Raw genomic sequence first — 144,179 nt, 5'->3', positions numbered from 1 at the left:
CAGTTCATTTTAGTTTGTTTTCTTTTTAATATGCTGTCCTGAGCAAGGTTGTTAATTGAGACGGGGACATATAGCCTCGTTGCTGACGTCCCCATTAATCCTCCTACTCATACTCATATATACTCCTGTGAATACGTTAGTTGTTACAGAAATACCAGTATTATGCAAATCATTCAGTTCATCAAAGACTTTCTGAAATACAACTTTATTGCCAAATTTTATTCTATCAGATGAATGGAATAGCGCTAGGAAGAAAATACTATTCAAGCGTGAGACATAAAGGTTAGGCAAAAAAAAAAAAAGGCAGGGATACATAAATTATCCCTAATTTGTGAGTCGTAGCGTGACTTCCCAGTGGGTTGCTAACTTCAAAGCCATAATAAAACTACTATTGGGAGATTCAAATGACTGCCAGCTCCTCAAGAAACAATATTTTGCCAGATCTTTCCTTGGATGATGTTTTCTAAACATTTACCAATATTATTCATATAATGGAGGTGTTCAAACATATCCTTTACTATATCGTTCACTGGCATTAACTTTTCCAGCACAGCCCGGATTGGAATGATTTGCATGGTGCAAGGAACTGATACTAACGTCCCACCAACATCCATCCATCCATCTGTTGACCCACAGTGACTTCTACTGGAGGTATGTACGTGCCATTACTTTAAAAAAAACTTCATTCGTTTATTTTCAGATTTCATTACTGATAAACTGTCAGACAGGTCAGATAAAACTTTATTTATGCCATTCCCTACTTGGGTGAATTACGGTTTCTACGAATAACTTCATGCAAATAGAACTGCAACATGTTTTTTGAAATAACCAAAAATTTATCAAGTTGTTCGATCACAATCTGCACCGTGTTACGCGGTATAGTCGGATTAGCATAAAGTGAAGATACAAAAGATGCTACATGGTGTTGAAGTTAACTCTCGGTACAAGTAGTAACATGGTCTACCGACTTTTGAACTGAACTGCAAGCGGTGTCACTTTGAAACTGATTTGGGTTCGAAGAGGAACACACAGATTGAGAGGTGGAAGCCTCGGCTGAATGCATTCTATTGAATTTTTTCTAAGAGCAGCTATCGTTTAAACTGTCGACAGCATGTCTCTTCACCACAGTAGTTAATTTGGAGCATGCATTTCGAATGTGTTTTATCAGCATGGAAACTGTTGCAAATGTCAGTGAACAACCGTAGTACCTGTACATGTTTGTTTGTATGAATGAAACATGAAATATTTTACTCTAAATGATCTATCACAATACATAAATAGATATACATATTCTATGTAACATATAAAACCTTCAAAATATTACTTAACACATTGAACGATCACATTGGAAAAGAAATAATAGAATATATGAAAAAAACTTCACTCGAGGAATTAACTTAAAACCCCGATAGCAGCAAGTAAGTTTTTTACGGACTGATTCGGCCAATCATGAGGCGTTACGATTTGGTAGAGTGCTCTCTGTACAACTAACCATACGTGATTCGTTTCATGGCTGTAACTTCCTCCTGTTGCTTGGAATATCTTGGACGTAATGTCCACGGCCTCTAGTAATGATCCTACCTTGTAGCATATATTGTTTACGCAGCAAAATGCTGACACTGTTGATTCTCCAACTACGATGACTTGCGGTTGAAATGTCCTTCCCAACTGCTCTACCTTTTTCTTTCTTGCTAGTATAGCTGGCTGTACTTGTGATTCTCCAAACACGTGATAAACAAACGCTTCTTTTATTTCACTTCTTGAAGGTTTCCACAGTGGCTTCCCATGACATTTTCTAGCCGGAGGAACTGTTTGTACGTATGGCAAGAGAAGAAGTGCTACTGAGTAGCTGGTGCCAGGATCATCTGAAAATAATAAAAACAGAAAAATCTATAGCTTCTCCATTCTATTGAGTTAACGGTTTGAAAATCACATATAAAAGGAACAGTTGATACATTTGAAATACATCATTACACGTCAGTGTATCATTCTTAGAAATGTTTTAAAAAGCGGAAAGATTACAGGGTGGTCAAAAATCTGGGAATATCCTAATAAATGTCAAACGCTGCAAAATATGATCAAATAAACAATATGGGTGTGTAATAGGAGTGGAGAAAAGTTCTAAGGAAAAAAGATTGTGCAGAGCGTAGAGAAAATGATGTAAACAGCAGTATTAAGGTAGCATTTTTTTGAAATTGGTACTGTCGGTCACATGTTGCGATTTTTTCTTTTTGTGTGTGTGTTTTCTCATCACCTGGCCTCAGTTGATTGGTACTTTCTTGGTGTTTTGTTGGTGAGTGAACATGTGCGACCTCTCCGACTTACAGAGATGGCAAGTTGTTAGTGCCCACCTAGTTACCTAATCTCTTGGAATTCCCTTGGTCCCATTGTTGCTGTATATGAAATTGACCAGCAAGGTGTATGCAAGTACACCTAGTGTTCCAGACATCGTTTTCTACACGAGATGACATTTTTCAGGACGACATGGCGCTGTGTTACATACCTAGAAATATGAAAGCGTAGTTCCCAACTTCCCGCGCTATACTAGGGACCACAGTGGGTTAGTGGTACAGCGTTCACTTGTTGCGCATGGGGTTCCTACTCTGATCATAATTGTTGAATTTTCCCCCACCCCAGAAAGCAGTAAACCTACCTCCATCGATCGAACTTTACTCTGTAGCACTGCAGACTTCATCGACCTACCGTAATAACTTAGAAATTATAGTTACCTATTATATTAGAACATATAATAAATGTTTAGAAATATAATGGTTTATCCCAAATGAAAGTGACTTGAGCAGTAGCTACTCATAAATTTATGAAGAAATGCACAGTAGTAAACAGTGATAAATTGTACTACCTTAAACGTTTTACATTTTTAATAGAGTACGAATATAAATTGGCAGGCTGGCTATGTACAGAAGAAAAAAACTAACGCCACTGGCAAATTTTTAACAATGAAATAAAAAGTCCTTTGTCATAGTAATTAAACAATGACCCTTAATCATTTAAAGTGTACTCCAATTTTCACACCTAATTTGCACAGTTACTTTTTTTTTTTTAACAAAGAAAGGAACGATTTCAATTAAAAGAGAAATAAAATAAATGAAATGTTATCTTAGAACCAAGACTATCGTCCTGTTTATGGCGCAATGATGCGTCTTAAAAAATTTTTCAGGAGAGCGATTTAAATGTTTTGCATTGTAATTATTTATTGCTCTTTGGATTTTAAAGTTACAACAATGATTTTCTCATGTGTGTACTTAAAGAACTGTTTTTAATAAGGATATTAATTTTAATAAATGCATTTTCTCGAAGTGTCTTATCTTAAGCTACGAGAATTATACAAACGTCTAATCGAGATAAATTTTGTTATAGTTCTTGTACTATTTAAAATTGGGATGCGTCAGACAGGCTTTTAGAGCTTGACGAGACGAACACAGTAGTAGATGTAACTCAAAACTGGATTTGTTTAAAGCACTATGTCAGTTCACCAGAAATAAGACGATATAGATCTAATAGTATAAAAACAACCTAACAGTGTACTGTGTATTTTACAGAGTGGGGCATTTATAATGCCCAATCGTGATAACGGAAGAACCAAAAGAGAAAGAGAAGCAAAATTTTCCACTAAGCAACTATATGTTCTGAATGTTTGTTCTAGTTTCTGTATGCTTTCTCTTCGATCGTATGTCTAATACCAAATAAAGCCTAGCTACGAACATTTAAATGCAAGTATATAAAATCCGCATTTTTCTAAACATCGACCTAGTACCAACGGCTGCAGAATGACCTCGATAAGAAAAAGGTTCAAGAAAACATTGTCACAGCTAAACGTCAAACCTCGATTCAGGTATAGCTAATATGATGGGCAACTACATGCTTCCTGCTACCCATAGATTAAAAAAAAAAAATCATACGCTTTTCAAATCTTGTTTGTGAGCCTGTTTAAATACACTCGTTTGCCGGGGCGGGCCCGCCATTTGGAAATCACTGAGCAGGATGTTACGGTTTTTAAATATACATAGAATATATCTGTAGCCTAAGATACAGTTTGGATATTTAAAATTCTTACGTGTTCCTAAATAGAAAAACATTTAAATATATACTTTTCTGGATTTCGTGATTTTTATTATTCTTGTTAAATAGATTTTTATTTCTAAATAAATTTGTAACGAAAATGGACGGATTTTACTCCTCAGACCTGATGAGGCAGTCCACGTTGGAAAACAAGCGAAGTGCAGAAAGACAGATTAAAAAAAATCACCCATAAATTGAAATTTGTGAGTTTTACGTCCCACGGGTATGCCAGCTAGGCTCAAGGAGACAGTGATGAGGAATGATGAAATGATGGAATGAAGAAAGCAGGACGAAACGGGAGAACCCCGAGGAAACCCACGCACATGGTGTTTGTCCACACGAAGTTCATTTGCTGGGAGCAGGGTTTGAACCCGGGACCTCATGCACAAGAGGTGAACGCTCTACTACTGAGCCACAGCGGCCCCTCATATATAATATTAGTCATATATGAAAGATACATGAATTACTGTAATTTCGAACTGTTAATTTTTTCACTCTCCCTCAGTAAATTATTAGCGGAAGGGAATTTCCTCCCAAACTTTTTAAGTGCAGGAGTTTCCCCGATTCTTCTCAGGATTTCTCACCTTGGTCCAAGCTATGAGCCCAGTTGGGCAGAGCTAATAAACTTCAGTTGTATGAACTGAAGTAAGCAATTTCGATATCATTCTGGTGCACCTTACAACAGGGTGTCTATTGGAATTGACACTGAAATTTACAATATTTCCAGCGTCCTGCTACGAAAATTTCCAGTATACACGATAAACGTAAAAATCAAAGGTGACTGCTACCAGTGGTGGGTGGATTAAGCTTCGTCGGCGCCCTAGGCACAAACTTAATGTGCGCCATTATCAAAAGAAAAATAGTATTTGCAGTATTTTAAGGCTAACATAAAATTAGTGAACATACTGAAATAAGAAGTAAAGTATAAAAATCAATAATAATAGGCCTAGTACAAACAATTCATTTTATGTAAACTCTATATGCTATACTTAAAATTATGTAATATATTGAGAAATGAAATTCACGAGTCATAAGTGAAGGTGCTTCCGCCTCGCTTTCATTGCTGCAAACTCGCATATAAGTTCTTCACAGTTGATGTGTCCATAAGTCAAGATGTGTGCTTCGATGTGGAGAATAGATAACCCCTTCAGTATTTTATTACACATCGTTGAACGGAGATAAGTATTCAGGATTTTTAGAGCTGAAAACGAACGTTCAGCTGAACAGTGTGTTACAGCGCTGCAACTTTTCTTTCCGTATAAATGCTAATATTTCTGCCGGTACATCACAGATTCGTCTGTTTTTCAAAAATCCCGCAAAATGTACGCATTCATTTGTAAATGTTGATTCGAGATCACTTTCATATGAGTCTGAAGGTTGGCTGCGCGCTCCGAAACAACACAAGAATTTTGCAGAAACTTACTTAAAAAACGTGAAGTTGTCAGACATCATTTTATAGTTTTCCTTTCTTCTAATTAATTCAACATGCAATTTATCAAGAATAGGAAGAAACAACTCAATTTTAAATTTTTCTCTTCCTGTTAGAACAACATTATTGTCTCTTACTTCATCGGCTTGAATATGTTCCGTTTTCTAAACCTTTTATAACTACACCTGTAATCCATAATCCATATCACTTTTCTCCATGTAGTTTTGCTCAAAAGAGTCGAACATTTCACGAAGAGAAGTTATAAAGGTCACAAGTGATTCAAATAAATCATATACTATTGTTAAATCTATGTTGACACTGTATAATTTCACAGTGACACTCTGGAATCTGTGCAGTACATCATTCGAAAAAGTGATCATGAAAGCTGTTTCTAGCCTGTTTAGTTGATTCAAGAGGTATAAGGCCTCATTTCGAACTAGATGTTTTTCAAATGCGTCATCGCTTACATGAGTATGGGTCTGAATTTAAATAGTTTGAAGCATATTGAAAAAAGCACATGCTTCCCTACAACTGCTTGCTGCACTACTTCCGACCAAATTTAAAGAATGAGCTGCGCAGGACATATAATACGCTTTAGAATTTATTCCTTTAATTCGAGCCTGTAAACCTGTATATGCCCCCGACATATTGCTGGCATTGTCGTACGACTGACCTCTGCAATTAGTAATGTCAATAGAATGTCTGGTTAAAATATCTATTACAGCTTCGGCTAGATTTTCAGACTTGTGACCTGGATTTGACAGAAATGAAAGAAACCTTTTAACAAGTTTACCCTCTTCATTCACATATCTTAACACAGAAGATAACTGATCAGTATGCGAAATATTTGGAGTTGAATGAATTATTATGGAGAAATAATTTCTTTTCTCACTCTATCAGCAAGTAGTTCAATAACTTCATCAAAAATTGTAGAAGACAAGTAGCTTGTATAACCTTTTCCCCGAATTTAATACCGTTCAATGTGTTCTGCAAGAAATGGATCAAACTCGACAATAAGCTCTAAAGAAATCATGTATTGCCCATTGTGCAGAGAATAGAATTTTTCTTCGTGACCACTTAAAGGATGCTCGCGACTTGTCAACTTCTTCATGACAGAAAAAAACTCTTCTTAAGACACTGACCCAGTACGTACGTTCTGTCTAAATATGTGATTGAAAATGGTTCTCCAAGGTCCCAACAGATTTCTGCATTTCTGCATTGTTCGCAGTTTTTGTGTTCAGAATTTTCGTGTGATGCTAGAATATTTGAAATGTTTTTCCAGTCTGAAATGGCGTGAGTTTCGATCTTTGTCTTGCCTTTGAACAACCTACATGATGCACAATAAACGGCGCCAGATAATATACCAAATAATTCCGCAAAATCGATTCGCCATTTACAGGTTTACGAAAAAAAAGCACTTATTTAAAAATCTTCTCTTGCCTACTATGAATCTTTGCAATTTAGAAATATCGTTTTCAATATTCTGATTAATTCTATGTCTTAGAAGAATGTCAATTGTAGACTCATTCAGACACCACTCGGCACGATCGTCACTAACGAAATTTCCACTCTCACTGTCACCGTCACTAACTTCTACGAACTGAGGAGACACTATTTTGTGCACTTTCTTCCTACACTAAACTCACAATATTGTCACATTTTTCGTTTCACAGAGTTCGCCTGATGTAACCGCTTCTACATCAGTTACTGAACTGCTTTCGGAAATCACTTGTTCCTTTCGCCAAAAAAAATGTATCCACTGTACCAAGCTTTCTCTGTAAGGTTCTTTCTCTTTCATGTTTTTTGTTTGCAAATTATGAAACTATTATGTATGTAACTTTGTTCGTCCCACTTAATTTTATTCGCTTCGTGCTGCTCGATAATAATAAAAAAAAACACACACACACACACAAAATCGCAAAAGCACTAACAATAAACTGAATGCACCAGAAAATGTAGTAAGGCAAAAACTAGTTGCATCGAATTAGATAATTATTTATTATTTATTGCAAAGCACCAATACTCGTCTGCATATAGAGGGCCACGGTGGCTCAGTGGTAGAGCGTTCACCTCTAGTGCTTGGGATCCCGGGTTCGATCCCAGCCCCCACCAAGTGACCTTTGTGGTGGACAAACACCGTGTGCGTGGGTTTCCTCGGGGTTCTCCCGTTTCCTCCCACCTTCTTCATTCCACCATTTCATTCATTACTCATCATCACCGTATCCTTTAGCCTAACCGGCATAACCGTGGGACGTAAAACTCAAAGATTTCATTTTGTTTCATTTCGTCTGCATATAACAGAAGTATCTCCGAGTAGATTAATAACACGGTTAAAAAAAGAACCCTTTTGAGGCCCATGCGAAAGATGCACTAACTTACTTAACAGCAGTCTCAAAAATGACCGACCGTATTTTCTTTCGCTCTGTCTTTTTTACATATTTTTTATAAAAAGACTGACATTGTACAGGCAATGAGAATATGCGAGTTTCAAACAATCAGCCTTCTTTGTCGCCTGGCCATTGGTTTCGCAAGGGTGGTGAGAAATCGACGGTTTATTTACAAAAACAAACCAGCAAGATTTGGTGGGTGGCTTACATTATTGTCATTGCAAGCGATAAAAGTCACAGCACGAGTTAAAAAAACAAAGTGATTGACGCCTCAATTCGAATCTGAAGGAGGCAGAGCAGACGAAACATTTCTCGATAACACATATGATATATACGATACACCAAGGTTTCTTCCGTATGAAGCGAAAGTGTTGCAAACCATTGGTTTCAAAGGTCTAAATTGTTACTGCGTGCATAAGACATCTTTTCATATTATGGAGAAAAGTATTGCCGTCCCCAAGAGTTTTTGCCCCTAGGCACGTGCCTAATGGGCCTATTTGGTAATCCGCCATGACAGCCACATACAACTACACATTACTATATTAATTAAAAGAATGCAAAAACACCAGTGGGTGTAAATCGAAAGAAAAAAGTGAGTGTTCTGGATGTTATCCCTTCTAGAACGCCTGTCGTAATTCACGTATAGTATGTTGGTGTTAGTTCCAATGTTTAGTTTTTCAATTAAAGACATAAGAGGAATAAATATGTTCAACATTGCACACTCAAATTTGTTTCAGAATCTTTGCTCGGTCTTACCTTTAATGAAATGTATCTACGACAAAATTTCCCTCTTGAACTGATCATCTCCCGACGCCCTACTGTTCCCAACTGCCAGTTGAATAATGTTGCTATGAAGCTGGGCAATACCTGAGAAGTCATTTAGTCTTGTCGGGTGTTTTGTGATGGTAGTTCTGCACAAGAAAATAATCGTTCAGTGGGAACAGATGTTGCAGAAATGCTGAAAAAGTCTCTAGCCATTTTCACAATTACAGGAAACCGTCTTAAATTGTAATTCCACCATTGTAATATATTTTCATCAGCGGTATATCAAGGCAGAGCTAAGTATTCGTCAAATTCCTTTCGCCAGCTCTCACCCATTACTGCTGATTGAGTTGAGCTAGGAGAAGTCAAATCTTTTCTTTTATAAAGAACATCTAGATCTATTGTGTTACTATGTTCACTTCGAATATTTGTTTCAAAATGTTGCGAAAACTAAATCGACTACTAGTCGAGTATAGTTGCCATAATATTGACGATATAATGTTTCAAACTTCTTAAGAGATGATTATAAAATCTCTTTTCCCCATGATGTCGTTCTAAATGTTTCTACTTTATATCTTGGATCAAATGTTAATGCAGCACAATAGATCCAGTCCGTAGGATGATAGTGTTGAAGTATTTTGGAGTAGTGGCTAGAATTGACAAAAAACTTGATAGTATAATTTGATTGGCAAACAGTTTTATAAACTATATTCGAAGTAGAAATACGTTTTTATAATTCTTATTTTATTATTTTATCTTATAGATGAAATGCTAGAATAACATGTTTCAAACTCAGATTCAAGTTGCCGTTGCACACTGCTGAACACAAAATTGGCGTTTGGATCTTCTGTCATAATTCTCTGAAAGATTATTGATAACATATGTACTAAATTGTCTTGCCTCAATGCTGTAACCAATATTTAGCCAATGACATAGAAATTTCTTGTTGAATGATACTATATATATAATGTTATATGAAATTCAATTTAGTTCATACTTCTTTATAATGGTGCATGTCATATTCACCGTGAAAATTTAAGTATTAGACGTTCTCGTGAAATTTCAAGGCATAAACAATACTTGCGGAAAACCCTTGTTCCAGGAAGTGTATGTTGCAGTTAACAAATCATTGTAATCGTCTTCAAAACTTCGTAAAAAAAATCCAAAATATTCCAAACGTTAACGAAAGTACATACAAAACTTTATCTGATTCGAAACAATTCTTCCTTACTTACGTACTCTTCTGACAGTAAAAAATGAATTTATTTATTTCTCCGCTTAAAGAATAGTTGACTTTTCAGTCTCTGACAGTATCTAGATTGAATTCTAGATATTTTATAATAATTCAATCTAAACTCATATTGCAAGTCGAAGTATTAATAAGATTTTAATGAAGTAGCAGTTAGAAAGATTTTTTACATCAAGAAAATTTTAACGCTGATTACATGTCTTCCATGTCACATTTCTAGGCTATGCACGAAACAGTTATTTGATAATGAAGAAAATAAAATGAATATAAACACTGAATGAAAAATTGAGTTAAAAGAACGAAGATATAAAAATTATTATTCACAGAAAATATAATGGAAAATTAAAACTCAAGTTTAGATGATGTGTATTCCAAATTAGAAAACAAAAACTGATCGCAAAGCGACGCACGCAGCCGAAAAGGTGGATTCTATACAATATTCAACATGTTCATTTTGAATAAATTAATGATATTTTATTCTCTCTTTCCCTGTAGAAACCTTCTTGAAACTCGATAGATCATCACATACTTCCAAAATTCTATTGCTTCTATAAGCATACGCTCTGTAATGCCTTTAAGGCTTTTTCCCTTTGGTTCTAAGAAGTCAATTGCACCCCGAAGAGAAAATGTTTGGTCCTCTACCTGACTACTGCGCGGAATGTTGTTAAGGTAAAACGTATGTTTAGCACTCATGTTGGCATTTCTTCAATCACTTCCGGAAATAAATGGTAACCGACGAGTTCTCTTCATATGTCTGGTACCATCGCAGTAAGTTGTCATCGAATTATCTTCCACAGAACATGACGTAGCTGATGGGAGAGACGCACTTTGTACACACTTAGGATATCTTTCTTACGTTATATAATTTGTTATGGCATCCTGAATACTATTCTGACTTTCAGGTTTTTTAATTCATGTTATTGATTGATTGTACTCTCTCAGTGCAAGTGGATAATAAGACGAGATACATGTCGGTATTTCAACCAACGTAGGGAAATTTAGGGTCACGATTGTTGTCATGGGGCTTATATTACTTTCACAATTCATAGTGACCATTGAGGATAGTCCTTCTGGCTTTAAAATTAGCAAAGAGAAATTTGGTTCGCCTTTTATAAACCTGGGAATTAACATCCTTGTTTAATAATGGAACCATGTCCCATTTCTCCAAATGTTCATCAATGAATTGCTTATAAGATTCACTATCAGTGTACCCTATACACAAAATTTGAACAAGAGCATCAAATGCGCAAGTGTTCCTGAAAGCCACTATTTTTCGTAGCCTTCAGTCGGTTTCCATTTTTTGAAATACCTACCGGTACTGATTTCATACTTGTAGTTTGGCCGATGATCGACCATTCCATATCTTTTTCCAAGTAAGATGATTGTTTTCTTCTTGTTAGACAGTCCTCTCCAGTTCTCTCATTTTCTTAAACTCAGTAGGTTTTCCTTCTCTTCATTAGTGACATTTTGGCAGACAATGCAAGGATGTAATATGCCTTTTGTAATCTTAATTAATTTTGAACAATGGGGCTTGCGATGTACACCTACGTTACAGAAATCACAGCGATTATTCTCTACTACAGTTCTTGAAGAGCATTTTTCACAGATCAGTTTTTGCCACTTGTAATTCCATTTGCTTCTACTTTAATTGGGTTTGAATTTCACGAGGAGTACAATTTCCGTTACTTTTATATCCTTCTTGTACTTTTGGTTCATCAAACGTACCAGGAAAGTTATCGCGAATAGGACTATGTTGTGTATTTCTATAAAATATTCTAGAAGCTGCTTCAAGGTTAACTGTTCCAGACAAACCAATAATATAAGATGTGACGAGTTGTCGCAATCATAAGATATGAAATGTCGCAATCATCCTTCTGTAATCCAACAAAGAAATTTTACCGTTTGTGACACAAAAAAGTACATATGAGTTCACCTGTGCTACGTTAATGCAAAGGGAAGTACCACCTCTTATATTAATACTGTATTTTGGGACGTTCCAATCCATTTTTTCCACTCCTCTCATATTCTTATTATAGTACTCTGTGATCACTTTCGGTTGGGGGATGTGTACATACTTCTTGTCAGCTGTGCTCCATCGCTTCACTTGAGGGAAAGGCTAGATAATTTTATAATTGGATAGAAGCCTCACACCGCTGTTGGCGTTCCAGGTGACAGCCAATATTTCATTTTGTGAATCAAATCTGTAGTCAAATGTTCCACGCTCCTTTTTCTTCATCTTGTCTGTGGAAATATAACACTTGTTCATTCTGTTGAAGCAAACAGTTCCTATTGCTCTAACATTAATATCTTGCAAACGTTTCAATAAAAGAAAATCCCGTGAAGAAATTTTCACAGTACAATTTGTGAGTTTTTGGTGTATCCAAAATAGAAATTATTTTCAGAACAACAGATAGTACAAGTCCGAATGCACTTGTATCATCATCAAAAGAATCCTTTCACTTGTCTTCATACACCTGTATCCGGTAACAATAACCTGTTTCTGAGCAGCAGATTGCCCATTTTTTGAAACCAAACCTGACGAGCTTATTCATATAAACTGCTTGAGGTGGTGATGTCCGTAATATCAAAGAATTTTCTCATCAATAGTTTTCAGAGAAGACACCAAATTTTAGAAAATTTTGGTTTAGTTTATCGATCAATGGGCGAATCTTGGAAAGCTTATCCCCTTGTTCTGCTGGAATCTGTGAGAGTTCTGAGTTGTCACTGAGATGAGAAAACATCTTGATTTCAAGATACCTCTTGCTACTCATGCATTTTTTCACACATTGGATAACCTTGTCGAAAATACAGCCACATCCACCACATCGGTTTCATCTCTTCTGCTTGGACAATGAATTTCTATATGTCCAGGAACATCTATTTGTTATTCATAATCAATAATATCGTTATCTATATTTTTATTGTCAGACTCTTCATCGACTTGTTCTGGAGGGAGTTCCACAATGTCTATAGATCGGTGTCTTCATCATCACTGTTAGAAGTCCAAAAGCTCTGAGAGTTCACAATATCTTCAACTTATTTCAAAGAACGAAGCTTTTGTTGAGCCATTTCCCAGAAAATACAATCGAATTCTAGTCAGTATCAGGCGTGAATGGGGCTTTATATGCTTGTGTCCACTGTACCCACGCAAATTGCACTGACATAAAAATATACTATTGCCGTAATCAGCACACACCAACAATCAAGAACAATTACCTCCACAAAAATTAGCCTCGACTGCAACGTCTTATCTGCCTTCAAAACTAACGTTTCTCTTTTGTGATCAGACGGGGGTGGGTACAGCTAGAAAATGAGCACGTGTGCTCTAGACAAAGCACGCATGTGATCACATTAGGTTCCCTGCCACAGGCTACATCCTATGGGTGAAATCAGCGTTTTAGTTTTCTTCTAGAAAGACGGATGGTGTTACTAAGTAGATTAAAGTATGCGATCCCCAAATGAGCATTAATCCAGCTAATGGGTTAATACATACAATCTTTCGGATTGAACTTGTGCAGAGCTCCATACGTGTATCCCAACTTTTTCGTAACAACTATTCTTTATATAATCATTAAAGAGCGGCTCGTGTTTCGCTATAACCACGGCCAAAATAGGATCCCCTTGCAATTTAGAATGCTTAGCAAGTTTGTGTTTTGCTGTCCTGAGAGCTGATAGCGACGGCAAATGGCTTGGCTCTTGTTCTCCTCTTTGTATTTCCGTACATGCAAACTTTCGTCTATAAAAACTGGGAGTTTTTTCATCTCTGCGATTTCACATTGGCATGCTGAGCCTTTTAACGGCCCTTTAGTGTCTTGCGATTCATACTTGAGTTCCCTCTCATGATGCATTCAGTTTTCACAGACTCGCCAATAATGGATTCTTTTCTGTTTACTCCACAGAGAGTTGTTCCGCATACTGTGCATGTCTCTTGTATTTTACACCAAGGTTAATCTCCAGTTATGGCAATTTTACCACGTTATTAGATCATTTTGCATGGAGCTCGAGTGTACTTGTACACTTTCCTATGAATTACATTAGTCCACCAACGCCTTTTTAAAACTTTGTATCTTCTAAGGGCAACATAACTGTGCGATTTGCTTGTGTATGTTACGTCTTCTGAAGCTATATCAGTGCATTCTTCTAGAGAGAATATTTAAATTTGAAAGGCACTGACATTTCTTCAAAATTAGAATATTCAGTAAGATTTGTTGCATCACTTTCATTTGAAGAAACAGCTTTTATCTGAAGAAACTTTCAGAACTTCTACTACTTCTTCAGTCTATAATAATGAACCTGAAGCAGATCGTTTACATGTTCGTACGATTAAAAATAATAATGCTTCAGGAGATACTTTGTAAATTTCTGCAAACTGTTCACTCATCCTTTGTCATACTGCATGTATTCCAGGTGCTATCTCTCTACCTACAATCATAGTATTTTTTTTTTCTGGCAAAAAAAATAAAATAAAGAGAAAAGAAATGCTCTTTCAATTGGGAATCTGACTGGACGACCCACACTTTTAGAATGTTTAATCTGAGGGAAAAAAATAATCAAATTACCGAAAGTAGCAAACTAAACAGTAATAAAATTAAATTAAGTGCACTATAGTAGTGATCCTAGTAACGTTGACTCCTGATCTTGAATTTGTTTCAAAACAAATGTTGCTTTTTATGTTTCCTATGCTGTATAAGTATCTTTAATTGGCAGGTGGTTCCTTGAAAGTGCTAATTTCCATGTCGTCAAAACCTGTTGTAAAACAAATGTCTGTCTTTTATTATTATTATTATTTACAATATTACCTTTTTTTCTAAAATTAATTTGTTGTATTCATAAACTATACGATATTTTAACATATACTAAAAATCAAGCACTTAACTGCTATCCTAGCTGAGAAATTGGCATACAAACATATTCAATTTTTTGTCGGAAATACCTGCAAATTTATCAAACGCTTCAACGAAATTAAAATGTGGAAGTTAATTTTCACATTACATTCAGTTGAATAAAAATGCACTGAGATTCACACTTGCGTACACACCAATGGAAGAAATTTTCTATGTCGACTTGTAACAATAACAATTGAAGTAACTCATTTCCTACCAATGAAGGACAATTATCTTTGTCGGTGTTATTGTTATTTAGCCTGCTTACACAAAGCACAGGCTTAAAATATTTACTTTTCAGGTTTATATCAAATCCTTTAGCCTTCGCATAGCGAAGAACATATTTATAATCGTATTATGCATTCCTTATCTAGATATGTATATCGAGAATAAATCAACATACGGCCTACTGTTTTCATCACAATTAAAAGGGAATATGGAATAATTCAAGTCCGTTGACTGTAATACAATTCTACACTAAATAAAGTTTAGTTGCCAACTTAAACATGATAAACTATTTTACTTGTAAGCCGTATGGAAATGAAACTACTTGAATCTGCCAGAATAGTTTCCACTGCTTCAACTATGTACTTAAGAGTAATGCTTACTTAAAAGTTTTCAGAACGGTTAATGTAAGGCCTATTTTCTAAAGAAAATGGTGTGGAAGCTCTCAACTAGATGGTGTATTCTGATGAAGCATCCTAAAATCTGGTGTCAGTTGCTCCATCCAATAATTCTGGAAGTACCTAAATAATGCTGCAAACTCTTGTTGTGTATCAGTTTGAATTACCCATGCTCTGACAAATATTTATTTATTTATTTAATATACAACACAACAGGCTTAATACCCAATTACAGTGTTGTGTACATACAGCAAACGTTACCTATGTAAATTTCTTAATTATTTCTACAGAAAATTTATTGTTTCACATATCTGAACCTGTTTTCTGAAAGACTAAATACATCCACTTTCTCAAGCTTATTTACAATATCATTGTATAATTTACACAGCCTCCACATAGTGGATTTATATAATATATTGCTCCTGGCTTTTGCACAATAAAATGTCCCTGTATTTTCTACTCTGGTTTTGCAACTGGGAATCCGTAATGATATTTTCGAGACCAACTCCATACAGTCAATCTTATTGTTAGTAACTTGTATAAGAATAATAAGTACAACATCCATCTTCTTTTTTCTAGAGTTTGAAAATTAAAGTTGTTTACTAGATCATTGTAGGAAAAATATTTGGGATAATAATTAGTCTTTTTGTATGTAAGCATTTTCAAGAATTTTGTTTGGATGTTTTCTATTTCTTGAGAGTATTTTTTATTATTGGGGGTCCATATTGTAGAACAATATTCTAATTTTGATCTAACATATGTAAAATAAAGTGTTGTAAACGTTGTCTCACTGGAGTAATCTTGCCCTATTCTGTAAATTAAACCTAAGTTTCTATATGCGCTGTTTGTTATCACATCTATGTGTTGATTGAAATTTAGTTCAGGATCAAAAATAACGCCTAAATCTTTCACAGTACTTGGTTTAGACAATTTAGTTTTTTTCAGTGTATAGTCAAAAGTGATAGGATTTCTTTTTCTCGTAAAAGAGAGAGATTTATACTTGGATACATTTATTACTAATTTGTTGTCATCGCACCATGTTTGAACTCGCTGTAGGTCTTGTTGTAGTTGTATGCAGTCTTCAGTTGAATTAATTCTAGAATATAATTTGAGATCATCAGCGAATAGGAGAATCTCAGAGTTTTCAATAAAAAGTGGAATTTCATTAATAAGTAGGAGAAATAGCAGAGCATCCCGATGAGATCCTTGAGGAACCCCAGACAGAGTAACAAACTTTTCGGTGACATGCCCCTTGTATAGAATAGATTGTTTCCGGTTACATAAATACGATACAATATATTCTATTGCCGACTTTGAAAAGTTTAGGCTTGTTAATTTCGCCATTAGAACATCATGATCCACGACATCGAATGCCTTACTGAAATCGGTATAAATAACGTCTACCTGGCCGCCTTTGTCTAACTCCGTTGCTATAAAATTTGTTACAACTGCTAAGTTTGTTGCAGTAGACCTATTGTGTAAGAAACCATGTTCATGTATAGATATAATTGGCTTTGCGCGATTCAGAATTCGTGTATATAAAATACTCTCAAGAATTTTGGCAAAAGGAGATAATATAGCTATAGGTCTGAAGTTTTGTATTTCGCTTTTATTTCCAGACTTTGGCACTGGACACACTAAACTTTCTTTCCATAAGTCCCGAAAAGTTCCTGTTCTTATGGACATATTGAATATAGTATGGAGCGGATGCTTGAATATATCAATACAGCCTTTGACAACATACGGAGGAATACCATCCGGTCCACATGACGCTTTTGGTTTGAGTGCCTTTATAGCCACTTCAATTTCTTACAGTTGTATTTCTCCAAGTTGAAAGTTGTCCAACAGGCTAATGCATTCCGTCTTGTTAGATACAAAACTGTCTACGTCATATTTTGCTGAGACATTGTTATAAACAGATTGTAAGTAATGCGCGAAGGCCTGAGCAATCTCACTGTCCTTATTTAGTTCTTTTCCATTGTAAGTAAAGAAGGCTGATGACATATGCTTGGTTTTGCTTTTGACAAAACTCCAAAGTTGGCCCGGATCATTATGAATAGAAAGTTCAGATTCTAGAATGAATGTTTTATACGCAATTGATATGTCGGTCTTTATCTGTTTACGTAACTCATGAAATTTTTTACGATGATATAGGCTTGCAGTTATTCCACTTTTCCATTTTTTATGATGATATGATTTGGATTTTATTTTTCTAATTATACTATAAGTAAACCAGCTCGGATAATTTCCATTAACATGTTTCTTACGGGGAATACACATACTAAATACATTATTAATCATGTTGTAAAAGTTGGATAGCACATTATTGATATCATTCATTTGCGAAAGAGAGCCACAATTTATTTTGTGCAGTTCCGCGTATTTTTTTTTTTTTTTTTTGAAATCAGCCTTCTTAAAGTTGAAACCAGATACTTTAGCTTCTCTGTTTTCTTTCTCTGTAACGTTTAATGGGATAGAGACACTTATTGCGGGATGGTGTCTGCCTTCCTTAGTAACAAGAGGACAGTCCCTTTCAACGAGAACCTTATCAATATTTGATAATACCAAATCTAAAGTTCGGCCGTTACTGTTACGAATATTATTAAATGACGCTAAATCATATAAGGATATAAAGTTATATAATTTTTTACAACTTGTTGTTGATGATAAGAAATCAAAAGCACAACCTGTTATTTCAGGAATATTGAAATCCCCTATGCAGAGAATGTTGCTACCTATTGGGCAATTAGTCTCAATAAATTGATAGAATTGTTCATATAATACTACACTTGATTCAGGAGGAATGTATACTGCACATATGAATAATTTAAAACCGTGAATTACAAGTTTGAGAAGAACACATTCAAAATACAAGTCATACGAATTAACAAGATATATATTATGATTATAGTGTGTTGCTATTATTACACCCCCTCCCTTACATTGATTAAACAGTTCGAGATTTCTATCCTGGCGGAAGACTTTGTATCTATTATCAAAGAACTCTGTATCGAAATGATTTTCGGTTAAGAAACTTTCAGTGATTATAATAACATCATAATTATTTGAGAGTACATTTGTATAAAATTCTTGAGCTTTGGAACGCAAACCAAAAGTATTTTCATAAAACACCGAAAACATACATATTTGCTTCAGAGACTTAACTTTCTGAGAGGAGGGTTCATGCATGTTATGTTTACAGAATCCGGATCTCGAATTACACTCAGTATTTCCTGGAATTTCTTCGGTAGAGGAATGCTATTTTGGTTGTTACAGGTGATCAATTGTTTTGTTCTACTTACATGTTGCAGTTCCTGAAAACATAATTCTCACTGGTTTCTGGTCGGTTTACGCTTCACTGACGCACAGCAGGAGGAGGATTGGGTTCTGGAATTCTGTTGTTTTCCACGTTGAATGACAGGTGCCTCGGGGGAATTATCAGTACGATTGGGTGTTTCTTGCAGAGCAGTAGGGGGTGCGGTCACATCTGGTATTTCACTTTCAACACGTTGCCTTCCTTCTTTTTCTAACATTTCTGAAAGTGTGTATTTTTCTCCCGTCAATGTATAAATAGCGATAATTTATATAGGAAAGTTTTCCTTGATTGCAAGCTTGTGACATAAAATATCGAAGACTTTTCCTCTCATCTCGCACTGCATACGAATAATCTTGTTCTACATAGATATTTGATCCACGCAACTTTTTCTTATTTTATAGAACTGATTCCTTTTTTTTTATCACTAAAGAATTTGCACACTATTGGACGACACCTGCCTGGAAGTTTTCTGCCTGCACGGTGCCATCTCTGAATGTCCTTGTCTGATAAGTCCAGCTGGAAACGATCCCGTAATAAATTACGCACTTTATTTTCAGTGTTGCTCCAATTTTCACTTTCTTCCTCTTCAACGCCATAGAACACTAAATTCTGCCTTCGACTACGATTCTCCAGATCATCTAGTTTACTCTGTAGTAATGAATTGTGCTGTTGAAAATTATTTAGTTCACTTTTCACTAGTACGAGTTCATTTTCCAGTACACATACACGATTCGCTAACGTCGTCATGGTTTCCCGTAATTGTCGCACTTCAGACACTAAGAGTTCATTAGAGCCCCGTAGAGAGTTAATCATTTCTTTGATTTCTGTTACATCATTCTTTTGAGAATTAGTTGGTACCGGATTTTCTTCTACTCCAGAAATGATTAGCAATGTCGTGATTACCAAACCGGAGGCATACAGCACGTTTGAATTTGTGGCTGCATGTAGCACTTTTATTTGCCTTCAGTAACAGACGCTGCAGGCAGCAAAGGTAGTCATATGATTTACAGAACAGTCTTCGCATTTGTATTTCTCTTCAAAAATGTTGTCATTCCTAAAGTTCGAGTTTCTCTCAGGATAGCCTGAAATACATTAAATATATATGTCAGGAATCAAAATATATTTTGTGTCTCATATATTTGAGATATATGAAAAATAGAATTTCCTTCAAGATGAATCCAACATTCATTTGAAATAATTTCATACAGATCGTGAGCCATGTTGGCTTACGTAAATTTCAAAATACGCATAATGATTAGTGTCAGTGGCATAACAACGGCCTTAGGCAAAATCCCTAGTGATATCCCCTCACCCATCGAGTAGGTCCCATGCATGACCATCTATAACTACGTGTACGCGCAGAAACGGCCATAAACCGAAAATTATCAGTAGGAGGGCATTGACCGTTTTTCTTGTACGTATGTCGTTGTGGTATGTCTTTCAAAAGTAAACTAGACAAAGTGTGCTGTACATTAAAAATATAAGGTCAAGTGCCCGATATGCATCCTCCCTCTCTCTCCTGTAGAATGTCCTGCTGTCAAGTGAAAGTCATTACCAACATATGGGTCACAACGCCATTACCTGGGTGTGTGCTGTGAAAAGCGGGCAACGTCAACGGTGCTGGAATTGTAGTGTTTTATCATTTTAGTCTATCTGAAAATAATTTTTTATAGCAACTTTAAACGTCGATAGCTTCAGTCAAGATATATTGTTTTCTATCAGTTATTGATTCTCTGTAGATCATAGTATTATATGTAAGTTAGAATTAGAGTTTATATGTAAGTTAGAAACCACGGAAACATTGTATTGGTGCTCATTGTGAAGGAAAATGCCGCCATGTTAACCGTGTACGAATGCCTAAATTCCGAACCCCTATTATGTTCCGAATACCGTCCCGGGAACGATATTACGACCCATATGTTCTTTCATTTTCAGATGGGGAACCGCAAGAAATGGAAAAAAGAGGATATGATTGCTGCCATCAAGGCTATAGGGGACCCTACGATTCCAGCTATAAACAGGCATCTAAAGTGTTTCAAGTTTTCCGAGTTACTCTTAAAGCTTACATTAAATCGGAACAAACGGCTGAGCAATGTGCTGAAAGAAAATTCGGACGCAAAACTGTTCTTTCTGATATGATTGAGAAACGTCTTGTTACGTATTGCGTTTCACAGGGCAAGAGACTATCAAGAAATAGTTGTGAAGGCAACAGCAAGCAGGCTAGGACTTCATTTGAACACTGACAAACATGTGCTTCTCAATATCCCTGAAATCATCAGTCCCGAAGGTATTATGGCAGTCCCAGTGATCATTTCCTCAACGTCGAAAAGGGCTGGAGCTGCATTGTTCGCTGGTTCACCGCACAAAGAAATAATCATGGAATCAGATAAAAAAAGAAAAGAAACAGGAATTTATCCAGCAAAGCAGTGTTCAGTCTACCTGAGTAAGAGACGTCATTTTCAACCAACGCAGGAACAACAATCTACTGCTGATAGGCCATTTACATCTGGAACATAGAAGCAAAGAAAAACTTCGAAGAAGGATACTGGCCCCGACAAATGTAACGACCCCGTTACTATAATTTGGGACAGAAGAGGAAATAATGCATTTTTATTCTTTTCATTCTAATAATAGACATGAGCGTAAGAAAGAAATAAAAAAAGATTAGTAATTAACTTTCATTGATCATGGCTTTTCTTCTCTAAAAAATAGAGAAAAAACTTGTGCTCTGTTTTTGTAGACAGAGAGAGAGAGAGAGAGAGAGAAGAAATTCCTTTGCTTCGGTTGGCAGTTCAAGGTCGGTTGCGTTGCTTGAGGCGTTCGTTCTTGGCGATAGCAACGCCGGTTGCTTTCGAGGCGATTCACGTCCTTTTGGGACGTAAATCGTAGCTTGAATTTTCCACGGATGCAGGTTTATCCCGTTCTGCCCTTGAATGCCGGATAATGGATCCTTGTTTTAGTTTCCGTTTGGACTCTCTCGTTTGGTCTTTCGATATTTCGGCTGTAGTAGGATAATAAGAATGTGTGACACGAAACGAGAATAATGTGCAAACTGTTGCAACGTCTTATAGTGAAGTGAAAGAAGAAAAATGAAAGATTGTGTGCGAGAACTTGCTGAAACTTGTACTTTGGCTCCATGTTAAACGTGTGAATGGGCTATAATGAGTTTAGAAGTAGTTTGAATAGTGGTGACTTGAGTGTCATTTTGAGTGATTTGCATAGGCATTAACCCTACGTGCACCAAGGGGTTGCGCGTAACATCGTGCACCAAGGGAGGGTCAAAAATGTCCAAGACATGAATAGTTATTATCTGTCCAAGAAAAGGTAATTTTCTACTGTTTCTTGTACTAAACATAAAGTAATACAACATAAAGGCTACGAAAAGATCAATTATTAAGTATGTGAACCTTTTTATTTGTTATTCTCACAATATATTTTAAAAGCAAAGAAACGCTATTAGCATATTTTTCTAATTACAAGAATAAGGATATTTATTTATTTATTTATTTTATTTGTACCTATTACAGTAAATAAATCCCAATTACAATAGGCTTACATATTAGTAAAAAATCAGTGAGTATAATATAAAAAGGAAAATAAAAAAAGAGAAAAGAGAACAGATAAATAACAGTTAAAAGGACACTAATAATGTAACTCCATAGCATACAAGATAATTTGAAAATACAATATTCAACTTAAATATTTTCACAACAAGGCTTAGTATTTACTCACACGCTGTTTATATTACGATAGATTTAATTGTTTTATGTAAGATGAAAAAGATGATAAAAAATCTAACTCAATATTGGTTGCCGATAAATTATTGTAAGTTTTACACATTCTCATTAGTGGTGAATTCAAGTATGCTTCGGTTTTATCTCTTGTAAGATGGAATGGCACCCTGTTACGAAGATAAGTATTTTTTACATTAAAATGTAATTTACTCAGTAATTCCTGAATATCTACAGTGCCATTTACTAGCTTAAACAAAAAAAGTAACAGGGAAATCTCCCGTCTTACGGATAACATAGAATAGTTAAATGTATTTAATAATTCCTTATAAGATATGTTTTCTCTAATGGAATTTAGCTTATAAATTTGATTATACAAATATCTCAAACATTTCTTCTGAATACGTTCAATTTTCTTTTCATAACACTTGTAGTAAGGCGACCATATAATAGAAGCATATTCTATTTTACTACGAACCATACTGTTAAATAGGGTTGTATAAGCTTTAATCTGTTTAAACTCCCTTGTATTTCGTATTAAAAAACCAAGAGATTTAAATGCATCGTTTACGATATCGTCAATATGTTTTTTGAAACATAATTTACTCTTTACAAGTATACCTACAACATTTACTTCATACACTTTTTGTATAATAATAGTTTAATTATTATTTTTACTAATTATTATTTTTACCTAATTTTATAGTGATGATCGTAATTAGAGACCTTTCTCGAAAACGAAATTGATAGACATTTATTGATATCAAATGGTAACTTATTTTTAATACTCCATGCATAACAGTTATCCAAATCTGCTTGCAGTTGTGATACATCATTACTATATCTTATCTTTTTATATATTTTCATATCATCTGCAGATAATAGACATTTTGAATATCTAATGACAGTAGGCAGATCATTTATAAATAACAAAAACAATAATGGGCAAAGATTAAAGCCTTGGGGTATACCTGAAGATATGTCATATACTATTGAGTTAGTTTGATTGAATGTTACGTACTGCTTTCTACCTTGTAAATAAGAGCATAGCAACATCAACAATTTGTCAGAAAAACCCATTTTTGATAATTTCATTAGCAGTATATCGTGGTCAAGTCTATCAAATGCCTTTGCAAAATCTGTGTATATAGCATCAACTGTAGATTTATTAAGATAGTCGAAAATGTCTTGAATAAATGTAATTAAATTCGTAGTGGTAGACTGTCCTGCATAGAATCCATGCTGTTAAATCGAAATATATGGCTTTACATGGTTGAAAATTTTTGTATATAATATCTGTTAATATTTTAGCTAGGCCTGAAATCAAAGATATCGGCCTGTAATTTTCTATTTTGTTTGGATTACCTTTTTTAAGTATTGGACATATCTTACTAGTCTTCCAAAATGCCGGAAAAGTGGATGTTCTTAAAATAAGATTAAATATGTGAGCAAATACATCAGCACACCCCTTTAAAATATAAATTGGAAACATATCAGGTCCACTTGATTTCGAAGATTTTAACTTATTTATAGAGATTAAAATTTCGTTATCTGTAATTGCATCAATTAATAACGGGTGAGAAACATCCAATTTACCTGCTTGAGGGAAATCATATGTAGCAGAGTGAACGGGATAAACACTTCTAAAATATCGTGCAAAACCATCTACAATAGAATTACTAGTATTCAACTGTTGATTATTATAATACATACAATTGATTGTGTTATTATTTCTCTTTTTACGTTTACTAAAATTCCAGAACGATTGAGCATTGCCTTTTATTGATCCTCAACTTGCATTATATATGATTTGTAAGCTTGAGATATTTTACTTTTTGATTGTCTACGTAAATTAACATATTTGTCATAGTTATAGTCCGATTCATTTTTATGCCTCTTATAACATTCTTTTTCTTTTAAAATATTAATAACTTCACAGATAAACCAACTTGTATATCTGTTCTTTTTAAACATTCTTCTCTTAGGTACATTTTTGTCAATAATATAATTAAGAATATCATAAAATTGTTTAACAGCATCATCAACATTATTACATTCTAGTAAACTTTTCGAATTTTGTAGCTGTAACATTCTGTATATATTTAAAAAATCTGCCTTATTGTAATTATATACAGGAACTGGGCTTAATAAAACCTTTGGTATGGGTTTTTTAAAACAAGCAATTACATTTTAATGACGGATGATGTGCATCTTCAGGCAGCAGTGGAAATTCAGATTTATTTACCGTAATTTCATTTTGAATATCAGTTATAACTAAATCCAAAGTCTTCCCATTATCATTTTTTACATTATTAAATAGTTTCAGGTCAAATAGAGAAAGGAAATTTGCTAACGACATACATATTGAATCGCCCTGTAATAAATCATAATCGCAACCAGTAATCGCTGGTATGTTAAAATCAAATTATCAAATTATTATGCTTACTACTACAAGTAACAATGCTTTCAATTTTTAAAAAGAATTCATTATATTTATCAATTTTTGTTTTTGGTGGTATATATACTAAGAATATGTAATAGGTTTTGTATAATAAACTTAACCTTATACATACAATCTCTAATGAATCAATGTGTATAGGTATATTTTCAACCTGGAAGTCTTTTAAGACTGCTATTAGAACTCCTCCCTCATTTTTATTTTTTCTATCCTGTCGATACACATCATACCTATGATCTATAAATTCACTATCAAATATACCTTCCAACAGCCAGGTTTCTGTAAGTAAAATCATATCAAAATGAGAGACAAGGACACTTGTATATAATTCATTCAATTTTGACCTTAACCCTTGAACATTTTGATAATAAATTTACAACGTTTGACTAAGATTCATTTTTGTATTTAAAGCAAAGCATTAACTTCATCGATAGTACCAAGTGTATACACAAATGTGTCACTCGCTCTCTTTTTCAGTTTAACATTACCCGCATAATCTATCCAGACAAATCATAATTCTTTTCTTTCTTAACCCTCCTTGCCTCTTTGAATACCATTTTCTTATGTGATGTTAAATTCTGATTCATATAAATAGTTCCACCAGTTGTGTAACCAATATCACTACAATTTAAATTTCTTTTCTTTTTGTTTTCATAAAAGAATCTTTATCATATCTTCTTACAAATTTAACTATTATACATGGATTAGGCTGAGTAGGTGTTTTTTCATTCTATGGCAAATATCTATCATATCATCTGTTACATTAAGATCTAATGCAGAACCAACCTTTTTGACAATAGAGTTGACATCCTCATTCTGAAGAATGGGTATACCATGTAACTCAATAGTATTTCTTCGACCATATTGGTCTACTTCATCTAATTGTAGCTTTGACTTGTCAACCTGTTTTTCCAACAAAGAATTTTCATTTTTTTTTTTAGCGCTTCAATAGTAGTCCTACATTTCATGATTTCCTCATTTTGATTTTTCAGTAATTTTGAGTTTTCATCCAATTTTTCGTGTGCAACATTCAATGACTTCCCCAATGCAACATTCAATGACATAACATATTTTCATTGGTGAAAGCTACAGACTAAACATTATTTTCTTATATCAGCTGCCAAAAATTATTGTCGGTTACTCTGAATCAATAATATTGCTTTTACAAGCGAGGCACACGTTGGTATTTTCATTGTTTTTCACAAACAAAAGCTTCATATTTTGCGCATACAATTGTTGTGTTTGCAAGTTTCTTCAATTGAATATTTTTTAATCTCGTTTCTTCGGAACAAAGAGCACATCTTCCTCTTCCTGTTTTTGGTTCTTTCACTTTGGTAACACTTTTCGTGACTGTGTGTCTCAAAACATTTTCTATTGCTGTGACAACGTGATTTTGGAGACCAATTGGATTCTTAGCTCTTTCCTGCACATTTTCTTTGGTAAGCTCCATGCCGAAGTGTTGGAGGGAAACTATACCGTTTGTTAGATTGTTTATGCCACTCTGGATTATTCATCACGTATATAGTATATGATTAGTATATGAGTGATACAAATGATATCCAACAACGAAAAAATCACAGATAATGGAGATCTTCAGTGTTCCGTTTGGTGGTATATTTTCTGGCCATTTGATCAATGGAGTCGACTCCGCCTTTGGTTGAGTTATAAAACAATATAATATCGGACTTATTTTTATCAGTTTCATCGCATTTTGTATCCATGTGCTGGGTCCAGAGCACGACTAGTACTTTATTTGGTTATTCTCGAACAATGTACGACACAAGTGTGACTGCTGGATTAGCAGAAGCAGGATCCGTAAATGCAAATATATTGGAGTGTAATACTCTGTCTTCAATGGACTTCAGTTCTTCTGGAACGTGCTTCGTATTGCACTGCATCGTTCCAAGTAGAGCAAGGTTATAGTCTCTGTACAATTCTTCCCCAAGATCTACAGATTTATAATACCTGTCGGTTCTTACATTGCGTCCTGTATTTACAATAGGAGCAACAAGTCGTTTCACTATTTCTTCAGAGTAGAAGGATTGGCCGGTCGATCCTTCTACTTTGAAGACATAAACATCCATATTGAGGATATAATGCTGTTCACAGTCTGCTAACAGTCTTATCAATATCCCATACGTTTTGGTCTTATCTTTCATGAACACCTTGAACGAGCATCTTCCCCTGAAAGACGAAAGCATTTCATCGACAACAGTGTTTTGGCCTGCTTTGTACTGATTGGTAAACGTTTCATTTGTAAGCTGGAATATTTCACATAAAGCAGCAAATTTGTCTGTAGCTCTTCTTTCAATCCTTGTACTTTTATAATCAAATCTGAGAACACTCAGAAGTGAAGTGAATCGATTTCGACTCATGCTTGCTATATTTTTTATGACGACCTACCATGTTCTTTCGACCATAAATGATGATAGTTCAGATTGTTGTCGTTATTTACACCCATCAAAATCAAAACTCCAATCAAAGCCAGGATTTCAGTCTCATTGGTTTCAGCAACATTTCTTCTTCACGCCTCTTCATTAGTGTATTTAACAATCAGTTCCAAATTGTCTTCCGTAAAAAGTTTAGAAAATGACTCTGTTACACTGCTTACTTTTCCTGATGGTCATAAGCCTGATTTTTCACGAATAATATCCTGTTGCGTTCTGCGTCTAGGACGGAGAGCTTCTTTAGTATACACTCAGCCACTTTTAGCAATGTATTCCATGCCCGATGAAGGGGAACTTCCCCCTTCATCGTTACTACAGTCATCACTATTATTCATTTCTTCGAATTCCTGATCATAATTACCCTTGTCTACATCGCTCAAGTGATCTTCACTTTCACTTAGAATTTCATCCACACTAGATACAGAGTCACTGTCGTCTGTGTTCATTACCAGTTCCCGCTCAATGTCACTATCAGAAACAAAATATGTCATATTTGCTTTCAGAAGAAAGCAAAATCATGTGCTGTTTACTTTATTCATACTTTCCACTGAAGGATCATGATTCTCAACTATTTGCCACAAATACATGGTACTGTGTCTAGTATGGAGGCATGCTTTTGAAGCTGCGATTGGCAGACCGCCATTGTTGAATGACACTTTGTATCAGCTGTGCCCGCAGCAACGCCTAGCGTCAGAGTTTCAAACTTTAACTTGATATAACTCCTTGTATATTATGGCGTCACGCTGCACTAAGGGTGGGTACTTTATGTCCACTTCGAAAACTTTTAAAAAGAAAGAGGTTAATTTTTAGAAATTAAAAACAATGAGTTCAGAAACTACAATTTACATTATTTTTTTACACAAAACCTGAGTTATGGCGAGATATTAAGGAAATGCCCATAAAAATAGTTATATAATAAAAGGGTGGACATTTTTAACCCCGTTGGTGCACGTAGGGTTATGGTGACTTACAGTGCAGTGATTTTTCTCTGTATTTACGGAAGTAGTATTTTTAGCGTCCCAACAGACACGATTGACCTAAGTTTTGGTATGTTTAATGCCTTTGCTATTCACTTGTACTCTAGGAATCTATTAATTACACCGATTTGTTGAAGTTCGAGATTCCCCTCCCAAAATAAGAAAATTTACTTAAGATTGTGACAGATCTTTGACTGCTAGGAGTAACAATGGTTTAAATTAACCAAAGGAATTAATTTGTCTCTCTCAACTCTGAGTTTTTCTTTGGACTGAGGAAAAATTAATAAATTTATATAAATTTGAACGAGAATTGTTAATACTTGAATTAAATCAGTTATTTTTTCTGATATACGAGAAATTAACATTAATAATTAGATTGTTTATCTACGAAGCTTACTAATCGCTATTACTTCGTCACTGGATGCAGTTTATATACGAAATATATCTTTATCGTCGAGAATTTTATTTTCTATACATTGTTGAATATCTTTGTAATAAAAACTCTAATTGAAATTGCTGTGTTGTTATTTATTGATTTATAAAATGTGTTTTCTCCATTGTTGGACTAATGTATATTTGCTCATAGGCTGAATTATTAATCAAACTGTTTCAAGGGCAAGAATAGGACTGTACCTGCTCCTGTAGTTCCTTTTGCGGTTGGATCAGGGTGATGTTGACAGGTCAACGTTACCTTGGGTCTTTAGTATCCTTGACATGTTGGCTTTTTAACATTTGCTCTCCTTTCAATAGCGGAAAGGAACGCTACACGAAGGATGAGAAGACTTCCGTCAAGCTCATCAAGTGAAAGTGACAGAAGCTACAATACTGCAATGTGTTTCCACTGATGACAAAGACAGCAACAATGACGCAATCTGCCCAATGTGTGGAAAGCTCTTTTCACAAGATAAGGTGGCAACAAAGTGGGTGAAGTGAATTAAGTGTTTTGTGTGGTGTCGCGAAGAGTGTTCTTCATTTCAATAAGGTAAAAAAAATATCTGAGATATCTGTTTGTATGAATAAATATGATTCTAAATCTCTATTATGAACGTGGCACCAAAATTAATATTACTTTAAACCGAACTTTGTCATATTTTATTTCTATTCTCAATACAAATAGTTTTCAGACTTTAGTTCGCTTATTAAACTCAAGCATCATTGTATGTGCTCGCATAATAAGACTTATAAAAAATTAAAAGATTTTTGTTTTACGAGTATTTCAATGGTTTTCACATCAGTATGCTTGTATATGTTAAGGAAACAGGGAGACGGTATTTGGACACTATTTAAATGTTGAAATTTTGCAGGTTTTTCATTTTTTAAGTAATAACTGAAGCAAATATATCTTTTCCACATTGAGTTTCACAGTTGTGAAAAAGAAATGTTTGTACTAACTATAGGTGATACAAAACCAGATTTTCTTCCAACTACCTTGCCAGGAAACCGAACTGCAGCAAGCTAAATATTCATTTTCTCAGAATTGCTTGATTCTGTTTTTTTTATTTTTTTAAAATTTTTTAATTTTTTTTTATTTTTTTTAGTGAGGTAACGGACAGGTTTCATGATGAAGTCCTTTTGTAGTCGATATATTTCTTTGAGACACTCGGAACTGATTATGCCCTTACTAGTTGTCATATCACGCTCCAAAATCTCAGAACTAACATTTTTAATAAGATGGCAATAATCAAAACTTAAGTTCATCTGCCGTTTCGGTTCATTTGGATGCATTACACACGGTCTTAATTCCCCATTACCCCAAGTTATTAAACATAGACACATTGGATCTATGATTATCAGTCACACGCTGAAGTACATATAAAGCACACTCTTCCACAGCTTTAATAACTTGCAGAAGCAACAGAGAAAGATCATTTCCTGAATTACAAAATAAAGCAGTTTATTTGGTAACACGGGATTTCGCCCAATATCTTCATCGTATACCTCCTCTGTTTCAACGAGCGCCAGAAATTTATGTTCTTTGTTGTAAAGCAGTCGCTCCTTTATTGCCATTTCGTCACATATCGGAGAAGCAACCTTTTCCATTGTATTCAAATTTGTAGATTCTGCTTTCACTCTTTGTATTATAAGAGAAGAAATGACAACATCACATTTCACTGTAACTATATACGAACCCATGTACTGCGAGAGGGTGCTTGAATTATTTCAGTCGTCGTGCATGCTCGTAGAGTTTAGGAGATGCGATTACCCAACAAATGCCGAATTTTGAGTTCGGACCAGAGAGGCCTTTTCTTTACGAAGTTACATGTTTGGTCTTGAATGTAAACTGATATTTGATTACCTTCTTTCACCGCATGCTTTATGTTTTACACCGACTTCAGTTCAGGGCAATAGCTTTGTGTTCTGTGGGCTTCCTGAAGTTCTTTCTTTAATCTTTGATCTTCCTTCTTGAGTTTGGAAATTTTCGTTTGGAATTTATGTGAAACACTTCGTTTTATAAATCAATTTCTAGAAATTACATGTTACAATTATGTAGGCTTATTATTTCCTTTATACGAATAACCATAACCTGTGATTGATAATAATAATTATTATAATTGAATCAGTGAGTAGAAACCTCTCCCGCGATACTCAGCTTGCTTTATTCAATGTTCTTTGTTCAATTTTAAATTTACTAAGTTCTTTACGTATACAGTTGGTGTTTAGTGTTCACTCGTGAAATGTCTAGTGAGCTTTTGTCCTAATTAAGTAAACTTTGGTGGATTTTTGTCCTACTCTTAATAAATTACGCTCCGCACAGTATATATTGCAATTCTGAATGTTTGCTTGGTCCAGAAGTCTGGTAAAATATGCTTTTTAAACATTTTTTATTTATTTACTTATATTTGTCTTGGGATTCTCGTATCTCCATTCGAAAGGAACGAATTTCTTAACTAATTATGTAATTAATTCTTAGAATGAAATAGGTTGTATTATGTAATTCGTGTATAAGTGCAGAACAGATAGTGATAATAATAATCTTAGTAGTACAAATATAGCTGTTACTGTTGGAATTAGCTACGTTCGTAACATTATTGCCAACTAGTTGTTACATCGTCCCAATTTCGTGTGGTGGTGGCGAATTTCAGAACTAAAGCAAGTGAATAAAAACGGCATAAGACCTAAACGGCAGAAGTCCTAAACGCCAGAGACTAAAAATCATATCACGGCACAAGTCCTAAAAATCATACCGTGGCACAAGTCCTAAACGGTAGAAGTCCTAAACTGCAGAAGTCCTAAAATTTAGGTGTAGTGCCTATATTTCTAGGACATCTGGATGTTACCCTTATTAATATTATTAATTTAGAAACTATGACTTGCGCTCTTCCCTACAAGATAGTATATATAGCCTCAGTACTGAAAAGGAACACTCAGGGACTGTTTTAAATAGAAACATTTAATTTGGTGCATAAGCATACGTTCAACATCCAATGTATTCCTGATTTAATGTTCAACAATGTATTCCGTGATTTAATGTGTAGTATTCCAACAATTGAATGCTACATAAAACGAAATATTTATTTAGAAAACATTGGTACTTCAAATCCTGAACATTATGAACCATTTTTGTTTTTTTTAAAATAGTAGAAAACTCACTTCAAAAATCATAGAAAAGTATTCAAAACGATGCTTTCAAAAGCATTCATGAAATCATTCCAGTTTCTCACAAGTTCTACCTCATAGCTAAATGGTAAACATCTTCATCCCCTACGCAGGAGACTAAGGGTTTGGTTCCCGGCAGGAGCAGTGTGGTTTGAATTCTACTTTAAAACTGAGCTCCATGTTTCTCAGCTTCGCTGCTAAAACGGGACGTTAAACTTGAAACAATCAAGTTTTCACCAAGATCTTTTTTTTTAAGTAACATTTAACGTACTCATTCATGGCTAAAAGAATATGTTGAAACAAAGTTGCATACATTGAGCCAGAAAACGTTGATTTCCGTCTCTTCTCTGACATCTTCCGAAAGTTTGTCCAGTGGGAAGTCTCCATTGGCAATCCACACATTGCATATTTTCAGGTTCAGCAGGGGAATAGTAAATTTGCTGGAGAAAGAAGTGAGGGAGTGATTTCCCTTTCTCTAGAGAGAGCGCTTTCTTCGGCTCCAGAACGGAAATACCAGCAAGAAATTCGTCAAAATAAGAAGCCCTTCATAATTGCTTAGCACAAGCAATCATAAGACTTCTGGCTCTCATGCGGAAATCCTCTAAAAGATATGCCTCATTATGGTGACGACATTTCTTTTAATTACATAAACTAGAGGTACATATTTCCCAAATTAATGAAATATCTTGACCTCCCTGGGTTCAGCTTATCGAGTGCGGTCCTAGTTGCGTATTCAGTGTTAAGTATGATGTAAGCAGTTCACTGAACGTCATTTCCGTTTTCTCCATTAATACTGTCACTACCACTTTCGATGATTGAAAGTGTACATTCATGGGGACAAATTTGGAAAGAACCTACTTGAGAAATAAATACAATCGCACAATAGGGTCGTCTGTGCGTTCGGACAACAATTTTTCTGAGAAATACAACCTCAGCGCTTCCAACTGTTCTAGAATCTTCAGTACAACATCCATCTTGTCTCAGAAGGCTTCAAGAGTTTATGAATTTCAACATCCGCAAATTTTTGGAATTGAATAAGACCATTTTGTCTTTTCGAGCTATGATTCATAAAATGATGTATGCTGCGAGCAAGATCATCACAACGCGTCAGCATGAACTTACAAGCTTTACTTGCACATAAAAGAAGGGAGTGACAAATGCAACGCGTAATTTTGATGCCTGGCCATTCCAGAGTCATACGACTCGATACTGAGTTCTGGCTACCCATCTACCCATCATAACATTCGCACTATCAGACCCAAATCTTACAATATTCGACTTTGATATTCTTTATTTCTCGAATGTTTTCATTATAATGGAAAACAACCGAGAGGCAGTAGCATCTTCTGAACACCCTATATTAATTTCCAAAAATATTTACTATATCCCAAAACCTGGTTACAATCCGGTCTTCATGATTGTTATAAAAATCGTACCACGACACAAATCGTTTTACATGTTGCAGTACCAGTAGACTTATGTGCTAAGATTGAAAATTCTCCTCTACAAAGCTTAACTTCTATTTCTTCTTTATGGCTAGCACCAATTACATCTGTAATTCGTACATTTTGTCTGTTTCATGTAAAGTCCTGTGGAATTTTCGAAGCCAGAAATGAAATTTTCAACATTTCCGTGAGAGCTTTACCCTCACAAAATGGAATGTTATAAGCAGCCATAAACCCAGATATTTTAATTATAGCTTCTTTGATACCAGCTTAGCGAAAAGTAGAAGCTCCTCTCTGTAAAAGAAAATTGCATGCAAATGGACTTTGGCTGAACACTTTTTAACATTGTTTCGTACTTTCATATGATTCCGTAATACAGAAATGTTTGCTCTCATCGAATCATTGCAAAACTTACAACGGCTTTGAGTATGTCTTTATCGGGAATCAACCAAAGTTTGAAGTCACTATCTTTCTCCCAAGCAGCTTTATATTTTTGTCTGCGATTACCTGCACGTTCACGTTTTGCTGCATCCCCCTGATTTACATCCCCAACTGTTACCACCGAATTCGTCACCACTCGAGTCCCTTTCTATTAACACAACAGAAACAATACTGTCCACTAGCCCTTACTGTTAGGAACTGAGATCAGTTTCTAAGGTGTGATGTAGTCCCACCCAAATATACTTGTTTTCTTTGAAAGACAGAGAGAAGGGGGAGAAGTGCAAGAGAAACTGCACACAAATACTGCCTTTTAAACTTAAATCAGTTTCCTTCTCAGCCGTTTCGCAGACATAGGCGGGAAGTTGTCCTTTTTCTTAGATGCCGACTATTTAGAGTCAAAATTTAGTCGGACAATCAATATTCCTCTGATCCCCTTCGAGAACAATGAAGGCTTTTTTTTTTAAAGTGCTCCCTCTAGTTGCACTCCTAACTCAGGTATTCATTGTTCCCTGCTTACGGCTCATCTTGTATTTTCTTCCTGATGCAGAAAGAAAAGAAGTTCCCTTTTATAAGGTAAGAAGTTTCATTATGTTATAAGAATATTATTTAATACTGGAACCCGAAAATTTATTCCTGATTTTGGTTTTGTTCATGGTGACCGCCGAGAATATTCGGTCTGCAGCGTCCGATGAATCTGGTAATGGTAGCACCCTCTTTACGAATTTTGATGATGTTGGGAAAGAAATTTCTACTGCTCCGTTTTTTATACACTTACTACCAAAATTCGTTCATATCTTTATCCTTGAATTCGATGTTCAAGTTCTGCAATCGACGCCACTCGAAATGAGTAATTTTAAATTCGTTATTTCCTATTAGGTATATTAGGAAAACAGACCACCAAAGGAATCACAAAACTATACTTTCGTACGTTTTGGGAGTCAAGCATCCCAAGAGACTGCAACGTATGGTTCCCAAATTCGACACGTTTCAACAATTGTCTGTAAGATTCAATGTAAAAACGCTGACATCTAATCTGAACTTCATGAATTCTTTTGACAGATTTTGATTGCTAATAAAAATCGCCTGCATCTGAGCACACAAATACATGTCTTCTATTTTCAAAATCTGTTTGCAGTTTACAGGATTAATTTGATCTAGAGATATGTTGTCTATGTAATTCCTATCTATGTAATATTTTAAAAATTTTTTGAGCGTTACCCCTACGTTTTCTAACAGTGTGTAGAGCCTTTACTTTCCGCTTTGGAATGCTAAACGTAATTCTGTCGCGTAGGGAATGAAAATGCTACAAAATAGAAATAAGCTTTCATGATTTATTCCGGTTTCGCCTACCCAGTAATATTACATTATTTCAATCTCATCTTTGATGTAGGCCAAAGGGGGTGTTCCCGTTTGGTCTAAATCTGTTTTACGTACACTAACTCAATGAAGGATATTTAGGACCTTAAACAGAGTCGTTTTGACGCGTGATTAGTGCCACACTAAGGAGTTCGACTAACATAAGTTTCCTGGAGTAGTCAGGCCTTAATACGACGCTAATCATACGTCAAAATGACTGCATAATGCTCTTAATGTCTGTGGGATCATCATCATTTTTTTCAAAGATTTATGAACAAGTTTACTTCTCAACGTCAGAAACAGCTCTGACGTGATTGACTGTGATCCTAGCCAAGTATATCCCGAGCAAATAGTAGTTCCAAAGGTCATTTCAAAAGTGCTCCTTTTAAAATGGCTTTGATTCAAAATGTTAAATTACTTTTTAGATATGGTTTTCAGTAGCTAAAAGCAATCATTGTAAAAAGATTCATTAAAATCCACTATTCAAAGTGAACAACAGCAGGAATACGTAGGGAGAGTGGGTTTACACTTGTTGCAAGGAATGACGATTCTTAGGATTTTTATAACACTCAAAATATAATTAACAAGAGACTTGTATGTATTACAGTATAGTTTTTATAATATGCTGTACTACGTCACCATTTATAATATGCTTACAAGTATCTTTAGACCAACAAATTTTAAGTTTCCAAATCTAAGCAATATGAAACTGTATCTACATACTGTATTAAGTCAATTTTCCCTGCTTCAAATATAGATTTTTATGGAATCGATAACTCGTCATGGAAACTATTATTAGGTACTCTAGAAACTAATAAACAATAGATATTTAAGCTTACAAAATACATGGATAAATGAAATACTAAACGATATTCATGATGTAAGTATGGTATCTGCCTCATCAAGCCAAGTTTCTACCATATAATAATGGAAAGCAGTCTTGTTTTGTACTTCAGAAGTTTCCTGCATGAGCACAGATATATTTTCACTGTGTTGAAAAGGAACCAGTGGCATAGCCTCAGCGTGATGAATTCCTGTCCTAATCACATATCTTCTCGATAGCTTGTGGATAATCACAGCTTCTGAACTTTCCTCCACACACACACACACACACACAATGTGCGTAAGGGTAAAAACTCATCGGAAAATGGTATTTGGTAAAGTTCGATGAATTGCTGCTATGAATGCCCACTCAGAGTCTACTTTTATTTTAATCGAAGCCATTCTCTGTTGCTTCTTCTTTAATTAAACGAAGCAGTCTGCAATCGTCTTCCTTCTTTTTGCTGGGAAGCAAGCAAAACAAGAGTGGTAAGACGTGCCCCAAGCACCTACTATGTAAAATATATAACTGCCTAAATGTCCCATGTATGAAAATTGCACCTGCGCATGCGGGTTTTCTTGTCTGTTGTCCTAAAACAAATATAGAGGACATATAATTAGGAGAAAAGTTAATAACGGAAAATATTAAAATAGTAGTTTATAAACAGTGATTTCATTTACATATAATTTTCTAAAGCTGATAATTCCTTAGAATTGCATATCAGGAACGAAGAAGCATTGACTGATCAAAGCAATACCTTGCTAAATAATTAAACCTTGTATGACAGTTTAAATTTCGTACCGAGATTTTCCTCAGATATACAGAGGAATGGACAATATGATATCTTACTATCCATAGGCCCTACCTCTCCGCCAATCACAATCCTCTAATTCTTTACTTTGTGAATTGACGACTTTAACAGTCCCTATCAATTTCAGCTAGAATAAAACCATAGTAAGTAATTTAAAATAAATAACGTAATAAGCCATTTGAAAAATAAATAAATAAATATTAACCTGTGTAAATAAGGAAAAACATAACTTCCCGAAAAATTGATATTGCATTACGTAATCTGGTTTACGTATGCATGCGTGATAACTACAGTATAAAATAAAATTTTCACATAATCTACCAATAAGCGATCTGATCCAACACCATAATCAATTAAAAGGAACTCTTCCATTCAAAGTCTCTCTCCATTGCTTTCCAAAGCAAGAGAATGAAAGGTCTGCAGAAGATGTGGCGGATGCTTACTTCAACAGTTGTATAATGAGTATCTAATCTCACCAAACGTCGATAAGGAAGCAACTACTTCTTGCTGTAATTCCTTGGTTGCTATAATTTCTCTGCAAATTAAATAAAGGAGAGCTTTTACATCTTGTAACTAGTGTGCTGTCAGAAGTACCAGAGATTTGAAGAAGTAAAGTTAATAATTTGACCCAGTCGCTGGGTACAGTAACAACAGATTCACCTCAGATCAGGGCGCAAAACTATCTTAACTCATGTATTTTAACTTATTTATATTTTGGTCTACTTTTGTTTGTGTTTCCCTTTTCCGTTTCATTTAGCAGCGCTTTCGTTTATTTGAACTTTCCTCGTTTTAGCTTGTTTTCCTTTTTATCTTGCAGTCCTGAACAGACGGAGACATATAGCCTATTTGCTGACGTCCCCATTAATCCCCCTTTAACATACTCATACTGATTACTCCTATCGCAAACTCGGTATATGAGTTTAGCATTTCAGTTGCCTATCTTCTCGTCGAGTATTATTATCTTCGGTGAGAGTAAGTCAAACTTTAAATAGGACCTGTTGCGGTTGATTTTATTGTGAAAACGAATTGTTTATTCTGTTACGTTCCGCACTATCTGCTTAACAATGCCTAAGCGTGTATGCAAGTTTGAGAAGGAGTATTCTAAGGACTGGAACTATATTAGAAAAGGACGTTATGACAATGAAGGCGGATGCACAGTTTGCAGCAGCGTTTCTAGTATTGTACACGATGATAGTTCAGACATACAACAAGAAATCAGTGAAACATAGGAACAGAGTTACTGCGCCAAGTTGCAATAAGTCTCTTAATAATTAGTTTATAAAACAAGAATCAAATGAAGAAATAAAAGTCAGAGCTGTTGAGCTGACTCAGGCCTACCATACGATAAAAAACATAAGTTTTCGGTCAAAATAATTGTAATAATAAATTAAACAGTCGTATGCTTTAGTGGCTTGTCAATCGCATAGAAGTTCAGTTCGGCCAGAACAAAGCAATCGGCCCTGATAACCGGTGTTTTAGTTCCATTTAGTTTGTCCTAAATAATACCTCCTTTTATGGCATTTCAACAGATGCGAGTAATCATAAAGCTGACAATATCTTTCATTTTATAATTCTGTTTTTTGACATTAACGAAGGGTAAAGTCAAAGATATTGAAAGTTGCTTCCTTGCTCTTTGGAACGTCAGACGAGATATCTAGTTTCTGCTTGAACAGTATTGATAAGATTAAATAAGAACAATTGCATTGCATTTTGTGGTCACAGTACAAACACTAATTATCGTGGTTTGAACAGACAGGGAAAATATAATGTGTTTCCAAAATTGAAAGCTAATTTACATGGAAATATTGAAGGTTTGGATTGTCCAGGTGTAGCTGCTGATAGATTAAGTTGATACAGAAAGTATTGTTGTCAAGCTATTCTCTTATGTCTTTGTATTCACGGTACAAACGCAGAGGCTTAAAGAATTTTGTGAAATTTTTTACATTGAATTTGACACTATTTTGTCATATTTCAAAACTCTCTGATTGTACTTTTGACTGTAGTAGAACGAATTTTAAAACTGTTTGATGCATTAAAGGTTTTCATTTTAAGCGAGAAGAAAGCTACAAAGATTTTGGTTACTTTTTTTTAGTAACCCTTTAAGTGAAGCATATCTATGGTTTATCCATAACCAGCTTAGTATTTTCCACCACGAAATTAAGAAAATTTAAGTAAGTGCAAGAAGGGAGGTCAATAATGTATTGGAACAAGAACGTAGCCAGGATTTCGTAATGGGGGGTCCGTGACATGAAACACTGTGGTTATCACATCAGGGGCTTGATCATTTTAAACTTTACCGGCAACGTATATTGGTTCGTTTTTCAAGAGTTTTGTAATGGAGGAGGGGGTTAGTCGTGATATGAAATACTGTTGCTATCACATCAGTGACTCGATAAATCTAAACTATTTTACTGGCAACATATATTGGTTCGTTAGGACAATAAAATGAGGATATGTTAATAAGTATTTTAGTACAAACTACGAAGAAATCTCGAGTAAATGTATATAAAAGTGTATCGAAAAACATTGTACAATATCTACGTTTCTTCCTCTGTTCATTCAAAAATAATCTTCCTTTCATTATGACTCAGCTATTGTAAAAGTCCACATCCGATAATGTCTTGTGAAATATTTTACAACATCTGCGTTCCTTTCTTTGTTGAATCAAATGTTAACAGAACATTCTTTCCACGTAAATTTTGTTTGTATTATTTCGTCAACTACTGTCTGTTCAAATGATAAATTAAAGGAGCAGTAGAAAACTGTTTCTGAAATTATATGTTAGATACTGTAGAGAAGCGATGATGAAAAGTTATGATAAAAAATGTCCATACTATTGCAAAATGACACTATGTTTTCGAAAGCTTAGCATTTCCCTGACTAATAGCAGAAATTCTGAGAATTCCGTTACCTTTGTAGAAATTTCAAATTCCCTGACTTTTCCAGTATATTTTGTTCATTCACCACCATATATTGCAAGTAATTCGCTAATGTGTTTCTCGTAAGGCTGGAGTGGAGAGGAAACAATGAGAAGAGCACATGCCGACAACGCTGTGCTCAAGTGTGCGTATCATTGGCTACTGCTTATTTAATTTGTCATTTGGAACAGAGTAAAACACATGTCAATTATTTTCTCATTCTGTCTCTTAACAGATATTTAGAAAAACAGCCTTGTTTTCCCTCTTCGTGTCGTTACATTTAACAACTTGTCAGGGGTAAAAGTCACAGGGTAGTGTGGAGACATCAGAGCCAAGCCAGTTAGACCTTCTTTCCCCATTCGGTTTCGTAGATAAGTCTTTATCCCTTTTACAGTTGAGTATGATCTCTCTGCTTCACATGTCGATACTGATAACGATGCCAGAACACAGTAAATAGCGAATGTTTGGGTAGAAATTCTTGTCATATGCACCCAAAGTCGTCATAATTCTATCCGGTAAAGCAGATTACTCAACGGAATTCCATTTTTGGCATCATAACATATATTCTGCTGGAATGACTGCCTGGGAAACTCTGTCTTCATAGTACACTTTTAGCTTTGTGATTGTTTCTACACATTACGACTTACAATGTTTTGGAAGTAGCATTTCAATGCTTGACAAAAACTCTACATTTTGGCTGAACCTCCGTTCCAAATGCACAATGAGACCATCAACACAGGGTAAGAATACTGATCTTCTGTAAAACTCTTCGGAGAATCATGAGGCTAGTTGTCCCTTTCAATCTGTTGCTTCGCTTGTCTTGGTACATCAATTCCGTCTTAAAGACTGCATCAGCAACACTTACAGCTTTTTGAAAGATCTTATGGGACTCACTTTCATTTTCACCAACAACCCGAAGACGTTTCAATGTGTCCAAAATGAATTTCACTGCACAAGTCAGTTCGTTATGTGGATTTTGGAGGAATAACGATATAAGCAAAGTAAAACTAAAAGGTATTCCCATACAAATGTTGACACAATGCAGTTTCTTTTTCCATTGCTATTAGAAGTGTTGATGCAGCAGTTGAAAATGACCTGTTCATTTGTGAAAGCTTTTCAAGGCTTGAAATTACAGCAGGAAGGTCTTCCACAAACGTATTGCCACAGTCCTGTCGTTCAGGGAACTTGTTTCACAAATACCAATTAGCCTGGACTTTTTTGGTTGTGGAAGTATATTCGACACATTAACCTTTAAAAGATTTCCAGCCTAAGTGTTATGCCTAAAGAACTGTACTCTCTCCTTTAAAATTCCTAGACTATTTGAAACCAAAGGGACGGCAACTGACAGAGAGAAGACTTAGGTTAAGCGATGACTCGATCAACGGACATACATTGCCTTTTGATAAAATTCCAGTGTTCTTTTCTGAACACCACTTTTGCACCCATCGTATCCCTGACCCACTAATTTGTCCAAGTTAATGATTAAAGAATGTCAGGTGCTCAGAATATCATAAGCCACATTTTGTGCTGATAAATCTGTTAGTGGAAAGAGTGTAAGAAAATCCTGTCTTAGTACAGGACAGTCTTAATCTGACACATAATGAAAATTGCTCCTGTCCAGATTCATCGTCTCCAATAATAATAATAAAAAAAAAACATTGTTGATTTTTTATTATATTTTCCTCAATCAGTAGCTCAAAAATTGGTATAATTTGGTTTTGAATATCTCGACTTACGTAAGTAGCATTTCTGGTCCCTCAGTTATTGTGTTTCACTTTTACCTACACATTCTAATGCAAAAGGAACGCAAAACTTGCAATATACCCTACCCTTTAGTTTTGAGTAAGAAAGCCAAGTTCATATCCTGAGCCAGCTGTGCTGAAATTTTAGGTTTTTCTTGTGGAATTTAGTTACAGCCAAACTGAAAGCAGGTTCTGGTATGAAGAATTTTTTTAACACGTTTGTCTGTTTTCAAACGTGACTCCTGTGTACATGATCAAAAAATATTCTCAGAAACTAAACCTATATCAACTTTTCACTAACATACAGACACAGTCTGCAGTTCGAAGTGCACAGATAATGAATTTCCTCAAGAACTAGTCTTGGTAGAGGGCACGTCCCCAAAAGACTAATGACGTTGTTCTAAGTTGGACTCAACTGGTGAGGGCGATTCGGGATCTGAAGACTAAAATGAAAAGTAAGGTAACACAGAGAAAAGAGCCTTGTTTCAAAGTAACAAAAAAGGGGGAATGTTTGTAAGCAAACACGTTTATTAAAATAGGGACCAAACAAAAGATTATTACTGACAGCCATATCAGTTTGTTTATTGTATGCAAACGTCGGACTTTATATGTATTTAACCAACTGCTGCTTGTTTACAGGTAACAAACATTTGCAAAGTAGAATCTGCGACAGTAATTAAGAACTATTTGTGCTATTGCTAGTGTTTGTTACATAATACAATTTGTTCTATTATAGAAGGAATTTACCACCTGACAAGTCATAAACATAGGTCATTCGCAAGCATACGTTGTTTCGTTGTAGGAAATACATCTCCTTCGAATCCAAACATCTTTGAAAACTTCCTAAACCTTTTAAAATATTTTCTCTTATGTTTTGTCTTCACCAGATAAGCACTCACAGAGAGTTCACCAAGTTCAGTCCTCGATATTTCCGAATGTCCACCTTCTACAAAATCAAAATACCTTATTATATAATAGAATGGAAGAGAGTTTTGTGGTGGACAAACACCGTTTGCGTGAGTTTTCTAGGTCCTCCAGTTCTTACTTCCTTCTTGCCATCTTTTTTATCCATTTCAATATCGCAGTTTCCCTTGGCCTCAGTGCATAATCGTTAGCCGTTGGAAAAGAGTGCTTCTAGCACTTCTTATGTCAGTTTAATGTTCTTACCCGTGGAACATCAAGATGTGTATCACACCTAAAACTTACCGTGATTTTCAAGTAGCCACAAAACACAAAATAATGTAAAATAAATTTCATCAGTAAATTCATAGCACATATAAATTTTTAAATATTGAAGATCGGAGGAAAATGAGTCCCTATTGAAATATTTTTATAACTTTAATTAATATATTTTCATGGTACAAAATGTATTTTACTTCTTAAGTTATAGAAAAGTTTAACCACATTCTTATGTTTATCGGTAATGAGTAGAATGTAATAAAAAGATAACGCTTCTTTAACAGCATGCGAGCAAAGATAATAGGGATTTTGTGGCAAAACAAAAGTTCTGTCTTCTACATATAGAGCTGATTGATCAGATACTGAGTCCAAGTTTTAAAAAAGTAAATATAACTGTATGTCAACCAGTTTGAGTGGAATGAAATTACATATAACTTTCTGAATATTGATTACAAAAATTCAACAATTTTCAGTAGGAAATGTGGTAGTAAATATTACATATAAAAATGTGAAAGCGATACATTTCAAAACTTTATTTGCAACACTCAAAATACAGAAATGTGACATTTTTTAGGTATTTGAAGTCTTATAAAATCACTTAATCTTATTTTCTTCGCTTCTTTTTAATGGAATCGAGCATAACGTATGAGTTATTTATTGATGGATAAACACTAACGCTAGGTTGTAACCGTTGAGAAAATAATAAACACTAGCCAAAAGAAGAAAAGGAAGAAAAGAGATGTTTATGTTGCTAGGGACGTTGTTGATTTGAAAATGTAATAAAGTTAGGGTTGATTCAAGAACGGATCTATTGGCATTTGAGTTTGATAGATTAAGAAATGTTGTTAACTGTTAAGTGTGATGGTAAGAGAGAATTTTAAGTGTACTAGTTTGAGAAATAATAAAAGAGTAACAGAAGTTTTTGAGGATATTTTACAGTTTTGTTAGTAACTCATGGGTTAGAATTTTGGAAGATGAACCTAAAAAAATTTTGAAAGTGAACTGAATTTAACCTTACAGATTAGGGGAATAGAACTTAACCTATGAGGCTTGGTTCAACTAAACATGGGAAGTTTTATACTAACATTGGCGCAGTCGGTGTTAAGAACATTATGCTTTTAGATAAATACAATGGCTTTATTTGGTAATTTTAAACCCTTTGATGTTGAATCAGGCCGGATACAAGTTTACATTGAGCATTTCGAGCAAGTGGTTTTATCTTCAGCCTTGCCTGAAGACAGAAAACTATCTACTTTCTTGTCTGTCATTGGTATGAAAGCGTAGGAATAACTAAGAAACATGTACCCCAGTAAAACCTGCTCTGAAATCTTATTCAGAATTGAAACAATTAATGCTTCAGCACTATGGTATACAGACAAATGAATTAGCAGAATGTTTTAAGTTCAACAATATTAGACAACAATCTCATCAATCAGTGGCACAATTTGTTTTAACTCTAAAGAAACAGGCTGCTTACTGTAATTTTAATGCATGTTTAGATCACGCTCGGATTGAGTATAGCCCGCTCCCCCCAGTGATTTTTAACGAATCATAGTGGTTTAACGATTCATATTAGTCCATAATGAATCGGAATCGCATGTTATAAAGAAATCATTATTCATTTGTTTTCTTTTGTTTTTAATTCGAAACAAGCCAATTGCTGTAATTACATATGATTACGATAACAAATTTCTAGTTAGGAAATGCGACAGTCATTTATTTTTTCGTGCTATTTTCTTTATCGATTGTCATATTTCAAATAAACAAAATGGATATTGTAGAGTTAAAGAAGCCTTTTGATTTAAAACAAATCAAAAATTATAATTTTATCGACAAAAATTCTTCAAGATGACTACACAACATATAGATTTTGTGCATCAACTGGATTACTTAAATTTGAAAAGGTATGTAAAAGTTGTCAAAACGAATTAAGTTTAAAAGCTCTCAAGGAGAAGAGTGGAAGATTTACATTACATTTCACTTGTTATCATCGTTCGTGTTCATATTATAAGAAAATGGTATCTATTAGAAGAAATTCTTTTTTTGGAGTACATCTAAATCTTGAAATAAAGCAGGTGTTATTACTTGCATATTGCTATATAGCACAAATTCACAGATATGATAATATTATTCAAGAATGTTCGTTTGTAGATAAATTATCGCATAATACTGTTAGTGACTGGCTCACATTTTGTAGAGAAGTATGCTTGGAAATTATTGTACGACACTCGTCTGAAGTAATTGGTGGAGGAGGGTACACTCTTGAGATCGATGAAGGTTTGTTTGGTCGAAGAAAATACAACGTTGGCAGAATGAAATCGCAAACCTGAATTGTAGGTGGAATCTGTCGAGAAACATGAAATTTTTCTGTGTATATGTCCCAATAATAGCCGAAATGCGATTAATCTTGTCGATATTATATCAAGACACGTAAACAAAAAATCGACAGTCATTACCGATTGCTGGAAGGGATACAGCTCCCTCAGTAAAGAAGGTTGGCAACATCTCACAGTCAATCATTCAATGAACTTTGTAGATCATAGCACAGGAGCGTACACACAAAATATAGAGAATTTATGGTTTCAGCTGAAAAGAAGTCTTCCCTCTACATATCGCACCCCCAGAATATTAGTGTCGTAACTCAAAAAAGTTGATTTTACAGGAGAGGCAAAAAACAGTTTATACCTTGTAATAATCCTTAATATTTTTGTTTCTATTTAAAACCATAACTTTATTTAAACACATGTATTAGTACATACTTTGTTGAAAATAGCTAGAGAAAATAAATGCGTATTTGTGTATTACAAATTACATATTCACGATTATTTTTACTTGCTTTGTGAGTTGCGACAGTTTTATTCGTACAAAGAAACATGTTTTTCTTTGTAATTAAATGACACAATCTTCAAAGTGATTCTCTAATCGTTGTAGAATTTTCACTGATTTAGTTTTCATTCTGTAGATTTCAACCCCTCATAGAAGTTGTGGTATTGTTTAGGTATTAGGTTGTTTTTACACAATGTTAACAAGTCTGTCTTCTTGCTGTTGGATATAGCAAGATCTCCATCTTTGTAAGCAAGTCGCAATTGAGGCTGAGACTTTGTTGTGTCGCGTCGATCACGTCTAACTCGAATAAATTCGTATTTTTGATCATCATATTCAGTTTTGTACATGATACAATTTTTTGCTGCCTTCTTGACTCTCAGAATTTTAATGTCTTGCTAATGTACTTTCTCACCATCTTCATTCACAGCGAAATTGTTACCAATTTGAGACGATAGGTCTTTAAGGTCATAAAATTCTTCTATATTCATTTCTTTGACCAAGTAGGCGGTTCCACTCTTCTTACTTAACTTGATTACAGAAACCCATTGACTAGGAACGTATATTGGACCACTTCTAAGAACTCTCTTCTTCTGTTTTTCTATACAAGAATGCATGCTATCCCCTTCATTCTGTGTGGCTTGTAGTGAGGAATTTGTGAGTGATTGAAGGAATATCAAGTGTATGAACAGCGAACAGAAACATGGATGCCAAATGCCTTTTTTTATTTTGTCCAATACAATTGTCACTGTAAAATATTATGCCCTGTCCACTATTTAGCTTTAAGAAGCTGTACAAACAACAGCCAATCTCATTTGCCCCTCTTTTTCCAAGAGTTTCATTCCACACGTAACAAAATCCTCTTTTGTCTTTAGTGCAGTAAATAATGAAGTTATATACTGATAATTTCCTTGCATAATAGAAATGTGACACGTCCCCACATGGCGTTGGTAGCACTGATTGAAGATCAAAACAATACACTGCAGCTCTGTCATTAGAAGAAGTATCCTTAACTTTCATCTCCCGTGATAGTTCTTTGTTTCTTTGGTGTTGGGCATATGCTTCTTCCAGGTCTGGTGTTCTTTCTTCTTCGGGAGTGTTTTTCCAAGATTCACAAATATTACATTGATCTTTCTTCGGTTTGTAAAAGCTAAGATTGAATTCTGTTTTGAAAATTGTTTCGTAAACGTGCTTTTTGGCGAAAGGTTTACCTTCTCTTATACATTTCTCTTTATACAGTCTATACATTTCTGAAATAGATAAGTTATCTTCCAGATATTTCTTTTGTGTCTGATTTCTCAAGTAATGAGATTCTATGTTCGGAAAGGAATTGGTATGTTCTCGAATGTCATACTTTACACTGTCGTCTACTCTGTGATGTTTCCCATGTTTTCCTCTTAGGTCCCCTTCCAGAATATCAAATTACCCTTTCTTCTTTTGAGCGGTATACACATATCTTTCACTAATACCCAAAGTATTAATAAACATTGTTTTGCACACTCGTATCTTGGTATTATTGTCTGCCTTTAAATAGTACGCAAAATTTGATGATCTGGAACTGCCTTCTTTCTTTTTTTGAAAAGGAGGGCGAACCTCAGTCATGCTGTTAATGAGAAATTCACACTGTCTGTTTATATCACCGATTTTCCAGAAAACACTATGAATTGAAATCCGAACATTTTCGTTGATCTTGTTAATACATCTAAGACGACATCTGTCACTACAAGGCAGTTTTACTTTACGTTCTTCAACGTTTCTTCCAGTTTGTGTGACGTAGCTTAGTCCCATGTTTCTCTTTCTGTTTCTTACGTTCACTTTCCACTCGCTAAGATTTTTCTGCCTCTTTCTCGTACGCTGCTTCTCAATTTGAGTAACACTGGCTTCAGAGTTGATATTCCCATCTTCTTTGCTTGTTCCTGGTTCTGCAACAACTTCTATATTATTCTCCTTTCTGTTCACACTTTCATCAGTCACCTTTTTGATTTCGAAATTAGTTGATTGCTTGCTTGCTGGATACTTTATCTGGAGATACATTGATTGTATCATAATTGTCTGGAACTGGCTCCAAGCCTGCGTATGTCCTTGTCTTCTCATTTTCCTCTTGTAAGCTACACTCTGAAGAGTCCTCAGGGTTAGGTTTCCAGGTCTTATCAACATCACTATCATCACAATCACTGCCCAGAGGTGTTAATGCTGATGAAAGCTGAAAAAAAGGGAGAACGACTGCTAAGGGTCACTATAGATGCTACATTGTAAGATTGGAAAGTGTTTCTTCCAGGCACACATTCCGATTACTATCTAAAAGGACTGTCCTCACGAAGATTAAATGTTCTTTTAACACAATCTACCCAAAAATTGAGAAATATGGTGATTGATGCACATTATAAGACATTCCGTAATAACAACAAAAAAGCAATTGAAAGAAACACTATACCAGGATAATTCACTAACGAAATGAAAATGAGAACAGGAACTAGATATAAATTTTGGCTCGAGATTATATCCCATACATGGCAAATCCTCATTTTATCTAAAATGGCCAAAACACCCCAAAAAATTAACAAAATTTTAAAATAAGGTAAAATTACGCTCTCAGAAGATTGCTAGCTTTAGAAATAAAGCCTTCATCTATAACATACATTAACAGCTATACAAGCTCACAAACGAACTGTTGAAAAATTGGAACAGGAATAGTACTTACAGAGTTTCTGACTCAATTGGGGTGTACGGCGCTCAGTGGTAGAACGCTAACCTCTGGTTCAAAGGGTCGCAGTTCGATCGCTAAGTAAGTTCGTGGTGGACGACACCGTGTTCGTGAGTTTTCTCGGGGTTTTCCCGTTTCCTCCCAGTTTCTCATTCCATCATTTCTTTAATCATCATTCACTTGTAATTTCATCTGTCTCCATTAGCACTTTGCTTTCATAACCATGCGATGTTAAACTAAAGATTTTATTTCATTTGTGTCTCAATTGTTCCAGTTTCTTTGTAAGTTTGCACAAATGTTAATGCAGGTTATAGGTGGAGTCGCCATTCGTAAAGCTAGCAATCGTCTGAGGAGAGTACTCTTACTTCACCCTAAAATGGACAAAGCCCATCACACATCAAAACAGTTAGAATGGCCTAACAAAATCAGAGTTGTTAGTTACATGGAAATTATAATCATTCTTTCCACGTATGACACCTATATCAAGTTGCGTTGAATATTCAGTGTTTTAGCAGGAGAATTCTTACCTCTTTATCCATTGATACATCTTCGTCACCATCTGCAGTACGTTTTGCCTTTAATGCTAATGATAATATTCTCGTTGCTCTTGTATCATAAGGAACACGACTCATCTTGCTGCCTCCTTTACCAAAGGACTACAGTAAGTTTATGAGACTAGATTACTCCTGTAGTTTGCTATAGAGAATGTTTTGCTTCTAGTGGATAAAGTAAGAAGGTGTTTCACCCTTAAAGCGTTGTTCTAACAATTATCGGCCTATTTGATGTAATAATAATAAAAGAACACAAAACGAAAGTCGATCTCTTTTCGGAAGGAAAGTGTTTTATGACAGTATTATTCTGGAATTGTAATCTGAAACTTGAACTAGACGGGGAAAAAGACTGTCGTAACAGGTTTACGACAGTATTTCACTGAATTCTATAGAACATTTCTATTAATGTAAAACTGTAGTTTCGTCTCCCCTTCCCCCTATATTAGAAGTATGACTTAGTGCACTCTTTCCTTGTTGAAACATCACAGCATAAGCCTAATAACGTGAAAATCTCAAAAATTGGATTTTTGGAGTTACGACACTATTATTCTGGGGGTGCGATATAAAAGCGACAATCTCATGTTGATAAAATTCTTCTCGGGCAATCAGCCAGGTGGATCTCATGTTGCATTTCAGCTGTTATTTGTGGAGGAGTAAATTTTGCTAACATATCGGAATTAGTGATCAGTTTTTGCTTTTTCTGCAACATGCCGGAGAGATTTATTCTGGAAATGATTAACTACTGGAAGATTTTTTGTCAGATGAAGTGTACGGTAGCTTATTTAATACATAAATGATGTCTGCGTTTACTTTATGAAAAAAGTTTGCATGCATTTTTTTTTGTTTCATTTCTTCATAGAATAAGTTAATGAAAGTATTAGCATTTGAGTTAAATATTGTTAGGTTAGGTAAATCTTGGTTTGTTGATTTTAGATATAGCAATAGCTATTAGCTTAAAGAAAGTTTAAGGTGAGGTAATGCTTTCTTTGATCACATTAGAATAGTTAACTAGTTTTCATAAGATTTGCAAAAATTTGCTAAAATGATCTTAAAAATGCATTCATTGCACTTTTCAGTAAGTTTAGCCCACAGGTATTATTATATACATATGTAGGTATATTAAAACTGACATTATCTTTGCAGTTCAATTGTTACCGGAACTGGAATAGTCACAGATCGGAACAGGCACTGTATATGAATTCATTGGGATTTCCACAAAAATCGCAGTGAAATGATATATAGTGCCTGTTCCGACCTGTGACTTCCAGTTCCGGTGACAAAGAACCACTACAAGCCTCACGCTCTAAGAGATCAATTTGTATTTGGGGTGAAAAGTAATATCGCTAGAAGACAAACATTAACTTTAAATACTCTCACCTTCCAACAGGTGACAGATATAGCGACTGCAGTGGAGAATACGGAAGAACAGATGACCTTATTTAATAGTGTACCAGAGCAGATAACACATCAACTTTATGTAGTTCAACCTCGATGGAACAGTAATAATAAAAAAAGTACAAGGAAAATCTGGATATGCTATTAACAGTACTAGTTGGTCCAGAAGTGTGAGGCGTTCACCAGGATATACTTCATCTTCATCAGACTCTATGTCGAAGTTGTGTCGAAGCTGCTTGGGTAGACATGATAAAGAAACTTGTCCTGCTTTCGCAAAAAGGTGTTTTAAATGTACAGGTTTACACCACTTTGCTAATGCCTGTGTTGTGCAGTCTACAGAAGGAGAAATTAAAGAACTCCAATTTCATGTTTCTAATGCTGAAGTTGTTCACGACAATGTGAGTCAAGACAGGGTGATGTGAGATCTTCCGCTATATTAGAACCAGATAATGTACAGGATATATTTCAAGTATTAACATTGGATACGTTACATTATCAGGATCTTAGGGATAAACCTGATGTTATGCTATCTACAGGTGTCGTTAAGGATTATACAGAGCCATCTAAGGTTAAACTGGGAACCTCTACTGGATTATATAGTAATCAAGATGCAGTTGGAGCTACTAAACTGGACCAGAGCACTAAAAGGAAGAAGAAATTTTCAAAACACAAACCTAAAGAGAAAGACCGTCAATTAAAGTTACAAACAAACAAAAGTTACTATAATCTTCTAGATGATCAAGTAAAAGAGCCTTTGATTGACGCCAAGGAAGGCAGTGATAGTATTTTTCTTAAGTCGGAAGAAGAGATTGATAGCAGAAGAAGAAGAAGCGTATACAGGAAAAACGGTACTAAAAATAAGCAAGTAAAGAATCAGGAGTTTAATTTAATGGAAGATGAGATATTAAGTTTCTAGGAGGATGTTTTGCAATTTGTGTTCGAAGAATTAGTATCTTGGATGAATAAGATTAGAACATTGTGGATGAGAATGACCATAATGGAGCAGCAGTTAAAGGGCACAAAGAGACGTGAATTCAGGAGAGAGAAGAGATAAAAGGAATTTTTCTTTGGAAGGCCCGGGAGGTTGTTAGGAGTAGAAAATATATGCGTTTATAGGAATAGGTTGTAAACGTTGAGAAAATAATAAAGCACTAGCGAAAAGAAGAAAAGTAAGAAAAGAGATGTTTATGTTGCTAGGGACGTTGTTGATTTGAAAATGTAATAAGATGTTTATGTTGCTAGGAACGTTGTTGATTTGAAAATGTAGTAAAGTTAGGGTTGATTCAAGAACGGATCTATTGGCATTTAAGTTTGATAGATTAAGAAATGTTGTTAATTGTTAAGTGTGATGGTAAGAGAGAATTTTAAGTGTACCAGTTTGAGAAATAATAAAAGAGTAACAAGTTTTTGAGGATATTTTATCAGTGTTGTTAGTAACTCATGGGTTAGAATTTTGGAAGATGAACCTAAAAGAGTTTTGAAAGTGAACTGAATTTAACCTTACAGATTAGGGGAATAGAACTTAACCTATGAGGCTTGGCTCAATTAAACATAGGAAGTTTTATACTAACATATACATACTAATATACTTAAGAGAACATATAAAGCAGTTATTAATGGATAAAAATTAACGCTTGCTCATATACCTACTCATTTATTTACAGTTTCTATAACGTGCTATCAGTGGTACAATTACCGTATTCCCTAGAATCTTCTTCAGCATATCAAAAGTTTTGAAAAGTGAGATATGAATTTCAAAGGAATTGTTCGATCTGCTGAGAAAGGTGTAAGGGAATACCGAAACAGTACAATAAATATCAGGAGTAAATAAGAGATTACGTCTACTCAAACAACATGTTTGAGCAATAACGATTCTTACCTTCTTCCTTAAGTTAATATTGATATATATATTTCGAATGCTAAAACACTTCGATTACTGTTTCACCCCTAGCCTTCGACACAGTTCATTTCAGAATGGGAGCTAATGTTTCTTATGTAGCGTGCATGCTATATATAGCCTCGATGGTAAAGTATACGTTATCTTGAATCCAGTTAACTAACCAAGAGGAATGTCTGTAAGTACACTTCTATTGTGGTATCTTCCACTGAATTGAAAACTTCTGTTCTATCATTGTTGTAAGAGGTTATTTACATTATGAAATGAAAGGAAATCTTTTAGATTTACGTTCCATAGTTATACTGAGTAGGCTAAAGGGACGGTGACGGTTGAAATAAATGAAATAATGGAATGAAGAAAGTGGGAGGAGACGGAAGAACCACAAGCAAAACCACGCAAACGGAACTTTTCCACCACAATTCCCACTTGGTGTGAGCTGGGATCGAACCAGTGGAGAACGCTCTAGCATTGAGCCACTGCGGTCCCCAGCAATTACATTATTTCATAAATGATGTTTGGAATTTCTCATTATCATATTCAGGACAAAGAGATAAGAATCACTATTGTCGTCAATATTAATTGTCAAAATTTTATACGAGAAATACTCGGAATCAAAGCAGATCGAGGGGTGTGCTCGAAGTGTTTGATAGAACCAAATGGTTGCATGAATAAGCGACAGAAGCAACGTTCATGTGTAAAATCGCATCTTCGAACCATCAGCTGAAATTTCCTTTTTGTCATTTTTTACATTTTTTAAAATTAAATTGTTAGTAGTTGTTACGATGATTCAATTCTTTTGAGGAAAGTGCATCTGGTATATCAAAGATCGCAATGAAAGTAACCGCGTTTTCTTCGACAACCCCGTAAATTCTCTTTCATTTGGTATTATCTGCCTATTATTTATGAAAGAGAATTTTGTACTTTTATAAAAAAAAAAAATGCGTTTCATACACACAGAAGGCACAAGATATCTTGAACAAAGGATATGGAGGTGTAAGTTTACTTATTTATATAAACAAATGGATTTTTTCTTCCGTAGTGACGTAAGTATGATTGTTCCTATTGAAATATTAGGTAATATACTTTTTGATTATGAGATATAAAATATCATCAGAACACGTAATGGCACATATTTCACCGAAAATGGGATAGTTATGTTCAACTAAAAACAAACCATCATACACATTTTGTATAAAGTTTGACCCATGGCGTTAAATAACTGTCTTTATTCATTATTGAGATATGTTCTTCGAAGTTTAGGTACGTTGCAAGCCAAGAAAGGTTCCCCCCCCCCAGGTCCAAATATAATTTCAGGGATTAGTCTCAAAGTCATAAACCGTTTTAGATTGTGAAGTTTATTTTTTAGTGACAAGAGGTAACAGTAGCAAAAGTTTTCAGCAATTTATGTTTGACTCAAACCGCATAGACCCCATGAGCAGTGGACCAGCCTTTTTCATTATTTATTTATTTATTTATTTCAATGTCCTTGACAGAGCTATATGCTCCATTTAACAAGTGGCAAGTAAAAGAATACATAAGTTAAATTACAAAAAAGAAAGTATACAGATTTTAAGAAGAATGTGTGAATATAATACAAGAAATTCGATTAATTTTGCACTGTATGTATGCGCCAATTTTATTCGATTCCGCAGAACATTTGAGAAAATATCTCCCACGACGATATGCTAAGAACAGTTTGTTGGCTTCAACACAAATGCTGGAACGGGACTAGTGCGAAAGCTGCCAGTATTTAGTCGAATTCCCAGCTGATGGACTGTTGCACTCCCACATAGATTGCTTCCCAGAAAATTGCGGAGCAGTCATTGATGAACATAGGGAACATTTCTACCGAGCTATATCTATGATGGAGGAACGATATCAGAACTACTGGAGCAAGTCTGTGCTTTAGACGAGTAAAATTGCTGTTGAACCATGAAGTAATTATAATAAAACGTATATTTATTGTTTCTGGTCCTATATAAATGACCGGAATAACATCAAAAGTACCAAAGTCTGACCACGGGAAAGCCGTCATCTTGGGTATTTTCATAAACCATTTTTATAAACTTTTCTTAGGCAATCAGGTCATATCGTTTCTTACAGCACTGTAGCTGCGTTTGGATTTCATAGGAATATTCATGATTTTGTTTGAGATATATCTCACCACTGTCCCCCTCCATGTAGCGGACCGTCATCGTCGGGAAGGGGGTGGAGCTGAGAGGGCGGGTTCATAACTCATTCATTTATCACCCCTCATCTTCATATCATTGCATGCCCTCTCAGCCGCGAATACCGCTACCGGACTCGCGGGTGGTTGGTGGGAGTCGGGAAGAGGCAGGTCTAGTGGACGTCTTCTTCCACTTGGGGAGGACGTGCACCCACGCGGCCTAATGTTGTCTGCGTCCAGTGTTTGTGTTGTCCGGAGTGTTGAGTCTTTGAAAATATAGCCAAAAAAAAAAAAAAAAACTGCAAAACTAAAAATTCTATAAAAAACAAAAAACATTAAAAATTCAAAAAAAAAAAAATCCGCACCATTTGTTTTGTTCTTCCTGGGCTGGAGGAGGGCTATCTTTTTGTTTTCCAGGTTTCTATCGTTTTGTTTCACCTCTTCTTTTTCCGGGGCCACGCGTTTTTGTCGACGGGAATGTTTTTTTTTGCACTACCATTCCCCTTGACCGCGTCGGCCCCACGCTGATCCTAAGGTGTTGGGCGTGCTGACGGGATGACCAGGGGGTAGCGTTAGTTCCCCTATTAACGCCCCGGTGTGTCCTCACACCCTTTTTTCCTTTTTATATGTTTCATAAAAATCAATATTATATGGGTACCAAAACTTTAAAATCTGATCCGGGCTCTCCCTCACGGAAGAAGCCCAAATCATGTGAAACTGAAATTGTGGAAAAGACAAGTATCGCCGCGCCCGTTGTACGATATCTTGTAATTAAAGATAAAGTTGCTGATAGTGCCACATCTGATGCAAACCGTCCGAGCGCTATTAAGGGCTTATCCCCTTTTGTTATTAATAAAGTTATTACTTTCCAAGCCGGACAGGTTAAAGACATCAAGAAATTGCGAAACGGCACTTTATTGGTGGAAACGATCGATGAAAAGCAAACAGCGAAGCTACTGCAATTAACTTCGATTGGACCTGTGAACGTGTCAGTAGAAGCTCATCGTCTCCTGAACGTATCTCGAGGTGTGATATCGTGTTGGGATCTCCTGAATGCCACCGAGGAGGAGATTAAGTCGGAGTTAGCGGACCAACATGTTATAGATGTAGCTCGCATAAAAAGTAAGAAGTCAGGTGAACTCGTCGCTACCCAGTCACTGATTCTTACTTTTAGTTTGCCAATGCTTCCAGAATATGTAAAGGCTGGTTACTATCGATTAAAAGTTCGGCCCTATATACCTAGTCCTTTGCGCTGCTATAAATGTCAACATTTTGGGCACACCAGCACCTCGTGCAATGCGAGTGCTGCTCTTTGTGCCAATTGTGGCCAGGCTAGTCATGGTGCGGATCCCTGTAAAGCAACCAAGCCCTTTTGTGTCAACTGCAAGGGTGAGCATTAAGCTTGGTCTCGGGATTGTCCAGCCTTTCAGCGCGAGAAGCGTATCCGGGAGCTCATGGTTGATGAGAAGATTTCTGCTGCTGATGCTAAGCGTCGTTTGAAAGAAAGCCTTCCTTCCTCGCTTTCTGTTCCATTCGCTACTGTTGCAGCAAGTTCTAAGAGATCTGTAGCAACCCAGACATCCGACGTTTCCACCCAAACCGACTTTGTCCCAGAGCCTAGTAGTGACCCCAAGACCCCAGTTGCAACACCAAGCGAACTTCTCCGAACCCCACGGGTTTCCGTTAGTGGTGGCCTTCGGCGTACTCCAGCCCAACGCCGATCACCTTATATCGCTGGCCTGAAACTAAGTCAACATATTCGCCGGCTGAACGAGACGGTTCTCACTCCAAAGAAGAAAAAATCTACACCAGTTCGTAAGCCACCTGCAGTTTCTCTGAAATCTGATATGGTGGAGGACGAACTGATGGATTCTGAGTGGGCTGTTATTGGTCCTCGTGGGAAGGTTCGCCTTAAACGTTGACATCTTCCAGTATGGCGCTTCTCCAGTGGAATTTGAATGGCTTCGGTAGTCATCGTGAGGAATTGATACAACTGGTCTCCGACAACTCGCCAGTTGCTGTCTGCTTGCAAGAAACGCATTTTAAGCCTACCCAGTCCTTCCTTCTTTCTGGGTACACTATGTACAGACGTGATAAGTCAGATGCTGGTCACGCTGCTGGCGGCGTGGCCGTATGCGTCTCTGATTCGGTTTATTCTCGGGAGATTCACCTCGTCTCCCGCCTGCAAGCAGTTGCGGTGCGAGTATACTTCTCTCGCCCGCTTACAGTTTGTTCATTGTACATTCCTCATTCAGAAGCCTTTAGCACCGCTGATCTGCTTCAGCTCTTCCATCAGCTGGAGCCGCCAGTCTTGCTTGTAGGAGACCTTAATGCCTATCATCGCTTGTGGGGCTCTGTCCGCACTGATGGTCGTGGCAGTCAGGTAACGGCATTTCTTGAGGAGAGTGGTTTGCTTCTCCTTAATGATGGCAATCCTACTCATTTTTCCACTGCCCATGGCACATATTCTTGTATCGACCATTCCATGTGCAGTGCTGGTCTCTTGACCTCATTGACATGGCGAGTGCATCCCGACCTTTGTGGCAGTGATCACTTCCGGTTGTCTGTTGAAGGTCTCCTGTTACTCCTCCTTTTCCTCTCCGCCGCTTCAATTTGAAGCGTGCTGACTGGCGTAAATTCCGTGAGCTCAGTGAGTTTCATTGTCGTGATGATCTCCCTGTAGCTGTTTTGGCAGAGACTTTTGAGCAGGCCGTTCTTGATGCTGCTCATGGTTCCATTCCAGAATGCGGTGGCGAAGTTTCCCCCCGGCGTGTTCCATGGTGGTCTGCGGAACTCCGTGAGGCTATCGTGGCTCGTCGACACGCTCTTGCCACTTTCAATCGTCATCCAACTGACGACAATCTGCAGCGTTTCCGCATTCTACGTGCTCGAGCTAGACGTCTTATCAAGCTTTCGAAGCGCCAAAGCTGGATGAATTACGTTTCGTCCATCAATAGTCGCACAGCAATGTCCACTGTGTGGCGTCGGGTCCGCTCTCTTAATGGTAATACTCCTACTGTTGATGTTCCTGCTTTGTCTGAGAATGGTGTCTTAGTTACTCACCCTTCGGAGATAGCACACAATTTGGGCCAGTATTTTGCATCTATCTCTGAGTCTGATCATTATCCTCCAGCATTCGTTCCCATTAGGGCGCGTTTAGAGCGGCACCCGTTAAACTTCCGTACCGCCAACAGCGAAGATTACAATGCTCCTTTCACCCTCGTTGAATTTGATTCTGCTCTTCGTGAATCATCCAATACTGCTCCAGGGCTTGATCGTATACCCTACGAGATGTTGCGCAACCTCCCCCGCGATACACAGCTTGCTCTCTTGCAACTGTATAATCGCCTCTGGGTCGAGGAGTTTTTTCCACCGGCTTGGCGTGAGGCTCTCGTTCTTCCTATCTTGAAGCCAGGCAAAGTCGCAACTAGCCCCACGAGCTACAGACCCATTGCTCTCACGAGCTGCGTCTGTAAGCTGTTTGAACGCATGGTCAACAAGCGCCTGGTGTGGTATTTGGAATCCAATTCACTTCTGAGCAAGCATCAAAGTGGATTCCGTCGTTTCCGATCCACTACAGACAATCTTGCTTATCTTGAGGGTCATATTCAAGACGCCTTTCTCAACGGCGAACATCTTGTCGCTATATTTTTTGACTTAGAGAAGGCGTATGACACTACGTGGCGTTACGGAATCCTAAAACAATTATATGACTGGGGTCTCCGTGGGCATATGGCCCACTTTATCTCGAATTTTCTTCACGAGCGACACTTTAGAGTGCTTGTGGGATCTAATCTCTCAGAGCGCTTTGTACAAGAAAATGGTGTTCCACAAGGCAGTGTCCTTAGTATCACGTTGTTTGCTGTCGCCGTCAACAGCGTTCTTTCGGAGATCCAGGCTCCTGTGTCTGGTTTGCTTTATGTTGGCGACCTTGTAATTTTCTGTCGCTCCCGTCATCTTCGCCGCGTTACTCGACAGCTTCAACTGACTCTCAATCGTCTCGTTCGCTGGTCGAATGAGACTGGATTTCGTTTTTCTACCGAGAAATCCCAATGTGTTCACTTCTGCCGGCTGCGTACGTGCGTTGTTGACCCGGACTTGTACCTCGATGGCACCCGTCTGTCATTCGTTGATACAGTCCGTTTCTTGGGTCTGGTGTTCGACCGTCGCTTGTCGTGGGCACCACATATTCGGAATCTTAAATACTCTTGTCTTCGAGCTCTGAATCTCCTTCGTGTCCTTTCCCACCGCACGTGGGGTGCTGATCGTACTGTTCTACTTCGTTTGTACCGTACTCTAATTCGGTCCAAGTTAGACTATGGCTGTATTGTCTATGGTTCTGCTCGTGCTTCTCTGTTACGACAACTTGACACAGTGCATCACCTTGGTATTCGTATTGCTACTGGCGCCTACCGAACTAGTCCCGTCACCAGCCTGTATGCTGAAGCCAATGAACCTCCGTTAGTATATCGTCGCAGTAGACTACTCCTTAATTATTCTGCGCATGTGTGTTGTATTCCAGACCACCCGTGTAGACCATGTCTCCGTGGTGGTCGGATATACGAGCGCTATGCTGCACGTCCTCGCTCTACACGTCCATGGTACATCCGTGCGTGTGAGAGCTTTCTTTCCGACGATTTCGTGTGGCCCTCTCTTTCGTTGGTTCGCTTTTGTGCTATTCCACCATGGCTGCTTCGTCTACCTCGGCATGATCTACGTTTGTCTCTGCATTCGAAACAGCAAACTAGTTCCCAGGTGTACCAGCAAGAGTTTGCCGCACTGTTAGATCAGTACCCCGATTTTAGTGTGTTTTTTACGGACGGTTCTAAGGATGGGGATTCTGTAGGCTGTGCCTTTGTCACGGACGAGGGCAGCTCAGAATTCAATATGCATCGCCTGTGTTCCGTGTTCACTGCTGAATTGACTGCACTTCAGCTTGCCTTGGACCATGCTCTCATGCTTTCATTACGTCGTGTGCTTGTTTGTAGCGATTCTCAGAGCGTGGTCCTGAGTCTACAGAATGTCTTTAGTATGAACTCTCTCGTGCAGGACATTCTTGTGAGATGCCATCAATTGCAGCAACAGGGTTGTGTTGTCGTTGTCTGCTGGGTGCCGGGTCATGTCGGCATCCGGGGAAACGAACTTGCTGACACAGCTGCCAAGAACGCCGCCTTGGCCGGGGTTGCGCTGGAGCATAGCCTTCCTTGCTCCGATCTTCGTTACTATTTTCATATCTTGATGCGCTCTCACTGGCAAATAGATTGGGACCAGGCCATTGAGAATAAATTACACGCAGTCAAACCACTCCTAGGCGAGTGGCGTACGTCCTCGTCCCATTGTCGTCGAGATGATGTGCTCCTAGCGCGTTTGCGTATCGGACACTCTCATCTGACGCACAGTTACTTGTTACAGAAACTGAACCGTCCGTATTGTGAGGAGTGTATAGTCCCCCTGAGTATTCAGCACATTCTTGTGGAATGTCCTGAATACTCAGATCTCAGAGAACGTTACGGACTGCCGTCGGTTCTCACTCGTGCTTTGGGGGATGATAGTGATGTTATTGGCCGGGTGCTTGCATTCGTGCATGATATTGGCGTTGCTCACGTTCTCTGAGCTGTTTTTAGTCTGTTGGCATTTTTTTTTTGCTGCTAAATTTTTATATTTTGTCACGTGTTTTAAGTTTATTTTTGTATATTGTTATTGTTATTTATTTTATCATATTTATTCTTTTATCTTCCACTTTTGCTTTTTTTCATTTTATTATTCATTTAGCAGCACTCTTGTTTCTTTGCACTGTCTTCATTTTAGCCTATAATTCATTTTTAACCTTGCAGTCCTGAGCAACGTTTTTGATCGTGACGGGGACATATAGCCTCGTTGCTGACGTCCCCATTGACCCCCATCATTCATTCATTCATTCTCACCACTGTCATTTATTCACAGAAGAAAGTTTGTTTGTATTTGGAGATATCCGTGATGCTGCAACAATACCATGTACGAAATGGGTACTTAAGTTATATTCTTTTTGACAGAGTATTTGCGCTCATACTCTGTCCTAGCAGTTTCTTCTTTGGCTCTTCTTTAAGCTAAGGCGGCTGTAGAAAAGGGCTGAAAATACAAAAGATTAGAAACTAAAAGTCCCGTCAGTGTTGACTCCCTTCTATGATCAATTTTCCTCACTTTCGAAACAGCTTTTATGATCCTTCTTTACTCAATTCATTCTCCGGTATCTACTTAAGCTCTTGTACACTCTTGTATTATCATTCCCTTTTTTACTTTTACTTTGCTTGTGTAGAATTCCTGACAACGTACTTCCAACTACCCTTGAGGAACATCGGGATGACCATAATCTGAATTTTACCTTCATTTCTTCTGGAAGTCCTTTTTACACTCGCACGGGATACTTCGCCATTAATAGGCTCCTCGAATGATATTCTTTGTTTCTAAGCAGCTTTTCGTTCTTTTCAGAACTAATCAAGACATAGGAGACATCGGATTCTTTTTATAAATCTTTTAGTATTCACTGCATTGCCATTCGTTTCCTGGTTGACTCTGTGATAAGACAGCTGCTACAACTCTCGTGCTGTAGCTTTGACTTTTAGAGTAATTCACACTCTTTCCTCCGGTGAACTTTGTTACTGCAGACATTAAAGTTTTCTGCAGCATTATTGGTCTTATTACGGATGATGGTTTCACTTAACGCAAGCAGCGTGATAACTACTTCTTCTACTAAAGGTAGCATTCCAACATTTAGTATCTGTGGATTTGTATTTTCTTGGGATGATGATCTCCTGCAGGCTTCTAAGTATTTACTTTGATCACCAAACACATGGCAAGACAGAATTTTAATGGATTATCTGAAGAACTGCTCAATTTCTTCTTTAGTTTCATCACCCTTTTCCAAGTCCGATCCACATTCAGAGATGAAGTGTTGAGCCTTAGATGCTAGAACCTCTATTTTTGATCTCAACAGTTTTGAGCTTTCACACTTTCTTTACCAGGAAAGCTCTTGTCGTTTTCAGCAATGGTGTGCAACTTTCTACGAATGTCACGAATAACATGGTTTCCACATTCAACTTTATGCTTGTAGGTTTCGCGTACGGAACACTTTCTATTATCTTGTCATGATTGAGGTATCTCCAATTTTATGGTCAATATTACGTTGTGTTCTTTGTGGAGCCATTTTAATCCCTTAACTATTATATCGGCCTCCATTGCTGAAGAAGAAGAGGTCCATTTGGTATTGCATGTACGTTCCCTTGGAATTCTATTATTCTTTTTATCCGTTTCACAAGTAACACAATATTTATTTCTAACATTTCTGAAAAGTACTTTTTTGTCTGTTTCCCAATTATAACGGGAACGCCATTGTAAGCACCATAATCATGTCCATACGATCTTTTTGACCAATCTCCATCCACAATCACAGGTTCCTTTGTTCTTCTGAATTGGTAATATTCCCGTACATAATTGCTGAATTCTTTTTCTGGTATATATTAGCAGCTACTGTTTCTAACTTGAGGTTCGACATAATTCTGTCTAACCGTGTCTCATGTTTATAAAATGTTTCTACATTCACGAAAGGCGTCTGAAGAACTGCAAAAAATTCCTGTCTCAGCGAATCCCATACCGACACAAAATGCAGCCCAAACTCCGTCAAGGTGTCACGTAGAAGCTGCAGTGGTTACCCTATCTGTTATCAAATATTCTACATGCTGCAACTGAACTTTAGTTCATTGACCATACCACACTTTTTTCACCACTATGTACGAGATGGCCTCCAAATTCGCACACCTGAGTATGACGTTCTATCCTTCTTATGGATTTGGCAAATGATGATAAGTCAACAATTCTTCTGGTGCTTGCAATCAGGAGAGTTCGACTCTCTTCTGATAGACTACCTTCTATAAATGCGTCAGATTCTTGTTGTCACTATGCACAATAGAGTATGCTCCTTCCATGTATAATCAATATTTTCTTAGTGCAAAGCGAAGAGCAAGAAACTCAATTTCACAAACAGCATGTAGACTCTCCGCTGGAGTAACCGTTCGGGATGCAAAACAAATGACATAATGGCAACCTTCGCCGTCTTTGAAAAAGATATGCTGATATTCCCCTCAAGCACCCGTCACAGGTTAATCGGAATAGTAGGTCTTTTGCGGAATAAGACAACGCAATATGCTCTAAAAACAGGGATTTTATTTGTTGAAATGCCGCCTCTTGTTGGCTGACCGAAATAAAACAGGTGTTTTCTTAGGAAATATGAAAGCAGCGCGTCTAATGCGGCGACTCTTGGATCGAAATCTCCTTAAAAAATCACAAGACCAAGAAACTGGATGAGATTTTTAGGTGTTACAGGTGGTGGCATTTTTTGAACAGCAGCAACCATTTGATTATTTTTCTTTATGCCTCACCACAATCCATAACAGAAATCCTAAGAAACGAATTTCTTTTTCACTGAACCTACATTTTCTTAATTTTAGGTTTAACCTGCCTGTTTCAGTTTTCCAGAGACTGCTTCTAGTCGGTGCAGTATAGAAAAGAAATCGAGAGCGGAGCACAAAATATCATCCAGATATAATGAAGTATGCGTTAAAATTTCTGGTCTCAAAGTTCGTTAAAAACATCGAACACATGCTACGGGGGTGGCTGCAGTCCGAAAGCGACTCTTATACAAATATGTTTTCCATTATAGAAGAAAGATACGTATTGTCGACTATCTGAGTGCAAAGGAGTGGACAGGAAACAATGACTAAGGTCCAGATGAGAGAACCAATTATACCTTTCAGGACGTGAAATTACATCCTCTACTGATTATACTCTTTCCTAATCATGTTCAATACTTAAGTTCAAAGCACGTGGATCTAAACAAGGACGAATCGTTGGATTCTTTTTCGCTGCAACTATTAATAGAGATATGAATTCACTATATCCCCGTTCTATGATACCTTCTTTCAGCAGAAATTCGATTTGATCGTCGAAGTCGCCACGGTAAGCATAATTTATGTAATTTTTCCTTGGTTTGAACAGTTCGGGAGTTGTAAGCATTATTACGTGCTGATAATTCTTGACACAGTCTGGAGTATAACTCCCCAGGCGAAAAAACAGGCACCTTGTAACGCCCCCATCCGCAGCGTATTGGAGTAAATAAAAAAAATTTAAAAAATCCAATAAAGGCCTCAGAAGGAGCTTTACACCACACACATCAAATATGCGCTGCTGATTTCAGTTTTTCGAAAATCCAGAGAGAAATTTACACACAAATCAGTTAAATACTTTAAATAAATAACAAAGAACACTTTCAATTAAAAACTTTATTACAATAATATTACAAATTATGAAGTTCTCTGCTCTGCAAAATTCAGGACTAAATCCCATCAGTCGCTCATAACAACTCTCCCAAGATTGAAGTTAGTTAAAGGTTTGGTCAATTCTCAGGCAAACATTAAGAAAGAGTTCAGAAACTGTATTCCAAATAGGCATTCGTAATTTAGCTTTCAATGGCCAATCAAGGACCTTACCATTGCACCACTAGTGTTATATCTTTTTGTAAAAATTTTGTATATTTTAAGTCAAGCATCAAATGCTATTTACATGAACTCTTCTAGCAAATTTTGAAAAATTACTTTGCTTTCCGACAAATAAGAGGTCTTACCTCCCCAAACCTCTGACAAAATAGAAAATCAAGAAATAGGAGAAAGCAAAAATTAATTCTACGAGAACTTTTAAATCCGTTATATACTATTATAGGCCGAAAAATAACCAATATTCAAAGAGTAAATTTATTAAAAATATCGAGCAAACTATCAAACTCAAACAGCGCAAACGAAGCCAAACAGATCAAACAAGTGTAACTTTTTTTACTTTTTAGAAAAATTAATTTCATCACACCTGGAATATTTATCTCGGAATTAACCTTATATAGAAATAAGAATAATAAACCGGAATATTCAGCTTCAGGAACATTAAAACTGTAAAGAACAAGTAACCAATTATAATGCTAATGCTTTGGATACAATCCCGCTGCCTTTTTCTCTTCCCTGGATTTTTCAAATATTACTCGCGTCAAAATCTTGTAATTTAATTGTAACCGATTGTAGAAACAAAATCACAACCCACATTAACACTTATGAACGAGGACAAGACACGCTACAGTCAAAATAAATTAAATTCAACTCAGCTTGTATCATTCTTAAATTTTTACCTCAAATTTCTCGACATTCCTGACCGTAATTTCTCCAGACTCAATAAGAAAGAAAATGAGAATAAACCAAGGTTTAGTAAGCTTTAGTTTCTTCCAAATTAACTGATCCCAATCCTTTCACTAACACAAAGTGAAAAATAGGACGTGGAACCTCAATTTTCCGCATGCAAGATTCAAGCAATCCTTATAATTACTACCCGTTTTATGCTTATGAGTTAACAAAAAAAAAAAAAATTACTTTCTTTCATTCTCTTGAGTCTACTAACCACAGGGAAAACGAATCAAGCCTCCCCTTCCGTCTTTAAACAGGACTTCAGTTAACTCTGAATTCACACAAACTTGAAAAATCAAGTATACGAAGCAAAGCACCAAACTTATTTTCAGAAGTAACATAATTCTCACCACAGTTGATTATTCTCATTTCACTTTCTTGAGACATTATTTCTGCCACCAAAAGGAAACTAACTCAAACATGATAGCAATGGAAAGACAAGAATTCCAACGCCCTCCAATAAAGCGCTGCCAATTTAAATCCAGCAACACAAAATCGATGCATCCAGTATCACGATTCAGCACAAGTCAGCTTGCTGAAGCGAGCTGTTTGCAGTAGTCGAACACCAAACATGAGCAACGGCCTACCAGCGCGAACGCAAACGACCTTGACTGAGCTTGACAGAAAGCAAAGGATATCTTCTTACATTCGATATCACTATTTAATCTTTCTTTTCCTCTCGCTCAATTCTTTTTTATTTTATTTTTTTATATTCTTACAAGTTTTTATCTTTCCTTTTTAATGACAAATAGATACATAATTGAACAGATAATATCTCTAAATACACAATACGTATTATTATTTCTTTTTTTTTCCCTGTAACGAGTCCGTTACAACCTGTACATGCTATGTGTTACAGGCGCCTGTAATGCTCTGGAATTGGAACACAGTTTTCCACATGTACATTGTATGTACAGAGTTGCAAAACATGTGCTTCACAGGTGTTTAACAGGTATAAGACAGAGAAAAGAGGAAATCGAATTTGTAATGTACATCGCATGATAATCGATTAACATGAAATGAAATCTTTAAGTTTTACGTCCCACGGTAATGCCGGTTAGGCTAAAGGAGACGGTGATAAAGAGAGATGAGTGAAATAGTGGAATGAAGAAAGTGGGAGGAAACGGGAGAACCCCGAGAAAACCCACGAGCACGGTGTTTGTCCACCACAAAGTCCACACGGCGCGAGCTGGGATCGAACCAGGGACCCCAAGCACCGGAGGTGAACGCTCTACCACTGAGCCACCGCGCCCCCATCGATTAACATGAACTGTATAGTACATGTTCATACCACATGAACATGAATTGACACTGACACCTGTACATGCAATGTGCACGCAACGTAAATAGTGGAAGTACATGATAGCAGAACATGGAAGATACATGTTCGATGCATATTGCAATAACAGTCTTAATGTACATGCAATGAACAGGTATTCGGCACAAGCAATGTACATGTCGCATGTACATATCAGTTCTTGACGCACAAAATCTCCTCTGTACAGATCCGATGTACATGCACTGCATACATACAGAACACATGCAGTGTGTATGTCTCAAGTTCATTGCATGTACAGAGGGGACAATGTTGCTGTTTACATGCAATGTAAACATCCATGACGAACAGACTTGTACATTTACTTACTGTACGGAACACATCTCTCTGAATGCAGGATATTGCTGTTACTAGTCATTATATATGAACAGTAATATTGCTGGCCAGCATGCACAGAACTATGTCTCGTAAAGCAAGTACATGTTCAATCCGTTCGTCATGAACGTTTACATTCCATGTAAACAGCAACAGTTTCCTTTTCATGGCTTGTCAGTCCTTGAAATCATGATCGTGCTGAAATGTGAAATATGTTTTATAGTACGCATTTAGAATATTTGTAAAACTTGCCCTATAGGGTCATTTTACTTTATGTTGTATGTTGTTGATTATATGAAATTTAATTAGAATAATAATATATGCTTTAGGTGTTGGCATATACAAAAATGAAAATGAGGAATTTAAAACTACTTCAGTTTTATTTCTTTTAAAAAGGTGCAACTTTCAACTTACATTGCAACATAAACTTTTCTGCTATTAATACATCTGTCAAGTAGAAGATTAAAGGAGAATCCGTAATGAATTACAATATTTATAGCAATGCTTGTAAATATATACATTGGGCATAGAAGCTATTGAAGGAAAAATTCAAAATAAAATTATTTTCTTTATCAATATTTCGTGTATTATTTCAAAAATATAGTTCTATGTACCCTCTGAATCAATACAAGATAATTATCAATAATAAACCAATCTTTAATTACTGCTATTTACTTTTCAAAAGGTAGACGCCAAAGAAATGCATAACTGATGGGTTCCAAGAAAATATACTAACTGGTACTTACATCGGCATTTATTCGTCACATCAGTGATAACACAAGTACTTACCCTGTCTCTGTAGGTTTGAAGGGAGAAAGTCGGTATTGGGACTATTAAAACAAATCAAGTGATATAACTAACATGTAATTTAAATTATAATGTCCAATGGATATGATCTATAGGCTAAGGGAAACGGATGACGAATGAAAAAAATGTGGAATCTGAATGTAGGAGGAAATGGGAGAACTCGGGCAACACACACGAAACCATGTTGTCCACAACCACATCAGAAGTTATCAAACCAGGGACTTCACGGACCAGAGGTTAGCGAGCTACCCACAATGCTCCCGTAATTCATAGAATTCAGAAAACAAGCATACTGTTTCGATGCCCACTCGCTCTCTAAGGTAGCCTTAATACCTTACTGATGGCAGGAAAAGTTTTGACATCTGACCTAGAATCGAACTAATGTAGGATTAAAAAATATTGGCGGGTGAGGCAACTCCTTAAATGATTATTTTCGGCAAATACATACTTGTCACCGTTATGATAGTGTCTGTTCGATTCATCGACAGATGATAAAGGATAGAATGCTAACATTGCAGTTCAACGAAACACTATTGTTAGTGCCCACCCATTCGAAAAGTAGTTTCAACCAGACAATGTTTCTGAATGTTACTTTAGTAATCTGTGATTGACCACAACATTATGTTAATCAAACTATACCATCGGTCAACCAGAGATAACGGATTTAACCCTAGGTATACCACTATTTAATATGCATCGTGTCATCGCCTTAAGAAAATATGACTATTAAGATTAGGGGAAGATAATATTAATTTTTTGAACTTTCATATTACAATGAGTCTGATAAATAATGAAGTTTCATATTACAATGTGAACACTCATTATATATGGGTATGTAATATTCTTTGACGGACCTTCTCAGTACAATATTCCTTAATACTTCGAAGGCAGCCAAATTTCTCACATCGAAAGGATCAAAATATCGTTACGTTTTGGAGAAATTCGAACATCTGAATTAAAAAGAATTGCAAACTAATGAACGAAGGCAAATAAGGATTAGTTTGTCATTTTGTTTCTTGTCTCATGCATCATTTTGAAAAAGTAAAAAGGAATTGTTTCAAAAGTGTAGCCCAAGTATGACACGCACAGTGTTCATGTAAGCAAATATACACGTATAAAAGTCGCTCATTCTACACAGGATGAAATAGACTCTGACACTAATACTTTAAAAGTGATAACAGACCATAAAAGAAACAAACATAAGTTATCAAACGCTCCGTTACGATGCTTGGGACTCCAGGGAAAACGTACTTCAACATATGAAAAAGGAAAAAAAAATAAGAATAAAACTTTTGGAAGGTGATTCTTGACATTAGAGCAAACAAAATAATCTCCCTAAGAAGTTTAAAAGACTCGTTAAAGAGAACAAGTTGTCTCTTTGGTCATGGTTTGAAAACTGCTTAGATATTTGACTCTAATGAGGTCTAATGACAAAATGAACTTTTTGACTATCATTTATTAAGGCGACCATCATGTTAAAAATGTTTGTTTTCACAATAATTTTAGAAGTGTTTTCAAAAACAGTAAAGATGCCATTTTCAATGCCCTAGCTCCGTAACGGAGCGTTTTCGAACGTATATTTATTAAAATATGTTTTGTTTCTTTTATGGTCAGCTATTACCTTAAGGAATTTCATCAGAAGGATATACATTATACAACCAAACTTAGTGAACAGAATTTCACACTAATTTCAAAATAGTTCCTCACTCAGAAGCCTTTACAACCGCCGATCTGCTTCAGCTCTTCCATCAACTTGAGCCGCCAGTCTTGCTTGTAGGAGACCTTAATGCCTATCACCGTCTGTGGGGTTCTGTCTGTACTGACGGTCGTGGCCGCGAGGTCACCGAATTTCTTGAGGAGAGTGGACTGCTCCTCCTTAATGACGGAAGTCCCACTCACTTCTCCACTGCCCAGGGTACATATTCTTCTATTGACCTCTCCATGTGCAGTGCTGGTCTCTTGACCTTATTGACATGGAGACTGCATCCTGATCTTTGTGGCAGTGATCACTTCCCGTTGTTTATTGAAGGTCTCCCTGTTACTCCACCTTTTCCTCTCCGCCGCTTCAATCTGAAGGATGCTGACTGGCGTAAATTCCGTGAGCTCAGTGAGTTTCATTGTCGTGATAATCTCCCTGTAGCTGTTGTGGCTGAGGCTTTTGAGCAGACTGTTCTTGATGCTGCTCATGGTTCCATTCCAGAATGCGGTGGCGACGTTTGCCGCCGGCGTGTTCCTTGGTGGTCTGCGGAAATCCGTGAGGCTATACAGGCTCGTCGGCGCGCTCTTGCCACTTTTAATCGTCATCCTACAGAAGAAAATTTTCAGCAGTTCCGCATTCTACGTGCTCGTGCTCGGCGTCTGGTAAAGCTCTCGAAGCGCCAAAGCTGGAAGAATTACGTTTCGTCCCTTAGTAGTCGCACACCTATGTCAACTGTGTGGCGTCGGGTTCGCTCCCTAAACGGATCCTCTTCTTTACTTCATGTTCCAGCCTTAAAAATGCATGGTGTTCTAGAGACCAATCCCTCAGAGATCGCTAATATACTGGGCCACCACTTTGTCACTATCTCTGAGTCAGATCACTACCCACTAGCCTTTGCTCGTTCCCGTCGTCAGCTGGAGCGAAACCCGTTAAATTTCCGTACTGCCAACAGTGAGGACTATAACGCTCCTTTCAGGCTTGTTGAGTTCGATTGTGCTCTCCGCGAATCGTCCAATACTGCTCCCGGGCTTGACCGTGTTTCCTATGATATGTTGCGCAACCTCTCCCGCGATTCTCAGCTTGCATTATTGCAGCTGTATAATCGCCTCTGGGTTGAGGAGTTTTTTCCACCTGCTTGGTGTGAGGCCCTGGTTCTTCCCATCTTAAAGCCAGGGAAAGCCGCAACTAGCCCCACGAGCTACAGACCCACTGCTCTCACGAGCTGTGTCTGTAAGCTGCTAGAGCGAATGGTCAACAAGCGCCTGGTGTGGTATTTGGAATCGCATTCCCTTTTGAGCAAATTTCAAAGTGGATTTCGTCGTTTCCGCTCCACTACAATCTCGCTTATCTTGAGGGTGAAATTCAAGACGCCTTTCTCCACGGCGAACATCTCGTAGCTATATTTTTCAACTTAGAGAAGGCGTATGACACCACATGGCGTTACGGAATCCTAAAACAATTATATGACTGGGGTCTTCGTGGGCATATGGCCCACTTTATTTCGAATTTTCTTCACGAGCGACAGTTTAGAGTGCATGTGGGCTCTACTCTCTCAGAGCGCTTGGTACAAGAAAATGGTGTTCCACAGGGCAGTGTTCTTAGTGTCAGGTTGTTGGCTGTCGCAGATCCAGGCTCCTGTGTCTGGTCTGCTTTATGTCGACGATCTTGTCATTTTCTGTCGCTCCCGCCACCTTCGCGGCATTACTCGACAGCTTCAACTGACTCTCAATCGTCTCGTTCGCTGGTCGAATGAGACTGGATTTCGCTTTTCCACCGAGAAATCCCAATGTGTTCACTTCTGCCGGCAGTGTACGTGCGTTGTTGACCCGGACTTTTACCTCGATGGCACCCGTTTGTCATTCGTTGATACAGTCCGTTTCTTGGGTCTGGTCTTTGACCGTCGCTTGTCGTGGGCACCACATGTACGGAATCTTAAATACTCTTGTCTTCGAGCTCTGAATCTCCTTCGTGTTCTTTCCCACCGCACGTGGGGTGCTGATCGTACTGTTCTACTTCGTTTGTACCGTAGTCTAATTCGGTCCAAGTTAGACTATGGCTGTATTGTCTATGGTTCTTCTCGTGCTTTTCTGTTACGACAACTTGACACAGTGCATCACCTGGGTATTCGCATTGGTACTGGCGCCTACCGAACTAGTCCCGTCACCAGCCTGTATGCTGAAGCCAATGAACCTTCGTTAGTATATCGTCGCAGTAGACTACTCCTTAATTATTCTGCGCATGTGCGTTGTATTCCAGACCACCCGTGTAGACCATGTCTCCGTGGTGGTCGGATATACGAGCGCTATGCTGCACGTCCTCGCTCTACACGTCCATGGTACATCCGTGCGTGCGAGAGCCTTCTTGTCGACGATTTCGTGTGGCCCTCTCTTTTTTGGTTCGCCTTTGTGCTATTCCACCATGGCTTCTTCGTCTATCTCGCAATGATTTACGTTTGTCTCTGCATTCCAAACAGCAGACTAGTTCCCAGGTGTATCAGCAGGAGTTTGCCGCACTGTTAGATCAGTACCCCGATTTTAGTGTGTTTTTTACGGACGGTTCTAAGGATGGGGATTCTGTCGGCTGTGCCTTTGTAACCGACGAGGGCAGCTCAGAATTCCATTTGCATCGCATGTGTTCCGTGTTCACTGCTGAATTGACTCCACTTAAGCTTGCCTTGGACCATGCTCTCACCCTTTCATTACGTCGTGTGCTTGTTTGTACCGATTCTCAGAGCGTGGTTCTGAGTATACAGAATGTCTTTAGTATGAACTCTCTCGTGCAGGACATTCTTGTGAGGTGCCATGAATTGCAGCAACAGGGTTGTGTCGTCGTTGTCTGCTGGGTGCCGGGTCATGTCGGCATCCGGGGAAACGAACGTGCTGACACAGCTGCCAAGAACGCCGCCTTGGCCGGTGTTGCACTGGAGCATAGCCTTCCGTGCTTCGATGTTCAGCGTCATTTCTATTCTTTGTTGCGCTCTCACTGGCAAGCAGATTGGAACCAGGCTCTTGAGAATAAGTTACATGCAGTCAAACCAATCCTAGGAGAATGGCATACGTCCTCGTGCCATCGTCGTCGAGATGAAGTGCTCCTGGCGCGTCTGCGTATCGGACACTCTCATCTGACGCATGGTTACTTGCTGCAAAAATTGAACCGTCCGTACTGTGAGGAGTGTATAGTCCCGTTGAGTATTCAGCACATTCTTGTTGAATGTCCTGAATACTCAGCTCTCAGAGAACGTTTCGGATTGCCTTCTGTTCTTACCCGCGCCTTGGGAGATTCAAGTGATATAGTTTGCCGGGTACTTGACTTTGTTAAAGCTTGTGGGGTTGCTCACGTTCTCTGAGCGTTTTTAATGTGTTGTCGATTTTTATTGCTGCTAAATTTTTAATTTCTGTTATATTTTATTGTTTTCTATATATTGTTATTGTTATCTGTTTTAGACTATTTATTCTTTTATTTTCTTTTTCATTTTATGTGTTTATGTAGCAGCACTTTCGTTTATTTCGCTCTAGTATTTTAACCTTTTTCTTTACATGTTTTATTCCAGAGCAACCATGTAAATCGTGACGGGGACATATAGCCTTGATGCTGACGTCCCCATTCAACCCCCTATTCGATCAATCAATCTCTCGTGCAGGACATTCTTGTGAGGTGCCATCAATTGCAGCAACAGGGTTGTGTCGTCGTTGTCTGCTGGGTGCCAGGTCATGTCGGCATCCGGGGAAACGAACGTGCTGACACAGCTGCCAGGAAGGCCGCCTTGGCCGGGGTTGCACTGGAGCATAGCCTTCCTTGCTCCGACCTTCATTCGTTTTTTCACATGTTGATGCGCTCTCACTGGCAAGCTGATTGGGACCAGGCCATTGAGAATAAGTTACATGGAGTGAAGCTCCTCCTAGGAGAATGGCGTACATCCTCGTGCCATCGTCGTCGAGATGAAGTGCTCCTGGCGCGCCTGCGTATCGGCCACTCTCATCTGACGCATGGCTACTTGCTTCGGAGATTGAACCGTCCGTACTGTGAGGAGTGTATAGTCCCGCTGAGTATTCAGCACATTCTTGTTGACTGTATTCAATCAATCAATCTCTCGTGCAGGACATTCTTGTGAGGTGCCATCAATTGCAGCAACAGGGTTGTGTCGTCGTTGTCTGCTGGGTGCCAGGTCATGTCGGCATCCGGGGAAACGAACGTGCTGACACAGCTGCCAGGAAGGCCGCCTTGGCCGGGGTTGCACTGGAGCATAGCCTTCCTTGCTCCGACCTTCATTCGTTTTTTCACATGTTGATGCGCTCTCACTGGCAAGCTGATTGGGACCAGGCCATTGAGAATAAGTTACATGGAGTGAAGCTCCTCCTAGGAGAATGGCGTACATCCTCGTGCCATCGTCGTCGAGATGAAGTGCTCCTGGCGCGCCTGCGTATCGGCCACTCTCATCTGACGCATGGCTACTTGCTTCGGAGATTGAACCGTCCGTACTGTGAGGAGTGTATAGTCCCGCTGAGTATTCAGCACATTCTTGTTGACTGTTCTGAATACTCAGCTCTCAGAGAACGTTTCGGATTGCCTTCTGTTCTTACCCGCGCTTTGGGGGATCACGTGATATAGTTAGCCGAGTACTTGACTTTGTTAAAGCTTCTGGGGTTGCTCACGTTCTTTGAGCTATTTTAATATGTTGTTGGTTTTTATTGCTGCTAAATTTTTAATTTCTGTTAGCTTTTATTGTTTCTATATATTGTTATTGTTATCTGTTTTAGCTTATTTATTCTTTTATTTTCTGTTTTGATTTTCTCCTTTTATTTAGCAGCACTTTTGTTTATTGCGCTTTAGTATTTTAACGTTTCTCTTTAAATCTTTTAGTCCAGAGCAACCGTGTTAATCGTGACGGGGACATATAGCCTCGTTGCTGACCTCCCCATTAACCCCCATTCATTCATTCATTCATTAATTTCAAAATAACAGTGTACTGAAACTGACAAAAGTAAGTTAATGATGATCTTTACTCAAGTATTGAAAAGTAAATATACGCTGTTGTACTCTTTCACTCATGCCTACATTTTTTGAACAGCACCGTTTAATAAAAAAGTCGAAGAGTATGTTATCTACTTTTATAAAAACAGTTAATTACAATCGATGTTAGAAAACTCAACCCTCTTTTACCTGTATGTATAGATCATACACAGATATGTTGCACTGTAGTATTTCTTTTTGAATAATGATTATTTAATACTTACCTCCCCCTTCATTTCTCTGTACTATGAGTACTTCGAATGTTTTTAATTAATAAACTATATTGTAAGAAGTGATTACATCAGCTGAAAGAGGCTAGAAATAGAAACTACTTCTTAGAAATTCTAGTTACAAATTTGATTTAAAGGTTGAGCATCAAAAACGTTTGTTTCCTTCAGAATTATTCTTTACACAGTCTTTTTCTATCTCCTGCCTCTTAAACTACTATGACTTTTAATTATACACTTTCCAATTTAGAAACGAAAAAAAACGTAATATTTTCAACTTTAAAACAAAATAATTTTGAGTATACAAGATCCCTAGTCAGTACGACATAATCTTCAAATATTGATGTGCTTGTATAGCGTAAAATATGAGTTAGTGAGAGACCAGACCAACTTTCTACAAAAGCATGATTTACTGCTCTCTTTTGAACTTTCATGAAGTTTTACAAGTATTACATTGCACATATTACATTGCATTATAACTATTTTAATATGTGACAAGCAAAAGTTTCAGATTTTCCACTATCGAGTAAGAGGAAATAGCTATCATTATGTTTCATATTTGAGGAATAATTAGCTGTACAATATAGTATCTTATTTCCCTTCTTACCGCCTCTTATTCGATTACAAGTGTAGATGAACAGCTGCTATCACTTTTTGCATTATGAACGCAGTGTACGATCACACTTACAAAGAATATTTAGTTTTTCACTGTCAGGTAATTTACGTAAGTTTGGAAGTGATACTGAAAATTCGCTGTCATTACTTCCTGAAGTATTAATGGTTTGAGTATCAAGCAATCGTTCAATAGCAAAACCCGTAACTAATTGTTCACCAATACGCTGAGTACCGTGCAGTTGTCGCTTCAAATTGCCATTCAAAGATTCGAAAGGAAAACAGGAAAATGCATATAGGAGTCCTGCATCTTTAACGCAATCACTAATATGAAGCATGTCATGGATATTAGAAGAGACACCTTTCCCCATACAAATGCTGCATTTGAAATACGAAGGAATGCATACATTTTTCCATATCAGATATATCACTACTATTGATACTGTCGTTTAGGAAAAATGCTAGTCGTATTATGAGCTGACAGACATGATTGAAATAACTAGCATCACTAAAATGTCTTTAAAAATAGGCAAATAATACATAAAAAGGACTTCAAATTCAATGGCTTTCCAGTTACGCCTTGCTTTCACGGAACATTTCGTGTTACATTTCATGGAGATTTAATTGCTAATAGAATTTTATCAAACAAAGTTCTTTTCCGTCCTAAATACCAAGGTTCTTCTTTGTTGTTTGAATCAAACCGTATCATACGAAGCATTCGAAAAAGTCCCACGCAAATAGAATGCATGTAATCGATCATACTACCTTGTATAATTTTGAATGAAGATAGTTCTGAAAAAACAGATTTCTGTTTGACTCCATATTGCTTTGTTTCCACATACTGTGGAATATCAACATCAGTTCGTACGGGACCATTCGGATCTCCATTTATATAAGGATATACCCTGAGACCTCTTTGGAAACAAATGCCGGGTTGTAAGCACTTGCTACATCCATATTTGGCATTTAATTGTGCCAATTGTTGAGATCTCGTTGACGCGACATATTTGCTTTTTTATACCCCTTTCTTCGTTTATTGAACTAAACAGTAACTATTCTGAAATATACTACTGCGCATGCCTCGTAGATAAATATTTATGATGCCAATAGTTTCCGTTTTGTCTAAGGAATGTTCTTTTTCTTAGTCCCAGCATGACCCTTTTATTACATTATATGAAGAGCATGTAGGTCTAAATACCTCATGTATTACATAGAATGTAGGTTTAAGTCTTCCAGCAAAGAAGAAACATGTGATCATAGTATACAACCCACAGAAGTGATAGCTGGCAATACAGTGGTCGTATTCCCTAACGACACAGAAAGTGAGCAGTACCCTCCCCGCTGGTCTAGCGGCTAGCACGTGCGCCTTTGGTGTATGGTGTCCCGGGTTCGTTTCCCGGCGGGAGAGCATCTATGATTTTTAACTGTCTTCGATGTTTCTGTGTTCGTGTCCCTGTCGTTATAAGTTATTAGAAAAAACAAGTTAAACGAGTGAACCAACTAAATTAGCAATAAGTAAGTTACTAAAACACGTTCGGTGAGTCAGTTAAAAAAAAGTGGACAATGAACTGGCTGTTCGCGCCGTCCATGCGAGTTCTAATCTATCTCGGCTTGTTTTTTTATCCATTTGAGAGAAAGTATTGTTTCTTTTCGCTAAGGTTGTCACTCTTTTCGTATTTTTCGCCGTCGTTCACAATTAAAGTAGCTGGCTATTCTTATTCTTTCTACGAATGATGGATCTTCTCTTTGGCTTCATGTCAAACATGCACACGTAATGAAAAGACGCTGTCGATAATAATAATAATATGAAATATTACTAGCTAACTCGTGTGTGTATTTCAACGATATAATTTTATAATATTATGTGGAAATAAGTAAGGCTAGCTGGCGTCCCCCCCTAATTTTTTTCGATGCGCCTTATGGGTCCACGGTGTCCGACGTTGGCCCCATCTCACTATCACCTCCTGTTCTCTCGATATAAGTTATCGACATTTTGCCTAAAGAGGGCTCTGCCCTGGCTCCATGACTACCCATGACAATGACTCTTCGTTCATTTTGCATTGAAATCGCTTATTTTTCTGATTACTATGACTGCATACTGGCATACTGTCCAACGTTCCCATCACTCGACAATTTCCCGTTCTCTCGATATAAATTGCTAATATTTTGTTTGTAAGGGAGATATGGCGTTACAATTATTACGTTTGAAGAAGAATTGAGGAAGATATTGCCTTGCCGCAAATAACACTATTATTATTATTATTATTATTATTATTATTATTATTTTACGTACCACTAATGTTGTCTACCTTTATTTGCAATGCAATGTGTTACTAAAAAGCAAGTCAAATAACATTCCTCGCCATTCACGCCCCCGAAATCGAAATACATGATTTACAGTTCTCTGTGTTAGGGGACACATTTACAGTTCTCTGTGTTACACATTTATTATATTATTCTTTCAAATAACACGTTTCACAAGTTACTTCACTTTCAATGTGTAATTTCATATCGTCACTAACAATCATCTTGTTCCGATACGAAAATAACCCCCTCCTGCAAAAAAAAAAAAAAAAAAGGCCTGACCGTAGCGAAAGGGCGTGAACTTTCTTTATGCGATTAATCGGGTCCAATATTTCAATAAGTCTCTGCACACATATATTTCAGTAAAAGAGGAAAAGTTATTCAAACTTTCTGAATACCTATTTATGGGAGAAATTTGGTTTCCTTGGAAGTTTTTAAGAGTTTGAAGGGCCGCCATTTTGAACATTTTCATCTGATTATTCTGGTTAACGAACTCATCAAGATATTTCAACAATTAATGTTTGTGCCAAGTTTCGTCTCAATCCGCTGAAAATTAGGGTGGTTATGGCATTCACAAATAGCGTTATATATATATATATATATATATATATATATATATATATATATATATATATATATATATATATATATTCAGATAGATAAATAGACACACAGAGGGAGAGAGAAAAAGTGTTTTGCTCCCTTCTCGCACCTGTGGTGCGTCAGAGCTAAACCGGGCCCCTTTGCAAAACGTATTGACCAGCCTAACCTAAACACAAACCTCTTACTTGCTAACGTAGAAGTGTGGTCGGGAGGTGTAAGGCATGTAGAAATTGTATTTTTAATAACCATGAGTATGGTCTACTTCCATGTTTTTCTTTTTACTTTTTGCAGCTACATCGGAACGTTCAATTTTTATTCTTTACTAATTGCAAATGGCGTTTACATTCAAAATATGAGGAATTTTTGTGGCATTTGTTCGGATATTCTTCTCTTTTGAAATGAAGAAAAGAATAAAAGCAATACGTAAAGACAAAACGTATTATCAGTACTAAACATTACCAATAATAATTGCTACGAAAAACTAAATACGACCTCTTTTACCATCTCTCATGAGTTGTATGTATTATTAACAAAAATTTTTAAAATGTCCTCGCTTAAGATTCGAACTTGCGTCCTTTGCATTTGTAAGCCAGCACCTTAACCACTACAACAAGATCATGGCATGGTGATTGTTTAGTTGTCGGCGTATTTGTTGTATTTGTGTTTTATGTTCCCACTTCGACAATTTTTACTCTTTTTTTGTAAGTTTAAAAGCTGTTTCTGGCTTTCTCTTTCGGTATCGTCCTTTATTTACACAATGCACTATTCGTATTCACAGCTTTTGCCCCTCTGCAATGTCTTATTCAGATTAAACTTTTCTTTTTGCCCCTCAGTAAACATTTGATTGATTTAATTCTCATACTCTCCACGGATAGAAAGCAGGAATGCCAGACTCGAAAAATAGGTGTACATTTACTTTCCTGACAGATAATACATCAGACAATGTGATAGGGTATCAACTATTCTTGTTAATAGTTCCACATTGTACAGGCTCAAAATGGCTAGTGTCTCCAGTTCGAATTACATTCCACCTCTTGAAATTGAACTAGGGACAAGATATGAACAGAGGGTTCGAAATGGAGCTGTTTATCAAATTTCTGTACATGATAGCTTCCAGTTTGTTCCGCTACCCAAGCTCTTAGAGAGAGTAATTTCTCAACCTCATGTACTACCCTTAATTTTAGATTATAAGAATAAGCGCCAGTTATATGATGCGTGTGAAATGACAAATATACATGATGGCTAGTATTATAAAATATACGAATTATTCTCAAAAGATACTTATCTTGCCCTTGAGATATATATTGATGATTTGGAAGTAGTGAATCCACTACGATCGAGAAGTGGAATTCATAAAATAGGAGTAACGTACTTTACAATCAAGGATGTACCAACGTCGCTAAATTCCTCCCTTCACAATATTTTTGTATGCAACATTCACGGTGTAGTAGATGTTGATGAGTATGTGTACGATGCTATTTTAGCTCCGCTGGTACGGGATTTGGAACATATGAGAACAGAAGGGATCAATGTGATTGTCAACAATGAGGCTTGCAACTTCAAGTTTGTTTTATGGTAAATAATAGGTGACAATTTTGCTTTACATCGACTGTTTTCTTTGGTTGGTAGTTTTTCTGCCAATTATTGTTGCAGATTTTGCATGTTACATCGTAATGAATTTCAAACTGCTTTTGTGGAAGTGGAAGATAAGTTACGAACGCGGGAAATGTATGATAGACATGTTCATCGCTTGAGAAAGAACATAATAACCCATTCAGATTGTGGAAGAAAGAAAGAGTGTTCGTTAAACCGTCTTCAATATTGGCATGTAACGGACAATTAAGTAGTAGATATCCTACATGATGTATTAGAAGGATTGATTTATGTGGAATTACGCCTCATATTACGTCACTTTATTCTTGCTGAGAAATTATTCACGTTAATCTTATTAAACTCAAGAATACAAAGTTTTAATTGCGGGCGATGTGACATAACAGATACACCTTCATGTTTGACGTATGAGCAGCTGACTCATCCACATGGACCTATCGGTCAAACTGCTACTCAAATGTTTTGTCTTGTACGAAGCTTTTGTATGTTAGTAGGCGACAAAATAGATAATGACAATGACTTTTGGAAGTTACATTTGTTAAACCTTAAAATAATTGATATCTTGTTTGCGCCACGCATTTCGATTACTGAAACGTTCATGCTCGCAAGTAAAATAGCAGATCATCATCAATTATTTAAATATCTTTTACAAGAAGAACAATTAAGTCCAAAGCAACATTTCCTTATTCATTATCCTCGTATTATTCGCAATGTGGGACCTCCTGTGAGATATTGAACCATTCGGTATGAAGGCAAACATTCAAATCTGAAACACCTGGCATCACACTCAACAAACTTCGTTAATTTGTCCAAAACTTTATGCCAGAAACATCAGATACAGTTCTCAATACAATTGGATCAGATGAGTATACTCCTTCCAAAAAGCCCCATTCTCTTCTCAGCGGAATATAAGGAAATAAAATCATTACCTTACACATTTAGGGTAGGAAATAGCATGAATGATGTTCTGGGCGTATCGAAATCTGTTTCATGTAATGGTAAAATATATTGCGAAGGCTGTACTGTACTGATTGATTGTAAGAATGACGTGCCATTGTCTGGACAAGTTGTGGAGGTTCTTCATGCATCTGAGAAGTTTTTCCTGGTGTGTAAGGTGTATGATACAATGGGCTTCGATGCACATTATCACGCACATGTGTTAAAACAAACAGAAAGAACAATTGTCGTACCTTTAGAAGAACTATATAGTTATTATCCGTTGCAAGCACGTAAATGTTATGATGTGAGCAACACATCCCTATATGTGTCCTTAAGGTCAAAACTTGGTAGTACACAAAACTGTTGAACATGGTTTTCAATTGTATGAATATCTAAGGGTTATGGTTTCTTAACTTCCCGACCACTTCGTCGTATATTTAAAAATGTTTGCCAGTGTACCATTTTTCCATTGTGTGCCGTAATTTTCTTTATACGCTCATCATTTATTGTATTGTTGTTTATTGATAAAAATGTGTTTACTCTTGTAAATAAAATGTAATAGGTTTACTATAAACAAATATTTAAAAAACTGCTTTTTTGCTTTTTATGTTGCCTTATAAACAGAAGTGTTATGTTGTATGTTGCTTCGTAGCAGGCCCGCAACCAGCCAAAGAGGTTTCGGGAGGGGGACATGAAAATTAGGAGGCAAGTCATTAAAAATTCTCTTACAAATATCTAAATTATGTTTTATGTATTAATAATAGCATTTTGTGTTAAGGTTTGGAGGTGCCACGAAAAGTTTAGGGGGCCAGTCCTCCTCTGGCTGCGGGCCAGCTTCGTAGCATATGTATTTATTGATCAAGTCATTGCTTTTTATTTCTAAAATACCAGTGCTACCAGAGAAGAAAACACTGAAGTTATTCATATTGCTGGGTAATGTACTTATATGATGCTAAGTACTGCATAATTGAGGCTGTCTATGGAAAAAGGGCGCATAGATAATGTAAAATTGTATGTCTATGCGCCACTTTTCGATTGAACGCCTCAATTTCCTGTATATGCTTCTCGTTTAATGTATTGTTACATATTGAAAAAAGTTTTTTTTTTTCCTTTTGCAAATAAGTCAGTATATCTGCTATAAACAAATATTTAAAGAACCTTTTTTTCTGTTGCTCAGAAGACTCGTCATTTTTATGTTGTATTGATAGAAGGTTTTTGTTTATAAAAAGAAGATATTACTCTTTTAAAGAAACTATCCCAGTATAAGTAGAATTGCTATATGTTGTGTGTTGCTTCGTAACTTTGTCTCTATTGATCACATTATTACTTTTTATTTTCTAAAACACGAGGAGGCAATTTTCGTACAATTTTTATTAAAACAGGAGTAAAACCTTTTTGTTGCTCCATATACTTGCAGGAGCTTGTAGTGTATTCTACTTTAATATCTCTAAAAAAATGTTCTTTCATTTGGTGTTCTATTGGTTAATTGTTCTGGTACTATTGTATAGAACATGGCGTCATGTCTGGCTCCGTGATTTGAATTCCTTCTGCCGTTTGTCAGATTGACTTCAAATCGGGTGCGTATTGGTTGGATTTTTTTTTAGTGTAAAATTGTGCCACGCAATTCAATGGACAACGAGGGAAATGATCGAAGACGGAAGTGTTCAGTTATTTAGTTCTGTAGTTTGTGATTTATATTATAGTTTTTTTTCCTCCAGTGTTTTCTTTCTTTTTTTTAATATATGATATTTTGTGTTTGTGAAACTTCCTGCCATCGTTCTCTCCCGAGTTGACCATTGGAAGTTGCCCGTTTCATATACAGGTAAAAGTAGTGTTAATGTATAATTAAATTTAATTATTTTTTGCTAATTTGATATTAATCTACTGTTACTACCGTGTTACATATATATAGAGAGGTTAATTGAAATGTGAGAATATATACTATATATTTACATCTTGTTCCATATGAGCTTCACTTATATATATATATTTGTTGGTTACTTGTTCTATATGATCTCGTTAATAAATTGTTCATTGGTATACCGTTTAATTGAGGATAATGTTTTGATTTTGAAAAGCCTCTGGTTTCTACTATATCTGCCTAAGGGGGGTATCCAATCTAATAGCGTGCCGTTATGTATGTGTTGTATACGCTGCTGCTATGATGCGAGGAAATATTGCTTATTATTAAATTATCTAACTAGTGGTACGGTTCCTTCCTTGACTTCCGGTGGGGCATGTATGATACACTACATATAAATGGTTTGAAGTCAATCTCACCAATTCGAGGCTTTTTACATATTGAATTAGTTTGTTAATGCCCTTGCTGTTCGTATTATATATTAAACATGGCCGAAGGTGTAGATAAAGATAAGGTAGCCTCAGATACTCTATCCGGATTTGATGATGATGGTGTAAAAACGCCGCCTCTAAATATAGATAAAATTGATAGGTTATTTTTTGGAATTGAAAGATTAGAAGAAATGTTAGAAGACATAGCTGGAAAAGTGGGTCCGATGTCTTCTGGGATACTTGTTAATAAGGATAACACGGGATTTGATAGGTCAACGGGTGCTATTCCTAAACGTACTAGTAAAGTATCTGGTAATAGATGCCATAGTGATTATACAATGGTAATAGGTAATGACGCTCATCTCCGTACCAATTCTCGTTTGGAGGATAATACTGCTTTGAAGGTGTTAAATAGATTTGTGGAAAATCTTCCAATTTGTGATGGTAATGACCCTGACAAGTTGTTCAATTTTATATGTAAAATTGACGATTTTTTAAGTGGTAATGAATTTCCAATTCGTTGTGTGGTATACGCTTTACAAACAAAAACTAGAAATCCATTACTACAGTGTCTTAACGATAGTGTTAAAACAACGAGGAACTGGGGAGATTTATGTAAATATGTGATGACTGAGTTGCTTTCTGACGTGGCTATACAGCAACTTACCACTAGATATTTTTATAAACTTCAAGGCGAAAGTGAAGGGGTCTTGCAATATTCACGTAGACTTGATCAAGTATCACGTATATTGGATATTCAAATCTGTGATGAAACGTACATATTAACGGTGGCTAGTGGTTGTAGACCGGATGTGAGATCGCATGTATTTTATAGTGAGCATCCTCAAACGCGTGATGAACTTATGAACTCTTTAAAAGCTTATTCACAGTTAGAACTTTTTACGAAGCAGCATCAAACAACTGTTGTTGGATCATCATTCGAGATAAATCGTACAAGCAGTGACTTTAGATCGCGTAGTATAGTTCACCCTCATGTACGAAACAGATCGGGTAATTTCCACAAAGGACATGTGTCTAATTTTCAAAAGTATTCTGATACTCAGCAGATTCGAACCTCGGACTGTGGTGTACGAACCTTACCTCCATTAGTTGGGAAAAGTGGTATATTTATTGAAGTCGCTTTGTATGATAAAAAATACTTTGCATGTTTGGACAGTGCTTCAAGTGTTAATTTTATAAGTAACGAAGTGTTACAGTATTTACTACAACGGGATTCGAACCTAGAAATACATGTTAAGAACTTTGTGGGTCGTACTGCTACAAACTATCGTTTAGTGTTCCACAAATATTGTTTGCTCCCGTTGAGAATTAATAAGCAAGAGTTAACTGTTTGTGGGTATATAAACGAACATTGTCCCAGTGGCCAACATATTACTTTAGGAATGCCTTTTATTGAGCAGACTGCCTTTAAATTGGATGTTAAGGAACAAAGTATATTCTTTCCTGATCACAATTTCAACATTACGTATGTTTCCAAGCCTTCTTTTGGTGGACAATATTCTGGCCCTTTTCCTTTTGGTTGCAGGAAGACGGGTCCTTATTCTACATCATATTTGATGGGTTATTTTACAAGGAACAGCACAACCTGCGACAAACCAAATGTTCAAAAACAGCTGGGCAGTGAAGATAAAAGCCTTTTTCATGGTCAAGGTCATAACACCTGTTGCATTCCTGATACAACGACCGAGTTCTCACTAGACCAGGTGCCACGTAATGCAGCCTTGCCAGCCGGTCAACAACCTGTTGGAGATAAGGAAGCAGTACTACAGCAAGGTGTAAGGGAGCTGTTTGATTTATTAAAAAAATCCATGTTTGTTCCAATTTGTAAAGACTGGCCAGTCTACACTTCTATTTGAGATATATATATATATCATTCTGCGCTTTATGGATATGAATCTCATCGTCTATGGATATTTAAGGTTTATTCAAGCCTATGTTATGATTACATTCTATAATATGGTATAACTCTATTCTGTTTTTTGTATTTAGTACTCTACTCTGGTTTTTGTGTTTTACCAAAACTAAATTATATTTAATGATATGCTTGAATATATTTTGTCAATTTGGCTTTATATTATTTGGTGGTCCCTTTCATTATTTATTTATGGTTTGTTGTTTTGTCTTTTCATACTTCATATTCATCTATCACCCTTACTGACAAATCGTTTTCATTTCCATAAGTGTTTCATATTTCTGGTAATTCAAAAAATGTTTCTTACATTTTTTGAATTCCGGGGGGACCCACCATGTAGTGTTTATTAAGTGTGTTTTATATGTTTTTTTTTTTAATTTCGTAGTAATATAAGAATATTTTCATACAACTTCATACTTTTTTCTTAAATTCTACCCATTTCATATTGCATTTGTACTTTAACCCAAAGAGTGTGTTGTTAAAGTGTAGAATTATTTGAACTATCTGCAGTTTTAAATTTCCTTTAGCATACTGTATAGGTCTCTTGTATATTTCTGCATTTGCAGCGGATGCCAAATTTAGTATTAACCCAAAGGTGGATTTGCTTTGCCCAGTGCCAGCTGTAAGTGAAGATAATATGAAAGGTAAACTCGTTATTCACCACCTTTACCTTCCTTCTCGTCATTTTTGTGTGGAGTATGGATGCTACTGTATTGAAAGGACTATGTCAAGCTTATATCCATTTGTTAACTGTCAGATATATAGATATATATATTATTCAATAAAGAGTATAAGAAGTACGAAGAAGGTGTTTCAATTGACTACTTGAAGTTTTCAAATCGTCTCTATCATCTGTATTGTGTTAAAAAGTATACGGACTATGGTCGATTCACTAATGAAATATGGTTGGGATTGTAGGGTGTCAAATGGCGATTGATTGAGTGCCCTGCATGCTAAAGCTTTTCGCAGTTTTATTTCGTGTTATATTTTATTGTACCCGAGACAGTTTCATCACAGTGACGGTAGTATCGAATTTTCCGATAGAAGGAAGCGTATATCTCAAATACCTGGGTCCTTACGTTGTTCCGTGTAACGAGCTCCCTTTCTTTATCTCGGAAAATTTACGATCTTATGTTTCCAAGCGACTTCAGACCTCTACAGCAGTAAAAGTAGTCTGTTGCGACGATGCGCTAACGACGCTTCAACATACAGACTGGCAACGGGACTAGTTCGATAGGCGCCAGCAGCAAGACGAATACCCAGGTGATGCACCGTGTCAAGTTGTCGTAACAGAGAAGCACGAGCAGAACCATGGGCAATACAGCCACAGTCTAACTTGGACCGAATTAGACTACGGTACAAACGAAGTAGAACAGTACGATCAGCACCCCACGTGCGGTGGGATAGGACACGAAGGAGATTCAGAGCTCGAAGACAAGATTTCGAACATGCGATGCCAAGGACAAGCGACGGTCAAACACCAGACCCAAGAAACGGACTGTATCAACGAAAGACAAACGGGTGTCATCGAGGTACAAATCCGGGTCAACAAAGCAAGTACGCTGCCGGCAGAAATGAACACATTGGGATTTCTCGGTGGAGAAACGAAATCGAGTCTCATTCGACCAGCGAACAAGGCGATTGAGAGTCAGTTGAAGCTGTCGAGTAATGCCGCGAAAGTGGCGGGAGCGACAGAAAATGACAAGATCGTCAACATAAAGCAGACCAGACACAGGATCCTGGATCTGCGAAAGAACGCTGTTGACTGCGACAGCAATGAATGAATGAATGAATGAATGGTTAGGGGGGTAATGGGGACGTCAACAGCTAGGCTATATGTCCCCGTCACGATAAACATGGTTGCTCTGAATTAAAAGATGGAAAGAAAAAGGTTAAAAGAATAGGAACAACAAAACTGCTGCTAAATAAGAGAAATTAAAAGATAAAAGTGCATAAAAAATAGAAAATAAAACAATAAATAAATTAAAACATATAACAATAACAATATATAGAAACACAATAAAAGCGAACAGAAATTAAAAATGCAGCAGCAATAAAACTGTGGAAACACACTAAAACAGCTCAGAGAACGTGAGCAACCCCTGAAGCATGAACAAACTCAAGTACCCGTCGAACCATATCACTTGAATCCCCCAAAGCACGGGCAAGAGCAGAGGGCAATCTGAAACGTTCTCTGAGATCTGAGTATTCAGGACATTCCACAAGAATGTGCTGAATGCTCAGGGGGACTATACATTCCTCACAATACGGACGGTTCCGCCTCCGCAGCAAGTAACTGTGCGTCAGATGAGAGTGTCCGGTACGCAAACGCGCCAGGAGCACTTCATCGCGACGACGAGCAGACGAGGACGTACGCCACTCTCCTAGGAGTGGCTTGACTGCGTGCAATTTATTGTCAATGGCCTGGTCCCAATCTATTTGCCAGTGAGAGCGCATCAAGTTAGAAAAATACGAATGAAGATCGGAGCAGGGAAGGCTATGCTCCAGTGCAATCCCGGCCAAGGCTGCGTTCTTGGCAGCAGTATCAGCAAGTTCGTTTCCCCGGATGCCGAAATGACCCGGCACCCAGCAGACAACGACGACACTACCCTGTTGCTGCAAGTGATGGCATCTCACAAGAATGTCCTGCACGAGAGAGTTCATACTGAAGACATTCTGTAGACTCAGAACCACACTCTGAGAGTCGGTGCAAACAAGCACACGACGTAACGAAAGCGTGGTCTAAGGCAAGCTTAAGAGTAGTCAATTCTGCAGTGAACACGGAACACAGGCGATGCAAATGGAATTCTGAGCTGCCCTCGTCGGTGACAAAGGCACAGCCTACAGAATCCCCATCCTTAGAACCGTCCGTAAAAAACACACTAAAATCGGGGTACTGATCAAACAGTGCGTCAAACTCTTGCTGGTGCACCTGGGAACTAGTTTGCTGTTTCGAATGCAGAGACAAACGTAAATCATGCCGAGGGAGACGAAGCAGCCATGGTGGAATAGCACAAAAGTGAACCAACGAAAGAGAGGGCCACACGAAATCGTCGGCAAGAAAGCTCTCACACGCACGGATGTACTCCCATGCGCAAAAAAAATTGCGCGTATACTGTAACTCACGATTTTTCTCAATTATTTCATTTTCCTTATGTTTATGGGTAAAATTCAGTTATTAGTATGTGGAGATAATAGAAAGCAATCCATCTAAGGAGATATTTCCAAAAAATATAATAAAATAATATAAATATACGCAAAAAACAAAATTATGTTCGGTTTTGTGTATACTGGCAATAATGTTTTCGAGGGAATTTTTGGAGCAGCACAGCACGATTGTAGAGGGAATTACAGAATTGGTAACAGAACAGGGGGAGAATTGAATCAAGGAACAGGAAATTGGAGCAAAATATTGCATTTATTGGCTTAAATCTAGAGTGTAAATTGTCTGCCAAGTATAAATTAGCTTCTGTAACCAAGATGTTTAACGGAAATATATAAACAAAGAGAAAAACTGTTGTCTTAAGTTTGGAAGTGACATGCTCTATAGCCATGAGCCTTTATTTCTTAAGAAAAAGATAGGCAACAAAAGAAAGGCTGTGTGGTCAAGTGGGTAGAGTGACGGATTAGTAATTATTATACTGTTCTGACCCCAGATCGAATCTCATCCGATCCTGTTCATTTTTTTTTACGAAACATTATAGAAGTGTATAATTTGTATGTTAATAAAAACTATAACAATACAATAAAGAAATAACTTTTTGTTTCCTCTGATGACGTATTTATTTAGAATTAGTGTACTATTAGTAATAGCCATTGCTTTCAGTTTATGCTGTTATATAGCTTCTTTTATCATCCTCTTTTCTTGAAAAAAAAAAAACAAATTTGTCTCCAATAAAGTATGAAAAATATATATAGACAGAAACAGACATCTTAGTATAAACGTGATTTATCGTGATGAAATAAACAAGTTTCCCGTTATTAAAAAAGAAAACTATAGAAAATCATTGAATTTGGTCTTTAGGTTTTTAGCATGCTATATATATTCTTTATAAGACTATACTTTATAAGGCAAGATGTGCGATCATACCCACAAATTTAGCTAGTGGGTGAAAGATGTTTTCGGCACAAATATTTTACAGGTCTAGGTGCATGAAACACCAATACGCCATGGTCTTGACCTTCGTTTATTTCACATTATTATCCGACATATCATAGCAGGTAAAAAGCAGCATCAATCGGCAAGAAAAACTGCAAGTTGTGGTCTTAGTCTGTTTTTGATGCTCTGGACTCGATCGCTTAGCATGCCCGTCTATACCTTGTCTCATACGTCTATCATTCAGTGCAGGCACATATCCAGCTTTACTTTACGGAGGGGGCCCGACACGAAAGCTCGTAAGCACGTAATTCTAATGTTTCAAAAATATCAATAATAATAATAATAATAATAATAATAATAATAATAATAATAATAATAATAATAATAATAATAATAATGCAACAGTTATGTATTTCTCTTAAACATTTTTTACTTTTCATTTATGAACCGGTCAAACTGCATTCTAACACAAACGAAATCAAAAAAATATTTTCTAGCGACATGTAAGGAAAACTGTCTGCTACGTATATCACATAACAAAAATAGCAAATGGCAATGAGTGTATCGTTCTAATACAATAATGTTATAAACAGAACGGAAACGAAATTGTAATCCCATTTAAAAGTGTTCTTTAATTCCACCTGGTATCAATGGCATTACGGTATATTCTTACAAGTAACACTTCCTAAGTGTAACACTCCGATTTTGATAAAATTTGACAGGCAGATACTACACATAAAATAAACGAATACATGTTTTTTTTTTATTTTCTGCGGAAAAACGGTTTTAGGGGGCAAAAGCCCTCACCCAAAATTTTGAAAGTTAACTCCCGAAAGACAAAAAAGAGTGGACCAAAGTTAACGAAATTGTGCACAGATATGGCAGACGTAAAATGAAGGAATATGTGTTTTGTATTTTCCTGGAAAAACGGTTAGGTGGGGCACAGACCCCTCCAAACCTTTGATCATGAAATATCAAAAGTGCTAGTAACAATATGTCTGATGTGTGTAAAGGACGAAGAATTCCAACGACACTTTGTGTATGGACAATACGCAAAAACTAAACGAATACCTGTTTTTTTTTATTTCCTGCGGAAAAATGGTTTTAGGGGACAAAATCCCCCATCCAAAATTTTGAAAGTTGACTCCCAAAAGGCAAGAAGAAGTGAACCGAAATGAATGAAATTGTGCAAAGATATTGCAGACGAAAAATGAGGGAATACGGGTTCCGTATTTTCCTGAAAAAAAAAAAAAAAAGAAATTGAGTTGAGTTGATTTTGAGTTTAACGTCCCGTTCAGCAGCGAGGCTATATGAGACGTGGACCTACTGATTAACGTGAAAAAAAAGAAAGAAAGAAAAACGTTTGGGTGGGACACAGACCCCTCCAAAACTTTGATCGTGAAATATCAAAAGTGCTAATAATAGTATGTCAGAAGTGCTTAAAGGACATGAAGAATTTGAACGACACATTGTGTAGGGACAATACGCAAAAAACAAACGAATACGGGTTTATTTTCTGCGAAAAAATGGTTTTAGGGGGCAGAATTCCCCACCCAAAATTTTGAAATCATGCATAGATATTCTAGACGTAAATTGATTTAATTGTGTTTCGTATTTTCCTGGGAAAAAAAGCGGTTGAGTGGGGAACGGACCTTCTAAGCTGTTGATTACGAAATATTAAAAGTGCAAATAAGTATACGTCAGAAGTTCCTAAAGAGTATGGAGAATTGCAACGAAACTTCATATAGGGACAATTTGCAAAACAATAAATGAAATGCGTTTTAATTTGTACGACAAAACAGTGTTGGGGCCTAGAGCCCCTCAAAAAAAAAAAAAAAAAAAAGTAAATATTACCGTAAAAGTGCAGGAAGGAATGGACCGAAGCAAATGAAATTGTGTGTAGATATTGTATACACTGTATGTAAAATAAGGACTTTCGTGTTTTTAAGATGTCCCTATCAATTTTGGCACATCAACAACAAACATGAAATTAATCGGCACGCGTTTTTGTTTATGCGGAAAAACATTATAAGGGTTAAAGTTGCCTCGTGATATACTAGAAAATACGCTAACTGTTTGTGCTTGTTGTTGATCTGCCAAATTTGAATAAATCTGATGGAGACGCTTGTGAAACACGAGAGGCTTTATTTTTCATATCCAATATCTACAGACAATTTCATTCGCTTCGGTCCTCTCCTTCCGACACTCAACGCCTCGGTACACTCAACAGTTTTTTTTTTCCAGGAAAATACGAAGCACGTATTCCCCCATCTTACCTCTACAACATTTGTGAACAATTTCATTCAGTTCGGTCCATTTCTTCTTGCCTTTCTTGCGTCCAATTTCAAAATTCTGGGTGGGACCTTTTGCCCTCTAAAACCGTTTTTTCGCAGGAAATAAAAAAGCCGTATTTGTTTATTTTTTGCTTATTGTACTAACACAAAGTTTTGTTCCAATTCTTCGTGTAAATTTAGGCACTTCTGGCATACTGTTATTAGCACTTTTGATATTTCATGATTAAAGGTTTGGAGGGGTCTGTGCCCCACCTAACCGTTTTTAACAAGAAAATACAAAACACGTATTTCCTAATTTTATGTCCGCAATATCTGTTCACAATTTCGTTCACTTTGGTCCACTTGTTTTTGCCTTTCGGGCGTCAACTTTCAAAATTTTGGGTGAGGGCTTTTGCCCCCTAAAACCGTTTTTCAGCAAAAAATAAAGAAGCACTTATTTGTTTATTTTATGTGTAGTATCAACCTGCCAAATTTTATCAAAATCGGAGTGTTACACTTGGGATGTGTTACTTGTTAGAATTATAACAACAACGCATTGTCCACAGTTTGGACACTGACTCAAAGTAATCTGACATAAAAAAAAAACCTCAAAAGGGAAAAAGTAGGTTTATTAAAAAGTGCTTGAGGTTTGGTAAGGGACAGCTTCCAGGACCTCACGCTGCATATGTCACTAAGTCAATGCATTGTATTTGTTTCTTGCAAAACATGATAATTAGATGCGTAATATGTAAAATTATATCATAGTTTGACTTTTAATAGGTCTTTCCTTAATACATCCATATTATCCGGCGTTCTGCCTGCCTGTTTCATGTCGGATAAGCGAAACTCTACTGTATTTTCAAAGATAGCATATACACAGGGGCTAGAGGTCTGCACGGGCCGGAATTTTTAGAACGGACCCGGTCCGTCCCCTTTAATTTATAATCTATAGGCATTAGCGGATTAAGGGCGGAGCCAATGGAGCCCAGGCTCCGGGGCCCCAAGCTCAGGGGGCCCTTTAAAATCCCTCTGTTTAATACTAAAATATAGTAATCAACTTATTATATTATAGGCTTCAGACCGATGCTATTTTTTTTTCCCGCTCGTTACGCTCGCGGTATCGCTAGATTTAAGTCTTTCTATCAGCAGCATTTACCTGTTAATAATGAATTCAATTATTTAATTGTTAATAATGAATTTAACTAAACTAATTATTCTAAACGTGGAGCACATTCAAATATTACAGCATAGTTCTCGGTAGTTCCATAAGCCTATGAGGCTGTGGAAGGCAGAAAAGAAAATTTATGCACTGAAATATTCTTAACATAAGACCCCCTTAAAACAGTCGGTTCTAGGTCCCCAAAAGCCTTAATCCGCCCCTGTCTATAAGCAATATTTCACGAAAAGCTGGTATTTTTTTTACCAAATGTGTTCGTCATCAAGTTTTCATAAAGTAGTCCCTTTCTCCTTTAAGTAATTTCAGAGCCCACGGTGTTTCAGTGGTAGAGCGTTCACCTCTGGTGCATGGAGTCCTTGGTTCGATCTATGCTCGCGCCAAGTGAACCTTGTGCTTGACAAACACTGTGCGTGGGTTTTCTCGAGGTTCTCCCGTTTTATCCCACTTTCTTCACTCGATCATTTCATTAATTTCTTATCATCACTGTCTCCTTTAGCCTATCCGGCATAATCGTGGGACGTAAAACTTAAAGATTTCATTTCAAATCATTTCAATCAAAAAACAGTTGCAGGAAGTATGTAATTTCGAATAAAACAAACTACTATATACAATTCTGAGTATATTATTCTTTTATGAAATTCTCGCGAACCTTATTTCTAAATCGAAGGGTAAGAAGACTAAATTCACTCTCTTATTATTATAGATCCATTTCAATTGAAGCAGTTGAAATAGTTGGAACAAAATAATAAAAAAAAACATACCCTATATTCCAGTGTGCCACAATCGGTATAACGCGGCACACTGGTGTGTCCAGCAAAGTGAACTGTGTGACGCAAACTTTTTCCTATTATTTGCAAGAATATTTGTCGAGCTTCTGTTATTTATTATTATTATTATTATTATTATTATTATTATTATTATTATTATTATTATTATTATTATTATTATCAACGATTCTTCCATGGATCAGCTGTCTGTATACGGTTAAGCAACCACAAGTATCACATTGAGGGAATGAGTATAATTATTTACTTTAATAGTAATACAAAATCTATTTGCTTGTATATTCTACCGGGAATAACTGCATCCGTCTAGAAAGCTAGGACTAACAACAAAGGGATCCGAAGTTGTGACCACACACCGCCCCAAAACGTGAGTGCCACAAGTTCCCTTCTATGCCTTAGCACAATAAGGGCTGTTGCGTTCAGGGAGAGAGAGAAACAACTTAATTCAATTGCAGTTATATGCTTATTAAATGTTAACTTATATTTATAAATTATGTAAGTGATCGTATCGTTTTCTTTTTATTATTATTATTATTATTATTATTATTATTAATTCTTATTATTATACATTTCTTATTACGTTGATTGCCATGTGTATGGAATTCCATACACACGGCTCTCCTGTACAGTAGAGCGTGATTATTTTCCATACGCAAACAATGTAGATATTCCAAGTTTGTTGTGTTCGTTCTATAGCTGTGTATGTAATTAGATACATATGGCGTAGAAATCAAAATTTAATGTCCATGCCACATATATGCAAAACCATACACAAAGACATTTATGAACAAAGACATTGAGTTTGAGTTTAACGTCTCGCTCAGCAACGAAGCTATATGAGACGTCAGCCTTCTGATTAACGTGGACTCCGAAGCACGTGAGCTCTCGCCGGGAATCGAAGCCGGGTCTTCCACGCCAAAGGCCGACGCTAAGCGCTTAGCCACTAAGGAGCTCATGAACAGAGACATTTACAACAAAGGCGAAAACAAAGATGTGTGATGTGATTTTGAGTTTAACGTCCCTTTCAGCAGCGAGGCTATATGAGACGTGGACCTACTGATTAACGTAGAATCCGAACCACATGAGCTCCCGCCGGACGAAAACAAAGGCCTTTGGAATTGACAATCATCGTTTGGACATTTAAGTCGCACCTACCTAATATTAACAACGTTTCTACGATAATTTCGTAACATTGTATTATTTCTTTTGTTGATTAGCTTGGTTAGGCTTATTTAAACACTTTTTTTTCTTTGCACCGACGTGTCTCATCTCTTGGATGAAAATACACTAGCTCTCACTGGAAATCAAATCCAGAACCAATGCACTTGAACAATTTGACCACAACAAGGCACATTTAAAAAGAAGTTTCGATTTTGTTCGGAAAATTGTGATTAGGTGTAACATTAAAAAATATATTTAAGAAATGATATGGAGCAAACGCACTGTACTTTCTCGCTCGAATTTTTTACACTGACTTATGTTAGGCTGTAACTATTATTGAAATATTTATTTGGGAAATTGCGAATAAAATAATGTTTTGGAAAACTTTGCTAGAAGAAACTTCAGGCCCAAAAGTAAAGTACCCATTGGTCATATTTTCGTTAGAAATAACTTGATCCATATATTAGAATTATTAAGGATATAATTGTATGTGAACTATAAGCAAAAGCGTCTGAGTAATTTCTGAGAAAATCATGAAAAAAGTCACCCCCAAGAATAAATTATCCCTTGTGGATCTTTTCAGGACAAACGAGCTATGCTATATTGTTAGTGTTTTCGTAAAACATTTATTTATGAAATACGAACACAATCGTCTGAGTCGATCTTGAGAAAATCGCAGGGTAAAACACTGTCAAAAGTAATATACCATTTCTAGTTTTTCCGGATGAGGGAATTATACCATATAGCTAGGTTATTTATGTCACATGTATTTATAAAATATGAACAACAAATATCTTCTGAGTGTTTTTTAGGAAGGTCTTTGGGAAAAGCTTACCCCCAAAGGTAAACTCTTCTATCTGTAATTTTGACAGTATATCGAGTAATTTTTAAGCAAATCGTCGGGAAAAAATTCACTGTCAAAGTATCTCTTTTGGATTTTTCTTTTCGGAACAAGCGAGTTATACCATATTGTAAGATTATTACAAAAAATATTTTACTGAAATTAGAACAAATTTGTCTCAGTTATTACTGAGAAAATTGTCCAAAAAAATTCAACCCTTGAGAAAACCACTTCTTCTGTATGTTATCGGAATAAACGATTTATGCTGTATGTTAGTTTATTAATGAAACATTTCTTTACGAAATATGAACAAAATTGCCTGAGGAGTTAATGGCTCACCCTAAGATTAGGCTACTCCTTCGAACGAGTTGTTTGTTAGGTTATTAATGATACGTTTATTTATGAAATGTGGTTGAGAAAATTCTGCAAAAAGAACGCATACCATACGGTAAATTACACCATATATATTTTTTTCAGAAAAAATATTCATATGCAGTGGAGATTCGTTAATAAAATATATATTTATAAAAAGTAAATAAAATCGTCACAGCTTTTTTTACTTCAGAAAATTGAATTGTTTTAAATTTTAATCCTTCAGTAAATTACCCTTACTTTTAGATGTCGAAGGACATAAAATTCGAAAGATAGTATGTTATTAAAACGTTATGTCTAGAATTCGGTCCAGATACGTTGAACAGTATGGCCTCTATTTGAGTGCGTGTAAAATGTGACGAACCGAGAGACGAATAGATGGACAGACATCGAAAAATCATTTTTTCGATATGTAGGAGCCATGTAACTTGAATTCATTGAAATCTGGTATTCGGTTTTTATAACTATAACCACACTTTCTTCTTTCGTCGCTCGAATGTGAAAACGAATACCGGTAGGCCTACACCGACACGTAATGTGATAATTTGTAATCCCAAAAATTTAATCTGTTATGTTTAATGTGTTGTCACGCTAGAAAAAGAAGCTTATGCATGTTAGATCATTTTATTATCAGTTTTTCACGCTACTGTATAATTCGTCGGAAGCATTCGTGTTATTCACAAAGAGAGCTGTAAAATTTAGTTTTGTTTAAAGAAAGCATTCTTGATTTTCTTTTACACAGACTTGCATTTGTTGCACTTGTTGATATGAAACAAAAGGAGAGAGAGAGATAGATAGAGAGAGAGAGAGAGAGAGAGTCAATACTCTAAAAAGGAACACACACACAGAAACACTAGAACAGACAAGGAGCTATGGCTGTGATTGTGTTCGTCACTCTGTGTGTAAAGCTGCAGGTCGCGCTTGTTTTATTTTTTTACAGACACACTCGCAGTGAGTTGAAGTTTGAAGTTACTTCTGCTGTGTTTAAAAAAAACGGAGAGGAAATGATTAAGCATACCATACCATAAACTAAAAACAATCGCTATTAGTAATAAATACAGTAGTAAGCTAATACTTAATAAATGCGTCATCAGAAAAACAAATAGTTATTTCATTATTATATTGTTTCGGTTCTTATTAACATAAAAATTATACACTTTCTACAATGTTTTGTAAAGAAAAAAATTGAACAGGATCGGATGGGATTCGATCTGGGGTCAAAACAGTATAATAATTACTAATCCGTCACTCTACCCACTTGACCACACAGACTTTCTTTTGTTGCCTATCTTTTTCTTAAGGAATAAAGGCTCATGGCTATAGAGCATGTCACTTCCAAACTTAAGACAACAGTTTTTCTCTTTGTTTATATATTTCCGTTAAACATCTTGGTTACAGAAGCTAATTTATATTTGGCAGACAATTTACACTCTAGATTTAAGCCAATAAATGCAATATTTTGCTCCAATTTCCTGTTCCTTGATTCAATTCTCCCCCTGTTCTGTTACCAATTCTGTAATTCCCTCTACAATCGTGCTGTGCTGCTCCAAAAATTCCCTCGAAAACATTATTGCCAGTATACACAAAACTGAACATAATTTTGTTTTTTTGCTTATATTTTTTGGAAATATCTCCTTAGATGGATTGCTTTCTATTATCTCCACATACTAATAACTGAATTTTACCCATAAACATAAGGAAAATGAAATAATTGAGAAAAATCGTGAGTTACAGTATACGCGCAATTTTTTTGCGCATGGGAGTACCATGGACGTGTAGAGCGAGGACGTGCAGCATAGCGCTCGTATATCCGACCACCGCGGAGACATGGTCTACATGGGTGATCTGGAATACAACGCACATGCGCAGAATAATTAAGAAGTAGTCTGCTGCGACGATATGCTAACGAAGGTTCATTGGCATCAGCATACAGGCTAGCAACGGGACTAGTTCGGTAGGCGCCAGTAGCAATACGAATACCCAGGTGATGCACTGTGTCAAGTTGTCGTAACAGAGAAGCACGAGCAGAACCATAGACAATACAGCCATAGTCTAACTTGGACCGGATTAGACTACGGTACAAACGAAGTAGAACAGTACGATCAGCACCCCATGTGCGGTGGGAAAGGACACGAAGGAGATTCAGAGCTCGAAGACAAGAGTATTTAAGATTCCGTATGAAAGGACATGTCCAGAGAACAGAGGACGTTTGACAACCATGGTTGCAAGTCTAACAAAACGCGAGAATGTTCCCACCAGCAACACAGTGGCGTGTTATGAAAACATTTCCACAATTCACTGTTTTGCTGAAAATTTATACTGTATCCTTGTTAATCTAGCAAAATTTACAAAACAAACTAGAGATAATATTAACACTGCTATGAGGTATGTACGGTATATCTACATAGAAAAATTAATAACTTCAAGTAAAATGTGGTATCTACTCACGCCCATTTTCTAGCGTAACTATAATAAAACAACAAAAAAATGTTATTTCACATGGTCAGTGGCACTGAGATTATAAATATTTTCTCTTCTTTCCAGTAATGACCAATACCTACATACAACAATAGTGTTTTGCTCGCAACTATTATTAAGCACACTGCTGCATGTAATCAATGATATCGAAAGTAGATAACACATTGTACATGAAAGTAAAAATTTTTGGCGCCTTTTTTTGCTCACTTGGAAATCAGTATCTCCTTTGTTTTGGAACATTCTCTGTTCTGGTACATATTCTGGATCTTTATCTGAATCATAATAATCCTCCGAATAAATCTGTTCGTCGCTACTACTCTTATTATCACTTTTCTTTGGACGTGCTGGGAAACACCAGTTTCCTTGTTGTCTCCTTCTTAGCTATTTACCGTATTTTACTTGCAGGAAGTCGTAAGAGAAAAAACTTTCAACGCGTATTACTCTATCTATTGGAGGATTGACGAAATTTCCCCGATCGACTGTTTGTATGATGAATAATACAGATATCTAAAAATTTCAAATACCGAAAATCTCAGTTATTGTGTTTTCCCCCCGAGCCCTTCATATATATATATATATATATAAAAATCATTCTAGAGTTTGAAGCTCTTAAAAGTAGCTCCAAGTAGCAGTATGACAAACCACTGCCCCCTCCCCCCGCCTAAGAAATCGGCCCTGGTTCAGTGATAATGCAACAGCGTAAACTTAAGAAAAGTCTAGTGTTGTCAGATCTGAATAGTAATAAAACAAGAATTAAACTGGTTTCGCATATGCTAGTTTTAGTAAAGCTAACGTTCATTATGAACAGAATGCTCTATGAAGAAAACTTTATTTTACATTATATAAAACTAGTAATTTTTAAGGTAGAAAATAATGTGGTGCACTCATAAGAGTTATAAAGTTATAACCTCCAGACATTTAAAAGCAGTACAAAACTAACGTGTTGCCCAATTTTACATTTTGGATAGCGAGCAATCTTAAAAAGTCGTACCCAATCTGAAAATATTAATTCTAAGTCGTATATGTATGAAGTTTAGTTTAAATTAAAAAGAGGGTTTTATAATTGTGCAGGAAAATGTATTTAAGTGCTTAATAATACTGACGATCCTAAGTGTATGGGAGACGGGTTCATCATCAGTATGTTTCCTATACTGTTGTCTTATGTATATGCCAAATTGGTGTATGTATGGTACAGAAACCATTCAAAAATATTTTTAGGTTGTCAACACTGACAAAGTAGGTACTTTCTGTTCAAAGTAAAACGTAATAAACTCTTTTGAGATAAAGGTCTAATAATTTACCAAAGAACATGATTAGTACAGGCGTTTAAGCGTGAAGCGCGAACAATGCATCGTAAATTTCATTTTTATTTGTAAGTCTATAGATTCACATGTATGTGACATGTGTAGATTGTTTCTAGTAAGTTAACTTGGTCGTTGTTTCCCAGCAAATTTTTCTACTTCCGTTTTAGCGGAAAACCTTTCATCTTCCTTTTTACCGGAAAACTTTCCGTTTTCGTTTCTCAGGAAAATTTTCCGTTTTTAATTTTCCTGTTTCCGGAAAATATATTTTCCGTTTTCCGTTATTCCGGAAATGTGGCCATCCCTAATATGAACATAAGAAAATAAACAAGTAGTTATAAAACATAAACACAGAACTGTCTATTTCTGCACGTGTTGATACAATTCAAAGAATGTGAAAATAACCTGTCTTTCTTGTTTTGAAATTAGAAATGCAATGTAAATCTAGACCACCCCTGCAACCGATGACCAGCGCCACAACAGATCTTTTGTGGGGGTGCAAGCATTAATAAACTTATTTGGGCGCCCTAGAAAAAGTTGTTTTTCTAATTCTTGGGCCGCCTCTTTCCAACTTTCTCAACTACTACATATATATATTCAAATAAATTAGCAATTATATAACATTACTTCTGAACTTCTATTGATAAAACCACGGTAAATCAACAACACAAGGATTAATCAACATTAACCTGAAACATAATTTGCGCAACGTTTTTTTTTTTTTTTTTTTTTTTTTTTTTGTAAATCAAGAGTAATATACATATTATTATATACTTATAATAACAACATAACTACATTATTATCTGTAATAAAAGCAATATAACGTTCATAATAGTACATTAATAAGGAGTAATAAATCGCATAACTAAATAACATTTTGATAGATTCAGATAGTCAGCACAGGTAAGAGTCAAGCTGTCTGGAAAACGGAAGTCACTCTTGGGACAGACGCTTCATCCAACCTAAAACGGTCAGATTAACTGTACTCGTACGCAGAAGGGCCTTAATGAAATATGCTACTGTGAAGCACATATTCCTTATTAGCCAGTGGAACGGTATTTTTTTAATCAATTTTGAGCTAACAATAGCTAATTTAAATCTAACAGTTATACAACAATTTAAAAGTCATGATTACGATAAACGTCTAAACAGAGTTCGAAATGGAGCAGTGAGCGAACAAGGATCAGCCTCCATTTTGAGATACAATATCAATGGCTATTCCGTGCTCACTCGAGAACGGAAGGCTTATTATCCGAAGCATACTAAATTTTCCAAACATTCAGCTTTGATTTAATAACTGTAGAAGCCATTTAATGTTATAATTTCCCTTGCAGTATAAGTTGCTGTTGGTGTGATTAAATAAGGCATTCTTGTCCTGCTGAAATACAGATCCCATCCGAATAGGACCATTCCAACCCATGAATATGAATGGTCTTAAAGTGAATACGTTTTTATAAAATGCACTCTTATAGTAACTACTGCCTTATACTTAGGAATGATAAATGACCTATGCTTATAATGGATGTTAATGGATATTAATGGATATTAATGGATGTTAATGGATATTAATTTCTGATTACAGAATGCTCATGACTATTCATTTATTGTAATGTATGGTAGACTTTCGTAACCCTTTTATTATTATTATTATTATTATTATTATTAGCCCTAAGATGATCTGATCAGTGTAAATCCTATTACAAGAATCCGGTCTTCAGGGAAGCTCAAGGAAATTTTAAGCCCTGTTATTTTTCGTGACATTACTAATCATAACACTTGTTGACAGTTTATCTATATTCTATTTTGAACTTTAAATTGAAAGCAATTTCACACTTTTTCTTTCAGTTTACAAACTACGGAAATTCATTTTCGTTTTTTTATAAAGCTAAATTCTAAACAACATCCAGAATGTAATAATCCATATTTTAGATAAGCTTCAGTGGCTGCTGAATATTCAAGGGAGTTATGTATTAACATACCCTTCAAGGATATTTTCAAAACAGAATTATGATTTCCTTTACCCAATGTTCGACTAATGATATTACGGAATATGGATACGAACGCAATTCTGCTATAAGAGGATGAAGCCTATAGCGATGACCTGGTTGGTTATGTTACGATATAAAGGAATTTAAATTATTATATCAGTCCCTTTCACACATGTTTTTTTGCTTACCTAAGTCTTCTACTAACTAATTACTTGCGCAGAAACTAAACAGTAATAGGAAGAAAGTAAAATTAAGAAATACAATGAATAAGATAATAAAAAAATACCAATGCTCTCTTATTTTTGAGTTTCATTTATGGATCTTACATTTTGAGAGTTCTATTCTTATTGTTAATCTGTCTATCACGGCTGGCCTCTATTATTATAATGACTTCTAATTTCACGTGCTCTATTAATATAAAATCAGTGTTCTCCACGATTTATCAATATTCTTTGTCGATTGATTTGAACTTGGATTGACTACATTCAACATTATGGTGCTCCAAGGGAGCATCAAAGAAAGCATGTGAACGTGCTTGAACCTTAGCAGGTCCATTCAATTTTAGTCAACCAACTTTATTTACACACGACCTGGCTCACGAATATTTTCCAACGGGCGGGGTCCAAATCTTCAAATATTTAACGTTTCCACTCATAATAAAACCTAGTTGACTAAATCTAAAAACAGTTACATATTGTTTGAACAGCATAAATAATTCGGAAAATTTCATGAGATGTTTTCGTGCATCGTGCCAATAAGGCAAGTGGTTCATTAAGCTCACCTGAGGCAACGAAGGCAAAAGCACAAGATTAGGCGGACTCGAACTTCTTTTCATGAGCGTAGTTTTAGAGAATCCATAGAGGGTTGGATCTTGAGTAATAATAATGAGTGTTAAAGCGTTTCGAAATGCGAATGCATATCGAAAACAATGTGGGGCAGATGGTAGCTTACATAGTGAATCCCTCACTGACGTCTTTTTCATAAATTCTTTTAAAAAAAGGTCGTCATTATTGGTCCCTTTCTTCTTCTGAATTGCAAAATAAAGTATTTCAAGTTGTACATCCGCAGGGCTTGGAATAGCAGGTTCCTGACGTTTTGAGCGTCTTTAAAGTTCCATCTCCCATCATCTTTACTATTTTAAATGCAGTATGTTTTATTTCAATCATTCTGGATGTGTCTCAACCAGTGAAACTATGGAAAGCAGGCACTGTATCACATTTAGTAGTTTTGCTGTGCCATAAAACATCTACATGGCTTACCAGCCAGCCCTTCTAAATTTTGCTATAAATGAATATCTAGGATAAATACATCAGTGTTAAGACTATGCACAATTACTAAGGTGCTATTATAATTATTGTTAAAACTTTCTATAGCATGATGTTTATGTAAGTATATCAAGGCGTCGACTTCTACATTGTTGTCTCAAATTCCGAAACAGTTGTTCATGTTGACCTAAATATTTATCTACGTTCTTATGGATTATTCCAACTACCACTGATCACTAATTCTTGTTCATATTAAAGTAAGTTTGCTTCTTCATTTCTCCAGTACTAGCCAAGGAATTGAATGAAGATTGTTCTGTTCTCATAGGAACGTAAGTATTGTTTCCATTGTTTTGCAAATTTGGTGGTGGGTCCTTTTATTACAATTCCTAGTTCACATTGGAAACACGATGGTATCTTTGGGAGTCCTTAACATGACTGACACAGCGACCGAAGACAATATCCACTCGATTAGCATCATAAATCCGTGAACTGAATGTTTTGGTTGATATATTCAGTAGATAACATGTATAGTCACCGAATGTATCAAATTCGGAAATTTTCTGAAGTGAATATACTAGCGCTCTGCCGTCATACACATGAACTACTGTAATAATTGGAGATTTTATGTCTGCTTCATCTGTTGTTCTGAACATAGTTTCAGTTGATGTTGCATTCCTCAAAGATGCCGTGTTTGCTTTCATCATTACGCCAAACCCTTCGAATAAAACTGGAGGGTATGGGAGAGGGTCATATTAGAACAGTTCCTTAAAGGAGTAATTTCGCTCTGAAGCCATTCCTAAATTGTTTATAATATTTCTCAGTAGTTAGATTAATGACTTTAGATCTGGAAGAGGTTCCATGGCATTCAGTGAAGGTGTGTAATTTTTCTTTTGATGTGATCATCCAAGTTTTTAATCACATTAATGAGTTTCCCCTATCTACAATTTTCATACATATTTCTTCCGTTCTCTTTCAGATTTTATAAAACATATGTAGTTTAAGATCCCATGCTATTTTATTACTAATTTTCCGCAATTTTACTGAAGCATGTTCCATGTTAAATGGACTGTCTTATTCCCTCAAGTAAGCTTTTTAACATCCTCTTCGTATCTAAGAACACGGAGTGGCAATCACTCACCTTGTAAAGAATGTATATCCCCGATTCAATTGCAATTCATTCAACATGCTTGATGAAAGATTTCTTTCATAGCAGCCTTCTTATAATGAAAAATTTTCCAATTCGGGACAGCTTGTCTTCTAGCAGACATGCCAATAATTCCTCCATGGAATGAAGGAGGTCTTTTAAATTTACCACCTGTGCATTTAACGGAGAAGTTCCCAGCTGAATCTACGTAAGTACTTCATTTGGAAAACGAATCATATCTTCCAAGTATAGTGTCAACTAGCATGCATAATTACGATGATTCAAACTGAAGAAATATGGAATCATCTTCTTCATTGTTACTAGATGGAGACTCCAGTAACCCTCTCTATCGACCCGAATGATGTCTAGAAGTTCCAATACCACAGTACTGACACCAGACCCGAAATGTGTAAATCAATGTAGAATACTCACTGAGGAATAAATCTACTCCATGCTGTAAATTTCTAACCTTTTTGTAATCTTTCGGGTTGTTTCTGGAGCAACAAAGATGAATCTCTCTTTTACACAAGTTCTCCAAACTCAAGAAAGAAACATAATTGTTTTTTCGGTAATGTCTGTATCACTTTTTTAAAATCGTAATGATATTCTTCTCACTGAGTACTACTCAAGGCTCCAAAAAATTGTTTGTGACATCGAATACCATTATTGTATTAGGTGCCTGCTTGTTGGTGACACAAACAGCACGATTGGAAGAAAAGAAACTGCATTTCAAATAGTAAATAAGATGGGTGATGCAACTTGAAAGCTGCTCAAAACTCTTGATGGACCTGATATTCCAAGTCCTGCGGATGTATAACTTGAAATATTTTATTTGGCAATTTAGAAGAAGACCTATAATTACGACTCTCGGTTTGTAAACATGAAAAAGACGTCAGTGATAGATTTACTAACTAAGCTACCATGCACCTCACATTGTTTTCGATATCACATTTTCAGTCGCGTGTACCAGACATACTTGTGGCGAAACGCTTTAACACTGATTATTCTCACTCAAGATCCAACCTACTACGAATTCTCTAAAAGATATGTATGGGTATCAACCTAAACTCATGACAAGAAGTTCGAGCCCGCCTAATCTTGTGCAGCCTTGCAAATGCTGGAAGTGCACCACTGAGAATTGTGGATGTAAAAACAAAAAACACCTTCTTGTATATTTTGTGCTTTTAATGTGGAAGAATGTGCAAATATTGTTAACCAAGAAATTTGGTTCTTGGTCCAGAATTGAGAAACAGTTCGTTAATTTCTCAAATCATAATTACCAACTTGGAATGACTCTAAAACACGAATAGTTGTAAGTCTAAAGTGAGAACTAGTTTTTCTTCAAAATCTGAAATATAATTAGCCTATATATACTGTATACTCATACACTTAGACAATTTTCATTAACTTTCCTCAAGCTTTCTTTCATCTGTGTTGCCAATTTAAAGGTTGTATACGTACATTGATTTATTCAATATTTTCCAATTTTAATGAATTGTTTTTGAAATAATTTATAATGTATATTCAGTTGTCATGAAATATTCAGACTCGTGGTAGTAAAATTAGATTTTGACCGCCATCTGGGATTTTTACTATCTTCGAACATGAAGTCGTCGATTTGTGACTATAATGGCATAAGAAATTCAACCGAAGGACCATTGGCTGTGGTAAAGTAATGCACGATTAGGAAATTTTCTACAAGTACAACTTCCTTACAGTAGATGTGACTAAATTACTAATAGGTAGAACTTAAAATATTATTTTTTCCTTTCCACACATTTCTCCGAATGAAGTGAAAGTTGATAAATTTGTCATCCATAAAGTGTTATGTATTTCTAAATATTTGGACATATGGTGGTTGCAATGAGTGTAGAGCTATGGGTCGCTAAATTCTCCGAAAGCTAAATTTCAGAGGGAATTTTTAACTGGAATTCCCTCACAGTTCCCCTTTCTTTCATTACACTCTAACACAAGTGGTGACACTTGAAAGCCTGCTTAAAACTGAAGAAACCGATGTGCAAAACACAATTCTACAATAAATAATACAGCAGCAGGGCTATTTAACGAAAGTCAACACTATCGTGCCATGGTAGCCATATTGGATTTTGGCCAAGATCTTGGTTTTGTACCACCTAGGAACATGACATCATCACCTTCTGTTATCTCCATCATGTGAGGAACAGCGTAGAAAAACATTAGCTCCGGTAAAATTTTGCATGCTCAATGTACGCTAGCGCACCCCCTACACAGAAATACTGTAGTCAGTGTACATGGATGGTTGAATGTTGACATTTGCTTAACCTCTCCCCTTTGGAGATGTGTCACTGCACAAGTTAGGCTGAAGTCAAGCGCGAGTTGTTGAACTACTGGCCCCCTGGTCCGATGATGGTAATCCCACTTTTAGGTATTCTCAAGAACATCACTTTTAGTTGATGGGTGGAGACAACTGCCACATTTCCAAAATTATTTCTCATTCCAATTTCTTTCCGTTCCCTATCAATTAAGCAATGGAATTTATCGAGAAAGGGGCACCCCAATATCAAGACAGTCCGCAAATATTTTATAATGGAAATGGATATTTCAAAAGTAAATATCCCTAAATATTTAAATTAAAATTTTAAACCCCTTGTACAAAGAAGCTCTCCTTTCCTGGCAAAGCTTCCAAAGTTAAGCCCGTAAAACGCCTTAGCTTCGCAAACTAGAAACGCTGCTTCATCTGTTTCCATTCCTCCCGGTCCATCAAACGCAACTCCGAACCAGCCCAATAGCAGATATTAATTCTAATTATCCAGAAGTATTGGTGACTGTAGTCATCCAGCCATGTAACGTGGGTTCTTGTCCCCACGGCATGGCGCGACCTTAGGTTGCCTCTATGCCTCTAGATATAAAGGTTAGCTGCGAATATACTGAAGAAGCAGTCGCGGACACTCCGCTAGGAGCAGTCCACGAGATTGGAGGTTTGGGTAAGGCTAACAACCTCATTCTGTAAAAAAAAAAAAAAATAAATAAATAAATAAATAAAAATAAAAAGAACTTGTTCAGGAATATTCTCAAAAGTTCGCACAGGGACTGACAACTTGGCGCGACCTCAGAAAAAGAAAACATACATGAAATTGGAAACTTGGAATATTAGAAGTATTTATAGGGCAGGCGCGTTATAATCCGTAATCAGTGAGTTAGATAAATGCATTATGGACCTAGTAGGAGTTCAGGAAGTTAGGTGGGAAGGAAATGGAGCTGTGAATTCCGAAAATTTTACACTCTTTTACGGGGAAGGAATAAAATTCACAAGTTAGGAACAGGCTTTTTTGTCCACAAACGAATATTACCAGCAATTAAACGGGTTGAATTTGTAATTCACAGACTTCCTTTAATTACTCTTAAGGGACGGTGGTGTGATATTATTGTTTTAAATGTACATGCCCCGACTGAAGGTTGACGATATAATAGACAGTTTAACGAAAAATTCTATTGGCGAATTTCAATGCGAAGATAGGTCGAGAGGATTTTTTCAAACCCATTAGAGGGAACGAAAATCTGCACAAGAAAAGTAATGCCAACGGTGTTAAACTCGTGAACTTTCAAACATCCAAAGATCTAATCGTGTAAAGTACAAAATTCCCATGTCGCGACGTTCATAAATACATTTGGACATCACCAGACCGAAAAACACATAATCAAATTGAAAACGTTTTAGTACGTAGAAGAAGGCATTCCAGCATAGTTGACTCCGGTTGTTTAGAGGGTCTGTTTGTGACACTGATCACTACCTAGTAGCAGCGATAATACGAGAGAGATTATCGTTGAATAAATGTAATATTCATTGTCCGAAAACAGAGAGATTCAATTTAAAGAAATTAGAAGATAGCCAGGTATAAGACGAATACAAGATTGATGTTTCGAATAGATTATCGGCTTTAGTAGATTCGGAGGGTACTAACGTCGAGGATACCTAGATTGAAGGTAGTGATAGTATTAAAATTTCAGTAAAAGAAAAATTGGGAGACACGGAAATATGTAGGGAACCTTGGTACGACAAGGAATGCATTAAAGTTGCAAAGAAGAGAAAACAGGCAAAATTACGTTGGCTACAAAATCCTAATGAAATAATTACAGAAAATTTCGATGATATAACGCGGGAAACTTCCGAAACTTTTAGAACTAACAAACGCGATTTTTTGAAAGCTAAAATTAAGGAACTACAGAGAAGGAGAGTAAAAATAAAAAAAGATCCGGGACATGTATAACGGGATCAGCGAATTTAAGAAAGGCTATCAACCTCGTGCTTATATATTAAGAAATCTGACGGTACAGTTCTCACTGATATTAATAGCATCTTAAATAAATGGAAAGACTTCTTTGACGATTAGCTTAACAATTAGCCAAAACCAACTGTGCGTGGAGAGAAGGAGATACACACCACAGAACCGTATATTCCAGAATCCAACCGAATAGAAGTAGAAACCGCTATAATGAAATTAAGCAAATTTTCGGGTGTAGATCAAATTACTGCTGAGTTAATTTTAGCTGGAAGCGAAAAATTGTGGAACATGAAACACAATCTTATTTAGTGGAAATAATCATTGTTCCAATTCACAAGAAAGGCGACAAAACTGACTGTAACAATTATCAACGCATTTCTCTTCTGTCAATATCCTATAAAATCCTTTCAAATATTCTATAAGCAAGAATTACCCCATACGGTGATGAAATTATTGGAGACTATCAGTGCGGATTTAAACGAAATCGATCAACTATCAACCAAATATTTACCATTCGCCTAATTCTCGATAAAAAGTGTGAATACAATACCCCGGTACACAAACTATTTACTGATTTTAGAAAGGTGTACAACTTGGTTAGGAGAAAAAAAATATAGAACGTTCTGACAGAACTTGAAACACCGAGAAAGCTAATTAGATTAATTAAGGTATATAAAAATGAATCCGGGTAGGAAAATTTTTATCCACGAGCTTTCACGTCGAAAATGGCCTGAAACAAGGAGATGCGTTGTCGCCATTATTATTTAATTTTGTTCTGGAATACGTACGCTATAAGGAAAATCAAAGATAGCAACCAGGGCCTAGAGCTGTACGGTATTCACCAGGTTATGGCGTATGCTGATGATGTGAATTTAATAGGGGATCATAGGAGAATAACAGAAAGAAATGCAGAGATATTAAACGCTTGCCGTACATGGGTTTACAGGTAACTGCAGATAGAACTAAATACATGGAACTGCTTCGCAACCGGAATACAACAAATTATGAATTCGTTTAAATATTAAAAATTAATTTTGATAAAATGGATAGTTTCAAATATCTAGGATCAATATTAAGAGAGGAATATCATATGCACGAAAAAATTAAATGTCGACTAATAGCAGAGAATTCGTTTTACTATTCGGTTCAAAATCTCCTGTCCGGAATTCTGTCGATGACTTTGAAGCTTAAAATTAATATACCTATAATCATGCTTGTTGTTCTATATGGTTGCGAAACATGGTCGCTTACACTCAGGGATGAAAATAGAATAAAAGTATTTAAGAACAAAATGCTGAAACGAATATTCGGACACTAGAGGAACAGGAATGGGGAATGAAGGAAACTTCATAACGAGGAACTATATAATTTATACGTTTATCCAAAATTGTTAGGGTTGTCAAGTCTAGGAGGCTTAGGTGGGCAGGTCATGTAGCTAGAATGGAAGATAGTAGAAACGCTTAAAAAGTCTTGAATGGATGACCAATCGGAAAACGACCATTAGGAAAACCTAGGCGTAGAGGGAGGACAATATTAAATTGGATCCCGCAGAAATAGGATTACCAAGTAGAAACTGGATGCAGTTAGCTAAGGATAACTAAGGATAGGATCAGATAGTGGAGAGGTTTTGTGAACGCGGCGTTGAACCTCCGGTTTCCATGGGCCATAGACTTAGTTAGTCATCCAGTAATTCCCTTTACTACAGATGTGTAAGCGTACCGTTCTTCAACGTGTGCCACATGTCCATCTATGACCACGAATTTAATACAGAATTATTAAAACGAATCCGAAACTTTTACAAATTTTAAAGTAATCTTCATTTCCATTGGGGTAGAATTTTTACACTCACCGAGATATAAATTTCCAATAGTAATGGGGTATGAATTCCCGCAGCTATCTTCCCCCATTGATAATAGTAACGAAACATCTTCAGAGATGTTTCGTTACTATTATCCCTTCTACTAAAATAATTCTTGCTTCTTCTCTCGCGTGGTTTCTTAATTGGGAATTGACCTGATTATTATTAGTGCAATCGTTGCTATTAAAATTATAATCGTTACTCTTACTACTATTGTTGCGTCTTCACTGCGCTGCTTTCCGCTTCTAAAAGTTCCTCGGTAATTGTTATTCTTCGGGTTCGATCTCCTCTTCTTTCGATTCTTTGGTTACGGTTATTTTTTGTGTTGAAGTGTATCGTTATTATTTCGTTATTAATATTATTTCCTGAATTATATCCGCTAAGGTATCTATAACCAACCTAAGTGTAACTGTGATGCTATAGATCGAAACTCTACGTGGGACAACATATTCATTATAATATCCAACATTTGCACCTGGGAAGGATTTTCCTCAATCTGGTAATACAACTAAATAATTTTTCATGAGTAGTCCAGAAGTGACAAGTTATTTGTTCGATCGTACCTCATGGAATGCAGTGCTCTTTTCTGGACTCTTTCAATATGTCAATTGCAGTACTCTTCCTTAAAAACACCAATGAAGTCAGCACATGTTCGTATACCGTACTTAATGGATATATAGTAAGCTCCAGCTGCTGGTATGAGGCACTTTTCTACTGTTTCTAACCGCTCGAAATCCGTTAGATTCTGCATGTCTATGCACTGCTGGAGTTTTCTGAGGAAACCAAGACACAGTCGATTCCTAATATTGTTATCAAAAGTTGGATATCTATCCATATCTCTTAACGTTACTTTAGCGCTTAAACTCAATCCAGGTGAGAAGTAGTTCGTAGGGACAAAAGTACTATTGTACACGGTTGGCGTCACGACTGTATTTGTCATAGATAACGTGGTTATCGTACTTGGCACATCAGAATACATCGAGGTGACACCAAAATTAGTGCCAGGAGGGTTAGCCTCGATTTCCGGAGCGACAGCATCAGCGACCGACTATACGAATTGACTCGTCCCGACCCTTCCTAATCGCCAATTCCAATTTTTAAGTTTCGACAGAGACGAAGCACTGATTTCTGTCACAGCAGTAGTGACTACACTAGTTTTGGGAAGAGTGTAAAACATATTGGAGGTATTAGTCGAAATCAACTTTGGCATACGATATCGTAACATCGTATAGGCCGCGGTCCTTGAAATTCGACCTCCGGTTCGCGCACGCTTTCATTTAATTTTACTGATTTGTATTGGAGGAGTATTCTTTTTCCTGTACTTCGAATATTTATTCCCCGTTTGTACTTTCCCTTAAGTCCTGATGTTGCTTCTGTGAGATGGTTACCTCATGCTTGATCCCACTAATCGAATCATTTACTACCTTACTCGGCCAGCCGAATTACCTCATTTGTATTTTCTGGTATGGGAACTAAATTACTGTTTATTTGTGAACTGGCGAATCGCGTACTAATGTGAACAGTTTCTATCTAACGTTTATCGATCATATTACTACACTGGGCGACGCTCACATTAACTTCTATAAGCAGTTACTTTGTTTCAGTTTGAAGTTCGTCGATGCTTGGGGTGCCCACAGAGGGAGGCTCTGACCCAAACTGCGTCATTGAAATATTTGGGGGAAGGTAAAAAGCTATTTGTTCTAGGAATTAATTCGTGCGGTTGGTACGCACACATTGAAGCTGTAGTACAAACACAAAATACATAAATACCTTAAGAAAAATATTGTCCATCGCTAGCCACCACTTTCGCCCATCTGTCAGGCAATGTACGGATTCCGTGGCGAAAGAAGTCCTCATCCTTGGAAGCGATCCAGTCAGAGACCCATGTTTCGATATCTTCTGAAGAAGTAAACCGCTGTCCAATCAAATCGTTGTTCATGCAATCGAACAAGTAGTAGTCCGAAGGAGCAACGTCTGGTGAATACGGCGGGTGGGGTAAAACTTCCCATCCGACATTTTCTAAATAGGTTTTGACCGGTTTTGCGACATGTGGGCGAGCGTTATCATGTTGAACAATAAGTTTATCATGTCTGTTCTCCCATTCTGGTCGTGTTCTGGCCAGAGCTTGCTTCAAACGCATTAATTGTCGTCGATAACGTTCTCCATTCATAATTTCACCCGGTTGCAGCAGCTCATAGTACACCACACCTTTCATATCCCACCATATGCACAGCATAACCTTTGCACAGTGAATATCTCGTTTTGGTTGTGATGGACCTGGTTTCACCCAGGCCTTTTTTCGTTTAGGGTTCTCGTAATGGATCCACTTCTCATCACCCGTAATAATTCGATGCAGAAACCCCTTTCTGCTCTGTCGTTGAAGCAGCAATTCGCAAATGGTTTTTCGTCTTTCAACGTCTCTGTCTTTCAATTCATGTGGATCAACGCCTAATGCTGCTGCAAGTTGTTCCTGCGTTTGACACGAATCCTGCTGGAGCAATGCTGTCAATTCTTCGTCTTGAAATTTTTTTGGCTGTCCAGCTCGCTCTTGGTCTGCCAAGCCGAAATCACCACTTCTAAACCGTGCAAACCACTTCTGACACGTTCGCTCAGCTAGAGCATGGTCACCATACACTTCCACCAAAATACGATGACTTTCAGTCGCACTTTTCTGCATGTTAAAGTAATGCAGCAGGACACCCCGCAAAAACACTTTATCAGGCACAAATTGCGCCATGTTCACTTAACTACAAACTGGTGTTGTTGACGCTTTAATCCGCTGCCCTATACTACGAACGATACGCGATGACAGGGGTTTGCAACACATGTGTAGATACACGGAACTGTGGGACGCTCCGTTCGTTGCGCCATCTCTTGTCCACCCGCACGAATTAATTCCTAGACCAAATATATAAATATGTTTGAGGGGGTGTAAAAATTTATCGAAAAGAAGACTTTTTTCTGGAAGAACACTTACGGATACAGAATTGGGAGGGGGTGCGTCATGGACATAAGGGAGGGTGGGCACCACTGGTCGATGCGACGGGTGCTTCACTTTCTATTTGATCAGCTGTGTTATTCATTTCCTCGTCACTTGTTGCAAGGAATGTCTAAAGTCACTGCTAATTCTGTAATTTTATTACTTAATGCTTCGATTTTATTATTTCAATTTGTTTTCGAAGCGTCAAGTTTTAGATCAATCTTATTATATTCCCTTTTCATTTCATCATTATCCTGATTTTTTTTTCTTCAACTAATCCTTTACTTTTTTTTAGGATTTATAAAATTATCTTCCAATTAAAAATTTTAAACACTTCTTTCATCTAAATACATCAGTTGTAAATTAAAATTACATGGTTGCAGTTGAAACAATAATGATTAACAATGAAAGATAATTAGTATACAACAATATGGACACATTACTCTTGTTTTTAAAGTAAGAAAATCTCCTCCAGTGCTTTACCAGGAGTTATGGTTCCTAGTATTGAAGCTACGTTACCTCTCTGCACCGCCATGCTTATTCTTTGAATTAGGAAGCTTTCCCTTTCACCACCGGATAACTGTGTGATTCGTTTTCCTATTTCCTTTATGAAGTTTAGACCTTTTCTTCCCAACGAGCCACCGGATTCAACTGCAACTGGTACGAATTGATATTTTTCCATAAGGTGGTTGTATTTTCTTTTTTTCTCTATCTCTTTCCGACCTGCTGCATTGCCCGCCTGGATTGAAGAGAAAGGAAGGTTGGAAGGTGCAAAAGTGTCTGTGCGTGTGAAGTTCCAGATCAAGGCTTTACCTTTCTTCCAAGGAATTAAGAACATTCCATCTGGTCTTTTTCCATCTGTTCTACTACAGCCATTTGGCTCTCTTATTTCCGGTACACCTGCGGAGATAAGTGCTCTCACAATGATGTCGTTGCAGCTCGAGTGTCGAGGATGTCTACCTGTGCTTTTTATGCAGGAGAGACCATGTAGTCCTTTTTTATCATCAGGATTTTTGCACGCTTTGCATTAATGGGGTTCGCAATATCTGCTCCCAGTCTTAACGCAATTGCTATTCTAAAAGATTCATCATTCACGTGAAGGCCTAGAGGACGTGAGGGCAAAGCTTTGAGCCAAGCACCTGCCTCAATGGACCATGCAGCGATCAGTCTGGCCTTTTCTTCTGAGTTGTCGGGAGACTGTAGTAAAAATAAAAATTTGATTGTATGATAGGTTCTTCCTATGTGGATTGTTTAGCCCTGAAACTGAGGTCGGGTAAATCGGAGCCCACCAACAATGACCAAGTGGACGAACAATCTTGAACTTCAGAATCCCACTGGAGATTGTTGTTCTGTTGGAGAAGTGATTTTATTAGACGTTGAGAGCCATACAATGATGCCAAGAAGGCGGGAATAGCCAAATCTAAGGCTCTTCGAATGCCTAATCCACCAAGATTAACTGGAAGAGATGCCTGAAGCCATGTGCTATCCTCAAGGACACTATTTAGGACAGACTCCAAACCAGATTTTATACTGTTGTCATATCTTTCTAATAAATCCTCTTCTTTCCATGAAGGTGAACATCGCAGGAAATATAATAATCTTGGGATGGAAAATGATGTTCTTAGTAAGTAAAAGGCAGAATGAGCAGATATTGATGATAGACGTGAGAAATACATGTCTAACTGGTTAATCTTCTCAGTTAATAGAGTTCTTCTTGATTCAGCTGAGAGAGCAGCTCCAAGGAGGAAAGCGTTTGATGGCGACATTAATTGGATTCCTGGAGCTACTTAGTTGTATGACGAAAACAGTGTGTACTTTTGTTCATTTGTTGTTTCAAGAAAGCTGATTTCGCATTTCGAAAAATTTAGTTGCAGACCAATTGTAGCTGCCTGTGTGTTGATCATTTTCAATGTATTTAATACAATATCCGGATCTCCAGCTATTGCACCATCATCCAGGTACCGGATATTTAAGTCTGTCTTGATATTATTGACTATAGGCTGCAATGTTACGGCAAATAATGCTGGACCTACAGGATCACCTTGTTGGACTCCTCTTTCTGATAAAATTATATCTTTGCCATAATATAAATTACTGGCTTCAGCATAGCTTTGGTGTACATATGGATATATCGAAGGAAAATTTTGTTTGACGATAGATAGCATTGTATATCTGTCTATTCCATTGAATGCGTTCCTAAAATCTATTTTTAAGAAAGCTTTGGACTTCTGGTGATGGTATGAGTAATAGATACGTGCTGTATGTGCTGCCGCTTCAGCACTATGTTGAACGCCTACTGCAAGTTGGTGTGGAGGAATTGGAATGGTGGTTGTTTAATCCTCCCACTGATAATCCTGGATGTAAGTCTCCTCCAAACATCCCAATGGCAATGGGTCTGATACCGCCATATTTCTTTGTCAAGGCTATTAAGGATGCCCGAAAGAAAATGGGTCTTACTTCTTTAGGAACATTACCTGATATAATCTTTGAAAGAAACTCACAAATGTTCTTAATTAGGCGATCTTTAGAATCTTGATTATTATATAGTATCAAATCCTTGATAATTGAAGGGCGCATGCTATCTAAACCACCAGCCGATCCTGAAGGAAAGGATTTCAATGCTTTACGAAATTCATTAGATGTGACGTTGTTAAGATCAGTGCTAAAATCATTATATCAGGAGCTGTAAATGCATATGCATGTGTAGGATGTTTGGCTTTTGAGCTTTCAATATGGTTGCATCTGTTGGAGCTAAAGTATTTTCGGAAATAAGAAGTCTGACTGCTCCATATACATCTCCATCTGCGAGTTTATTTTCAATTATCTGGATAAATATGCTATTAGATGATTTGTTAGTTGTGCGTTTTTGTTTATTGTTTTTCAAAGATGTTTGGTTTGTTATATTGTCACTGGAGCTGCTTGACCAATTTTGGATTCTTTGTTTTACCCACGTAGTTAGGTTATTGGTTTTTACAGTATATGGAGGCATACAAAGTAGGGGAAGAGTAACAGATTCATCCAGGATTCCAAATTGTCAAGAGTTCACTATCTGTTCAAGCACTTTACATAACAAATCTGTCATAACATGTCTTGCTCCTAGCGGAACTCTTCGTAAAATATTTACTGATGATTTTAATTTTCGTAAAATATCACTATATTTAGAAATTAATGCATTTTCATGTATCACATTGGCATTTGTATTCGAAACTTGCACACTAGGTTGTTGTTTCGCGGTGGCATCGATTACTTTCTTATCGTTATTAATGTCATTGTGGCATTGCTGTTATGTATGGTTAGTCCTCTTGAGTTGAGAAAACTCTTATTACGTATAGAACATTGGGAATTATTGGAACTATTAGAAGGGATGCTGGGGATATTTGCAGTTTGTTTTGTTTTCATTCTAAAGCATTTTGCAGTTTGAAGTATTGTTACTGAATGATTCAAATATTTAAATATTAACGAATTATAACCGAAATAAATTATTCGGTATAATTAATAATAAATTAATACGAAAGGAATCACTTATGAGAAAAATTAATAAACTATCCCATTCTAGTTTTGTTCAATTCACTGAGGATACAAATCACAGTAATCTCAAACTTAAAACGATATCATTAGATGAGTGAGGGAAAGGCAGCAGGCTTGTTCTTAGGTTTCAAGTATTACCGTTCTCGTTTATATCTTGTACCCCTGGATCGATTTAAAAACGGTTTTCACTCTAATTATTATGAACGTTTTCATATTACTTAGCAAAGTCAAAACGAAACAACACTTTCACTTATAGGATATATAAACAGAGCGAATTTTTTGGTCGATCACTTATATACAACTATATACAACAATCCTGACTCAGTTTTTGAAGTAATATAAGAATACGATCTTCACCCTGTTGCGTATCTACGTTTCCTTCTACAACGGTTTCATTGTCATTATTTTTCGTTTTAAGTGGGTATCATTATTTTGCTTTTATTTTCACAATCATCGTCATCTTATTCCTTGTCAGATATCTCAGAAGGAAATAACTGACCTTGCATACATGGTGCCGAATGAAATTTGGGGTCTCCGGGTCGAAATCAATAAAGTTGGTTGAGAGCCCACATGAGATAGTGAGGGCGAGCGCGAGCGAGCCCAGTGGAAAATTTCCATCTATGGGACAGAGTGCGAATTGCAAGAATGGATAATTCGGAAATCGCCTTTAGCTATTGCGTTCATCCAGTATTCCCTAGTGGATTTCTCCCTCACCCCCTTGCAATTCGCTCACTGTTCACAGATATAAACACGAAACTTCGAACACGACTGTGGTAATCGTAATACAGCTAGTGATATCAATATATTTATGAAATAGGTTATATTTTGTATCTAGTTGACATAAAACATTGATATGTTTTACTACTGATTTAAAAATTCCTATCGTTTAGAATATATTAACATATATTGAAGTAATATTTTACTTGTAATTATAAATTACTACTTTCTTGGTAAAAATAAAAACATGTTGACTCGAGCGGGAATCGAACGCTGAACCATTTACACGGGAGTTGTGAATGTTCTACACTCTGTCACACCGCTAGTTGATAATTTTGGACATCGTACCATATATACGGCGAGTCGAAACTTTAAGACACTTTTTCTAGGCCTTTCTTGGCTATTGCGAACTCCCAGTTTAAATGTGCAGTACAACCTCGCCAAAGATGGCTCTTAAGTTCATTTAACGAGGTTTGCCTTGCCCTTCTTAGGTAGGTAAATAGAAACAAATGCAAAAAAGAAAAAGAATATGGAGATCATAAAAGTAAAATGTACACAAATTTACCACTCTTCAGAGTGTGATATATACAATGCATTAAGCAGAGTATGTAGGTGGGTCGTAGTGCGTATAGGTTATGGTGGGTCGCTGGTTTATGGTGGGTCACGTACTGTTTACCCACGGCCCACAATCTACTTCATCTCTGGTGAGAGGCTTCCAATTCAGCATGGGCGAGACAATATACGATTTGTTAAATCCGAGACGAAACGAGACAGGTCTTTGTCTGGACTCGTCGCGTTTTAGATGTCTTGAGAGCATTCCATACCCACTCTTGTCCGATTATCAATTCTAACTTGTAAACTTCGTTACATTTCGAAGACGCATGCCTTCCAATTTAACTTCTATTATTATGAGGTTTACGAAAGAAAATTAGACGAAAGGAGACTAGATAACAATTTGTCTCGTTTCGGAAAAACGAGATGACTGTAATAGCTACGAAATCAGCGGGGGATCTAGAAGGTAAAAACTGCGGGGGTCTGACTGAATTTTGACAATTATAAATATATTCTGAATTTACTATATATTTTCAAAACTATATAAATAATAGCTTAATTTATTTCCGTCAATCTCAAGTGGGGGTCTAGGCTCCCCGATCCCGAGCTAGATCCGCCACTTCACAAGACGAAACACAGGCCTCTCTACAACGAAACATTTTTACATGACGAGACGAAACAGGCAATCATGTCGTGCCTAGCGCAACATAACCATTCCTTTTATAAATTTCTGTTTTCATCTCATTATCAAGTTATTTCTCGAAATTCGACCTTGGATCATCATCTATTCATTGACCGGCATTGTTTCCTTCACTAAGTTGTGTTCACAATTGTAATTTTTTTTAAAAAATCATTCTATTTTCTACGGTTTTCATGCTATTATTTCTGAAGTGGAATTAACATATGATAAGTTATGGTGTTGTGAATGTTTGTTATGTCTAATTGTTTGAAACCAGTGTATATTTAGACAATCGATATTATGTGGGGTTAATTACATTTATCTATTACTACTTAAGAGTCTTGACTTCGATCACGTGAATGAGAAGCCATGGCATATTGATATAGTCTTACACAACACTAGACCAAGCGCCAGAATCTCATTATGAGATAAAAAAGTCTGATGTTTTTAAAGTAAATCGCATATAAGTAAAGTGTTGTTTAGTCTATAGAAATATTTCTGGTAAACGCTGCTAAGGATTGGTAGTGATTTTTATTTATGACTTTCCAAATGGAGTGCGCCATAAAACAGAAATTCTAAGTGGCGCTTTGCCTATTGATGCAATACACTGTCCGTTTTCGTTGTTTTTTTCAATTGAACCATTGAGTATGAAAGTCCATCATCCCCACCGAAACATGTCTTTCCAGGATATGGCATGCTTTCTTACTAAATAAAAATTTCAATGCTCAATATTATCAACAACCAGTGGGGTTAGAGGACTTGTTTTCAGTCTAAATGGTGTTTCCATACCAGTTGAGTTGGAACGTGCAGAATCTTAATTATCTCAAAAAGTGGAGATGACTGGTTTTCGAACTCATTGATTCAATTTATATTTATCGATTCAATATATCATTCACTCAAAACTACTTTGCTATCTCTCAATCGCCACGTAATAAATAACCCGACAGTATTTATATCAGACTCTGACATTCAACATTAATTTTGGATATTTTACAATCACCAAAAACCACGATTATTTATATCGCGGATATTATTATATTGATTATTATATCACGGATTATTTATATTGATTATCCGGATATTATCCGTCATCCGGATATATCGTATCCGGGTATTATCCGTTATTCGTCATTCGGATATTGCAATCCGGGTAAGTTTCTATCCAATATCCGAATAAAAAATTATTTGGATATGACCATCCCTAGTTTCGACAGCGATGGCGAGGGTGCGAGAGGGCAAGGAGAAATAACCAACACGAGGGCGAGAGTGAAGTATACATATTTTGTAAAGCTCCCTCTAGGCTAAACGGTTAGCGTACGCGCCTTTGGCTTGGAACACTCTGGTTCGATTCCCGGCAGGAGCTCCGGTGGTTCAGATTCCAATTTATATTTTAGGTCCAAGTAGAGATGCAAAAAAGCCGGCTTTTTTGAATCGATGGTTTTTTTCACATAAAAAGCCGGCTTTTTTGGGAAAAAAACGAGAATTTTGGAAATTTTGGCTTTTTCCAACTTCATGATTTTTCTATCTAAATAGCTTTCTTATAGTATATTCTATAGTTAGATAAAAATTCCATGACCTGAATGTGATATTTCGCTCTGAAATTCACCATCAAGATGGATGGAGCACATGTTTTACGAATTAAAGCTAACATGAAGAATGTAGTATTTGAGGGTAATTTTAGAGGCTATTGAACTTTATTTTAACTTTTGAGTTATCGACATCTTTTTTCTTCTCTAGTTTGTCATCCGTGTTTCATTTCTACGAGCTTTTAGTACTCTAGCTTCTAGCGCAAAAGTTAAACTTGCCCGTTTTTCTATTTATCCGTCAAAGCGTACGTTTTTCAATATATCCGTCAAGCCGTACTTCCATATTTCTGTTATACTGTAGCTATGAAGTGGTTTAGCAATAATTTTCCGGACACAACCTTGAATACCAATTTATATAATCAGTAGCGGTTTTAGAAAAGTACTTTAGGGAGGGGGGGGGGGTCTGATTGTTTCGTTTCCTAAAAAGTCCTAATTTTATTTGGGAAGTGCTTGAAGTTTATGAGTACAGGCATAACTAATATTTCGTTTCGTTTATATGTTTAGCAATAATCTTCCGGATACAACTTTAAAAATCTTTTTATACTGAGAATCAGTGGCGGATTTAGAAAAGTATTTTGGGAAGGGTTTCTTACTAATGTTTAGTTTTTTAAAACATTCGTAATTTTTATTTGACGGGAGCTTAAAGTTTATGATTAAAGGCATAAATAATAGATATTTCGTTTGTTGCAGACATTCCGTAACTTTGGGGAACGGGATTCAGTCCGAAAGACCGCTCCCCTAACCTTCGCAAAACCGTCACTGCTGGTAATTAGTAATAATAACGATTTAAAAACAATAAAAAAGGAAGTCGCCCAACTCACAGTACACGCACTATTTCTACATTCACAGATGGAATGAAGAAAAGCTTTGTCAGAATGGTCGAATGCTGGTTGAATCCCGGACTTCCCGATAGAAGCGCAAAAGCTAATCACTCAGTCATGTTTGTTGTGCAGTTGTATTTAGCTTAACTTAAATATATTCCGTAGTCTTTTTTTGGGGGGAGGGGGAGTTACGTAATGATATGTTGAATCCCTCTTGTTAAAAATTCAGAAAACTTGAGGATTGGGTAAACTGTGATGGTGGTTCTATAAAACTTAACTGTAGAATTTCAAGAATATACAGAACCAAAAGCTCCAGATGTGCAGCCTTTAAGTGTATCATATAAATCTAAGTATTTCTCTTATGTTTTATTTTAATTTTATTTTGTTTCAAAAAGAGGGTATGGAATATTTTGAAGTAAAAATACTACATACTATTTTGCTAGTTATTTGTGTATTCTTTAAAAAGAAGTGTTTACTTTTAGCGTTGAAACAAGCACACGACGTAATGAAAGCGTGACAGCATGGTCCAAGGCAAGCTTAAGTGCAGTCAATTCGGCAGTGTACACGGAACACAGGCGATGCAAATTGAATTCTGAGCTGCCCTCGTCCGTGACAAAGGCACAGCCTACAGAATCACCATCCTTAGAACCGTCCGTATAGAACACACTAAAATCGGGGTACTGATCTAACAGTGCGGCAAACTCTTGCTGGTACACCTGGGAACTAGTTTGCTGTTTCGAATGCAGAGACAAACGTAAATCATGCCGAGGTAGGCGAAGCAGCCATGGTGGAATAGCACAAAAGCGAACCAACGAAAGAGAGGGCCACACGAAATCGTCGGCAAGAAGGCTCTCGCACGCACGGATGTACCATGGACGTGTAGAGCGAGGACGTGCAGCATAGCGCTCGTATATCCGACCACCACGGAGACATGGTCTACACGGGTGGTCTGGAATACAACGCACATGCGCAGAATAATTAAGGAGTAGTCTACTGCGACGATATACTAACGAAGGTTCATTGGCTTCAGCATACAGGCTGGTGACGGGACTTGTTCGGTAGGCGCCAGTAGCAAGACGAATACCCAGGTGATGCACTGTGTCAAGTTGTCGTAACAGAGAAGCACGAGCAGAACCATAGACAATACAGCCATAGTCTAACTTGGACCGAATTAGACTACGGTACAAACGAAGTAGAACAGTACGATCAGCACCCCACGTGCGGTGGGAAAGGACACGAAGGAGATTCAGAGCTCGAAGACAAGAATATTTAAGAGTCCGTACATGTGGTGCCCACGACAAGCGACGGTCAAACACCAGACCTAAGAAACGGACTGTATCAACGAATGACAAACGGGTGCCATCGAGGTACAAGTCCGGGTCAACAACGCACGTACGCTGCCGGCAGAAGTGAACACACTGGGATTTCTCGGCGGAAAAGCGAAATCCAGTCTCATTCGACCAGCGAACGAGACGATTGAGAGTCAGTTGAAGCTGTCGAGTAATGCCGCGAAGGTGGCGGGAGCGACAGAAAATTACAAGATCGTCAACATAAAGCAGACCAGACACAGGAGCCTGGATCTGCGAAAGAACGCTGTTGACTGCGACAGCAAACAACGTGACACTAAGAACACTGCCTTGTGGAACACCATTTTCTTGTACAAAGCGCTCTGAAAGACTAGATCCCACACGCACTCGAAAATATCGCTCGTGAAGAAAATTCACGATAAATTGGGCCATATGCCCACGAAGACCCCAGTCATATAATTGTTTTAGGATTCCGTAACGCCATGTGGTGTCATACGCCTTCTCTAAGTCGAAGAATATAGCTACAAGATGGTCACCGTGGAGAAAGGCGTCTTGAATTTCACCCTCAAGATATGCGAGATTGTCTGTAGTTGAGCGGAAACGACGAAATCCACTTTGAAAATTGCTCAAAAGGGAATGCGATTCCAAATACCATACCAGGCGCTTGTTGACCATTCGCTCTAGCAGCTTACAGACACAGCTCGTGAGAGCAATGGGTCTGTAGCTCGTGGGGCTAGTTGCGGCTTTCCCTGGCTTTAAGATGGGAAGAACCTGGGCCTCACACCAAGCAGGTGGAAAAAACTCCTCAACCCAGAGGCGATTATACAGCTGCAATAATGCAAGCTGAGAATCGCGGGAGAGGTTGCGCAACATATCATATGAAACACGGTCAAGCCCGGGAGCAGTATTGGACGATTCGCGGAGAGCAGAATCGAACTCAACGAGCGTGAAAGGAGCGTTATAGTTCTCACTGTTGGCAGTACGGAAATTTAACGGGTTTCGCTCCAGCTGAGGACGGGAACGAGCAAAGGCTGGTGGGTAGTGGTCTGACTCAGAGATAGTAGCAAAATGGTGGCCCAGTATATTAGCGATCTCTGAGGGATTGGTCTCTAGAACACGATGCATTGTTAAGGCTGGAACAAAAAGTAAAGAAGCGGATCCGTTTAGGGAGCGTACCCGACGCCACACAGTTGACATAGGTGTGCGACTACTAAGGGACGAAACGTAATTCTTCCAGCTTTGGCGCTTCGAAAGCTTTACCAGACGTCGAGCACGAGCACGTAGAATGCGGAACTGCTGAAGATTTTCTTCTGTAGGATGACGATTAAAAGTGGCAAGAGCGCGCCGACGAGCCTGTAGAGCCTCACGGATTTCCGCAGACCACCAAGGAACACGCCGGCGGGAAACGGCGCCACCGCATTCTGGAATGGAACCATGAGCAGCGTCAAGAACAGTCTGCTCAAAAGCCTCAGCCACAACAGCTACAGGGAGATCATCACGACAATGAAACTCACTGAGCTCACGGAATTTACGCCAGTCAGCACGCTTCAGGTGGAAGCGGCGGAGAGGAAAAGAAGGAGTAACAGGGAGACCTTCAATAAACAACGGGAAGTGATCACTGCCACAAAGATCAGGATGCACTCTCCATGTCAATAAGGTCAAGAGACCAGCACTGCACATGGAGAGGTCGATACAAGAATATGTGCCATGGGCAGTGGAGAAATGAGTAGGACTGCCATCATTAAGGATAAGCAAGCCACTCTCCTCAAGAAAGTCGGTGACCTCGCGGCCACGACCGTCAGTACGAACAGAACCCCATAGACGGTGATAGGCATTAAGGTCTCCTACAAGCAAGACTGGCGGCTCAAGCTGATGGAAGAGCTGAAGCAGATCGGCGGCTGTAAAGGCTTCAGATGGAGGAACGTACAAGGAACAAACTGTAAGCGGGCGAGAAAAGTGTACTCGCACCGCAACGGCTTGCAGTCTGGATGTAATGTGAATTTGCTGGGAATAAACAGAATCAGAGGCACAGACTGCCACGCCGCCAGCAGCGTGGGCAGCGTCTGGCTTATCACATCGATACATTGTATACCCAGAAAGAAGAAAAGACTGGGTAGACTTAAAATGGGTTTCCTGCAAGCAGATAAGTACAGGCGTGTGGTCAGTGATCAGTCTGGTTAATTCCTCACGGTGATAACAGAAGCCATTGAGGTTCCATTGAAGAAGCGCCATACTGGAAAAGATTAACGTTTGAGGCGAACTTTCCCACGGGGTCCAATAACAGCCCACTCGGAGTCCATAAGTTCGTCCTCCACCATGTCAGACTTGAGCGAAACGGCAGGAGGCTTACGAACTGGCGTAGTTTTCGTTCTCTTGGGAGTGAGAACAGTCTCGTTTAGCCGACGAATATGTTGGCTAAGTTTCAGTCCGGCGATATAAGGTGATCGGCGATGAGCCGGAGTACGCCGAAGAGCACCACTAACAGAAACACGTGGGGTTCTGGGAAGTTCGCTTGTCGTTGCAACTGGGGTCTTCGTGTCACAACTATTCTCTGGGACCGAGTCTGTCTGGGTGGAAACGTCAGATGTCTGGGTTGCTACAGATTTTCGGGAACTAGCTGCAACAGTAGCGAATGGAACAGAAAGCGAAGAAGGGACGCTTTCTTTCAGACGACGCTTAGCATCAGCAGCAGAAATCTTCTCAACAACCATGAGTTCCCGAATACGCTTCTCGCGCTGAAAGGCTGGACAGTCCCGAGACCAAGCTGAATGCTCACCCTTGCAGTTAACACAGAAGGGCTTGGCCGCTTTCCAGGGTTCCGCACCATGACTACCCTGGCCACAAATCGCACAAAGAGCAGCACTCGCATTACACGAGGTGCTAGTGTGCCCAAAATGTTGACATTTAAAGCAGCGCAAGGGACTAGGGATATAGGGCCGAACTTTCAAACGATAGTATCCAGCCTTGACGTACTCCGGAAGCGTGGGCAAACTGAAAGTAAGAATCAGGGACTGGGTGGCAACAAGTTCGCCTGACTTCTTACTTTTGATTCGAGCTACGTCGATAACGTGTTGGTCCGCTAACTCCGACTTAATTTCCTCTTCGGTTGCATTGAGGAGATCCCAACACGATATTACCCCTTTAGAAACGTTCAGCATACGATGTGGTTCGACTGACACGTTCACCGGTCCAATAGATGTTAACTTAAGTAGCTTCGCCGTTTGCCTCTCGTCTGTCGTTTCCACCAATAAAGTGCCATTACGCAACTTCTTCATATCTTTAACCTGTCCGGCATGATAAGTGATAACTTTATGAATAACAAAAGGGGACAAACCCTTAATAGCACTCGGACGGTTTGCATCAGAATTGGCACTATCAACGTCTTTATCTTTTATTACAAGATATCGGACAACAGGGGTCGCGATACTTGTCTTTTCCGCTATCTCAGTTTCAGTTTGTTTGGGCTTCTTCCGTGAGGGAGAGCCCGGATCAGTGTTTAAGGTGTTTTTTCCCATAAAAGTGTTAATTTTAAGTAACATTTGAAGAGGAAAAAAAGGGTGTGAGGTCACACCAGGGCGTTAATAGGGGAACTAACGCTACCCCCTGGCCATCCCTTCAGCACGCCCGACACCTTAGGATCAGCGTGGGGCCGACGCGGTCAAGGGGAATGGAAGTGCAAAAACCATTCCCGTCGACAAAAACGCGTGGCCCCGGAAAAAGAAGAGGTAAAACAAAAGAAAAGAAACCTGGCCAACCAAAAGATAGACCCCCACCAGCCCAGAAAGAACAAAACAAAAAACAAAAGGTGCGGATTTTTTTTATTTTTGTTATTGTATTCGTTTTTTTATTTTTAGTTTTTTTAATTTTTTTTTTGTCTTTTATATTTTCAAAGACTAAACACACCGGACAAAACAAACACTGGACGCACACAACAGGAGGCCGGGTGGGTGCACGTCCTCCTCAAGTGGAGGAAGACGTCCACTAGACCTTCCTCTTCCCGACTCCCACCAACCACCCGCGAGTCCGGTAGCGGTATTCGCGGCTGAGAGGGCATGCAATGATATGCAGATGAGGGGTGAGACATGAATGAATGGATGATGAAGCCGCCCTCTCAGCTCCACCCCCTCCCCGACGATGACGGTCCGCTACATGGAGGGGGTGGGCTGTATTAGAAACAGAATTAGAGTTTCACAAAGTTCGGAGGGCCAACTCCACATAACCCCCAAGTAATTGTCCAGACGAGATTTTTATTGGACTGGATAGTACTTCGTTTGGGCTGATTGGGTCAGCAACTTTTAGCGTTTGGTCTATTATAGTTTCCGAAATGTGGGCTAATAAACTTTTTGAAAAGTGATTTTTCTGCTTCTTTTGTCGGGGTCACCTTCAGGAATATAATATTTCTGACAAATACGTTTACTAGAATTGGCAGTACTTTGTGTCGACTAGCAGTTTAGGAAGTTTCAAGATTTGGGCTGTATTTGAAACAAAATTAGAACATCACAAATTTGGCGGGCCAACTTCACATTAGCCCTCAAATGATTGGGCCAGACGAGATCTTTAATCGGCTGGATAGTACTTCGTTTGGGCAGAGTGGGTCAGCAACTTTTAGCGTTTGGGCTTTTATAGTTTCCGAAATATGGGCTATTAAACTCTTTGAAAAGTGATTTTCCTTCTTCTTTTGTCGTTGACATCATTATTAATGCCCTGATAGATATGCAATATTTAAGCATTATGAACATGTTATAAAAAAATCAACAGTAGAAATCCATTCAATTAATATCAGGAATACTTACAGAAATAAATATGATAGATTTTACAAACGCAATGACATACATATCTCAACTCTTGCTAGTTTTTATTCCACTAAACCATTTCTTTATTTGTCCAAACATTTCACCCGCTATGCCTTTGCTTAGAACATTAAGAGTTATTTCTTCGCTGTTGAGTAATATCACATACTCTTTAAGCCAAGTTTGGCAATTGTTTTCAATGCAGTCATAAGTTTGATTATTCTTAGGATTTTGCAAGCAGAGTCGTCGGACGTCCTTTGGTAAAATTTCCATCTCGCCCATGTATTTATATTCTCCTATCTCCTCTGGTTCCTCTTTAGTGTAAACAGGACACAGAATATGAGTAACTGTATCATCTTCATTTCTTGTAGCAACTGCTGTACCTGAAATAAAAGATAGACTATAGTAGAATCTTCTCCTACTTAATCTAATGATGCACATTTGCGTCGTTTGTATTCCAGACTTTATTACGTTCATTATAATTTAATATTTTTTAAATATTCCTGTCCGCAACTCAGGACATCTCTTTTTAAGAGTTTGTATTAATTAAATTATTTTGTTTTATCAGAGAAAATGAAGTTCCTCCAATTAATTTCGGATTTAAAACACAAAGAAAAAAATATATGGACACACTCGGAAACAGCTGCAAGCGTAGACAATCTGTATAATATAAGTTACACTTTTTAAAAACTATTCAGTATTTAACTATAATAATATTATTAATATTAATAATGTTAATGTTATTAATATTAATAATATTAATAATAATAATAATATTTCTTGGCTGCCGAGTGATACAAAACTTACAAATTATGTTGAAAATTTAAATTTATTACTCACGTTTAAGTCAAAATCTAAAATGAAATAAAAGCAGATATAATAGGAACATTTTTTTTAATATGCTTTTTTACATTGTTTCAGTGTAAAATAGACATTGATCTGTATTTCAAACATTTCTAAATAAATAAATACTGTTAATTTAAAAAATGCAAAACTTTGTATGAGAACCTCCGCTCTGAGCCTGTGTGAAGTTGACCCCCCAAAAGTTTGAGCTAGACGAGATATTTATTAGGACAGAAAGTACTTCATTTGGGCTGTTTGGGTTACTCTCGAAACAAAGTTACAGCCTCACAAAGTTTGAGGGGCCAACTTCACGTTAGACCCCCAAGTGTTTGGACCAGACGAGATTTTTATTGGGCTGGGTAGTACCTCGTTTGGGCTGATCGGGTCAGCAACTTTTAGCGTTTGGGCTATTATAGTTTCCGTAATATGGGCTATTAATCTTTTTGAAAAGTGATTTTCCTGCTTCTTTTGTCGAGGTCAACTTCACTAATATGATATTTCTGACAAACATGTTTATTGGAATTTACAGTACTTTGTGTTTACTAGCAGTTTAGGAAGTTTCAAGATTTGGGCTGTATTTGAAACAGAATTAGAGCTTCACAAAATTTGGGCTGCCAACTTCACATTAGCCCCCAAGTGATTGGCCCAGACGAGATTTTTATTCGGCTGGATAGTACTTCGTTTAGTGGAATAAAAACTAGCAAGAGTTGAGATATGTATGTCATTGCGTTTGTAAAAAACTATCATATTTATTTCTGTAAGTATTCCTGATGTTAATTGAATGGATTTCTACTGTTGATTTTTTTACAACATGTTCATAATGCTTAAATATTGCATATCTATCAGGGCATTAATAATGATGTCCAGCAGCATACCAGTGCAATCTTGTAACGAACTCTTACGTACTTAAGATGCTAAATATCGATTGATATATAAAGTAGTTTATGCCAAAGTTTAATTGCGTTTTTCATTGGAATAAATTTAAACAAAAATAAAATTATTTCACAAACATCTGTTGTTCTGTTGCGTACACTTCTCGTGAGAAGTCTGATTCTAAAATGTAAAAATGGTAGAAGGAGTTTCCGAAATATGGGCTATTAAACTTTCCTGCTTCTTTGGTCGAGGTCAATTTCACTAATATGATATTTCTGACAAACATATTTATTGGAATTTACAGTACTTTCTGTCGACTAGCAGTTCAGGACGTTTAAAGATTAGGGCTGTATTTGAAACAGAATTAGAGCTTCAATAAATTTGGGGGACCAACTTCACATAGACCCCAAGTGATTGGGCCAGACGAGATTTTTATTGGGATGGATAGTACTTCGTGTGGGCAGATTGGGTCAGCAACTTTTAGCGTTTGGGCTATTATAGTTTCCGAAATATGGGCTATTAAACTTTTTGAAAAGTGATTTATCCTGCTTCTTTTGTCGGGGTCACCTTCACTAATATAATATTTCTGGCACATACGTTTACTAGAATTAGCAGTGCTTTGTGTCGACTACCAGTTTTGGAAGTTTCAAGATTTAGGCTGTATTTGAAACAAAATTAGACCTTCACAAAATTTGTGGGGCCAACTTCACATTAGCCCCCAAGTGATTGGGCCAGACGAGATTATTATTGGGGTGGATAGTACTTCGTTTGGGCTGATTGGGTCAGCAACTTTTAGTGTTTGGGCTATTATAGTTTCCGAAATATGGGCTATTAAACTTTTTGAAAAGTGATTTTCCTGCTTCTTTTGTCGAGGTCAACTTCACTAATATGATATTTCTGACAAACATGTTTATTGGAATTTACAGTACTTTGTGTCGACTAGTAGTTTAGGATGTTTCGAGATTTGGGCTGTATTAGAAACAGAATTAGAGTTTCACAAAGTTCGGAGGGCCAACTCCACATAACCCCCAAGTAATTGTCCAGACGAGATTTTTATTGGACTGGATAGTACTTCGTTTGGGCTGATTGGGTCAGCAACTTTTAGCGTTTGGTCTATTATAGTTTCCGAAATGTGGGCTAATAAACTTTTTGAAAAGTGATTTTTCTGCTTCTTTTGTCGGGGTCACCTTCAGGAATATAATATTTCTGACAAATACGTTTACTAGAATTGGCAGTACTTTGTGTCGACTAGCAGTTTAGGAAGTTTCAAGATCTGGGCTGTATTTGAAACAAAATTAGAACATCACAAATTTGGCGGGCCAACTTCACATTAGCCCTCAAATGATTGGGCCAGACGAGATCTTTAATCGGCTGGATAGTACTTCGTTTGGGCAGAGTGGGTCAGCAACTTTTAGCGTTTGGGCTATTATAGTTTCCGTAATATGGGCTATTAATCTTTTTGAAAAGTGATTTTCCTGCTTCTTTTGTCGAGGTCAACTCACTAATATGATATTTCTGACAAACATGTTTATTGGAATTTACAGGACTTTGTGTTTACTAGCAGTTTAGGAAGTTTCAAGATTTGGGCTGTATTTGAAACAGAATTAGAGCTTCACAAAATTTGGGCTGCCAACTTCACATTAGCCCCCAAGTGATTGGCCCAGACGAGATTTTTATTCGGCTGGATAGTACTTCGTTTGGGCTGATAGGTCAGCCACTTTTAGCGTTTGGGCTATTATAGTTTCCGTAATATGGGCTATTAATCTTTTTGAAAAGTGATTTTCCTGCTTCTTTTGTCGGGGTCACGTTTACTAATATAACATTTCTGACAAATACGTTTACTAGAATTGGCAGTACTTTGTGTCGACTAGCAGTTTAGGAAGTTTCAATATTTGGGCTGTATTTGAAACAAAATTAGAGCTTCACAAAATTTGGGCTGCCAACTTCAGATTAGCCCCCAAGTGATTGGGCCAGAGGAGATTTTTATTGGGCTGGATTGTACTTCGTTTGGGCTGATTGGGTCAGCAACTTTTAGCGTTTGGTCTATTATAGTTTCCGAAATATGGGCTATTAAACTTTCCTGCTTCTTTGGTCGAGGTCAATTTCACTAATATGATATTTCTGACAAACATATTTATTGGAATTTACAGTCCTTTCTGTCGACTAGCAGTTCATGACGTTTAAAGATTAGGGCTGTATTTGAAACAGAATTAGAGCTTCAATAAATTTGGGGACCAACTTCACATAGACCCCAAGTGATTGGGCCAGACGAGATTTTTATTGGGATGGATAGTACTTCGTGTGGGCAGATTGGGTCAGCAACTTTTAGCGTTTGGGCTATTATAGTTTCCGAAATATGGGCTATTAAACTTTTTGAAAAGTGATTTATCCTGCTTCTTTCGTCGGGGTCACCTTCACTAATATAATATTTCTGACACATACGTTTACTAGAATTAGCAGTGCTTTGTGTCGACTACCAGTTTTGGAAGTTTCAAGATTTAGGCTGTATTTGAAACAAAATTAGACCTTCACAAAATTTGTGGGGCCAACTTCACATTGGGCCAGACGAGATTATTATTGGGGTGGATAGTACTTCGTTTGGGCTGATTGGGTCAGCAACTTTTAGCGTTTGGTCTATTATAGTTTCCGAAATGTGGGCTAATAAACTTTTTGAAAAGTGATTTTTCTGCTTCTTTTGTCGGGGTCACCTTCAGGAATATAATATTTCTGACAAATACGTTTACTAGAAATGGCAGTACTTTGTGTCGACTAGCAGTTTAGGAAGTTTCAAGATCTGGGCTGTATTTGAAACAAAATTAGAACATCACAAATTTGGCGGGCCAACTTCACATTAGCCCTCAAATGATTGGGCCAGGCGAGATCTTTAATCACCTGGATAGTACTTCGTTTGGGCAGAGTGGGTCAGCAACTTTTAGCGTTTGGGCTTTTATAGTTTCTGAAATATGGGCTATTAAACTCTTTGAAAAGTGATTTTCCTTCTTCTTTTGTCGTTGCCAAGTTCACTAATATGACATTTCTGACAAATACGTTTACTAGAATTGGCAATACTTTGTGTTGACTAGCAGTGTAGCAAAGTTCAAGATTTGGGGTGTAGTTGAAATAGTTGGACCTTCACGAAGTTTGGGGGGCCACGTTATACTCCTTCCAAGTGACTGGACCTCACGAAAATTTTATTGGGCCGGATAGTATTTCGTTTGAGGTGATAGGGTCATCAGGTTTTAGTGTTTTGGGCTATTAAGATTTGGTCTGTATTTGAAGGAGGTTAGATCTTCAGATATTTTGCTGCCGGAAATAATAGGTTTTAATGTAATAGGTAGGGATTTTTCTTATCTTATAAATTGTTTTGAGTATACATCGGTGGAACACCAAATGGTGAAGAAAGATGCAATGTTCAACACATTATGCAAGAGGTTTTGACACAGAATTTCGTCATTATTAATTTCTACGATAGTACTAAATTGGCACAGGTTGGAAGTGGTCACCCAAAACCATTAAAATGATTCCGTGGGATTTTGCACTGTACAGTTTCACACAGTGCTCATTATCGAGCAATATCGCACCGTCTTCTTTATCGGATTAAGCATTCTGCAGGTGTGGTGCATTCTCACACGGTCCACCTGTCAACCATGTGATTCATCCTGAAACTGCTTTAACTATAGGGACAGGGAGGATAGAACAAATGTCAACTAATTAAGAACAGAAACTGAGCAAACACAAGTTAAAATAAATACGAACAATTGAATTAATACTACCTCAATTGAGCCGATGGCTTGAGCAGACTCAATTATTAATTTTTCTAATTACAGGTTGGACATTTCATTTGTTGACATGTATCTTCATTTTGATGGCAGTGACAACGACCATCAATGGACCTAAAGTGCCCACATGTTACAAGGATTCGTTATCTACCGCAGTTTCCACTGTTGTTAAACGATATCCAAATGTAAATACGAAATGTTGGAAAGGCAGTAATGCGTTTTGGTTCAAAGTAGTTGAAGAAATGAAACCAGGTTGTAAATGCAAGAAGAGATTAAAAAGCTTGAGCCTACAGCTGAAAATTATTACAGATTAGGTGATGAATTTCGTTCTGAAGTGGATGAACTTCTTGCAGCAAATGAACCCGGAATTACTCAAGACCTTTTGTTTCAAAACGCAGAGGTTGGTAAAGAAATAGATACCCAAAATTTCAACCAACAATGTAAGGAGAATAGTCTTAAAGGGGAGCCATACCGAAACACAAATCAACACGGTATTACAGAGAGTAGTGAAGTAGACTGGATATGTATTTAAAAAAAAAGGTAAATTAACACTAAAAGTAGTTAAGGTAAATAGAAAAGAGGTTTTAGATCGTTATTGTAGTAGCTTTAGCTTTTTACTTTCTAGCAGGGAGTGGATGGAAATTGCATCAAATATTAATGATGATAACACTAAACGTCCAGTGTTCCAGAAAGGTTGGACAGATTTATTATAAATTTAATACTGTTAACAAGGGATGTACATTGAAGTTCCTCTATCATAGAATTAGGATTTCAAAGTTAAAATATTTCTGTATTGCATATGCAAAGTGCATGCAGAAAGGTTGTCGCACATACCAGTTCATAATAAGAGAAGATTCAGTTAGTTCTGTACAAATTAAAGTTTATGTAATTGGTTTCGGTAATTTTATTCATGACAAGAACATTATATGTAAACGTTTTGTACAGGGGAACTCAGAAAAGAATTAGGGAAAGAATGTAGCATTGACAGTCCTACGAAAGTACGAGAAGAACTGTTTAGAACTGCAGATGGTACGTCTGTGGAAGTGGGAAATCTTACACAATGTCCGTCGAAGCATGTCTTGAAAAGATTGAGTCACGAATTCAACGTAAAAGATGATAAACATAAATATTGCTTTTTTGATGTTGTAGAAACGTGGAGGGAATATGAAGGTTAAGGAATAACTTACATAAGAGAAATAAGTTATTTACCTTTCAAAATCCAACCAACAAATGTGTATGTTTGCTAAGGAGTGTGACCCAAAAGTATTATATGTCAATTCAACAGATTTGTTGTCTCCAAACCAAATTGGTATACTAGTAAACGTGTATATTATTATACTGTTGCCTTTCAATCCGTTCCTGAGGAATTGCCAATTTCCCTAGCTGAATATATTCCAACAAACCATACGGTACTATCCCTAACTCATTTCTTTTCTAATGTTCGTCGAGAGTATTCCTTGAAGTTCACACAAGAAATTTCGTTAATAGAAATAGATTTTAGTTTTGCTTTAATCCATTTTATTTTGCAGTCATTTAATAGTGAGAGTTTACTATCTTATTTGAGTAGATCATAGGAATCTTGTTGGGATAACAAAGAATTTCATGGAGTGTGTGTACATATGCAATTAGCTAAGGATAGAAGTCAGTGGAGAGCTTTTGTGAACGCGGCACTGAACCTCCGGGTTCCATAGGCCATAGAGTTAGTTAGTTAGTGTGTACATATTTGCAATGCACATCTTTCGCATGCTATATAAGTTCATTTGTCACGGAAAGGTGTGCCGGAATGTGTAAGAAATTTGTTGAAGGAAGTAATTTTGCAACTACAAGAATGTCCTTCGTTACAAGTTTGCACAGATATCTTTACTGACTGCATGATGGTGTTACATTCTGCATTTATAACAAGAGAATGTGCAAGTGCAATTAGTAGATTAGCGAAAGGTGTAAGAGATAAAATAAATTACAAATCAGTTAAAGTAGAATATAAGATGCATAGAAATAGTCCTTACACTTTACATGAGAAGTCGCCATTCTATCAACATTTTGCACTTATACGGAAGGAAGTGCGTAAAAGAGAAAGTTATGAATACGAAGAGGAAGAAAATGAATTTCACTCAGAGAAGGCAGCCGAGACTTTACTGAAACAATTCATGCTGTATCTGCCACTATGGAGTGCTCTAATATTAAGTAAAAAGAAACGTTTGCGAGGAAGAACTAGAGCTTGTAACTGCTTTGTACAAGGACATTTCCATTACGTCAAAAACCATCTCCTGAAATCGAAACTATTTAGAAAACCAGGTAGGTTTATAAGGGAGCTGTTGAAGACAATCGAAGGAAAATTAAGAATTCATAAGTACGAATAGACTTACCAATACGCTTCTCGTATGAAGAAGCGTAAAATAGACGTTCGATCAGAGATCTCTGCTACAGAGAAGTGGAGACTTAAAAGGCCACGTTCCCAATGAAAACATTGTGTACCAAAGGTCATAAGCGAAATGCATTCTTCAGAAGTCGATACCAAATATTTCAGTGATTCTTCTGTTCAGTTTGTAAGCAGTGAGGCGGAAAAATTATTATTTGTAAGTGTTGATGTAAATTGGCAAAGGGAACTTTGTAAAAAAATTAAACATACCATTCATTAGAGAGAGCATAGCATAGACGGAATGTGAGTATTTTGAAATTGATCGCCCTAAAGATAAAAAAGTTATCCAACCTGATGGAAAATGTCTATTTCGATCAATAAGTTACATCATATGTGGAAGCGAAGATTAACAACAGCTTTACGTACGTCCACGTGATAATTTCATTGAAGCTAATAAAGATAAATTTGAATGTTTTGCAGACGGAGATATGGAACAGCACCTCAAACGAATGCGCAATAATCGGAAATGGGGAACGCAATGCGAATTTCACGCATTATCTGCTTTCCATGCTGTGCGTGTCTACATACACAAATATTATAAATGGATTTAAATTGATATATCACACTCCTAGTTGGTTACACGTACAACACAATCAACCTAGTCGAGCATTTACCGGTTGTTTACATTTATGTTAAGGTTGGACCCCGTGTGGTGCAACTGTACCAATCATATTGTTTTGTTATTCGTGTTATGTTGTTTGTTATATTCTTCAGTAATGTTGATTCGTTCTCTTTGTTACTAATAATGGCACAGATGCAATAAATCTACTCAGGCTGATTTATGATATGAAAAGAAGTACACACTACAACTTTATCCCAAGCGAATATTTCTCTTCTATAAAGTAGATTATTATATATTTAATTCAAGTTATGGCAAGAGCTTTTATTCTTATTATATATATATATGACAAAATTAAACCGGATTTAATTTTTTATATTACCTGATTTATATATATATTTGATCCGGACATCACACTCATAAATACAACTGAAACTTGGTTCCATTGCTTCACGTCGTTCTTTGTTGGTAGTATATCGGTAGTTCTTGCTATTACCGCAAGAGGGCATTTGAATCGCTATTTGATGCAGACGTAATGCTAGTTTCGAAAAGATGGCGACCACGGAATTAAGAAAACTTCTTGTTACGTTGAGTGAGTAGGTGAGTTTTAAAATTTTCGTTATGTGGTAATTTCCAGTAATTAGAGAATGTCATTCAATAGATAAAATTACGGTTCATGATGCTAGGTTCTTGTATTGCGATATAATTGATATAAATTTGTCTTTGTTATAGTCGAATATGTGATATTGTAAAACGCATTTATCGAGGCCTGGTTCCGAGAGAGGGAAGGCGCAATGAATCCTTACATACTAGAGTGAGTAGACGGTGGCCGTGTCAGTGCTCCAGAAACTTTTAGAAATTTCATAACAAAAACACTTATTTGGCATTATAACCTTGTTGAAATTGTTCTTTCGATCTAACCTAGCTGAGTGTTTTGGAAAAAATGATAGGAGCCTGACGTAAAAATTTATAAATAACCTTGTTTTGGACAAGGCCATCGAATATCACCTCCGTTATTATTATAGATATAAAGTAATGGGGCAGGAGGTGTAGTTGTCGAAGTCCGTTCCTTCCGTCGACGGGGACTGCCTTCTATGAGTTTTATAGAGAGTTGAACTGGTGGTCTGAAGAAGTGGAATTCCACGTGTCAAGTTGCAGGTGGGATAAATAATAGCTTTTCCTGCAGAGTCAAAATTTGAAGGAGCCTGTTTGTTTAAAGGTGTTGGAGAACTGGTAATATCAAACCTTTTCTTTCCTTCTAATTCTAGACAATATAATAATATACGGAATGGAAGTCTTCATGGCTAATATGTGCAACTAAGTAAGAGTGCGTTACGCGTCCTCGTAACTCACCATGTCATATCCACTCATAAATATATGTCATAAGTATATGTGATAAAATTGAAATGTGATCGAATTATTAAATTTGTTTTTTTAATACGTCCATTTGACAACCGTCTTCCAAAAGTGTGTGTTTCTATTATGTCACGGATGGCCTGACTGGGTAGAATTTTATTTTAAACGTGCCTTTGTATGTTATCCCATAATATATTTTGCTTGTTTTAGTGTAGGTTTGGTAGGATTTTAATTTAAACGTGCCTCTGAATTATGCCACTTAATATACTGTTTCTATTTTGTTCTTGGTCAAGTAAAATTTTACTCTAAACGGGCCTTTGAACCAAGTCCCATACTATATTGTATCTATTTTGTTGTAGGTTAGGTAAAATTGTACTTTAAACTTGCCCCTGAACCATGTGTGTCTCTTTTGTCGTACGTTAGGTAGAATTTTACTTTGAACGTGCCTCTAAATGTTATCCCATAATATATTTTGTCTGTTTGTCGTAGGTTAGGTACAACTTTACTTTGAACGTACCATTATTTCGGTATAAAATTATCTATTCGTGACTAAGTATTAAATGCATATTTGCCTTATCGTAAGTGGATATAGATTAATTAAATGTCACTCATCTTGCCACTCTTGGATAAAATGTAATTTGTTATGTGTATCCATCACTCTCAAAACTAAACGAACTGTGAATTAAAAATAATAATAGTCTTAAAATGATAACAGTTTTGATAATAGCGTTCTAATATTTTTTATTTTATGATATGTTGACCCTGTCGCGTAGATGTAGATTATTCTTTTTTCCCTTATTGACCATTTGTAAATATTTCATTTTACACTAACAGTATTTTTTTAATAGTAGATGTATTATGTAACTGATACATAAACTAAAGTAAAGTAATATATGCTACTTACTTACCTTTAAATTGAAATGAAAATATAGTAGCAATAATACGAGCTTATGTTTGCGCTTTATTTGATGAACGACAGGGGTTATAAGTAAGGAACGCCCTAATAATAATATTTTTGTAAATAAATAAATAGAGAGGATGGATCACCAATTCTCTGAGGGTATACGGACAAAATGTCGCGGCCGAAACGTCGCCGCCCAAAATCTCGCCGGCCAAAACCTCGCGGGACAAAATCTCGCCGGGCCGAAACCTCGCGGGCCAAAACCTCGCGGGACAAAATCTCGCAGCCCAAAATCTCGCCGGGATAAAACCTCGCCGCGAATGAAAATTTTCTTTAAAATTTACCCAATGTGTTTCCTAATATGCAATTCCACATTACAAATAATAATAATAATAATAATAATAATAATAATAATAATAATAATAATAATAATAATAAGATACAAAACATGGTGTGCGTGGGCTTTCTCGGATTATTCCCGTTTCCTCCCACTTTCTTTATTCGATCATTTCCTTCATCCTGGTCATCTACGTCTCCTTTAACCTATAGGACATAATGAAGGGACGTCGTAAAAACTCATATATTATTTCATACTTTCATAAATATTATTAGATTTTTGTTAAAATTTTATGTTTTTGGATGTTCCAAAGTTCACGAAACTAACCTCGTTAGTTGTCATTACTTTCCTTATGCAGACATTCTTTCTCTATAACCAGTTTAAAAACAATCCTGTCGCTCTACCTTCACATTGAAATCCTCTAATACAGAAAGAGAATTTTCATATGGTATCGCGGGACTTGGTCAAATACCCGTGATACTTCTTCTGAAACAGCGTCTTTTATACCGTCATCCTTATCATCTGTTCGAACATTTACATTTTGGTCAGGCGAGATTTTGGCCCCGCGAGATTTTGGGCGGCGGGGTTTTGGCCTGGCGAGATTTTGTCCCGCGAGGTTTTGGCCAGGCGAGGTTTCGGCCTGGCGAGATTTTGGGAGGCGAGGTTTTGTACCCAAACCTTCTCTGAGTGATCATGATTTAAATGTGTACTAATAAAGATATTGAACTTTTACTTTCTCGACGATGTTATATTAGACTAATGTAACAACAGAATTACATAAAATGTATTTGACATCCAGCGATGTAGGCAAATATTCAACAACAATTTTTTTGATATTTGTTATGGTGTAATTATTTAATGATTTGCATGAATAAATAGGCAAGATAATCCGACTTTATAATTTCAAATACTGCCCATAGATTTAAGCTTATACAATTCTAACTATTCATATTCATATATATATATATATATATATATATATATTATATATATATATATATTAACATAGTGTAAAATTTCAGTTCAATAACAGCGTAAAATTTTCTTTCACTCTTGGTTGGCTGCTGAACAAGAACTTGAAATCTTTTGATATCTTCCGTTGCGCATACGAATTAAAATCTTGTTAGGTTAGATTAGCCCTAGTAAATAATAACTTCATTTTTTATAAATATAAACGTATCATATATTTTATAGGTTAGAAACAGTTAGGAAATCTAAAGCTAATACAACCTATTTTTTATTATTTATTTCTTGGGAGCAATTGAATAATTTCACATTTACTAAATTTTGGGTCGGCACTTCTCTCCCCTCTAAATCTTTCAAGGAAACGGAGTTGTGATGCACTTTTGTCACAACAAAAGGCCCTGTGAATACAGGCATGTATTTATGTGTGACGTTTTTAAACGCGTCAGATTGAAAATGAGTTTTAACATAACCAAGTCCATTTCCTTAATCTCATCCACATTATTTTGCGACTTTCTTTTCCGTTTAGATAATAGACGGGTTTCCACTTGAATATGCCGTTTTGTATTCTCTATTGTTTTCAATTCGGAAGGCCATGGAAATTTCTCTCTAAATCTACCTGCAGCCGAAAAAGAAATGAACGCCTGAGCGGGCGTACATTCAATGGTACTATTGTAGGAATAGTTTAATAGATCTTGTGTTAACACGGTTTTCCACTTGGTGTGATTATGGCTACATAATAATCGGATAATTTGATTGAGCTTCAGATGCGAAAGTTCAAGGATGCCATTCCCTTGCGGGTTGTGTGGGGAGACCAAAATATGTTGCATTTGGTGATCATTTTAATACGTTTTCCACTTGTTCGAAATGAACTGTGGACCTTGGTCGGATATGATAAAATTGGGATAAGGAAATAGAAATAGAACGATCTCAGCAGCTGTAGTAGTTCTTAAAGGTAAGTAACACAAAAATCTTGCATAGACATCAACAATTGAAAGTACATAATAGAACCCATAACTACATGGCAATTTCCCCACGAGATCAATGCATAATTTGGAGTGTGGATTATCTGCCTCAATATGCAGATCCTCACGAGCAATGATTCTATTGGATAACTTCGTTCGCGCACATAATTCACAATTATTAATGTAGTTCTGAAACGTGCGTTTTTGGCCTTTCCAGAAAAATAATTCTTGAACTAATTTTAAACATTTACTAACACCAAAATGCCCCGTTTCATGAACTTTCTTAATCGTTCTTTCAATTAATGACTCTGGAATTACTAGTAACCAATGTTTCGTTTTCAAATTTTGAATATAAACCAAATTATTTACTAGCGTAATTCGGGATTCCATGTTTTCTGACATCATTTTCGCTTTTAGCTTATTACAATACTTATCACACACTTGCATTTGTACCAATTCATTTACATTGAACCACGTATTTTCATCATAACTAATAAAATTCACGTGATACTCTTCCGGTTCGGCAGGGAGTTCAGGAGTATTGCGACTCAATATGTCGGCTATTTTGTTATCCACTCCCTTAATATGCTCGAACCGAAGGTCAAACCTTTGTAACTTTAACAAAATTTTTGTGGTTCGGGGATCAAATCTTTGTAAGGTAAAAGCGTACGTCACTGCACTCTTGTCGCAACGGACCGTAATCTTTCTACCTAAAATATAATAAGAAAAATGTTCACATAGAAATAATACAGCTAGCAATTCTAATTGGAAGATCGAGTAAGAAACTTCATACAATTTGAATTTTCTACTTGCATAACCGATAACCAAAAGTTCTCCAGTATCGTCGTATTGAGCCAGATAGCCAGCTAAATTTTTAAGGGACGCATCTGAGAATAAATGAAACGGTTGATCGAAATTGGGTTGACTGAGCGCTGGAGGCTCACTCAACAATTCTCTCAATTGTTGGAATCTGTTCTACAATTCCTCAGTTAGAGAATATTTCTTGTCCTTCAGAAGATCGAAAAATGGCGCTGTTAAAGCGGCAAACTGAGGAATGAATTTTCTCCTCCAGGAAAGAATGCCTAAAAAGGACCGAAGTTTCTTCTTAGTCTTAGGTATAGGAAAATACTTGATCGCTTCGTTTTGTTTGGGATTTGGTTTCAATTCCTTCCCATTCACAATATGCCCAAGGAATAAAATTTCTGATTTTCAAATTGACATTTCTTAAAATTTAGCGCGAAATTTCCATAGGTTAAAATTTGGAAGAGTTGTTCTAAATGAGAAAAATGTTCGTCAACATCTGAACTAAAACACATCAAATCGTCAAGATATACTACAACGAACTTTCTAGTATCTGATCCAAAATACGAGTTCATCACATTCTGAAAGATACTAGGACTAGACTTTAAACCCATTGGTAGGACACATAATACATATTGTCGGCCTAAATAAATACAACTTGTGTATGTGGAGGAATCGGGATGAAGTTTAATACCATAATAGCCCATCGTAGCATCCATGGAGCTAAAAATTTTAGCTCAAGAGATACGAGTAAGAATCTCATTTATGGGTTCAACCTGTATTTTGGGACTAACGACTTTTAAGTTCAGTAATCTGAGGTCGATCACAAGCCTCACACCCCCAGAAGACTTTCTAACACAGTGAATCGGGTTACGATAGCTGCTGGGATGTTCCTTAGCTATTTCGAATCTGATCCACTTATTTAACTGTTCCTCAAATTCCTTCTGCATTGCTTGAGGAATTGGATAGATCTTTCTAACCACAGGTTCTTGATCTGTTAATTCTATCCTATAAAGCTCACATCGGATGGGTTTTGGATACTCGCAAAATAAGTGCTTGAACTTAAGTAGCAAATTTTCTAATTTCAATTTTGTATCATTATCTAAATCATCGCGATTTTTAATGTATTCTTTAATTTCCGATTCCGAAATTTCACCATTATCCCTACATTGTTCGTCAGAAGAAAGAATTTGATTTGTTTCAACTAATTCCGAATCATTATCTAAATGGACAAGGAGTAATTTTGGATACGAAATATCCAAAGTCACTTCTTCATCGTTATTATTTTTCAAAATTAATTTCCTATTATGACTATCCAACGTGACTTGGAATTTGGCAAAGAACGGTGAACGTAATAATAATCCAGCCTTCATATCTTTCACGACAAAGACTAGGACATTAAAAAGATTATCTTGTATGTTTAACGTTAATTCAAGTAATCCCTTCACAGGGAAATTATCTTTGCCTGCGAAAGCAGTTAAATGTACTCTGGGCACTGGTTTGAGCTTTGCCGAACGGAAAGAATTTTGAAGGTTCTGCCAAATATTATAATTTAGAAGATTTAGCTCAGCGCCAGTATCCAGCATACATTTAATTTGCATTTCCTCCACCTTACAGTTTACAGAAGGGGAAGGAAATATTTCGAAATCTTGTTTAGACACATTTCCTTCTTCTTGCTTCAAAACAAAATAGGTTAATAATTTCACAGAAGGCTCATTTCCAATCGACACATTTTCATTCTCGAGAGAATAGGTTTTACTAACATTTTGATTTTGGGAGAGAAGTTGGTTGGAGCAGCCATCGTCTCCCCTCAGTGACAACTGCTCAACTTGTTCTCCGAAACGATTACCGGTTGGCCAATAAATTGGGAACCGATATTACTGTTTGTCGCTTCCGCAGTCACCGAAGGATGCGGCGGGCGGAAAGCAGAAGTGACAGTAGTCACGACAGGTACGCTTTGTGAAAAGGGAGAAGTTACCATCGTAACAGAAGGACCTGGTACCATAACCGGTTTCATGTTGCTAAAGTTATACATTCCAGGTACCATAAAAGGTACTGGTACTGGTACACCCCCATACATCGGAACTAGTTGCATACCGTTAATGGATCTAAAACTACTTATTCCATTCTTTTCCCGTCCTTGTTTCTGATTTCGATTCCTTTCCAATTATTACGATATGATTTCCCATTAAAATTTTGAGGCTTATTTTTCCTAAATTGAGAATTATTCCCCCACTTTCATTATGGATTGGTTGGGTTTGTACCGCATTGTCGGTTCGATTTGAGTTACTTGGCGAAAATAATGTTTCCTGACTTGCAGTTTCCGAGGTTGAAATTTTGAGCTGCCCTGATTTCCTAAGGTGGGAGTTGGACTACATTTTAACTCAGCTGTACGTTATATCAGATCCTGCACTGTACTAACTGATCCCAGCTTTAAAATTTTAGATTCTTGCTCAGGAAGACAGTTTAGGATCAGATCCTTCAACTCCTGATCAGAGGGCGAAGTTACTATTGAATTGTATTTTTCGACAACGTGACGCACAAATCCTAGTAAAGAAGAATGCTTTGACTTATTATATCATAACGAGTAGAGGTGGCGTTTTGTGCCCTCTCCAACCGTTCCGATATGTACTGAAGCTTAAAGAGTCGCAGGAAATCAGGGAAGGACCTTATTTGGGAAGCAACACTACGATAACATATTTAGTAGATTTTTCTAAACTCGTCCCATTATAAATAAACGATCCCTATCCGTGAGAACATACATGTTCATTGTTTGTAAGAGATCATCCAAGAAGATTTGAGCTACCCCTTGAGTTAACTGACCGTCAAATTTGGGGAAATGGTGAAGTTCTTTAAGATATGTGTGAGATCCCCTTTTGTACGAAGGACTAGTTTCCCAATGTTTGATCTTTTTATTTAACCCTAAACTAACTGGATTGTCTTGATCATTAACAACAAGATCTTTGATTCTTTTGTCTTTTTTCTTTTGAAGCCGATTAAGTTTACCAGATTTCTTACAATTTTTATCAGAATCTGATGAAGAATGCGAAGAATAATTTGTGTTATTATCAGTATCGTCCATTAATATTTCATCAAATTTAAAAACCGGAGTTCCCGAACGTTCATTGCATCCCGGACTGATCTACGATTCTCAGAAGGAATTTCGACTAGATTTGGGTTACAATTTTTCGAAGGACCCAAATTTCCACTCAACTGGTTCTCTATCAAACTTTTGGGGGCCGCGGTGGCTCAGTGGTAGAGCGCTCGCCTCTGGTGCTAGGGGTCCCGGGTTCGATCTCAGCCCCCGCCAAGTGAACTTTGTGGTGGACAAACACCGTGTGCGTGGGTTTCCTCGAGGTTCTCCCATTTCCTCCCACTTTCATCATTCCACCATTTCATTCATCACTCATCATCACCGTCTCTTTTAGCCTAACCGGCATAACCGTGGGACGTACAACTCACAGATTTCATTTCATTTCTACTAAACTTTTTTAGAGTTTCGGCATTTCGTTCACATCGATCACGATTGTGCCGATACGCGTCGATTACATCTTTCTACATTATTTGTATCATGTTAACCGTCTTTTCATTAGCTTCCCTAAGTTTTCGATGCTCCTCAACTTGTATCTCTTTTACACTCTGTAATTCAGTATTTAATCTTACATTCACTTTACTAAGGTCACATTTCACGTTTGGATATCTTTGGTTATAATTTCGACTTTACAATCTATGTTTTCCACAGTTTCGTTACAAATTTTATTCGTATTTTCCAAGTCTGATCTAACCTTCGTAATCTCTATGTTGAAATTATCTACTTCTTTAATAAAGACTTCCCTAACTTTTTCTACGGTTTCGCCTAACTTTTGGTTACTTTCTTCCAACTCTGTTCTTCACTGTGATACCTCACGTTTCAATTCACTTTTGACACTGGATAAATCCTCTTGTACAGTGGAAAGAGACTCTTTAATGGTTAGAATGTCGTTACCTAATTTGTTTATGTCAACTTTTAAGTCATTTTTACCGGCATCCATTTTACAGTTCATGACGGACATTTCAGTTCTCAAGTCTTTAATGATACCAATCAATGTCTTAAGCAATGGTCCCACACCAATTTCAATTTCGGGTACACCTTTCCTTTTTGGGTTTCTTTCCACTGGTTTCTCAATTTCTGTGGCTAAAGTATTATCTAACTTACAGTCTAAACAAACCCATTTACTATCATTGGTACGTAAAACTTCCTGTTCTTCCTCAGGAATGTTAAGACAACGGATATGGAACCATTAATTA

At 37.0% G+C, this 144,179-nt stretch overlaps 1 protein-coding gene across 1 annotated transcript; it reads right to left on the bottom strand.

The window, feature by feature from the left end:
* Positions 1–26,675: 26,675 nt before the first annotated feature.
* Positions 26,676–27,293, bottom strand: LOC145689550 (uncharacterized). The gene has a single exon (XM_081763728.1). The coding sequence runs from the start codon at positions 27,291–27,293 to the stop codon at positions 26,676–26,678; it is 618 nt and encodes a 205-aa protein (XP_081619854.1).
* Positions 27,294–144,179: the final 116,886 nt, after the last annotated feature.

Source organism: Thermobia domestica, chromosome 7, assembly GCF_964235325.1.
Source record: "Thermobia domestica chromosome 7, izTheDome1.hap1.1, whole genome shotgun sequence".
NCBI classification, from domain to species: domain Eukaryota; kingdom Metazoa; phylum Arthropoda; class Insecta; order Zygentoma; family Lepismatidae; genus Thermobia; species Thermobia domestica.
Note: the sequence above shows the minus strand (reverse complement) of the source record. Positions and strands in the feature narration are given on the sequence as shown.

Excerpts from the sequence above, each read along its gene's own strand:
- LOC145689550 (XM_081763728.1), bottom strand. The coding sequence starts at position 27,293 with ATGAGTCGAAATCGATTCACTTCACTTCTGAGTGTTCTCAGATTTGAT.